General features: G+C 46.3%; 1 protein-coding gene across 1 annotated transcript; it reads left to right on the top strand.

Annotated features, from left to right (window-relative positions):
* Positions 1-38,366: 38,366 nt before the first annotated feature.
* Positions 38,367-100,840, top strand: LOC144791924 (uncharacterized). The gene is made up of 4 exons (XM_078666735.1): positions 38,367-38,523; positions 73,713-75,034; positions 92,173-92,253; positions 95,572-100,840. The coding sequence occupies exons 1-4, from the start codon at positions 38,385-38,387 to the stop codon at positions 95,575-95,577; spliced, it is 1,548 nt and encodes a 515-aa protein (XP_078522861.1). The 5' UTR covers positions 38,367-38,384; the 3' UTR covers positions 95,578-100,840.
* The last annotated feature ends 43,339 nt before the right edge of the window (positions 100,841-144,179 follow it).

Raw genomic sequence — 144,179 nt, 5'->3', positions numbered from 1 at the left:
CGAGTTAACATGCATCTTGTGTCTATAAAAGGTTAGAGACCAATCAGAGCAGCAGATGAGGAGAAATAAGCTCCTGGTCACAGGAACTGCACGGGGATTGCGCTCGTGAGAGTCAAGGATGCAAAAGCCTCCATCAAACATCACAGCTAATTTTCGACGGTAGATATGGGGAGAAAGGCAAAGCAGACCTGCCCAGCCTTGACAAAGCTCACAATTTTTTGGGGCTGATTAATGAGTTACTGATTTTGACCTTCAACTCTGGCACCTGCTTTATTTATATATGTAAGTGCTTCCTGTTGAGGTTTAATTTTTGTGACAGGAGCACTGTGCCAGAAAGAATCCTGCCCTTCATATTTATCCAAGAAGACGCCACCGTTTTGCAATACCATTCCATTCCGCCGCAGATCGCGGATGGTTTGACATTTTCGTGTTCCGCCAAATCTTTGCAAGTTCCGCGAGCGGAACAGAATTTCCCACCCACCCCTAACTGCCTCCTTCATTACAGGATGCACATGCAGCATCCAACTGCCTCCCCTCACCTCTGCCCCCAAAAACATCATAGACGGCATACCACAAGGATCCATCCTCAGCCTCACACTGTTCAACATCTACATAACCCCCCTCGCAGATGTTGTCAGATCCCACAGACTCAACAGAATCTTCTGTGCAGATGATACTAAACTGATCCACGCGTTTGCCGAGGGCCCATACAATGCCAAAACAAACTTCTGCAATGCCATAACAAATGTAGCCAAATGTAAGAGTGACAAATGCTTCCAACTCAACTCCAACAAAACTGAAGTTCTGATCTTCGGGAAGAACACTTCAGCATTGGACCACAGCTGGTGGCCTGCAGAACTTGGACGTTCCTAGAAACACCAACCTTGCTTTCACTAATCAACTTCTCAAGAACATTGCCTAGGCCTTATGTACACGGCCTACACATGCGTTGTGAAAATATGTTAATTTTTAAATCCATATGCCAACACAGCTATCTGTAACATACAAACAATGGCAACCTGATCACAATCTCGGCCCAAGAAAAGTATGCCTTTCCCATAAAAAAACATCTGTTTCTGGGTATAGTCAGAAGAAGGTGAACAAAGGAGGTGGAAGCTTTTCCTCTGGGATGGGTGTCCCACAACAACTATTTAGTGGTGGAGAAGTTGGACTAAGGGCTAAAAAAGGAGGAAGTGGGATGGTGGATCCCGCTTTTGCAGAACTAGGGTCCTCACACACCCAGCAAGCTAGATGCCATGCTTCATCATATGGACCTGCTCCTCGTTGGGCCGGCGCTGCAATGCTCAACAGGCACCCGCGAAGGGGCTCTTTGTCGGAGATCTTCTGTTCCTGTGCCGTATGATGAAGTGGGGGGGTGTGGCTCATGGGTTGTGTAGATATGGTGTGGTGCAGTGAGTGCGTGCTTAAATTAAAAGAAGTTGGATAGTCCAAGTCAATAATCTTAATTCAGGCTGGTAATCCACCTCATTAAAAGTATATCCAATGGAGTGGCACTACCCTGGCAAGGGCTATTCAATTTTTACTGTGCTCTACTCTCTGGGTCAACATGTTTCTTGCCCTGTTGGTTCATAAAGATACCGTGGCAATTCTTCAGGACCGATAAGTGTAAAAAACGGTGAAAAAGTGTTTAATATCTACACTGAATGGTGCTTCTAATGATGTGCTCCCATTCAGGACTGACTACATATCAAGCCTCATGTAGTCGTTGTATGAGGGCCTAGGGAGACAGGGAATATAAAGAAAAGGGGAAGTCAAAAAGTGGGGACTATATGTAGTTCCACAGTACCTCCAACCTTTGCTTATTGGTATCCCAGGGGACCCAACGAGGAGCAGGTCCATATGATGAAGCATGACAACTAGCTTGCTGGGTGTGTGAGGACCCTAATTCCGCAAAAGCGGGATCCCCCATCCCACTTCCTCCTTTTTTAGCCCTTAGTCCAACTCCTCCACCATTAAATAGTTGGTGTGGGACACCCATCCAAGAGGAACAGTTTCCACCTCCTTTGTTCACCTTGACTCAGATGGGCACGGAGTCTGGACCTCTTTAAAAAGCCCACATATCCTCCTCTTGTTGAGTATCGTCAGAAGAAGCACTTCTGCTGACTTCGAGAGGTCTCTACATGAGGATGCTTTCCCCCAGCAAGTGACTGACATCTCCGTGAGGTGTGTCCAGCTCATGACTAAGAAGGAGTCCTGCATTGTTACCCACCAGATAATGGGGTTTGGTCATCCAGTAAGGGGATTCTTTGCAGAACGTACACATACACCTTAGATACATAGGTTAGGGCCTGCATAGTAGGAGTATGCCAGATTGTTATATTAGTTTATATGCTTGCATATATACATTGTTTCAGCACAATGGTAGAATGTATTGTGCTGTTCACTATCCTGATGCTTATTATAACTTTCTTCTGCTTCTGTCTGTTGATCCATTGCAAAACAAACAAAATGATGAACGGAATGTTGCACACTGGCAAAACATTCACCCCCAGTCACAGATCTGGGTTGAATCCATTGTTATTTTGCTCCCCAAGCCACCCCAGTTCAGACATGGCCATATGCAAATCAGTTTTGACCCTGTTCCTCATGGGAACAGACAAGCCTGAACTGCCAAGCCATGTCTTCCCTGGACCAGAATCAAGCATCCTGGGACCGGTTTCTGGCTATCAGCCATCTTCAGCCAAGATAGCTTGACTCCAGTGGCTTAGTGAGCACGGGACCCACGTCTGGGAATACCCTTCCCACATAGGGTGAACAGCAAAACACACAAGACGATGGACAGAATGTTGCACAATGGCAAAACATTCACCCCCAGGCACAGATCTGGGTTTAATCCATCGTTATTTTGCTCACCAAGCCACCCCAGTTCAGACATGGCCATATGCAAATCAGTCTTGACCCTATTCCTCCTGGGAACAGTCCAGCCTGAACTGCCAAGCCATGTCTTCCCTGGACCGGAATCAAGCATCCTAGGACCGGTTTCTGGCTATCAGCCGTCTTCAGCCAGGATAGCTCGACTCCAGTGGCTTAGTGAGCACGGGACCCACGCATGGGCATACCCTCCCACATAGGGTGAACAGCAAAACACACAAGATGATGGACGGAATGTTGCACAATGACAAACCATTCACCCCCAGTCACAGATCTGGGTTTAATCAATCGTTATTTTTCTCACCAAGCCACCCCAGTTCAGACATGGCCATATGCAAATCAGTCTTGACCCTGTTCCTCAGTGTGGTGAGCAAAAAAACGATGGATTTAGGCCCAGATCTGTGTACTGGGGTGAATGTATGACATTGTGCTGCATTCTGTCCATCAACTGTTGTTTTTGCATTTGTTGATCCATTGCAGCACATATATTCTATACAAGAATCCCTTTGGTTCAGTAAATATTAAAAACGTCCCTCTGTGTGTTCTTTGGATATTTCTCTGAACAAACTAAAGCACAAGTGTATGAGCGAAAATCTTAGGTCTGTCACCACGGATCCTGAGGAAACAGGGTTGTCATGCTCAGTGGTTGCCAGAACTATTCGCTTTCTGTCTAGGTTAGTTGGGCTTATGGTGGATCTGTGAGCTAATCGGTCTATTGGACAAGATATCCTCCAGGCGTGCACAGACTCAGTCTGACACCATCCCAAACTTTATGTTGTGCACAAACACGAAGTTTCTACTGATTAGTGGAAACTACACGACACAACTGACAATGAAATGACAAGTCAACGCAGTCGCCTCCTCTTGCTTCCACACACACTTTGCATGCTCCGCAGACTCACTTTTCAGATGGATCCCAATTAACACTAGAAAGACCGTCACTCAGGCCCTCGTCACCAGCCGCCTCGACTACGGCAACCCCCTCTATGCTGGCATCTCAGAAGACTCCAGATCATACAGTACTTCACAGCCAGACTCATCCAGAACCTCCCCAAATGAACACACATTGCCCCCCACCTGAGATACCTCTTCTTTCCCCCCTTCCTGAATGAATGCCAGTTCAAAATCCTCACAAAGCCCTCCACAACCTAGGACCGGCCTACATCAACCATCGACTGAACTTCCACCAACCCTATAGACACCTACGCTCCTATTCACTCACTTTCGCACCCCCCACACATTTGTCACAGCCGCACCAGTGGCCACTCCTTCTCCTACATCGCTGCCAAGACCTGGAACAGCCTTCCCCTCCAGCTCCGTACAGCCCCCTCACTGGCAGACTTCAGAAGGAGACTCAGGACCTGGCTCTTCAACTGAGACATAGCGCCTGAATACACCTAGGGGTCACAGTGTTGCACTTTACAAATGCTGATTGGTTGATTTATATATCATGGGAGAAGATTATAAACAGAGATGAGGATAACCTGGAACCCTACTACAGGATTGTCAAGGAAAATCCATCTACCAAACCTTTGAGCTTTTGTTTGTGTTATGTAGGCTTACTGGCAAACATTAATTAGCAAACTTTGCAACGTATCACCTGAAGAATGATTTGAAGCTACCTTAAAATATTTTGTGACAAACTTTGGGATTGGTTAGACAATAGAGTGATATTAGTGGGTTCTTTTCCCTTCTGATTATTTGACCTTTTACTTATTACGGTGCCACTTTCACAGTTTTTCTCCTTTCTCCTGAATTTACTTTTGTTGAGGGAGTCACTGCTAAACTGTTAGATCTTAAAAGGGGGACTGTAGCAAAATAGGTTCTGCCCAATTAATCCGCCCAGATGCTTTTGGACTTTTTAATGTGAGAGAGCCTCACCAACGGTAATCATACAGTAAACGAACTGCTCATGTTTATCACCAGTATCTATCTTTTAAGAAAGGGCCGCTGCAGTGCAGCAGGGGCCAGGAGCACTAGGCTGGTTACACATGAACAAGTGTGCACGCACATGTGCCCTTGAGTGAGGGCTGCACATGTGTGACTACCGTTATGCACAGCCTGGTGCACATGTAGTCTGGCACAGAGGGGACTGTGTTGGAGACTCTGCAGGGTTGGATATTAACCTGGGATGGTGCCCAGTTCCAATATGAACATTCCAAGCAGATATATGTACAGCATCTGGGTCATCCAGAATTGTCATTTTTCTCTGGCTCAGCTTAGAATCAGAGCGCAGGCCTTTAGTCATCCTGCTGGGCCAAGTTAATTACATTGCTCTGCAGCAGAAGGAGCAAAGGCCTCCCACAAAAAAGGGAGCAATTAACAGTGCTTCACTCAGCTCCTGAGGAGAAAGAGGCGAGGAATAAAATCTTCATCCGTTAATTAGCTGTCATACTGTACTGAGGTTGCGCAGTCCAGGCCCACTGAACAAAGGAGCCAACACAGGAGGGGTCTCATTTTGAGGCTTTGGTGGGAAAATCCCTGGCAGTAATGTCAGCAAGGGGTGGAGCTGAGGCCCCCAGAGGAGATGGGGCAAGTGACTCCTATATGGCGCCCTCTTGAAGTGTCTTAGCATTGTGCATGAAGGCTGGAACTGTGGTGGAGAGGTGATGTGGCTCCCTAGGAGTGCCTAGCTTCAAGAACTTTCCACCGCCAACTAAGAACTCTTGAACAAGGGAGACAGAGGGCTTGTTGTTGGAGCTGGACACATGGACTGGGCAGTGGCAGCTGGAAGGACAAACCCCCAATGCCTAAGCACTCTGCCTACTGTTGACCTCAGGACCAGTAGGTCTCTCTCCAGGACTAGGGAAGCTTATCCACCTACACCCCCTCAGGACAAGTTGGCGTAAGATCTGAACATCTGCACTCAAACTAGGGGAGAGGAGCAACAAAGGACAAGAAAAAGGAGAAAGGCTGGTGCAGGGAGTCAGTGGAACCAGCTCTCTACAATGTGTGCCACATTAGAGGCCAGGAGCTCTATGGTAAAGGTTCCAGGTGGCTAGGGAGGGCCACCAGGAGCACAATGAGACCAAGATTGTGAAAAATGTCTCAACGAGGCCCAAGATATGCAAGGGATAAGGATTCGGCCTTTGCCCCCTCCCCCTCCTCCCCCCCCCCCCGTAGCCAAGAAATGCAGTCTACAAAAACCCTTAGAGTGGGCCAGTGCCCAGGGGTCTTGAGAGATATAGGATTTTATTGTTGGCGTATAACGATATATGTGTTTCCCAACCCCCCAGCATCTCAATGCCCCAAATCATCAGATCTGTTCTAATCCAGTGCGCCAATGGTTCTAGCGTTAAAGCAAACAGCAATGGCGATGGGGCATCCCCGTCTTGTGCTCCTGCGCGCCTGGAATATCCTGGACAGAGCCCCGTTGACTGGTACTCAGGCTAGTGGGCCCTGGTAGAGCAGTTTCCCCCAGCTGCAAAAGGCGGGGCCGAAGACAAGCTTGGTGAGCACCGCTAATTGGAACGGCCATTCTAAACTGTCAAAGGCCGTTGATGCATCCAGCGCCATTAGCGATGTCTGCTGAGAGGTGGGGTCCTTTGTCAAGTGGAGCACTCTATAGAGTCTCCGCAGATTATGACGAGTGCTTCTATTGGGCATAAAGCCAGATTGATCTACATGAATTATGGTTGTTATGACAGGCACCAATCTTTTGGCCAAGACCGTTGCCAGCACCTTTGCCTCTACGTTAAGCAATGAGATTGGCAGGTAGGAACTGCATTTGTCTGGAGGCCTACCCACCTTATGTATGACTACAATGGTGTCAACTCACCGGTCTTTAGGCAGTTGTCCCTCTTCCTGGGCTTCTACTAGCGTATTATGCAATGGTGGTATTACTTTGTAGGCTAGACTTTCGTATGGGTCAACTGGGAGGCCATTAGGGCCCACCGCATTCCCAGATTTCAAGGATCTTAACGCTTCAGACAATTCCTCCCCTGTTATGTCAGCATCTAAGGCCTATTGTGACTCTGAGGAACAAATTGGCAACAAAAAATCTTTCAGTAGTTCCTCGCTATCTCTTTCAGATTGTGTGCACACCGGTGTTTATAAGCCTTTGTTAGACTTGGCATCTTTAGGAGTATTTCCCCTGTCTTTTCTGCTTTCTTACCTCCAGGTTTTGACTCCGTTTTTGCTGGTTTAGTGTCTCTGCGCACTTTCTCACTGCTGTTCAGTGTTAAAGTGCAAGTGCTCGTGATGTAAATTGTTATTATTGATTGGTGTTTCCATGATTGGCTGATTGGATTTACTAGTCAGTCCCTAGAACAGTGCACCGCGTGTGCCCAGGGCCTGTAAATCAAATCCTGTTAGTGGGCTTGCGGCACTGGTTGTTCCACCGACACAAGCAGCCTGTAAATGTAACTGGCCTTCTATTGCAGAGCCTGTGTGCAGTCTGGTACTGCCATGTCGACTTGGCAAATATACTCACTTGCCAGGCCCTAACCTTCCCTTTTCTTACATATCAGTCACCCCTAAAATTGGCTCAAGGTACCCTTGTGGGCAGGGTGCAGTGTATGTGAAAGGTAGGACATGCCCTGGTGTGTGTGGCATGTCCTGATAGTGAATTACTGCCAATTTCGTTTTTCACTATTGCAAGGTGAACTGTTCCCATAGGAACGAATGGGGATTTTGCTTATAACATTTAATAAACATAACTACCCCTGGGAACAAGGTAGGACTATATACATTAGTATGCCTGAACTCGGAATCTAAAGATGCATCTTTTAGAGAAGGTGATTTTTACATTCTGTGTTTGAAAATACCACTTTTAGAAAGTAGGTATTTTCTTGCTCAGCCATCCAGTTTGCCTCTGCTGGATTTGTGAATTGACTGTCTGGCTTTGGGATGACAGTGGCTGGAGAGGAGCAGTGGCTCAAGAGAGTCTAGATGGGTCAGGGATGGGCTGAATAGACCTGGGCTGCATTTAGAGTAATGGATGAGATTTCCTTTCACCTGAATAGGCCTGGTCGGCCTCTGACAATGCTGTCTCCACCTCCTGCCAGGAAGCTGCACCAGAAAGGCGGAACTGGCTCTGGCTGGTCACAAACACTCCCTGCCCCCAGAGAACAAAGGATATTGGGCTATAAAAAGTGGGTCCCAAAGCCCTGAACTTTAGAACTCTTTTGAAACCAAGAAGACTGCCAAGTAGAAAAGCTGGAGAAGCTGTGAGGAGAGACTATCACTTTGCTGTGTTGGTCTGCAGTGGCTGCTTCTATCTTGGGCAGTGAAAGGACTGGACTGAACTCTCTGCAACTTCCTTTTTGTGAGTTTCTCCAAGGGCTTGAGGTAGAGCTTGCCCCCTGTTTAAGAAGTCTCAGGAACAGCAAAGACTTCAAGTTCTTCTGCCATCAGCACTGGGAACTGTGTGTTTTGTGCTGCAACAGAAGAAAAGCAACCTGACGACGTCTACAACACCATTACCGACTCTGTGTCCTGAGGGCACCGCAATCCTTGTCTCATCGACAATACCACCTGATGCCGCCATGAGTTGCTGCTTGCACCGTGACCTGTGGGCACTGCACTCCACACCGCCTCGCTTCACGCCATCACCCCGGTATCCTCGACTATGCAGCTAAATGCTGACATCGACGCCAATGCTTGCACCGTGGTTCGAGGGCACTGCTCGTAAGTTACACGACAAACCGTCCTCATCCTGCACTGCAGCCTTGGCCTACCGACGCCGGCATCATCGACTCCAGTTCATCAGCCGACGACAGCGCTTCAGCAACGACGATGACGCTGCTTACACTGTGACCTGCCAGCACTGCGACGAGCACCGAATCACATCCCACCGCAGCCCTGGTCTTACCAACACCACTGGATGACCGTCACTGAGCCGCTGCCTGCACCATGATCTGAGGGCACTGCACGCCACACAGCTGCACTTCGCACCTCAGCCCCAACGCCTGCCGACGCTCTTGACTTTAACCACGAGGAGGTAGATCTGCAATGCGTGTGACTTCAAGGGCCCGACGACTCCTGCTGCGACTTCCAGAACAGACACCTGCGGAGTCCGTGCTTTCGGAGCTTAATAGGAGGTCACCAACGCCCTACATTCATAAAGGTACTGTTTTGCGGGTCTTCCCGACACCGTAGCTAGCCCGCGATGCCGCTGTCAGCTACAACTGTTTTTATTTGTTGTTCACAACGCCTTGATAGCCTCAGACGGAGCTATCAACTTCAAGGAACTTTATTTCAAGTCTATTTTCATTACTAAAGTACTGTTTTGTGGATTATTTTATCGTTTTGGTCTTGTCTTAAGTACATAAAAATATTGGATATTTTTCTAAACTGGTATGGTGTCCATTTGTAGTGTTTTCACTGTATTACTATTGATTAGGTGCAAATGCTTTACACACTGCCTCTAAGATAAGCCTGACTGCTCGTGCCAAGCTACCAAAGGGGTGAGCAGGGGTAATTTTAGGAGTGTAACTCCCTTATCCTTACTAGAAGGAAGGGTCCCTACTTGGAAAAAAGAACAAACCCTTGCCAACTAGACACCCCCATTTCTAACAGCCTTCATAGTAGGAGGCGAAGGTCTCTGCTGTTTCCACACTGGACGTGTGGAGAGCCCCTGTTTTGTCTCATATATTTACCATCCACGATCGTTTCCTGTCTCGCTTTTCAAGACAGGCTTGTAGCTTGGAGGCCTTGTCGCCCACATCATAAAGCCTCTGCTGTGTAGCAAGGGCATAAGCCTGTGCCATTGCCTTCAGCCAAAGCATGCAACTCTCACTGGTGCAGAGCTAACTTGTGTCGCACGTCTAAATTCCCTTTGGCTATGACATCCCCTTCCTCTTGGAGTATTTTGTGTTCCAGCAACTTCATTTGCAGTGCCTCCTGTTTCTTTTTGCCTCCTATGATCGCCTGTGTCTAGCACCTCAGTACAGCCCTGTAGGCTTCCCACAGAGTCTGATGCGACTCTACTAACCCTGTATTTTCTTTGAAGTAGTGGTCTGTTTCCTTCCGGAGTTTATCTCGGAGTACAGGATCTCTTAGCTGGCAGGGGTTGATCCTAGGGAATGGTGGCCTATTTGTATTCGGGCCTCTATTTGTAATGCCTACTGGGGAGTGGTTGAAGATGCCCCTAGCCATAATTACTGGCAAAGCCTCAGAAAATTCAAACCCAAGGTGACTTGAGGAGATAGTGAATGTTGGCTCTGCTTCTTCCTCTTCTAATATTTCCATTTTTGTGTGGGAGGCATGTATCCAATTCGGCAGACCAGCACAATTGACTGTGGTGCTAGTGACCAGGATCACCTGATAAGGGATTCTCCAGCGATTCTTCTGCAGGACTTGGGAACATGTTTCTTTATGTGAACCCAATCGATGTAGTTCACTTCGTCCTGTGGATTCTCTGACAGCTGGAGTAGCAGCATCAACCTGATGGGAGATATAACGCTCCACATCAGACAATCCCTTGCAGTACTCAAGAACCAGGTCATCTGTGATAGTCACAATAGCAGCTGGAGGAACAGAAGTAATTTGCATGGCTCCTCCCATCAACACCTTGTGTGCAGACAAATCCTGTTCACTTACAAGGGGTACTTTGAATGGTCATCAGCACCAAGGGAAGAGCGTAAGGCCATTTAAGTGACATGGAGGCACAGGCCTTTGCCAACTTAGCCTTTATTGTCCCATGCAATGTCTCTTTCTATAATGCCTGAAACCTCAGGTCTATAGCTATAAAGAAATGTCTGATCAATTCCTAATGCAATATATAGGCACTGCATCACCTTACTTTTGAAGTGACTTCCTTGATCCATTGGTTTGTGAGAATTGTAGTTTATTAACTTGTTTTTTTGACTGTTTTTTTGTTGTCTGGACAGCTTCTTAAGACTGCTGTGCTCTATGCTTAGTGCCAATATCGGGGCCACTCACCAGCCCGCTCGCAGTAACATACATTTCGCAGAAATAAGCAGACAAGACAACTTTTTTGTTGGAGAAAAGTAGCTGCAGGTTTATTAGCATAGGGAGAACGAATCCATATAGTCTCTCTCTCTCCTTCCTTTGTTAAAATTTAGTTATAGGCAGCGCACAGCTGCGGGAGTTCCCCTATTCCCAAGAGGCACATACATGCATCACATCGTACACACTTAGCACACCTCTAATCAGACTAACCATGGATTCAGAACACGGTCTCACATTTGGCGAAGATGATGTGGACGCGATTCTGGCAGCCCTCAACCCTTTTGAAGGATTGAGCAACACAGACCCTGGGCCCAGCACAGCTGACTGGGATGAATTGGTCAACTTAAGAAAATCACAGATAAGGGCAGCATTACATGGCCTCCTGATGACTCAGTATTTAAGAAACAAGATAGCACCACAGGGCCTATTGGTCAAAAATGAACCATTCATCTTTCAAAATGATAAAATTTTCAAAAAGGAGTGGTCATTGATCTCGTGGCACTGCACTCGGGACTGGCTGGTCCTCATAGTGAAAACTGCCACCAGAATAACACAAGAACTAAAAGTGGACATACAAAAAATTGAGGTCCAGTTGAAGGCATACATTAAACCAGCAGAACTCAAAAAAAGGCTGGAAGAACTGAACCAACAAATGGCAGATTTCGAGGCCACACTCAAACAAAGTAAATTCAAGAAACTGGGTAAAGATAAAGATCGCTTCACTCCGGAGACAGCCTACCCATACACTAAAGACGACTACAATAAAAATAACACCAACAGTGACCATGATAGCGATGGCTCAGACAGCAGTTCCTCTAGCTCAAGCACCCGCAACAACCAGCGGCAAAGAGGTTACCAAAGACGTCAAGGCCAATCCTATCCGAGACAGAGAGGCTGGCGGGGTTATCAGGCACAACCGTTCCAGCCCCCTTTCACAGCACCCACGCCTTTCCCGCCATTCAACTATGGTCAAGGCCCTTTCGGTCCAGTGTACCAACCATGGATGCCTGAGTATGACCCAAATTTTTACAGCAATCAGCCTTTTTTAGGCACCCGCCGAGGCACCAGCAGGGGGCGAAACAGAAAAGGCAACACAGTGATGTGGCAAGACCCCAACCAAGAGGACCCGAGAGTGAACACGAGGAGCATGACAGGGGCACTAGCGAACCCCTCAACCAGTTCCAGAGGGACCTAGTAGTAAACATCACTCCTTGGGACCTGACAACGACACAAAGGGCAGTATTGAACAAGGGACTGAGTTTCGTCCCCACCAACAAGTTGGATCTTTTCAAATTACACGCGGAATTGCAAGAATTTCTGCGTAAAATCAAGTTGCAGGTTTTCTTTAAGGACAAAGAGAGTGTCCCAGAGACAGACACAGGTTTAAGACCTGTATCATCCTTTACACCACCAGATGCCCAGCTTCCCATCGAAGTATTAACCTTCGAGAAGGCGGTAATGAGCGACTTGAAGAATTTAAATTCTACAGCACGACCAGTTTTCCATAACACCAGCAAGGAGGAACAATTGGCAATACGTGAACTGACCGAAAACCAGGCCATAACCATAAAACCCGCTGATAAGGGCGGAGCAATTGTTATGCAAACAACTGAGGCATACAACCAGGAATGCCTGAGACTCCTATCGGACAGACGCAACTACACAGTACTTGCTCAAGACCCTACTGAATCCCTCAGGAGAACCATTGGTGGAATGATTGAAGAGGCTTTGACACATGACTGGCTGTCCAAAAAAGAGTCTGAATTCTTAATACAGAGCCATCCACGGACCCCCCAGTTTTACTGCATACCCAAAATCCACAAAGACATAGACAACCCACCCGGGAGACCAATTGTCTCGGGTATCGGTTCAATCCTCGAACCACTCTCAAAATTCTCAGATGCATTCTTACGACCACTAATTCAGGCCACAGATACCTATCTGAAAGATACAAACGCTGTCTTACAATTACTCCAAGACTTACCATTTGATCCAAACCACCAACTACTACTCAGCCTGGATGTGGAGAGTTTGTACACCAGCCTCCCCCATGACGAAACCCTGGCCATAATTGAGGAAGTTCTGTACAGTGCAAGCTGGCGGTACCACACCCCAAGAGGAGTGGTAATGGAGTGTATTGCACTAGCTCTGACTAAAAACTTTTTCGAGTTTAATGGCACCATATACCTCCAAAGTCATGGAACGAGCATGGGGAGCACATTTGCGCCGAGTCTGGCGGGACTGTATGTGCACCATATGGAAACCAACAAAATCCTGGCCCCACGGAACCCTTACAGAAATAATATACTCACCTGGAAGCGATACATTGATGACATTTTCATCATCTGGGAAGGCGACATAGAAACCGTGACTAGTTTCATGGATTGGTTAAACACCCAAGATCGCTTCCTAAAATTCACCCATTCAGTTTCTAAAGAGGAACTGGTTTTCCTTGACCTCAACATTTACCATCGGAATGGAGGTTTGGAAACTACCACACATTTTAAACCCACGGCCAGGAATTGTCTACTACAGTATGACAGTTTTCATCCGCGACACCTCCGGATGAACCTCCCCTATGGACAGTTCCTAAGGCTCAGGAGAAATTGCACACAGATGGACAGCTACAAATCACAGGCTAAGGACCTTAAAATGAAACTGCAAGCCAGGAAGTACCCGGACAGAGTAATCAACACGGCAATGAAGAGAGCCAAAAACAACAACAGAGAGGCTCTCCTTGAAAACAAGGTGGTAACCAATGAGAAACCGACCAGGCCAATATGTATCACCACATTTAACACCCATTCAAATGAGGTGTCTAAAATAGTGAACAAACATTGGCGCATCCTGAATTGCGGTGAGCTGGAGATAGAAAAACCAATGTTCTCCCACAGACGCGGGAAGAACTTAAAGGATATCCTTGTACATACACGCCCCAGATCTTCTCCACAACACCAATCTTCGATACATGGGACACAGGGTCATTTCCCATGTGGCAACTGGGCCAGCTGTCACCTGACAAAAAGGAGCACACAACTTACCTTCTCCAATGGCACAAAATGGGACCAGAGGAGGTTGACCAACTGCAACAGCAAAAACGTTGTCTACATGATTACATGCCCCTGCCGTTTGGAATACATTGGCATGACAACGAGAGCAATAAAAACGAGACTCAATGAACATAAGAGCAATATACGGTGTAAAACAAGCACCACCAAAATGGCCAACCACTTCCTGGAGATGGGACACTGTGTCAATGACATCCACTGGACCATCATTGAACAGTTACCTTCAGAACATGGCCTTTTTGAGAAGGAACAGCGTTGGGTGTTCCGTCTGGGGACCCACATATCAGGCCTCAACGATGATATACCTTGGGGGCAATTAAGAAACTGAATGTACATTGAGACACCTCTAAAAATAATCCATCCAGGGACCGTGCAGTAAACTACCTACACCTTGCTTGCCTGACATGCAAAATGAAGGAACATGAGCGGGATGAAATGAGCATGCAGAGAACAGGATTTAATAACAGGGGCCGGAATGCTGTCCCTCTTGAATATTTGTAATATAAATTGGTGAACCGAAGGTTTTGAAATCAATTCTTCCGGTTTTTTTGCAATGCGCATGCGCTCAACGGAGACGGACTCTCACGGTGTAAACAGCAAGCCTCTTAGAGCATCAGCAACATCGCATCGCGGGTTTTGAGGCATTGCGCATGCGCAGAGACAGAGCCGCACCCTCTCGTGGGACACGGTGAGGCCTCCGTTATGCGCATGCGCGTAAGACAATCGCGCGGCCGCCCGGCAATCAACAGGCTGATCACCGGTAGACCAAATATGGGCTCCACGGCGAGTAATTGACTAAAGACTTACGCACCGGCCACTAATTAAGATAAAACCTGGGCGTGTACCCAGCACATAAAAAGGCTCGTCTAAGACGCATTCTTAGAGACGACGGAGCCGGCGTAAGGGGCAGCGAAGAGGGATTCTCCTCATAGACCCGTGAGTAACTGAATGAAACGGACATTTCCAGACGGCATTGTAAGTACCAATCGGCATAAACAGCAGGATGTATATATCTTTTCCTTTTTTCATGTTCACAGGCAGCAAGGAAGCCCGGGTAACCCCTGCGTTAGACACGGTCTCATGGAGCATTGAACTCCCAGTTTTACAGTATGTTTTAGCTGGCTCACTGTTTACAGCACAGTTACCTTACCATCTTTGCAAAATACGGGTGGCACCAAACATGGCCCATTTCTAGAGTGTGTGCTTTATGTTGTATGTGTGTTCGTTTTGTATGTGTCCTCTTTTTTCGAATATTTTTCGAATATTTTGGAAATAGTATTTTTCACAATAGGCACGCTAAAAATAGTTGTGTAGAATTAACACTTCGTGCCATGTTTGTTTTCAACAACATTTTTATAAAAAACCGCACTTTTTCTGCATGACCAATACCACGGATGTATTTAACCCATGGTCTTTTTTGAAAGCAAGGACTACCAGAAAAATTGTTTTATCCTTTCTCTCTACAGGTCTGCAAAATAGCGGCTAAAGTTTAGGTACAATAATAGACCTTCACTAATAAATATCACTTTTTTGTATATACACAAATTAGAAAAACGTGAGTAAGGTGGGGATTTTGTGTAACCCTGTCCTGAAGAAGATGTTTATACATCGAAACATGTTGACACACACCCAGAGGCAGCGCACATAATACTACGCTCATCCTCTTACAACCTTTTTTTAATAGTACCAACTCGGGGAACCATTAAAGTTTTTGAGTCCACCCACGAGTCAGGTCCTTTTTAAATCTCCACTCACTATCCTGACCCCACCACCACACTCACTCACTATATGATTAAATAACCCTCACTATACACCACACATAGACATAAGAGTGCTCCCGCGTATTCGCTGGTCGCAGCACGCCGTATCCCGTAGAGGGATACGATGACCCCGATGATGAAGCATGACACCAAGGGGCCTGTTGGTGTGTGAGGGGTACCTAAAAACACCAGACGTGCTCCCAACCACAGTAGGGACATCGTCAACCCTTAATTTTATGGATTCCTCTTGTTTTGTTAACGTTACCCAGGGAGAACGAATCCATATAGTCTCTCTCTCTCCTTCCTTTGTTAAAATTTGGTTTATTAGCATATACACAATGCCAACAAGGTGGGTTATCTTACAGGCGATCCAAAAGGCAAGCCGCCCCTCGCGACCTACCACCTGATGGGCCAATTTGCAACGTGGCCTTAGCCAATCGTTGCTTAGCGGTTATGGGAGGAGATAGCCCCTCCCAATTCCGGTGAACCATTGGTCCACCCTCTTGCTCACGCCCCCCCCTACGAGGGGCGGAGCGTTCAAGCGACCCCCGGTTGTACAGGTTTCCAACCGCCCGTAGGATAGCGGGGCGCGGTCGTACCCCCAGGGTCCACCCCACAGACTTCCTGGGGATATTAGGCCTCAGCATCCTTTGTGCTCCTGAAGAGGGTACTCCCGGGTACCTTTCCGCCTCTGAATCGCCCTGTAACTCCTCCTGCAACACAAATGAGAAAAGATTAGAAACATCCCCCCCAACCCTGAAAGCGCCGGGTATGCGGCAGAGAGGGAAACGGCGTCAGGGTGAGGGGACAGCGGACAAAGAGGCCGCTCGGTGGGCGGGGGAGGAATATATACTCTCCCCCGCCCACCACAGGAAGGAAGTGACGCGCGGGACCCCCTTGGGTCCGAAAGAGCTGGGCTGCCCCGTGTGCCTTCCTGTGGCACCACGGTGGCCGCCCTCTTATCTGTGTCCCCTGCGGGGACGTGTCGGTCGGCCTGCATAGTGCCAATATCGGCGCCACTCACCAGCCCGCTCGCAGTAACATACATTTCGCAGAAATAAGCAGACAAGACAACTTTTTTGTTGGAGAAAAGTAGCTGCAGGTTTATTAGCATATACACAATGCCAACAAGGTGGGTTATCTTACAGGCGATCCAAAAGGCAAGCCGCCCCTCGTGACCTACCACCTGATGGGCCAATTTGCAACGTGGCCTTAGCCAATCATTGCTTAGCGGTTATGGGAGGAGATAGCCCCTCCCAATTCCGGTGAACCATTGGTCCACCCTCTTGCTCATGCCCCCCCCCTACGAGGGGCAGAGCGTTCAAGCGACCCCCGGTTGTACAGGTATTCCAACCGCCCGTAGGATAGCGGGGCGCCGTCGTACCCCCAGGGTCCACCGCACAGACTTCCTGGGGATATTAGGCCTCAGCATCCTTTGTGCTCCTGAAGAGGGTACTCCCGGGTACCTTTCCGCCTCTGGATCGCCCTGTAACTCCTCCACAGACCTGGGTGTGGCGACCGTCGCAGCCAGGGCCCCCCACCAAGGCCGGCATTCCTCCTAGCTGTTCCTTACTAGCTCTTACTAGGGTCTCTTCCCTATTCAGAAAACAGGTCTATACCCACGTGGACCGCTGACCCAAAAGTCCAGCAACACCAAGGGAGTTTGGCTTGGGCTTATAGCCCACATGTAAAAGGCCAAATCTCTGCCCAAGATATTTACGCATGGCGCAGCAAACCTCGTGCGAGCCAGCTGCCTTACTGTTCCATACAGGGCATCATGCCACTGGAGCTCGGGATAAGAAATCAGACCACAGAGCTCATCTGTCACTACCGTGTGGGCAATTCCCCTAGTGTTCTTCCTCTAAAGTGCCTGCTAGCCCCAGAGCCCAGACAAATTAACAATACTTCTCCCAGGCTCCACGGCGACACAACCTTGTGTCACAACAAGGTGGAGGGAAAGAGTACTGAAAACCTCCACGAAGGGCCAACTAGTGCAGTCTACCCTGCCTGCTGGCCATATGACCGGACCCAGAAACCCGGTCCCTGCTAACCACCCGTGTGAGCCTAGATGCCTCCACCAGGACGGTGTTGGGCTATCATGATTAGTGTCACCTGCTTCGATGAGATCCCTTTGGGGGATCCGCTGGGACCCATATGTGTCCCTGCAAATACTGCGTCCTGCACTAGGCCCCTAATGCCCATCTCCGTCCCACGAGGACATTTGACAGCCCGATGCCCCCTCGCAGCTTATGTTAATGGCATAGGGCCTTGCACCCCCAGTCAAAGTGTGTGACCTACATTACTTGAAGGTGACCAGAAAAGGAGAGTGGCTGGTCCTGTCCTGTTAAGGCCTGTAACTGGCCGTTCCCACCTAGTAGAGACTGTCGTGCCATGGGAAGAGTGACCTGAGCACGGGTGTCCCAGGTACCAGCCCGGTAGGAGGGGGTACTAACCAGAATGCAACTTGACCCAACTTCTGCAGTGGGAAAGCCATCGAGTAAAATTGACTGACTTGGCAGATCTCGATGCAAAACTCCTTGTCCATACCTGCCCCCATCACAAATACATTAGTTGGGCAGCCCACCGCTGGTCGCAAGCTTCTCCATCAAGCGGATGAGGCCAATTGAGAGATTCGCACCGGCAACATCCCTTATAACACTGTGTAGGGATCCCCTCATGTTAGACACTTGTGTAAGGCGTCCCTGTGCCTGGCCTGCGTTGTACCCTAGGAAGCTAAACAAGCAGCCTATACAACTGTATGTGCATCCTGTGGCACTGAGGGAACTAAACTTCCTCATCTTCCTACCTGGTCAGTGAACACTGCCAAAGGAATCCAGCCTATCTTACCTGAAAACAACTAAATTGAAATTGTCTGGGTGAAAAGCCTATCCAAGCACCTAGTTGAGGTCCCTCCACTGCGAGTCAACCCCGATGAGGGACGAGACTGAGGAAATTTGTGTCCCATGCGGACCCTACCCAAAAGACAGCCAAAGCGATTGCCTACCTGGGCTACCCAACTTACACATGCAAAGTTGCTGAGAAGTGCTTGGTGATAGTCCAATAAGACAAAGCCTCCCTATCCATACTTAGAAAAGGAGCGCTACCATGCCACAAGCCCAACTCATTGTATCGTCTATGCTTCATAGTGCATGAGATAATTAAGCCACAGTAATAGCTATCTTACATCGCCAACGGGGCAGGACTTTAGACTGTCTAGGATGATCTAGAAGTGCCATCTCGTGGTGCATGCCTGCCCTTCCATCAGCCCATCTGTTGACATAGTCAAAGCTGCTTAGTTGCACAAAATAAAGAAGTCACCCTAAATCTTTCTTGCCTAGCCGACCACGAACTAGCCACCCTTTAACAGGGCTACACGTGTTAAACTGCTATGTGTGACATTTCCTTTAGTTCAGTGCACAAACATTGACATACATTGTTCTCCTGCAGTTCGAATAAATACTGATACAGCCTGCCCCTCTGGGCCCTACACGTACTTCAAAATACAAAATCCATCACAATACGAAGTGCCACCTTATGGTGCCTGGTGCCCAAAGCAGTAGTTGGACAACTAACTTCGTGGCCGCAAGCTTCTCCAACATGCGTATAAGGCCGTGTCGAGTTTAGCTTAGGCCACATCCCTTTAACCTGAGTGGAGAATCTCCTCGTGTTTGTCACTGGTACAAATCGTCCCCCTTTGCCTGTCCCTCGTTGGACCCTATGAAGCTTATAACAAGCAGCCTATACAACTGTGACTACATGTAGTGCAGCTAGGGGAACTCTTACTTCCTCACCTATACTTCCTGGCCTGTGAAACTGCAAAAAGGAAACCCTACTTTGGTACATGGAAATACCACCAAGAAATAGTCATGTAACAGCCTCCCCGTGGACTACGCTCAGGGCCCTCCAAGCGTGTCAACACTAGGTGTAGCAAATTGACTGTTAAATATTTTCTGCCACCTCGGGACCCTTCAAGTAGAATCAGCCAATCAGGCGCCTACTTGGCCACAAACACACTAACCTGTGCCGTGCTTACAGAAGTCCAGACAGACTCACACTAAGAGGGGTAAAAGGTTACCAGGTGATGCCAGAGTGTCCCGTAACACTAAGCAGGGAAAAGGTAAAGGCCCTTCACCCTTGTGTGACACAGATGGAAAGTTATCACAGGAAAGAAATACTACAGCATCATAAAGGGGCCAGGAGTAAAACGAAACAGCCCTAAATTGCTGTTCGACATTAGCTGAATAGAGCAAAGCCAAAATGTTGACACCAGTCAGGTCGCTGGATGCAAAACAAAGCCTGCTAGTAACATCTGCTTGGGGGAAAGGCCAACTGTCTACATGTACTGACCTCCAGAACCGGTCACGCAGAAATGCCCCACAATACTGTAGCGCGAGGACCTCTTCCCCTGCCCTCGAGAGATACTTCCCTGAGCAACTGGGCCAGTGCAATGACCTAAACTGCTACCCGGGGGCAAAAACTTGACATTATTGAAACGTAAACAAGAAATTCCAATGCTGGGACAAAAGCAGAGGAAAGAGGTGCAGGCCTCTCCCCTACAGTATGCCAAACCTGTAGCAAACAAGGACTAAAGTGCTGATAAAGGAGACATCCTGAACTTCACAGGGTACCAATGTTGATAAAGTCAGGGCAGTTACTGCCTCCCCCCGTGGGGTGACACATCACTAACTAGGCACCGCAAACAGGCTCCTTGCCCGGAGCCAACCAGGCAGCAAAATGCTCCCTTACACCCTTGTACTTCTCAGAGGAGGACTGTGTACCTAATCCGATTTTCCTGCTCCAAGCCCTGGCGTGCAGGAATGTTGAACGTAGAATGACCATAATCAAAGGATACCCGTGTGTATAGGAAAAACGCAAATCCAAGGAAACAGCCCCTACCCAGCAACCACGGAAAAACTGTTGAAAACTTGTTAGCCAGGATCAGTCCCCTACTTGTGCCCCAAGTTGCTGTGAAAGGACACATTCCAATTGTGCATGGGATTCAAGATGAGCCCAGGCACTTCAATAGTATGAGAAAACTAAAAAGAAGTGCGACACATGGGGTGCCAGGTTCACCCATACCCTGCCACTGTTCACCGAGAGAACACCCCAATAAGGCCTAGTAAAGCAACAGGGTACCCAGACTCAACCTGTGGGCACTCAGTTCCACATAGGGTCCTCCCAGGGAGTCGGGAAAATGTTACATACTAGCAGCACGGTCACCGAATAGCTGCTGGCCCGGCGAAACCAAGGGAACTAACCCCGGACCCGGGCACACCTGGGAAACACATGCAGATAAACAGTCACGCGAGTCACTGGGCCCAAAGATGACCCCACGTACTTCCGGAAGGCAAACTGTCTGCAACGCTCTGGGAACCACGAACCCGCCTGATTGACCGTGTCCTCTCGATGCAGCAAGCGGACCGAGGAAAGCCACACGGCCTGAGAAATACACGCGTCCAACCCAGGTTGCTTGCTAGAAGAAGGAGGGTTCTATGCAGCCCCTGCGGCATGAGGTACCCCTAGCAACGCAAACATCCCTTTCGTCCGGTCGTTCCCATTCGATTGGACTGAAGAGGAAGGAGACGGCCTATCAGAAAACCCTCGAGAGTGTGCGCCCGCTGTGTAACACCCTGATACATGTCACACACAAAGCACGGACCGCACCAAAGTACTCGGAGCGCTACGCCTGGGCACCGATTGCTTAGACATTCAGGCACGGGGGATAAAACCGGGAACCACTACATCCTAGTCTAATGCACTCTGAACTGAGCTATCACGCACTGAGAAAAGAATCCGGAAAAACACTATTATATCTAGCGTGAACTCGGTCCACCGGACAGGCGCGCATTGCATTAGCCCCGATTGCATGAACCTTCGGGGGGGTGTAACTATAATAAAAATACAGAAAATGCCAGATTGAACTGCTCGAACTAGACCAGAGTTCCTTGGAGCGCTTACAAGAGCACCGGTTGCCTGCACATTAAATAATAAAACCCTCTTTCAGAGCGTGTAGGCAATATTCGTCCCAAAAACGGCTTCTGCCCCCAACCCCGGAACGAACCGGGAACTAATGGGTCAACAGTAAAACAGCCTGTAATATCACACCGCAAGTTACGGGCTCGACGTGTTCCCTACTGCCCGGCGGGAACAAGGGGGGGGGGGGGGCGACCCCCCTCGAGAGAATACACCCAGCCCGAAAACTCCTCTCCTGCACCCAGCCAAGGAAGGAAATACACGTAACCGGCATGCTGGGACCAGGTCCCCGGAGGACAAGAACCACAGTGCAGAACGTTCTTTGCCGCAGCACCTCCACCCCGGGCTGCGACCACTGTCGCATGCGTTGCTGCAGGTGATGGGGTCAGGTGAGAGCGCCAAGCGAGAGAGGACAGTGATCGCAAGGGAAATGAGGCGCCATTACCTCCCCTCCGTCCTTGAACACGACAAAGAAAGCCGCAAGCCATTTGCAAATGTCCACAGAAACGTGTGGACCCAGAAGCCTCTACCGCTGAACAAACCTCGAGCCAAAGTCCGGGGTGACACTCTCAGCCCCAACACAATAATGGACGTAAGTGACCCTAATTATTGCTAGAGAGGAGTTTCGACTACAATCAGTACAACGCTGTTGGACAGGAAAAACGTTACCCAAAGCGTGTGCCTACTGTCATCTAGTGGCCATTGTGTTGGAATACAGGCAGCGCTGCACGAAAACTACTACACACCACCCAGTCCATGTGCCTTAAGGGCTGGGAACTGTGATGAGAATCGTAGTTTGCATACGGGAACAAACTGACGAGCGCGCCCTATCCTACAATTGAAACATGTGCACCAGGCCTGGACGGACAACCCTGTGCCCCAGCCCAGCCGGGACCAGCATGCCAACCCGCCGACACTCATGGCGAGTGAAAATGTGAAAAGGTGCAACCCACTGTCTCGAAAGCACGAGCATCACTCCCCGCTCATGGTCCGACTGTGTTGCGCGGCCCGCGAGGCCGTTACGTACACACTGAGATGGCTGAAAATGCCCCTGAGAGTGGCCACACTTAATAGACATGCCTAACCATACAATAAATGAACCAAATAGGCAGGTCCGCACGTCAGCGCCTGAAACACATGCCACAAATCTGCATCATAGACTGTCGACATACATGTCGCCCAAAATAACGAAACATGAGGTCGTACCGAAGGGCACCAAAAAACCACATGCGCACTACCATTCGCAGGTAACTTCCAAGAAAATGGCCGCACCAGGCACCCCTATTTACAAGTGCCGGACAACAACAAGTGGTGCCCTTAAAATGGCCGCCCGCGGTGCCATAAACCACGTGTAACGGACATGCGGAACAACTGCCCCTGCAAATGGCCGCACTATGTGCCGAACCACACACAAAAGGTGCCCCTTAATTACCACGTGTACATAGACGCACACGGACGCCAAAAGGCTGTAAAGGAAAAAACGAACAATCGGACCCCTGTACCCCTACGTGTCCAGCCAGATGCGCCGCCCAAACCCTGGGCAAACCCCCCCCCCAACAACAACAACAGCGCCCCTTCCCCCGCAACACGAGGCCAACCACTGCAAAGAAGCACCCGATCGGGGGGGGGGACTGCGAGAATGTGAGGAGAAATGTGCCATGCATGAAAATATCGTCAAAGAGTCCGAATCCGTGAAACTAACCTTAGGCGACCGGAGCGTGCAACCAAGGGGAAATTCTAAAAATACAGTCTACACATGTACCCAGTCGCCAGCTTGCTAATGTCGCGCCGCCTCAGCCCGCCACAAAAAGAGCTCACCCGGCCCGGAATCGAACCAAGAATAACCCTAAACCGGCCCGTGGCAGAGAGGCTCTGCACAAAATACATGCAATGCGCTGCAGACCCGAGAAGAAATCGACAATGCAAACATTCCAATATGCTGCTCCAGAATTTGGTAAACAAGAACCCTAGCTCCAAAGCCCAGCTAAGGGTAGCAGAAGCCGCAACAGCGTGAAGCAAGGCGAGAGGGGTTCCCAAGAAAGCACAACGCACATGAGGAGGACCCTGAAAACACCCACACTCCTAACGCCAGGCCACCAGCGCTACCCTGTGTTGAAAACGCCTGACTGCACCCGGAGATTGCACATGCACGAGCAAACAGTAAAACATTTGGCCACCCAAAGGTTTTCTTAGTACTGTGGCCGAAGCATCAAAGTCTGCATTCCCGCAACAATGATGCCTTTGCGCTCCAGATAACCATCCCTAAAATATGAATACAACCCCGCCCTACACTTACAATTATCTGCTTACTGATCAACATCTGTCCGGTAGCATAACAAAATTACCAGGCAGGCAAGAGAGAAATCCCGCTGACCTCACTCCCACCAGGGTGCCTGCCCAAGGAACGGAAGTCCAGAGAACCCCCGGCGGTCGACTTCTAGCTCAATTACAGAGTCAGCAGAGTGGACGAGTGAAGAATGCACAAGGTTAACACAATGAAAACAGTTTTTAAAAAGTACAGTGCGTAATGGGTATAATGTGCAAAAACAACCATACGACTACAATGTCAGTCTCTCCCTGCGCAAGCCTCGGGAAGACTTTGCAGCAGGATCCCAGCAGTCCCCGTGTACGTTCGGGCGCAGGCGTGAGACTCACGAGTACTCCGGCCCAAGCACAACTAATGCTGCGGATAACAACCCAGCGGTCCCAATACCTCAGCTCACCCTAGGGACCGCCGGCGCGGGGACCTCAAAGTGGGGGGGCCGGGGCGTTGTGCACACGACCCCAAATGCCTGCTCTCCCCATAAACACCACAAGCGCACGCCATTTGCCCCCAAGCAAAACTAGCGTGAGACAAGGCTCTCCCAAATGGCCGGGAAGACTCACCCCCGCCGAAACTGGCCACGCCGAGCAACAGGCTCGGGACCAAAGCGCGGGTCTATAATTAGCACTCCAAATTCAATCACTGCAAACTAGCACAGTACTAGAAGCGCTTACATAGCACACCATGAAAAGGAAAGAACACAACACCCGCGGGCCCATACACGCGAGCCCAGCACACATGCCCCCAAATACCCACGACCGGGAACTGGAGCACGGCATAGGCCTCTGAACCCCCGCTGTCCCTTCACCCGAAATGGCAAAATTAACAAAAACCTTCAGCAAACCGACTCACCACAATCGAAGCTAAGCCTCGGCCCGGCGGAAAAACGGCACTCAGACGCCAGACTAGGCCTCTGGCTTGCCAAGGTGCCCGCGTGACCAGAGGGCAACAAAACGGCGTCAGGGTGAGGGGACAGCGGACAAAGAGGCCGCTCGGTGGGCGGGGGAGGAATATATACTCTCCCCCGCCCACCACAGGAAGGAAGTGACGCGCGGGACCCCCTTGGGTCCGAAAGAGCTGGGCTGCCCTGTGTGCCTTCCTATGGCACTACGGTGGCCGCCCTCTTATCTGTGTCCCCTGCAGGGACGGGTCGGTCGGCCTGCATTATAAGGAAATATAGAAGTGTTGGAACTTACTATCAACAGACCCGATTCAGGCAGGAGACTCCTGATTTTCAAAGCCACAAATAGATTTATTTTAGTTGTCTCTCACCTGAAATTGCATCTGCTTCAATTACTCTTTCAAAATCTCTTAGTTTCCTCTTCTAAAATGTTGTCATGTATGCAAACCTATTTGTTTCTGGGAAGTGACTACTCTCCCATTACACACACATATCACGGCAGACCCGAAAAGTGCACTCTCAGTTTCAAATTAAGGAAGTGCATGCACTTGCAGTACTTTGATTAGACAAGGTACCCCTAGGTCTTAGACCAAGTAGTATTTTAGAACAGACATTGAAACAGGTCCCTATCGGTGTCGTGTATTTCTATAGGTTCTGATTCGATCCCCCTATTCCTGACCCTATTCTGGTTAAACTTACTAGCTAGTTAACTAACAGTCAGCCCATGAGGCAAGAAAACCCCCATGATGCAGATACCGTTATCTGACGCAGTCACACTACGGCACAGGAACGTGTTATCTGATTAGGTCATAACGCTTGAGATCTAATTAGACAAGCGACATTCCTCCAGCCCCTGATAAGGCATACGACGTTCTCATAACAAATCAAACCTATGACAACCTGGATAATCCGTGCGGCCATTGTTTTGATTTCACAGAGAACTTTAGTAAAGAATGTGCTAACGAGCAAGTCGTATGACATCTTTATTGACGTACCTATGTCCATCCTTACGTCAATCTCGGCACCTTTAAGGTATAAATATTGCCGACCTTGCCCTATGCAAACACACGCGTGGTGACAAGACGGAGCAGCCATACTTGCCGAAGCCGAGAGCAGAAGCAGACCCCGCAGGCAGCAGCCCCGCCTTCCTGACGCGCTGAGAGACGCGCTGCTATCTCAAGCCGAGAGACCCAGCACCGGCGCTTCTGGGCAGCCCTCGCAGGCAGCCTGGAATATCGAGAGCAGAGAAAGAGATACCATTCCTCATTCATCCTAAATTCCAGGTACAGAACTGAATAACCCCTCCTAGAGAATTCTTTAGTTATTCACTTGGCAAAAACAAACTTAACTTAAACTGTAACTTTCTATTCCCGCCCACGCATTAGACTTAGGTCAGGTACACGGGGTAGGCGTATTTAGAAACACCAGTTGAGTACGTTTAGTCAAATGTATATGTGTATGTAAATATATTTTAATCATTTTAAACATCATATGGCTCAGAAACCATATCAATGTTTTTACAGTATTATTTTATACTATTGCTTCTAATGTATGCACTTTACTTAACTATAAGTATTGCAATAATATCGATCCATTTCTCTTGTACGAGAAAAGAGACTGATCAATAAATAACATCTTTTATTGAACACGCCCGTCTCTTCCTTTTCTCTACATTCTGATGAGACTAAGAATGCACGTACTGACTGAGTAAAATAATTGCCTTGTGCTCACACGACTCTCGAGATTGACTCTTGATTAGGGGAGAGCAAAGTTGTCATGTTCTATGGTTGTCAGAAACTAAATCCCTTCTTGTCTAATCAGGGGAGTTAATCCTTCCTTGAACATTCGAGAAAGTTTCTAGCGAACTCTGAGCTTAGCTGGCAAACCCAAAAATTAAGTCTAGTATCGACAGTAGTAGACCTAGTTAACGTCTGGCCTAGGCCTTTACTGCTGTAGGTACTATTCCAATGCGCAGAGCCTATTGGGAAAATAGGAGCTACACTACATGGCGCCCAACGTGTTTGGAAAGGGCGATAAAACTAACGTAAGACATTTAGAGTAACTCAGTCGTGCTTTCTCACTCAGACCCCTTTTCCCAAATACTCCAAAGACGTCTGGAGTGGGTGAAAGGTTATAATATCCTCCAAAACCTCGCAGGAGGGAACTCCTATGTATGGTTCTTGGTCTAGTCAACGTTGAAGGATAAAACAGTTCCAGAATATTGTGCACCTAATCTCTGTTTCCATAAAGAAACCTGATCTGCAAACAAAAATAATACCATCCTGTCAGTAAAATGGGAGACAGCGATGGAGAAAGAGAGGCAATTAGATTAGCTACTGAAATAGCAGATGCTGATGCTACCATGCAAGCAGCAGACGCGGATATAATACTTATTCCGGTCATTAAAAGGAGATCTATAACCTTAAAACTTATAGAAAATGGACTGACACCTAGAGGTGGCACAGTCATATTCGTAATTGAGGCACACGAATATCGGCAGACAGAGGTATACTATACATGGATACATTTTCCAGCAGCAAATGCTGTAACAAAGTACTTCCACTATTACAAAGTAGAGGAACCTCCTGAAACGTACACTCCTTTCGAGGAGGTGGAAGTACCACTCAAATTCCAAGAGCATTTGCTCTTATTTGATGGCGCCCTAATACATAACAATCACATTACAAGGCTCGGTCCTTTAGGAAGACCAGGAGCAACGTGGCCGGTCCTAGCCGGATACACACCACATCCAGACATCGAAAGAATGCCTGCAGCAGAGCTGTTAATACAGCTAAAACAACTACTAAAAATTCACAGACAATTAGTTCAGTATGTAATGCGGACTTCAACAATTCAGCCAGCGATTAAACTTCCACAGCTGACCCCTCACCAGGGGAACACAAATAAAATTACACCACAGAACATCCAATCCTGCCTAGGTAAAGTTCCAGCTAAACGGGAACAAATACCATTCTGGTTGGCACAGAAAATTACCCAAATAGAGGCGGTGTTTCCTGACACCACCCCGCTGGAAAAACACAGGATTCTGACTATATGTCTCCCAATGGGAATCGCACCACACATTGAGGACTGTGACACTTGGGGTACAGTCTTTGCTTCCATCTATACAAAAACGCACGGTGTTCCATCCATTTCGGTAATACCAGATGTGCTAAAACAAATTCAAGATGAATACGGTCCAGAACCTGCTTTAACTCTTGGTATGAAATTACTGAAAGACTTCAAGCAAGTCTCGGCTATATTACTAGCCAACATAAAAGGTGAAGCAGCAAACGTGGCGATCCGCCAGAGGTTAAAAGAGACAGATATAGCAGACCAACCAGCTGAAATTGCCAGAATCATAGAAAAATCCTATGAAGAACTAGGCAGAGATAGTCTAGGTGGAATACCAGTAAAACCGCAACTGACTACAAGTCCAGAAAAAATATTTTTTAATAATAATTCACCAAAAAAGAACTGGGATGGAAATAAACAATCCAATCCTAAAGAAAAGAAATTCCAGTCCAGAGGAAGGTCTCCTAGGCGAAGAGAGAAATCTCCAAACCCGAGACAAAGGTCACCTCAGAGTGAACCCTCTGGGAATAGATATAACCTTAGAAATAGGGATAATATTAAAAAACCTGATAGATATCAAGACATTGATACACGTCCCTCTCAATCTTTTCAGAATTCCTCGCAGAAATCGGAAAGAAGAGGACGATCAGAAGAGCACGCCAAGTCCAAAGACAAGGAACCTGCTCAACTGAAAAAGAAATCACAATTTCCAAAAAAGAAGGTAGCCAGTATCAAGGTAGTTAACAATGCCGAGAATACTGAGGACACAACTGAAAAACGGAGAATGGGCTCAGACAATGCTAGACAGCGCAGCAGAGGTGAGCATAGCTCGAAAAGTCCTTATGAATCATCTGGAGACAGTGGACACGAATGAATATCTTCAAGTGGAAACTGCAGACACCAGAGTTAGCAAGCCCCACAAAATATACGAGATAACATTACGTATAGAGGGAGATAAGACTAGGAAAATAAGGGGACTATTTTGGGATAACCTATCCAAGGGCTATGACATCCTTCTAGCTGAAAAAGACTGGCCACCGGAGTTTGTCAGGGAGTGCCCTCATGGCGAAGAAGTAATTATGCCTGCCTTCTCGAATCAAATACCGATTCATAAAAAATATACACTTGCTAGAAAGTGGGCAGTGGCCTTAGCACCTGCTTTATATAAAAATCATGTAGGATGGGATGAGGATTCTCCTCCTCACAAAGTCCAGTTAAAATCACAACCTACTGCACAAAGGCAGTACCCAATTAAGCAAGAAGCTAAAAAACAAGTAAATGAAATACTAGATCAGCTAGAATACCAAGGGGTGATTGAAACTTGCACCTCACAAATGAACAATCCTTTGTTTCCGGTCTCCAAACCAGACAATTCATATCGTCTAGTTTTGGATTACCGACACCTTAACACATGTTGCAAAACTTTTGCAGTGCAAAACTCACACAGTGCTGCACTAATGAATAACATAGTGCGCAAAAAATACAAAACAACCTTGGACATCTCCAATGGATTCTTTTGTCAAAACATAGCACCAGAGAGCAGATATTTAACTGCATTTTCAGTAAATGGCACTCAAAAACAATTCTGTCGGTTAGCCCAGGGGTACAAGAATAGCCCGGGGGTATTCTCAGCGAGAGTAACAGAATTACTACAACTATATGATGATGAAGCATTATCTTATGTCGATGACATTTACTTAACAGATGATGACTTGGAGACTCACTTGAAAAGAGTGAACACCATAATACTTGGTTTCGCTGCAGAGGGTTACAAATTCAACTTCAAAAAGTCCAGAATTGCCCATCTGACGGTCCTATTCTTAGGATATGAGTTATCAAGTGAAGGCAAAAGCCTGGCAGACAATTTCCTAGAGAAATGTGCCGTAATCCAAGCTCCTAAAACACTAAAAAACCTACAGTCAATTCTAGGCTTCCTAAATTTCGGAAGAACATATATTGCAAATTACGCAGAAAGGGTCAAACCCCTTTACGATCTAATTAAACCAGACTTTAAAAGATCCAGTTGGACTCAAGCACACACAGAAATTTTGAGATCCTTACAAACAGACATGCTAATTAAAACAAAATTAGAAACCCGTGATAATACACGCAACCTTGTGATCCGAGTCATCCCAGGGAGATGCGGATTCACATACCTGACCTCTAATGAGGGAGAAAAGGTACCAATTGCATTCAAATCACACTTGTACACTAAGGCTGAAATGAAATTTAGCCCAACGGAAAAAATTCTTACAGCAACACAGACAGCTATAGCAAAAGAACGAGCCCTGGCACAAGGTAAACGAATAATAATCGTGACACCAATACCAGCCTTAGAGGCGGTAACAAAGGCAAGCATTCCAAATGCTAAAGCACTCCATCCAAGATGGATACAATGGGCTAACTCTCTTGCTGCAACAGACGTGATGTACGAATTTGATCCTTATTTAAAAACACAAGAATTTCTCCAATATGAATTTGAATGTCCTCCGCCAACCGAAATTCTGCCTCTAGATGACTACGGCTGTATAATATATACAGACGGATCAGCACAACCCGCAGTAGGGGGTAAACAAGCTTACAGTGCTGCGTGCGCGATTGTTAAAGGTCGTTGGCACGAAGGGAAATTTAAACCAACCCTCACTAAAACACAATCCCTAGGAGATTGTACAGCTCAGCGAGCTGAATTACTAGCATTCAAGATGGCGCTTGAAAATACCGATCGAGAATTCCCCACGCTCATAGTGTGCGATTCGTATTATTGCGTTCAATCTTATAATGAATACTTGCAGATCTGGCTTCAGAATGGTTTCAAGGATGCGAAAGGTGGCACAATCAAGCATAAAATGCTCTGGGAACAAGTAGCTCTTTTACAAAAAGAACTACCAAAGACTCACGTAATACATACACTGAGTCATCAACGTGATGGCGTTCACGTTGCAGGGAATTCATTGGCTGATGAGGCCGCGAAGGCAGCTGTGCAAACGGCTTCCGTAGCTGCCGTCACCCGGTCAAAAACAAAAATAGACAGCGAAATATTACAAGCTGTCAGCGCTTCAGAAAAGGATTCGATAGAACCACTCCCTAAAGGCTTTCCAGTAAAATACTCATACATAACTGATACAAACAATGTTCCTTTTGCTCGAATCCCTGGAGTGGGGGATAGGGCAATTCCAAACATGGAACATAGGTTAGGACTGATAATAGCGGCACACGAAGGGCTTGCTTCTACCCATGCTGGCGTCTCAGCCACTGTATCATTATTAAAACAGAGATACTGGTGGCCACAAATGAGAAGACAAACAAGGAACTATGTTCTAGCATGTGAAATATGTCAAAAAATGAAAGTATCAACTGTGAGACGTCCAGCACAGACGCCCCTTCTAATCTCGGATAAACCATTAGCCTGTGTTTATCTAGACCACTGCGGTCCCTTACAAAGGGATGGTAACTATAAATATATCTTGGTCGCAGTGGATTCATGCACGAGATTCATATGGATGTGGCCCCAGCGAACGGCTGACGCCAGAACTGTTATAAAAGATTTGCGAGTCTTTATCGGCACATACGCAATTGGCATTCTGCATTCGGACAATGGTCCTGCTTTTAGCTCTCGGGCTTATAAGGAGGCCATGGTCAGCATGGGCGTGCAATTGCGGTACTCTTGTCCATTTCACCCTGAGGGGAACGGAATTGTTGAAAGAAAAAACCGTGACATAAAGCAATCTATAACGGCAAAGGTATTAGGTTCGGGAGCTGGGTGGGTCAAACATCTAATAAGTGTCCAACGTAGTCTAAATAACTTGCCAAGAAATTCTCTGAAGGGATTCAGTCCGTACGAATTATTATTCGGAACTAGGATGTTGATCTCTGACCTTGATAGTCAGACTTCAGTGGTAACAGAAAAAAGCTTTGATGTCAAAGACCGCTTGGCTATTTTGCAGGACTTAAACAAAACAAGAAAAGACCTGAGCAACATACAGTTGAAAGAACAGCCAACGACCACTGAAGAATCACCACCTGTCCCAGCAAGACCTGTCTGGATTCCAAAAGTCGGGGATCTAGTCAGGGAGAAGATCGCGGTAAAGAAGGAATTTGGGCCTTCTTACAGAAAAGCAGTTCCTGTATTGTCTGTCAACGGGACAAGATCAGTTGTACTACCGCCACTTGCTGGAAAAAAGGAGAACCGAGTTGTATCCATCGACCTGGTAAAACCACAACATGTGGCCGATAACCAACAGTAGGCCAAGTGGACTCCCAATAAGTAGCAGAACACCAAGGTTTGCTACCAGTACAGAGGTCCTATCAAAGAGGCTCATCACATTCGAAACGCCTACAGAAGAACAACAAGGACTATGCAACAATGCAATAGAACTTAGACCTCTGAAAACCCAAATAAAGACATTTAGCAGAGACACACCAATCTATACAGAAGTACCAAGTGAAAATGCGAGAAACAAAAATCCTGAACCAATTGGAACAATTGACAGAACTGCATCCGGTTACTTCATCAACTTCGATGATTCCTCTGAAGGCTTCAGCGAACAAAAGACACAGCCATCATCAAAATCCTTTAAAGACAAAGCTAAGGAACTTTTGAAACAACTGAAAGAAACATATCTAGTTTTTCCATGGATTGAATTTTGGGTGGGTTTTGGTGCATTTATCCTCATACTTTGGCTCATCATGGTATTTACCTTGGGACGCTTCATTGAGGGAAAATATGCTAAAATGGACACAGCAAGTCAGAACATCAACTTGGTCCTCAAACCACACACATCTTCACACGTCGAGAAAAGAGAACTTTCTTCAGAACTTTCTTCAGCCAACTTCACAGCAATTCCAATATCTGGTGGGGTAGCCTGGGACAACACTGACTATGAAATTTATGGTCCGGTCGAGATCCTGAAATATCCACACCAAATCAAGATCTCCTTGAGTGACTTTGCTAAACCAAACTCATTTGCTGATGATTGGGACTTTGAAAGTATAAACAATATGATGTCTGACTTAGTAATGTCTGCTAAATTTACAAAACATGATTATTTGCAGGGTTCTACAAATTATGACAGCATGTACTGCTATAACCATTATGGTAACCATTTCTTGCATAAATCTGCACAACCTAGAAATGTTTTAAATTTTAATCAATGGGAACATTGTGCTACACCTCCAAAAGGGAGCTCTAGAACCGTGTATGGCAAATATTCATATTTTTCAGGTTTTAACATAACTAATGCTGAAACATTTTATTACAAATTGTCAAACAAGACAGGGATGAAAACCATGATAACCAACACAAAATTGATATATTCAGATTCTTTCTTTGAAAAAATGAATACTTTTGGATTTGATTATTGGGACAAACATGTTGATTTGAAAAGTGTTTGGGGTACAAAAGAATGGCAAGTACAGGGTATAGAAGCTTTGTTTAGAGCCTGCATGATCCCAGAACAAATGATATTTTTAAATGACACCGTTCAACAAACCACCTGTCTTGGCTTAGCCAAAATCAAAGATTTAAATAACCTGTCTATTCCAAAGCCAATAATGTTTAGCAATAACTCTGAAACAGATGAAGAAATAGACATAAACCATATACTTAACCAAAACAGAACACATCCTGATTGGAAACAATGGTTGATCTGGCCCACAGATACAAATAACTGTCAAGATAGATTCCTGAATAAAACACAGGGTTTCAAAATGACCAGGCCAGACCCTAGATATCCTCAAAGACATCACCCAGGGATAATAACAACCTACAGTGTGGGCAAATTATGCCTTCAATGGCTACAAACTTCCACACTGCCTGAAATTAAGCAACACCTAACTTTACTTACTGATGGTGCTGACTTGCGTGATTTCATAATGGGACCACGCAAACAGCGTCAAAAGCGTTTCATAGCAGCCTCTGTATATGCAGCATACAATGAGGCCTGGAAGGTTACTCAAATTGAGACAGCAGAGAGAATACGGGAAATTGACCGTATTAATTTGGAAAAATCACTTTCTGTAGTGGACAATGGGTTAATGACTCTGTCCTCCAGAATTTTTTCATTGGACAGCATTGTGTCTTCAGCAATCGATATATTATCGCAAGACTTACTGTTATTACAACATGGTCAGTCACAATTGCGTTCTATTGTACAGCTTGGCTGGACGTTACAAAATCTACGTTCAGGCTATGTGCCTTGGCGTTTAATCAACACAACGTCACTATTCCAAATCTTTAACCTTACTGATAGACAAATCGGTATGGCGCAGAAGGGTGCTGATTATACAATCTTGAGCATTGAAAAACTAGAAAGATTACCGTTGACAATGTCAGAACGACCTGTCAGTGAATGGATAATCCACGGAATCATAAATATTCCAATCTCAACCTTCAGGTTTCAATACTGCCAAAAATATATACAGGCTGGCATGTACGAGAAATTGGGAAAGGGGTACCTTAAAACAACATGGAACCTGCCCTATTCACATGCATGTGTCAGTAACAAAGGACAGAAAGTGTTTCTTAGTGGCAACAATTGTGCTATGTCACTAAGCGGCACGCTTCTGTGTAACGGTATTAGTTTGCACGGAGCCTGTGAAGGGAATTCATACAACCTTTCATGTCACCAGCAAGGCGCACCTGCAACTGAAATAGAACCATTCTTTCAAAGACTCTATAATGGGAGTTACATTCTTATTGTAGACCGCAGATGCTGTAGTCTTATGCCCGGGACTCCTTATCTCGTCACTACGACGGCGAAGGTCAAGTGCTGTGGACGTTCTTTGTTTCCCAGCTCCTTTCCAGACAGGGAGGCAAGGGCATGGCCCGGTTTGAAAATTACTTCTATTCGAATAGACACTTTAAGCAGAATGAAAACAGTGCTTCTTCAGACGCCTACAAGGCTCACGTCATCTAAAGAAACGTATGATCTACAAGTCGCAAGGACGACTGCAGAGATACATACATTATTATCAACTAATTCCCCCGTACATTTCGCGGAAATTCTGAGCGAAATCTTAAATATTTCTGATACCACTGGGGTCTCAAAGGTATTTAAGACAGTATTTTCGATGGCATTAACACCATTCAAAGCCATACTGGGTATTTTTCCAGATTTCGTCCATTCGATTTTTGGCGGACTTCCCTTGATCCTGGGACTAATTGCAGGAATCCTATTCCTAGTCCTTATTTTTCGTTATGGCAACCCATGTCACAGATCAAACTCTCGCGACAATGGAAGATACGATCCTAGCCATTGGATACCGGGACCGGATATCAAAAATCCTGGGACTATCCCGGCTTAGAGACCTAAACATGACTTGGTTTCTATCATTTCGACCAATGTGGCAAAGGTGTGTTTTACCTGTACTAAGGTGTCTGCTATGCGGAGAAGAATGCGTGTTAGACACCTGTCTGACGCTACAATCGGATGCGCCGGTGGATGCAGATACACTGTTGGTTCCTACCAAGGTTCACGCACTGTGCTGCCCTCAAAGGCTGCCAATTCTGATGACGGCATTCCTGGAATCTTCACCACTGCGATTGAAGAGTAGTGAAGTTCAAGATGAAAGCAGCATCGAACAGGTACGACCTTCTGTCAGCAATGCAAATCAGAATGTCAATGGAGACAATCATGCGCATGAATGCATGGTTACCCCTATTTCCGACTTAGAGGAACTTTCCCATGAAGCTGTTGACAGTTTTTTTCGAAAGCCTGAATGATATGATGTTCTCTCCGGAACAGAAATAGAGACTTTTGAGTAAACTCGCACACGGCGTTCCCTGAATTCGGCCTTCAACTTTAAAAATAAAGTCACATGAACAATTACAATCCAGTTCACGGACAGCAACTTTTTTCAGCAAGCCCCTAAAATATTTTTCTATATATTTTTTCCCGGGACACTGATTTTCTGCTTAAAGTAAGAGACTATTCCTAGAGAACTAAGATTTCTATTTTAGATACTTTTATAGACTTTATAGACTTTAGCTGCCCGCTGGTATGTTCACAATATATTTTATGTGATGAAATGGTTTCGACTTTTTTTCTGTATAGCCATATTAAGAGCCATTTCATGTGTATTTCTCATATACCAACAAGCAATAATGCATAACAATGCGTGTTTACTTTTGCATTTAATTCATAGCTTAAGTGCATACATTATATATGACTGCAATTTTTCAGTATATTTGAAAATTTCGAAATGCATTTATGTATTTTGGGGTGGTAAGGTATACACTATACTCTATAGTATGTTGTACTATGTTATACTATGCATAGATTAGTAGATATGACCATAGTTAGCGTGGAGTGGGTGTCGTGTATTTCTATAGGTTCTGATTCGATCCCCCTATTCCTGACCCTATTCTGGTTAAACTTACTAGCTAGTTAACTAACAGTCAGCCCATGAGGCAAGAAAACCCCCATGATGCAGATACCGTTATCTGACGCAGTCACACTACGGCACAGGAACGTGTTATCTGATTAGGTCATAACGCTTGAGATCTAATTAGACAAGCGACATTCCTCCAGCCCCTGATAAGGCATACGACGTTCTCATAACAAATCAAACCTATGACAACCTGGATAATCCGTGCGGCCATTGTTTTGATTTCACAGAGAACTTTAGTAAAGAATGTGCTAACGAGCAAGTCGTATGACATCTTTATTGACGTACCTATGTCCATCCTTACGTCAATCTCGGCACCTTTAAGGTATAAATATTGCCGACCTTGCCCTATGCAAACACACGCGTGGTGACAAGACGGAGCAGCCATACTTGCCGAAGCCGAGAGCAGAAGCAGACCCCGCAGGCAGCAGCCCCGCCTTCCTGACGCGCTGAGAGACGCGCTGCTATCTCAAGCCGAGAGACCCAGCACCGGCGCTTCTGGGCAGCCCTCGCAGGCAGCCTGGAATATCGAGAGCAGAGAAAGAGATACCATTCCTCATTCATCCTAAATTCCAGGTACAGAACTGAATAACCCCTCCTAGAGAATTCTTTAGTTATTCACTTGGCAAAAACAAACTTAACTTAAACTGTAACTTTCTATTCCCGCCCACGCATTAGACTTAGGTCAGGTACACGGGGTAGGCGTATTTAGAAACACCAGTTGAGTACGTTTAGTCAAATGTATATGTGTATGTAAATATATTTTAATCATTTTAAACATCATATGGCTCAGAAACCATATCAATGTTTTTACAGTATTATTTTATACTATTGCTTCTAATGTATGCACTTTACTTAACTATAAGTATTGCAATAATATCGATCCATTTCTCTTGTACGAGAAAAGAGACTGATCAATAAATAACATCTTTTATTGAACACGCCCGTCTCTTCCTTTTCTCTACATTCTGATGAGACTAAGAATGCACGTACTGACTGAGTAAAATAATTGCCTTGTGCTCACACGACTCTCGAGATTGACTCTTGATTAGGGGAGAGCAAAGTTGTCATGTTCTATGGTTGTCAGAAACTAAATCCCTTCTTGTCTAATCAGGGGAGTTAATCCTTCCTTGAACATTCGAGAAAGTTTCTAGCGAACTCTGAGCTTAGCTGGCAAACCCAAAAATTAAGTCTAGTATCGACAGTAGTAGACCTAGTTAACGTCTGGCCTAGGCCTTTACTGCTGTAGGTACTATTCCAATGCGCAGAGCCTATTGGGAAAATAGGAGCTACACTACATCGGACCCTATATTCGTGCCCTTAACTTTACTGGGAAAACACTGACGATGTCTGAACAATTACATACATGCCAATAAACCCGATTCAGGCGGGAGACTACCGATTTTTCAAGGCAAAAATGGCTTTATTTCAGCTGCCTCCCGCCTGAAATTGCATTTTCTACAATAGAAGTCCATGGAGAATTTTCATTCTCCCGATTTTTTACTTTAAATCTCCCTGTCCTAAAATATTGGCATGTATGCAATTAGTGTAATAAATGTTCAGGTAATCCATGTCAGTGATTTAGTTTGCGTTTATATTTCACATATTTTACTGAATCTTGTAGCTTGCCATGTTGTGTTTTTGTACTTTTTTTTCTCAGAATATTACTTCTGTATAGTACATACTTTGATATGAGTCGCCTTCTTATTATTGCGAATCTAAGAGAAGGCAAGATCATTGTATATTTGAAAGATTTTGGCCAGAACGGTGCTACTAAGTGCTATGAAAGGAACATAAATGACATTTAAATGAAACGTACTACAGGATTGTACACTGCGATGTAAACAAACGTACAGGATTTAGTTGTTTGATACACCGTAGGAACGAACGATAAGGAAAAAATAATTATATTCTTTTTTAAGTATATTGATTGATGTGTGGTTCGGCCCTGTTCCTAAAAGTAATAAAGTTACGTTCAAATCCTCTTCCATTTGTCACGCGACCCACAGTTCTTGGGCTTTGCCTCTCCCAAGATGGTCACAGCTGTTTGTGTTACTGGTTAGTCCGCCCTTTTTGTCGCTCGTTGCAGGAGCATGCGCAGGAGCCTGGGCGGCATGCGGAAGTGTCTGCATATTAATGTTTGCTGTTTGCAGCTGGTCTCCATGATAACGATGCGTCTCTTGGTGGTAATTGTGTTATTAAGCGGGGTCCTGGCCATTGGGAACTCAGACGGTAAGTAGAAGTGGGCGGGGCTGGATAGGACGGCAAGGGGTGAAATAGAGGTCAGGTTAAGCTGTGTCTTTGAGGGGGGGGGGGGATCTCAATATATATGTATGCTTCTCTGATGGTTTCCCTTGTTATTCATTTGGCGGGTGGTGAATCTCAAGTGTAGAGGGAAGAGTAATCTTGTGAGTGGACAATGAGGTGGTACTAATGACCGGCATTAGGTGGAGGCTGAGATTACGAGGGGGGGGGGGGGGGGGGGGTCGGGGGGGGTTAAAAAGATACATTCTCCTTGATCGTGTTCAACGCAGTGCATGTAGATTACATGATTGATAAACCCTGTCCTTATCACTGATTTGTTCACTGCAAACCTGAGCCGTTTCTTTTACAACAAACAGATAGTGCACTACCACTACCCCTTACTTACACGTCTGATTTGGGTAAACGTTTTAGCCAACTCTTACCTTGCCCTTTCACGCACCTATTTTAGTGTAATTTTTAATGTTTATCTATTTTTTTTAATCTGAGGTCTTTGTGAGGAAATCCCCAAACCATTCCAAACCCTTCTGAGATTTTAAGAAAGCATGATGTAAACAGGCAGATGTTAGTTTAAGCGAACTCAGCGTGGAGCTCTCTTATTTGGCATTCGTTTGATGCCTCTGTTCTTCTAGTATTCAGTTGCAGGTCATCTTGTTTAGACCGGTTTTCAGGTATTTCCTGACGTGCAAGAAGTTAGGATCTGCGCTCAAACCTGTGTTCGGTCCACTGCACAGCCTGGAGCTACCGACCTGCCTCTATGTTTAACGCTCTTATGAGCTTGTTGGTTGATTATGTGCAACTGGATGTTATTTTCTGCGTATTTCCAGGTTTCTTTGCCCCGCTGTGAATGGTGCAGTTATATAGACGTGCAATCACTTGAACTCTCATTAAGTCCAAACAACGGTCAATCTGAAGGAATGGGATGATTTTATAGAGTAACGATAGACACAGGTTGCTGATCTCACCTAATTCAGCCAGGAATTGACCAGTGGGTCTCTTACATAAGCCCCATGAAGATTAACTCCATAATGATATAAACAAATCTGTGTTTAAAAAAAATTATAAATAGGAACAAGAAACGTCATCCAAAATTAATCTTGATTCTAAGTGCAAAGCTTCTGAGCACAAAATAACAGCTTTCCGAGGCGCTGTTTTTAGGAGAATGCAACTGTATGCTCAGTGGCAAGCATATTATATTCCGACTCTTTTTCACAGTAGAAACCCCAATATCTCGGAACAATGCCTTTAGATGATGTTACAAGCCCGCAAACTGGGCACACATGATATGGCTGTAGCCTAAATTAATTCTGGAGTGAATTCCACAGTTCCGAGAAGAGATGTTTGGAAACCTAGATAAATCTAGATCTGCTTAAAAATTTGTTTGGAAGCAATGGTCATTTGGCAGTTAGACCCAAGTCAGTAAGAGTGACGCATGTGCTTTCACTCAACTTTAGTCGCAAGGTCAGTGATAACTACACATTGGTAGCAAAAAACTGCACCGCCTTTTCGGCCAGGTTTTCCCAAGTAACAAAATGTATATGAGCAAGAGAATAAACACAGGTGCAGGCAATTAATTACATAAGAATTGGATGTTTTATCAGAATTTTCACAAAAATAAATTGAATGCTCAGATAACGCTACAATGATTAGGATACATACATTAATTAGGTAGAACCACAGTGTGATTGTTTTTCTTTATAAGCAAGGAAACTGTAAGGTACAGGGAAAATAGAGGTGTATGGGATCTTTTTGTTATATGTCAGCATTATGTAACAAAGAGAGTCAATCAGTCAGAGGTATTTGTTATGTTGATTTTGTACTATGTGATATATCTTCTGATTCTATAAGCTTGTGTATGATGTGATGATGAGTTCAACTCGTTACCAAAACAAACAAAAAAACCGACTCAGCACCATTATGAACTTGGCTGCAAATAGTTAAAGGTAAAAATCATAATGTTGCATATCATCATATACCATATCGAGGTACATAGATGGGAAATTACATACAATAAACTTATATCTCTCAATATTCTGATCTGCTCTCTAACTATTAATTGACCACCATTCACACCCAAATTAACTGGTTTTGCTTAGTCCAAGCTCACCCCTTTTGTTGAGGACCTGTAGTACCTCACCAGAGTTAGGGTAGAAAGCAGGAGAGAGGGAGAAAGTCAGACATGGTGAGCAGAGAGATAAAACAACCCTAAATGTTTTTCTACCAATGATCCTGGAGTAAAGCAGCGTTCTGTGCTCTGCTTCCACAATAATGATCTGGCTCAGATCTATTCTGGAATATACAACTAGTGTCTCACTGCAGCAGATGAATCAACAGCCAAGTGCAGGCGATAAAGACAACACCCCAGGCTATGCTTGGCCTATCTTTTAGCATTCTGGAAAATGTTTTTCTACCAATGATCCTGGAGTAAAGCAGCGTTCTGTGCTCTGCTTCCACAATAATGATCTGGCTCAGAGCTATTCTGGAATATACAACTAGTGTCTCACTGCAGCAGATGAATCAGCAGCCAAGTGCAGGCGATAAAGACAACACCCCAGGCTATGCTTGGCCTATCTTTTAGCATTCTGGAAGGGCTTAGTATCACAATAGCACATTAGTCCTATTAGTTTCAACGTACTATAATTTGCGATTACGTTAATGATAAAGCATCTAACTGACATTATCTGTTCTACAGTCGCTTCCTAATTTTGGGCTTTGCAAATGAACATGCAGGCCATAGAGATGCAGCCAAAAGTTAGGCGCTCTAGAGGCCACCTCTTGTTAGGCCATTCTCAAAGAGAGAGGAAGATACAAGTGAGATGGTGAGTTTAAAATACTTTAAAGTCATATTTTAAGTGTATGAGATACGATAGTCTAGAAAACACGAGGGCACGCGTCGGTGAGTCAAAAGGTGACTTGACTAAACCCTCTCAGCACCTTCCTGGGCTTTGACCTAAGGGGCGAAGTCTCCCCCCCCAAAAAAATATAGTGAGTGGGGACACAGTACACCCACTTTCACCCACCTCTTTTGCAATGGATTTAACCGCTATAGCAGAGGCTCATGCTGTTGGTCAGAGAAAAGAGTAGGGCCAATAGAGGAAATAATTGAAACTAGCAAAGCTGCATTTTCTTAACTAGTTTTTCACCTGCCCAAAAAATGATGCATTAAAATGATTAATGTACCAGCATATTCATCATGGAATATCGTTTTCAGTTCAACAACAAACATTAATTTAATGCCATTATTGAATTCTTAATGTTCTTCCTGAACAAAAGTTGTAAGTCTAATTTTCTGTTGTTTACCACTAACCTCATGATTTGCAGTACATTGCATATTCAGAAAAAAGACTTGTATTTTAGCTGTGCCATACAAAAACAAGCATTGGCATAGCCAATAGGTCTCGCTTTTGGGACCTTATAAGTATTTAGTTATGCAGCACAATATCCTTGGTGCAACAACATCAACTCTGCATGGCTAAACACTTATAAGGTCCCAAAGGTGAGACCCATTGGCTATGCCAATGCTTGTTTTTAAGGGAAGGCAGATAAGATATCCAAAGGAAGGTTACAAACATGTGCAACTTGTGCTAATATTTATTTTAAGAAGAAGGCAGATACGATATCCTTTCCCCAGTGCACTGGACCACTTATTCTTCATCATAAACTCTGCATCTGCCACCAAAGCTAGGGTGAACAGAATTCTAAAGCCAAAAACCGTGACATTTCACGACAATAGAAGGACTACAGTTTTACTTCAAACGAGGGCCTAGAATGACAGCGCTCCTCAGCAGAGAATTACAGAACAACCAGAACATACATAAAATGCGATTTTTTTAACACAGTAGCTTGCCTGTTAATTAAATTGCTTTCTTGAAACAACTGCTTTGTAAAGTAAAAAAAGCTCCTCCCACAGTTCTCAATCGCCCCTCTAATAACCGGGACAGAAGCTATATTTCCTGAAATCTGCCAGGACAGCAGGTGAAAATCCGGGGCCGTCCGGGCAAATCCTGGACACCTAGTCACCCTAAAGCAGATCTCTAGTTCTAGCGCTCTCTGGATCACCCCTGGCTTCAAAGCCTTGCACTGGCAGAGGCAAGATCTCAGACGGGGGGGGGCTAAGCTTTGGGGGTCAAGGCAGCCAGCCACACCTTTCAACAATGCACTTGACGAGTGCCTGGAAATGTATGGAAATCATAGCGCCTTGCGGCCTCGTCACAGGCACTATATACATTCAAAAATATACTCTATAACACTGATATCAATCATCCTGAGAAGAGTAATTTCATATAGCTCCTGGTGAATCAGAGTGCTTTACAGCCTCGTCAGCATATGAAGCACTACATAGATTCAAAGATATACTTAGGATAGATGTCATCATAAGAGCCACTTCTCATAAGCCCTTTAATGCTTTTCCAATTAAAAGGTGTTACTATTACCAGATTTATTTGTACTCTGTTTCAGACTCTCCAATACAGAAGACTGAGTTGGCCTTGCCTCAATTCAAATTTAATGACCTGCAGATCACTTCATATACCAGTATACAGTCTTTAAATAATCTGAGATCTGTGTACATCGTTTCAGGTTGTCAGAGCACGCAGAGGTACAATGTGTTCGTGGACATTGTCTGCAATCTCTGTTATAGTCTTGGCTTCCATTAATGACAGCATTAATTTGTAAGTGATCTAGAAACAATGTATCTGTGACTATACGGAGTGTAGTGGTCACCCTAAACCAGTACTCCTGTATGTCGGTTGTATGTGCAGAAAATATATAGTCACTACATGTGGCCAATCGCTGCAGATGCTTCACAGGAGAACTGATTTAACAACATGCCAAATCATTCGGAACAAACGTAAAGCACACAGTAAAACATTCAGTAGATTAAATATGAATGAAAACTCTTCCCAAGTTCCCTACAGATCACCTTACCTACTGTATTCCGAAGATATCCTCCAACATCCGATTGCTTCTGCAGTGCTCCTGTCACCGACTTACTCTCACCAACGCAGATCTGCGAAGGCAAGGGGAGGTAATGGGAAAGCTGGTGTTTACTCTGACAAGCCAGGGGGCGGTCTAGGAATGTGTTTGAGGTGGTCCTTGTAGTGAATCAAGCTGTTGTTGAAACCCGCCCAAATCAAAATGTCCCGCCCACCCCGACCCCAAATAGACCGCCCTACAGCTCTGGAAGAGTAAGGACCTTCCCACGTCTGCCCCGGAAAGTCTCACACAGGTGTTGATGCAATCTATGGACCAGCCGCTCGAGATCCGGCACTGTTGTAGGCAGGTACGCTGACCGGAGCCAGAAGATGATGCCTCTTGGCCTCTGGTGTTAACTTATTAGATGGGACAGTGTAAGGGAGTGCGCCTCATGGCACGCCGAGAGGGCGGAAAAGTCAGGGTCTGTTAGCGACCTGTAAGCTAAGCTCCAGGAGCATTTACTTGCCATTACTCAGGCGTGTCTCCCGATTTATTAAAGCAAAACAAGTAAAAGTGGCGGGAAGAAGGGGAGGGGATTCACGCGTGGGGCGAAAGTGAAAATAAAGCTGACGATGAAGGAGTGGGGGAGGGGTTAGGGGAGGGGATTCACGCGCGTGCGCTCAAAAGCCAGATGACAGCTGTGTGCACGTAGCGTGCGCTTGTGTGCGTAATAACAAGCTTGTGGCTGGCAAGATAGAACTTTTAAAGCAGCTACTAAATGTTTCGCCAGAGCAGCGCAAGCGCTGGCTCAGGAGAGACCTAAAAATACAGGTTGTCAACTCTTGACTGTAGCATTAACTGGAGGAGCAACAGATTGGTGTTGAATAGAACATGACTGTTTCTTATTATCGAAAATTGCTGGGCCGCCATCAAACAAACCCAACAGCAGACTCTCAAACATGTTTCAATTTATACCAGGTTTATAATACGTAATCCATCTGTGGGCAACTTCTAACCTGGAAGGACTTGTGAGTTTTTATTTTTAAGGCATCTCTATTTTGCTGGCAAGTGCTATTTGGTGTCTACAGGGATTGATCATTTCACCCTACTGGAAACCCCAGGAATCTATTTTCTATATAATTCGAGTTCATATTCATGGAAATTAAAGCTTCAAGAAATATGCTTTCACCAATCTTTTTGTTACGTGAACAGCAGACACATTTTTTGCTCAGGCTATATATCATTTTCCAGAAATGTTTCTTAGAGCATTTGCTAGTGTTCTTTATACAAATTATCTAGAGCAGTAACTTCAAAGCTCTAACTTTAGTTTGAGTAGTTGGCATAAGTATACATCCGTCAGTTGTCCATATTACCATAAGGTCACTGGTCTACTACAACCCAGGCACTGGGGAAATCTGTATCCTTGTCTGTCTAGGAGGAATCATTTGAGCGAGCTCCAAGGCATAGACTTTTCATGATTATTGGTATCTGAGAACTGTTATTATTTAGTGGAAATGAGGCAGCATTGTGGTTCATCAAAATGCACATAGTCCTTAAGGAAGCTCGAAGAGAAACCTATATTTGTCAAACATTAATGCACATAATTGAATTAACACTAACCACTAAGTACTTGTCTCACTAAAAATCAAGTCAAATCCAGCATAGAGTGAATAAGAACACTAGAAACACTGTGGTCAGAGAGGCTTCTGCTAGTTCTAGCAGCAGCTGTGAAACAGCTAGAGGTGAGGCTAACACCAGGAAAGAGGAAACCTGAACCTACACATTAAGTTGTTATACAAACTGAACGAACAAATAGGAGTAGGATAGGGTAAGCATTTAAGCTTCCTGAGATTAAGCATTTATCTTGAGGTGTTATCCATGTTCCCTGGCTGACATTCCAACTAGCAGTGGAATTGGGTGTTGTTGGTGTACATTATTTTTTAGGAGGGGCTGGTACTTTTGTTGAACTAAAGGGTGAACCTACATATTCATTAGCAGCTATAACCCACTTGACACAGTGCACAAGACACTGAACGTCTTTGATTGCATTGACCTGATCTGTGTTTGTTTGCTTCGTTTGAGGAGATAAACATCAACTTTAGAGCAAGCTCACTCTTGCAGCCTTCCCATCGGAACATCTTAGTCCATTGTGTTGGTGTAGGCATAGGGATTGGTAACTATTACTTTTGTAGCTTCTTCTTTATCCATTGAGAAGATATGCTTTTTTCTGTTGTTCAGGTTTTGGCATCTTTTTCAAGTCACAAATTAAATGGTTGCAATATAAACAAGACCATGCATGGACCCACAGCCTAGTTACAGACTTATAGTTTGAAAGTCAATGTCTCCTCCTTTTTAGGTCTCGCCTGTCGATGCGCATGCGCATCGAGCTTGCGAGACTATGGGGGCTTATCCACTCTTTATCCAACTTCCAAGGAATCGTGGCGATTCCTTGCAGTGCCCGTGACTTTTAAGCTCAATGCGCATGTGCATTGAGCTTAAAAGCTCGTGCACATCAGTTCCCTCAGCCGCAATCGCCGTCTGTTCCCTCTGCCGCATTCCTCCGACACCTTTGAAGTGAAGCTTAGCTTCACTTCAAAGGCCCCGGGTTCTTCACACCCACATGCCGCTCTCCCCTCTCCGCCCCCTCCCCTGCCCGCAATGTGCATTTCTCCTACACCCCCTCCCGACAGCAATGCCCTCCGTCTGTTTTACAATTTGAAGAGGTGCCTCCTCACATTTCACTTCACTGCCTTCCAACCTCATGTTTGAAACTTTAGTCACCATCTCCTGTTTGTCGTACCCCAAGCAGCGGTGCACGCACTACAATTCGCTCTTTTTTTTAACTCTCCACGTTTCTGCCTGTTTCACTCTCTCTTTTAACTCTCACCCCCTCTCCATTTACTTACACAAATCTCGCAGATACCCCAAGCAGCGGTGCACGCAGTACCAATCCTTCTGTTACGCCACATCTCGCAGCTTAGATTCATTCCCTCTTTCTTTTAACTCTCCACGTTTCTGCCTGTTTCACTCTCTCTTCCAACTCTCACCCCCCTCTCCATTTACTTACACAAATCTCGCAGATACCCCAAGCAGCGGTGCACGCACTACAAATCCTTCTGTTATGCCACATCTCGCAGCTTAGATTCATTCGCTCTTTCTTTTAACTCTCCACGTTTCTGCCTGTTTCACTCTCTCTTTTAACTCGCACCCCCCTCTCCATTTACGTTTCTGCCTGTTTCACTCAGCCACGCAACGCCACTCAGCCACGCAACGCCACTCAGCCACGCAACGCCACTCAGCCACGCAACGCCACTCAGGCACGCAACGCCACTCAGGCACGCAACGCCACTCAGCCACGCAACGCCACTCACGCAACGCCACTCACACACGCAACGCCACGCACCCACGCAACGCCACGCACCCACGCAACGCCACTCAGCCACGCAACGCCACTCAGCCACGCAACTCAGCCACGCAACGCCACTCAGCCACGCAACGCCACTCAGCCACGCAATGCCACTCAGCCACTCACCCACGCAACGCCACTCACCCACGCAACGCCACTCACCCACGCAACGCCACTCACCCACGCAACGCCACTCACCCACGCAACGCCACTCAGCCACGCAACGCCACTCAGCCACGCAACGCCACTCAGCCACGCAACGCCACTCAGCCACGCAACGCCACTCAGCCACGCAACGCCACTCAGCCACGCAACGCCACTCACCCAAGCAACGCCAATCACCCACGCAACGCAACGCCACTCACCCACGCAACGCCAATCACCCACGCAACGCCACTCACCCACGCAACGCCACTCACCCACGCAACGCCACTCACCCACGCAACGCCACTCACCCACGCAACGCCACTCACCCACGCAACGCCAATCACCCACGCAACGCAACGCCACTCACACACGCAACGCCACTCACCCACGCAACGCCACTCACCCACGCAACGCCACTCACCCACGCAACGCCACTCACCCACGCAATGCCACTCACACGCGCAACGCCACTCACACGCGCAACGCCACTCACACGCGCAACGCCACTCACACGCGCAACGCCACTCACACACGCCACGCCACTCACACACGCCACGCCACACACACACGCCACGCCACACACACACGCAACGCCACTCACCCACGCAACGCCACTCACCCACGCAACGCCACTCACCCACGCAACGCCACTCACCCACGCAACGCCACTCACCCACGCAACGCCACTCACCCACGCAACGCCACTCACCCACGCAACGCCACTCACCCACGCAACGCCACTCACCCACGCAACGCCACTCACCCACGCAACGCCACTCACACGCAACGCCACTCACACGCAACGCCACTCACACGCAACGCCACTCACATGCAACGCCACACACACACGCAACTCCACACACTCACGCAACCCCACTCACACACGCAACCCCACTCACACACGCAACGCCACTCACACACGCAACGCCACTCACACACGCAACGCCACTCACACACGCAACGCCACTCACACACGCAACGCCACTCACCCACGCAACGCCACTCACCCACGCAACGCCACTCACCCACGCAACGCCACTCACCCACGCAACGCCACTCACCCACGCAACGCCACTCACCCACGCAACGCCACTCACCCAAGCAACGCCACTCAGCCACGCAACGCCACTCACACGCAACGCCACTCACACGCAACGCCACTCACACGCAACGCCACTCACACACGCAACGCCACTCACACACGCAACGCCACTCACCCACGCAACGCCACTCACTCACGCAACCCCACTCACACACGCAACGCCACTCACACACGCAACGCCACTCACACACGCAACGCCACTCACACACGCAACGCCACTCACACACGCAACGCCACTCACACACGCAACGCCACTCACACACGCAACGCCACTCACACACGCAACGCCACTCACACACGCAACGCCACTCACACACGCAACGCCACTCACACACGCAACGCCACACACACACGCAACGCCACACACACACGCCACGCCACACACACACGCCACGCCACACACACACGCCACGCCACTCACCCACGCAACGCCACTCACCCACGCAACGCCACTCACCCACGCAACGCCACTCACCCACGCAACGCCACTCACCCACGCAACGCCACTCACCCACGCAACGCCACTCACCCACGCAACGCCACTCACCCAAGGAACGCCACTCAGCCACGCAACGCCACTCACACGCAACGCCACTCACACACGCAACGCCACTCACACGCAACGCCACTCACATGCAACGCCACACACACACGCAACGCCACACACACGCAACGCCACTCACACACGCAACGCCACTCACACACGCAACGCCACTCACACACGCAACGCCACTCACACACGCAACGCCACTCACACACGCAACGCCACTCATACACGCAACGCCACTCACACACGCAACGCCACTCACACACGCAATGCCGTTAGTATGTATAGCATTGCACCTAAAAAACAGTTAATATTACAACCCACAAACGCCAGCACCTCTCCCCTCTGTTCCCGTACACATCCAGGCTCGCAATTCAACTCCCCCTCCCCAGACGCCAGCACCTCCCCTCTCTGTCCCTGCACACAGCCAGGCTCTCAGAACACAAAAAGACTTGAAAGTGAAATCGTCGACAAAATGAAATAATGACAGACGCATTACAAGCTACATGGCCTTGTACATTCCCTAATCAGCAGACCTACTATTCCCACCCCTCCCTCTACAGCCTGCTACGCCAAAAATAGCGCTTGTATCTATAGCATTGGACCTAAAAAAAATGTAATATTTTGACATGTTTATAAACGGAATGAAACACACAGAGTCAGTTCAATTCAACGGGCCTACTATTTCCCTCCTCCGACACAGAGTGACATCACAGAGCCTCTAGCACATCCACGTGACTAAACAGTCCTCGCAACCCGCCATAACCCCCAACAATACGACGGACCTGCAGGGACCATTCTTTAATACCATTTACATGAACACAAAGCCAGGCCACAGACTCCAAGGCTTTCGTTACCAAAACTCCAGGATGCTAGACTACTTTAAGCGCCGTCGTCAAGATTGTAATCACTTGTGAAGTTCCTTTGGGGATGTGCTAATTTAGAACAGCAGGATGCGAGCCGGGTGTTACCTCGAGAACAACAACAAACCCCCCCAAAAACAAACCCACTGGAAGAAAATACTAACACTAGAAACGTGATGCTTTTTCGCTAAACTTAAACAATCCCACAGAACGAAAATACTAACACTAGAAACGTGATGTTTTTTTAACAAAACTTATTTACTTTACATAACCATGCCTAGTTTTTCACAACTTCCCTCTACAGCGTGGTATTTAAAATCGGCCTATTCTACGTCGACGCTTGTACAGACTAAAGATTTCCTATGTTGCCTTCAGTGAAACATTTCCGATGTTACCTTCTTTTGGATAACTACCATATTTCTTATACACACACATTAAGGGGCGCATCCGCAGCAGCCTCACCATCACTCACCCTCACCCTCACTCACCCTCAACCCCTCATGCTATTTTGAAGGGTAACTTGGAGCAGACAGTTCAAGTCGAATTACGGTAAGGCCACTCAGCCACGCAACGCCACTCAACGCCACTCACCCACGCAACGCCACTCACGCACGCAACGCCACTCACCCACTCACCCACGCAACGCCACTCACCCACGCAACGCCACTCACCCACGCAACGCCACTCACCCACGCAACGCCACTCACCCACGTAACGCCACTCAGGCACGCAACGCCACTCACACACGCAACGCCACTCACCCACGCAACGCCACTCACACACGCAACGCCACTCACACACGCAACGCCACTCACACACGCAACGCCACTCACACACGCAATGCCGTTAGTATGTATAGCATTGCACCTAAAAAACAGTTAATATTACAACCCACAAATGCCAGCACCTCTCCCCTCTGTTCCCGTACACATCCAGGCTCGCAATTCAACTCCCCCTCCCCAGACGCCAGCACCTCCCCTCTCTGTCCCTGCACACAGCCAGGCTCTCAGAACACAAAAAGACTTGAAAGTGAAATCGTCGACAAAATGAAATAATGACAGACGCATTACAAGCTACATGGCCTTGTACATTCCCTAATCAGCAGACCTACTATTCCCACCCCTCCCTCTACAGCCTGCTACGCCAAAAATAGCGCTTGTATCTATAGCATTGCACCTAAAAAAAATTTAATATTTTGACATGTTTATAAACGGAATGAAACACACAGAGTCAGTTCAATTCAACGGGCCTACTATTTCCCTCCTCCGACACAGAGTGACATCACAGAGCCTCTAGCACATCCACGTGACTAAACAGTCCTCGCAACCCGCCATAACCCCCAACAATACGACGGACCTGCAGGGACCATTCTTTAATACCATTTACATGAACACAAAGCCAGGCCACAGACTCCAAGGCTTTCGTTACCAAAACTCCAGGATGCTAGACTACTTTAAGCGCCGTCGTCAAGATTGTAATCACTTGTGAAGTTCCTTTGGGGATGTGCTAATTTAGAACAGCAGGATGCGAGCCGGGTGTTACCTCGAGAACAACAACAAACCCCCCCAAAAACAAACCCACTGGAAGAAAATACTAACACTAGAAACGTGATGCTTTTTCGCTAAACTTAAACAATCCCACAGAACGAAAATACTAACACTAGAAACGTGATGTTTTTTTAACAAAACTTATTTACTTTACATAACCATGCCTAGTTTTTCACAACTTCCCTCTACAGCGTGGTATTTAAAATCGGCCTATTCTACGTCGACGCTTGTACAGACTAAAGATTTCCTATGTTGCCTTCAGTGAAACATTTCCGATGTTACCTTCTTTTGGATAACTACCATATTTCTTATACACACACATTAAGGGGCGCATCCGCAGCAGCCTCACCATCACTCACCCTCACCCTCACTCACCCTCAACCCCTCATGCTATTTTGAAGGGTAACTTGGAGCAGACAGTTCAAGTCGAATTACGGTAAGGCCACTCAGCCACGCAACGCCACTCAACGCCACTCACCCACGCAACGCCACTCACGCACGCAACGCCACTCACCCACTCACCCACGCAACGCCACTCACCCACGCAACGCCACTCACCCACGCAACGCCACTCACCCACGCAACGCCACTCACCCACGCAACGCCACTCAGCCACGTAACGCCACTCAGGCACGCAACGCCACTCACACACGCAACGCCACTCACCCACGCAACGCCACTCACCCACGCAACGCCACTCACCCACGCAACGCCACTCACCCACGCAACGCCACTCACCCACGCAACGCCACTCACCCACGCAACGCCACTCACCCACGCAACGCCACTCAGCCACGCAACGCCACTCAGCCACGCAACGCCACTCACACACGCCACTCACACACGCAACGCCACTCAGCCACGCAACGCCACTCAGCCACGCAACGCCACTCAGCCACGCAACGCTACTCAGCCACGCAACGCCACTCAGCCACGCAACGCCACTCACCCACGCAACGCCACTCAGCCACGCAACGCCACTCACCCACGCAACGCCACTCACCCACGCAACGCCAATCACCCACGCAACGCAACGCCACTCACACACGCAACGCCACTCACCCACGCAACGCCACTCACCCACGCAACGCCACTGACCCACGCAACGCCACTGACCCACGCAACGCCACTGACCCACGCAACGCCACTGACCCACGCAACGCCACTCAGCCACGCAACGCCACTCAGCCACGCAACGCCACTCAGCCACGCAACGCCACTCAGCCACGCAACGCCACTCAGCCACGCAACGCCACTCAGCCACGCAACGCCACTCAGCCACGCAACGCCACTCAGCCACGCAATGCCACTCAGCCACGCAACGCCACTCAGCCACGCAACGCCACTCAGCCACGCAACGCCACTCAGCCACGCAACGCCACCCACGCAACGCCACCCACGCAACGCAACGCCACTCACACATGCAACGCCACTCACCCACGCAACGCCACTCACCCACGCAACGCCACTCACCCAACGCCAATCACCCACGCAACGCAACGCCACTCACACACGCAACGCCACTCACCCACGCAACGCCACTCACCCACGCAACGCCACTCACCCGCGCAACGCCACTCACCCGCGCAACGCCACTCACCCGCGCAACGCCACTCACCCGCGCAACGCCACTCAGCCACGCAACGCCACTCAGCCACGCAACGCCACTCAGCCACGCAACGCCACTCAGCCACGCAACGCCACTCAGCCACGCAACGCCACTCAGCCACGCAACGCCACTCAGCCACGCAACGCCACTCAGCCACGCAACGCCACTCAGCCACGCAACGCCACTCAGCCACGCAACGCCACTCAGCCACGCAACGCCACTCAGCCACGCAACGCCACTCAGCCACGCAACGCCACTCAGCCACGCAACGCCACTCAGCCACGCAACGCCACTCAGCCACGCAACGCCACTCAGCCACGCAACGCCACTCAGCCACGCAACGCCACTCAGCCACGCAACGCCACTCACCCACGCAACGCCACTCACACACGCAACGCCACTCACACACGCAACGCCACACACACACGCAACGCCACACACACACACAACGCCACACACACACGCAACTCACCCACGCAACGCCACTCACCCACGCAACGCCACTCAGCCACGCAACGCCACTCACACGCAACCCCACTCACACACGCAACGCCACTCACACGCAACGCCACTCACACGCAACGCCACTCACACACGCAACGCCACTCACACACGCAACGCCACACACACGCAACGCCACTCACACACGCAACGCCACTCACACACGCAACGCCACTCACACACGCAACGCCACTCACACACGCAACGCCGTTAGTATGTATAGCATTGCACCTAAAAAACAGTTAATATTACAACCCACAAACGGCAGCACCTCTCCCCTCTGTTCCCGTACACATCCAGGCTCGCAATTCAACTCCCCCTCCCCAGACGCCAGCACCTCCCCTCTCTGTCCCTGCACACAGCCAGGCTCTCAGAACACAAAAAGACTTGAAAGTGAAATCGTCGACAAAATGAAATAATGACAGACGCATTACAAGCTACATGGCCTTGTACATTCCCTAATCAGCAGACCTACTATTCCCACCCCTCCCTCTACAGCCTGCTACGCCAAAAATAGCGCTTGTATCTATAGCATTGCACCTAAAAAAAATGTAATATTTTGACATGTTTATAAACGGAATGAAACACACAGAGTCAGTTCAATTCAACGGGCCTACTATTTCCCTCCTCCGACACAGAGTGACATCACAGAGCCTCTAGCACATCCACGTGACTAAACAGTCCTCGCAACCCGCCATAACCCCCAACAATACGACGGACCTGCTGGGACCATTCTTTAATACCATTTACATGAACACAAAGCCAGGCCACAGACTCCAATGCTTTCGTTACCAAAACTCCAGGATGCTAGACTACTTTAAGCGCCGTCGTCAAGATTGTAATCACTTGGGAAGTTCCTTTGGGGATGTGCTAATTTAGAACAGCAGGATGCGAGCCGGGTGTTACCTCGAGAACAACAACAAACCCCCCCAAAAACAAACCCACTGGAAGAAAATACTAACACTAGAAACGTGATGCTTTTTCGCTAAACTTAAACAATCCCACTGAACGAAAATACTAACACTAGAAACGTGATGTTTTTTTAACAAAACTTATTTACTTTACATAACCATGCCTAGTATTTCACAACTTCCCTCTACAGCGTGGTATTTAAAATCGGCCTATTCTACGTCGACGCTTGTACAGACTAAAGATTTCCTATGTTGCCTTCAGTGAAACATTTCCGATGTTACCTTCTTTTGGATAACTACCATATTTCTTATACACACACATTAAGGGGCGCATCCGCAGCAGCCTCACCATCACTCACCCTCACCCTCACTCACCCTCAACCCCTCATGCTATTTTGAAGGGTAACTTGGAGCAGACAGTTCAAGTCGAATTACGGTAAGGCCACTCAGCCACTCAACGCCACTCAGCCACTCAACGCCACTCACCCACGCAACGCCACTCACCCACGCAACGCCACTCACCCACGCAACGCCACTCACCCACGCAACGCCACTCACCCACTCACCCACGCAACGCCACTCACCCACGCAACGCCACGCACCCACGCAACGCCACTCACCCACGCAACGCCACTCACCCACGCAACGCCACTCAGCCACGCAACGCCACTCAGGCACGCAACGCCACTCACCCACGCAACGCCACTCACCCACGCAACGCCACTCACCCACGCAACGCCACTCACCCACGCAACGCCACTCACCCACGCAACGCCACTCACCCACGCAACGCCACTCACCCACGCAACGCCACTCACCCACGCAACGCCACTCACCCACGCAACGCCACTCACCCACGCAACGCCACTCTCCCACGCAACGCCACTCAGCCACGCAACGCCACTCAGCCACGCAACGCCACTCACGCAACGCCACGCACACACGCAACGCCACTCAGCCACGCAACGCCACTCAGCCACGCAACGCCACTCAGCCACGCAACGCCACTCAGCCACGCAACGCCACTCAGCCACGCAACGCCACTCAGCCACGCAACGCCACTCAGCCACGCAACGCCACTCACCCACGCAACGCTACGCCACTCACCCACGCAACGCTACGCCACTCACCCACGCTACGCCACTCACCCACGCTACGCCACTCACCCACGCAACGCCACTCACCCACGCAACGCCACTCACCCACGCAACGCCACTCACCCACGCAACGCCACTCACCCACGCAACGCCACTCACACACGCAACGCCACTCAGCCACGCAACGCCACTCAGCCACGCAACGCCACTCAGCCACGCAACGCCACTCAGCCACGCAACGCCACTCAGCCACGCAACGCCACTCAGCCACGCAACGCCACTCAGCCACGCAACGCCACTCAGCCACGCAACGCCACTCACCCACGCAACGCCACTCACACACGCAACGCCACTCACACACGCAACGCCACTCAGCCACGCAACGCCACTCAGCCACGCAACGCCACTCAGCCACGCAACGCCACTCAGCCACGCAACGCCACTCAGCCACGCAACGCCACTCAGCCACGCAACGCCACTCAGCCACGCAACGCCACTCAGCCACGCAACGCCACTCAGCCACGCAACGCCACTCACCCACGCAACGCCACTCACCCACGCAACGCCACTCACCCACGCAACGCCACTCACCCACGCAACGCCACTCACCCACGCAACGCCACTCACCCACGCAACGCCACTCACCCACGCAACGCCACTCACCCACGCAACGCCACTCACCCACGCAACGCCACTCACCCACGCAACGCCACTCACCCACGCAACGCCACTCACCCACGCAACGCCACTCAGCCACGCAACGCCACTCAGCCACGCAACGCCACTCACACACGCCACTCACCCACGCAACGCCACGCACCCACGCAACGCCACGCACCCACGCAACGCCACGCACCCACGCAACGCCACTCACCCACGCAACGCCACTCACCCACGCAACGCCACTCACCCACGCAACGCCACTCACCCACGCAACGCCACTCACCCACGCAACGCCACCCACGCAACGCCACCCACGCAACGCCACTCACCCACGCAACGCCACTCACACACGCAACGCCACTCACACACGCAACGCCACTCACCCACGCAACGCCACTCACCCACGCAACGCCACTCAGCCACGCAACGCCACTCACACACGCAACGCCACTCACACACGCAACGCCACGCAACGCCACTCAGCCACGCAACGCCACTCAGCCGCGCAACGCCACTCAGCCGCGCAACGCCACTCAGCCGCGCAACGCCACTCAGCCGCGCAACGCCACTCAGCCGCGCAACGCCACTCAGCCGCGCAACGCCACTCAGCCGCGCAACGCCACTCAGCCGCGCAACGCCACTCAGCCGCGCAACGCCACTCAGCCGCGCAACGCCACTCAGCCGCGCAACGCCACTCAGCCGCGCAACGCCACTCAGCCGCGCAACGCCACTCAGCCGCGCAACGCCACTCAGCCGCGCAACGCCACTCAGCCGCGCAACGCCACTCAGCCGCGCAACGCCACTCAGCCGCGCAACGCCACTCAGCCGCGCAACGCCACTCAGCCGCGCAACGCCACTCAGCCGCGCAACGCCACTCAGCCGCGCAACGCCACTCAGCCGCGCAACGCCACTCAGCCGCGCAACGCCACTCAGCCGCGCAACGCCACTCAGCCGCGCAACGCCACTCAGCCGCGCAACGCCACTCAGCCGCGCAACGCCACTCAGCCGCGCAACGCCACTCAGCCGCGCAACGCCACTCAGCCGCGCAACGCCACTCTGCCGCGCAACGCCACTCTGCCGCGCAACGCCACTCTGCCGCGCAACGCCACTCTGCCGCGCAACGCCACTCTGCCACGCAACGCCACTCTGCCACGCAACGCCACTCTGCCACGCAACGCCACTCTGCCACGCAACGCCACTCTGCCACGCAACGCCACTCTGCCACGCAACGCCACTCTGCCACGCAACGCCACTCTGCCACGCAACGCCACTCACCCAAGGAACGCCACTCAGCCACCTCACCCTCACTCACCCTCAACGCCTCACTCACCCTCATAGCCTCACCCACCCTCAACGCCTCACACTGACTCACCTTCAATTTCACTCACCCTCAACGCCTCACCCTCACTCACCCTCAACACCTCACCCTCACTCACCCTCAACACCTCACCCTCACTCACCCTCAACACACTATCACACTACAACGACACAAAAAAACAATTACCACCACACCACCACTCATCACCACTGCAGCAATCAAAGGTCATACAATAACAACATGTACGCTTTTAACAGTCACACACACAACAACAGCTATCAATGGCCACTTTCACCAGGCATACACACACAACAGTCATCAGTACTGCAGTATTATGTCTAAATGAGACTGTGGGTGTGCAAAATACGGATGTGGAAGTGCAGAGTGATGCAGTGTTGTTGCTCAATGGTACTGTGGGGCTGCAGAAAGATAAAGTGGTATTGCTGCATGTTGCATTCGTGGACATCAGTGATGCCATTGTTGGGAGAACTGCAACTGTTGTGGTGCTGAGTTATGCTGTGGTGGTAATTATTAAACACCATCACAACACCACTCATCACTAGCACAGAACAACACATCACAACTACAGCATTACTAAGCACCACACACTCACATGCCCACACGCTCACACAACCCCACCCTCACACACATCCACACTCACACACTCTCACACATCCTCGCACACCCACTCACATTCTCAATAAGCCTCATAGCCTCACGCTCGCCAACAATCACTCACTCTCACCCTCACACCGTCACCCTCACACCATCATCCACTCACCCTCAACACCTCACCCTCACTCACCATCAACACACTATCACACTACAACCACACACAAACACTTACCACCACAGCACCACTCATTACCACTACAGCATTACTCAGCAGACAAACGACATACAATCCAAACATGTGCGCTTTTAACAGGCACACACACTAATAGCTAGCAATGGACACTTTCACAAGGCGTACACACACAACAGTCATCAGTGCATCCTTTCACCATGCATACACCCACACAAACAGCCATCAATCCACGCTTTCAACAGTCACACACACCACCAGCCTGAAGTGCACGCTTTAGAACAACTTTTTGTACGTTGCACACACAATTACAGCTATACAAGCATGCTTTGGTGCTGTACAGTACTGCAGTTCTATGTCTAAATGAGACTGGGGGAGTTCTAAATACGGCTCTAGTGGCAATGAGTGATGATCTCATGTTGCTCAATTGTAGTGTGGGGTTGCAGAATGTTAATAATGTGCTATTGCTGCCGAAATGGACATAAGGGATGCCGTGCAAGAGAAAATTACTACACACAAGGAAAGTGCGACCGAAAAACACGTACGGCAAAACGAAACTCAATCCATGCCAAAGAATAAAACTAAATAGCAGCCATTGATAAAATACTAAACACACTCTAATGAGAGGAGCCAGACAGAAAATACGTGCGAGCAAAGCAATACCGAAAACAATAATTACATTAACATCAATAAAAGGAAATGCATAAACAAAAGTATAAGAACTCACAAAGGCACTTTTTCATAATATGCAAATAAAATTGTCATTACCTGTCGATCGTAGCAGCTCATTCCCTGAAATGTAGAAAATATAAAAAAAAACACAAAAAAGAGAACATACACAGTGCATACATAATACTTTTAACTACAACAAGCAACTAACAAAATGAATGAATAGCGGCGAAACAAGTCACATACCGGTACAAATGACACAAGCAAAAGCTAAGTCGGAGGAAAAATAAACATCACAGTGCCACCTCAGGCGAAACAGAACTACTGAAACTACATACCAGGAAGACACTAGCAAAGATTACTCAATGCATCCCGAAGAATCAACTTAAACACGAGCCAACATTCGCATAAAGATCAAGAAAAATTCAAAACACAAGGAAAGTGAGCGAGAAATAACAACGGACGCAATTTCAAAGACATAACACATACAAAAATAGACATTGCTTTATGTAACATTTCGAAAAAAAACAATTTTTCAAACATATATCTTTTAGAACAGTACTAAGGAATATTGTAACTCAAAACTCGATAATACACATGGCGCAATACAAATAAAACACTCATACATCCTAATAAAACATTATTAATAATACGTATATACACACACGTATTAATACATTCAAATTCATGTACTCAATTTTAATAAATGTACATCTTACCAGTCAGACGACGCAGCAACAAACACGGAGGAATAACACACCTTTACCGCACGAACATTCACATCAATTTGGAAAACGCCCCGTTGACGCACGTCAAATGCAACGCTACGTCACACAACGTAGAGCTGCGATTGGCTAAAAATTACGTAACGCTCATAATTACATCACCATCAATTAAAAAATAGAACGCTAACATCCCTTACGTAACAAACGTAAAGGGAATACATTGCGTAATACCCTTTACTAGAACAGAAATAAAACACATTTTAAGTACATACACTAAATAATTTTACAAACGTATACACAAGCCAAGTGCGACCAAAAAACACGTACGGCAAAACGGAACTCAATCCATGGCAACAAATACACCGAAATAGCAGCCATTGATAAAATAAAAAAAAATATCTAATGCAAGAAGCCAGGCAGAAAGTAAATGCGAGCAGAGAGACCTAAAACAATAATAACATTAGCTTTACAATAAGCAAATCAATAAACAAAAGTATAAAAGTCACAAAGACACGCTTTAATATTATGCAAATTAATTTGTCATTACCTGTCGATCGTAGCAGCACATTCCCTGAAATAAAGAAAATATAAAAAAGAAAACACACAAAGAGAACATACACAGTGCATACATAAAACTTTTCACTACAACAATAAACAAACAAAAAACAAAGCTGTGCACGCACTACCAATCCTTCCGTTATGCCAGATCTCACAATCTTCCATCACACACGGAGCTGCTCCAGCACAGGCAACGGCAATGCAAGCTTCACTCAAACACGGAGCAGGTACAGCACAGGCAACAGCAGTGCAAGCTTCCCTTACACATGGAACAGGTACAGCACCGACAGCAGCAGTGCAATCTTCCCTCACACATAGATCAGGTACAGCACAGGCGGTAGCAGTGCAAGCTTCCCTCACACACAGAGCAGGTACAGCACAGGCAGCAGCAGTGCAAGCTTCCCTCACACATAGATCATGTACAGCACAGGCGGCAGCAGTGCAAGCTTCCCTTACACATGCAACAGGTACAGCACCGACAGCAGCAGTGCAAGCTTCCATCACACACGGAGCAGGTATAGCACAGGCAACGGCAATGCAAGCTTCACTCAAACACGGAGCAGGTACAGCACAGGCAACAGCAGTGCAAGCTTCCCTTACACATGGAACAGGTACAGCACCGACAGCAGCAGTGCAAGCTTCCCTCACACATACATCAGGTACAGCACAGGCAGCAGCAGTGCAAGCTTCCATCACACACGGAGCAGGTACAGCACAGGCAACGGCAATGCAAGCTTCACTCAAACACGGAGCAGGTACAGCACAGGCAACAGCAGTGCAAGCTTCCCTTACACATGGAACAGGTACAGCACCGACAGCAGCAGTGCAATCTTCCCTCACACATAGATCAGGTACAGCACAGGCGGCAGCAGTGCAAGCTTCCCTCACACACAGAGCAGGTACAGCACAGGCAGCAGTAGTGCAAGCTTCACTCACACATAGATCAGGTACAGCACAGGCGGCAGCAGTGCAAGCTTCCCTTACACATGCAACAGGTACAGCACCGACAGCAGCAGTGCAAGCTTCCATCACACACGGAGCAGGTATAGCACAGGCAACGGCAATGCAAGCTTCACTCAAACACGGAGCAGGTACAGCACAGGCAACAGCAGTGCAAGCTTCCCTTACACATGGAACAGGTACAACACCGACAGCAGCAGTGCAAGCTTCCCTCACACATACATCAGGTACAGCACAGGCAGCAGCAGTGCAAGCTTCCATCACACACGGAGCAGGTACAGCACAGGCAACGGCAATGCAAGCTTCACTCAAACACGGAGCAGGTACAGCACAGGCAACAGCAGTGCAAGCTTCCCTTACACATGGAACAGGTACAGCACCGACAGCAGCAGTGCAAGCTTCCCTCACACACAGAGCAGATACAGCACAGACAGCAGCAGTGCAAGCTTCCCTCACACACAGAGCAGATATAGCACAGAAAGCAGCAGTGCAAGCTTCCCTCACACACAGAGCAGGTACAGCACAGGCAGCAGCAGTCCAAGCTTCCCTCACACATAGATCAGGTACAGCACAGGCGGCAGCAGTGCAAGCTTCCCTTACACATGCAACAGGTACAGCACCGACAGCAGCAGTGCAAGCTTCCATCACACACGGAGCAGGTATAGCACAGGCAACGGCAATGCAAGCTTCACTCGAAAACACGAAGCAGGTACAGCACAGGCAACAGCAGTGCAAGCTTCCCTTACACATGGAACAGGTACAGCACCGACAGCAGCAGTGCAAGCTGCCCTCACACATACATCAGGTACAGCACAGGCAGCAGCAGTGCAAGCTTCCATCACACACGGAGCAGGTACAGCACAGGCAACGGCAATGCAAGCTTCACTCAAACACGGAGCAGGTACAGCACAGGCAACAGCAGTGCAAGCTTCCCTTACACATGGAACAGGTACAGCACCGACAGCAGCAGTGCAAGCTTCCCTCACACATAGATCAGGTACAGCACAGGCGGCAGCAGTGCAAGCTTCCCTCACACACAGAGCAGGTACAGCACAGGCAGCAGCAGTGCAAGCTTCCCTCACACATAGATCAGGTACAGCACAGGCGGCAGCAGTGCAAGCTTCCCTTACACATGCAACAGGTACAGCACCGACAGCAGCAGTGCAAGCTTCCATCACACACGGAGCAGGTATAGCACAGGCAACGGCAATGCAAGCTTCACTCAAACACGGAGCAGGTACAGCATAGGCAACAGCAGTGCAAGCTTCCCTTACACACGGAACAGGTACAGCACCGACAGCAGCAGTGCAAGCTTCCCTCACACATACATCAGGTACAGCACAGGCGGCAGCAGTGCAAGCTTCCATCACACACAGAGCAGGTACAGCACAGGCAGCAGTAGTGCAAGCTTCACTCACACATAGATCAGGTACAGCACAGGCGGCAGCAGTGCAAGCTTCCCTTACACATGCAACAGGTACAGCACCGACAGCAGCAGTGCAAGCTTCCATCACACACGGAGCAGGTATAGCACAGGCAACGGCAATGCAAGCTTCACTCAAACACGGAGCAGGTACAGCACAGGCAACAGCAGTGCAAGCTTCCCTTACACATGGAACAGGTACAACACCGACAGCAGCAGTGCAAGCTTCCCTCACACATACATCAGGTACAGCACAGGCAGCAGCAGTGGAAGCTTCCATCACACACGGAGCAGGTACAGCACAGGCAACGGCAATGCAAGCTTCACTCAAACACGGAGCAGGTACAGCACAGGCAACAGCAGTGCAAGCTTCCCTTACACATGGAACAGGTACAGCACCGACAGCAGCAGTGCAAGCTTCCCTCACACACAGAGCAGATACAGCACAGACAGCAGCAGTGCAAGCTTCCCTCACACACAGAGCAGATATAGCACAGAAAGCAGCAGTGCAAGCTTCCCTCACACACAGAGCAGGTACAGCACAGGCAGCAGCAGTCCAAGCTTCCCTCACACATAGATCAGGTACAGCACAGGCGGCAGCAGTGCAAGCTTCCCTTACACATGCAACAGGTACAGCACCGACAGCAGCAGTGCAAGCTTCCATCACACACGGAGCAGGTATAGCACAGGCAACGGCAATGCAAGCTTCACTCGAAAACACGAAGCAGGTACAGCACAGGCAACAGCAGTGCAAGCTTCCCTTACACATGGAACAGGTACAGCACCGACAGCAGCAGTGCAAGCTGCCCTCACACATACATCAGGTACAGCACAGGCAGCAGCAGTGCAAGCTTCCATCACACACGGAGCAGGTACAGCACAGGCAACGGCAATGCAAGCTTCACTCAAACACGGAGCAGGTACAGCACAGGCAACAGCAGTGCAAGCTTCCCTTACACATGGAACAGGTACAGCACCGACAGCAGCAGTGCAAGCTTCCCTCACACATAGATCAGGTACAGCACAGGCGGCAGCAGTGCAAGCTTCCCTCACACACAGAGCAGGTACAGCACAGGCAGCAGCAGTGCAAGCTTCCCTCACACATAGATCAGGTACAGCACAGGCGGCAGCAGTGCAAGCTTCCCTTACACATGCAACAGGTACAGCACCGACAGCAGCAGTGCAAGCTTCCATCACACACGGAGCAGGTATAGCACAGGCAACGGCAATGCAAGCTTCACTCAAACACGGAGCAGGTACAGCATAGGCAACAGCAGTGCAAGCTTCCCTTACACATGGAACAGGTACAGCACCGACAGCAGCAGTGCAAGCTTCCCTCACACATACATCAGGTACAGCACAGGCAGCAGCAGTGCAAGCTTCCATCACACACGGAGCAGGTACAGCACAGGCAACGGCAATGCAAGCTTCACTCAAACACGGAGCAGGTACAGCACAGCCAACAGCAGTGCAAGCTTCCCTTACACATGGAACAGGTACAGCACCGACAGCAGCAGTGCAAGCTTCCCTCACACATAGATCAGGTACAGCACAGGCGGCAGCAGTGCAAGCTTCCCTCACACACGGAGCAGGTACAGCACAGCACACCCTCAGACCCTCACCCTCAACACCTCACCCTCACTAACTTCACCCTCAACACCTCACCCACAATTCCACACCCTCACTCACCCTCACCATCACTCACCCTCACTCACACTCAACACATCACCCTCATCTACACTCAACATCACCATCACTCACCCTCAACATCTCATCCTTAACACCTCACTCACCCTCACTCATCCTCAACAACTCACACTCACTCACCCTTAACACCTCACCCTCACCCTCAATAACATTCAACACCTCACCCTCACCTTCACTCAACATCACCCTCACTCACCCTCAACGACTCACCCTCAGTTACACACACTAACCCTCAAAAACGCTACAGCACTCTGCCTCTCCATCATTCACACTCTATCCATCATTCACACACTATCCATCTTTCAGAAACTCTGCATCATTCATCCACTCACCATCATTCACCCAATCTCCATCATTCACCCAATCTCCATCATTCACCCAATCTCCATCATTCACCCAATCTCCATCATTCACCCAATCTCCATCATTCACCCAATCTCCATCATTCACCCAATCTCCATCATTCACCCAATCTCCATCATTCACCCAATCTCCATCATTCACCCAATCTCCAGCATTCACCCAATCTGCAGCATTCACCCACTCTGCAGCATTCACCCACTCTGCAGCATTCACCCACTCTGCAGCATTCACCCACTCTGCAATTTGAGGAATGTTAGGCCATTTTCTTACACATAAAGAAATTTCAGGACGGAAAACAAGGGGGTCGACGGAGTACAGCATCAGATACGTTAGACACAAAAAAAACTTAACATCATTGACCTAAAAGGATGCAAGGATGTTAATCAGTCTTCGGGCCAAAAAGTAAATTTAATTCGTACGATATTACAACAATATTACACAAAGGAAACAAATACAAATATGTGGCAGGAAGCAAGCACGAGGAGATACAAAGACACAAGTGAAACAGGCAACTTTTTCGTCGGGCAATAAACAAGCACTATTCATCCGGAGAATGGGACGGTTTACAGACAGTAGTCAACAGTTACACAAAAAACCGGACGCATACAACAATAGCACTTCTTCTCACGGAATTCCATCTAATATAAAGCAAATATGACGAAAAAAAAAATATTCGGAAACAATCAAATTTTTCAGAGGGAAATAAACAAGAACGATTCATCCGGAAAATGGGACGCATTGAATACAATAGTCGACAGTTACACAAAAAGAGATACGCATAACACAATAGCATTTATCCAGACGGAATTAGTTCAAATACAAAATAACATATTACGAACATAGAAATATTCAGTCACAAAAAGCTAACGAAAAATACATTACTTCACTGTACATGTCGTTCATACATTGCTAAGAATACTACAGTCAGCAAAGACACAACGTTTCATTTCATACTTCAAGTACGTCAATAACAAATTATCCGACTACTTCAGCATCACACAAAAAGAAAATGAAAACACAACTTACATCAATATATTAAAACACATTTAGCACTTCGAAATGAAACAAACACCTTTTGTATGTCAAATTACCAAAAAAAGGAAATTAATACATTACATTACAGTTTAACAAAACATATGCATTACATATCGCCAATAAAAAACACAACTTTATGTTACATTACAAACATTTACAAATATTACGAGCGAAATAAATACATTTAGCAAGTATTTAACTTTAACATAGTATATATACTACATTACATTACATTAAAAGAAACTTAGGATTACATTCTTACCTGTCAAACGACGCAGCAACACCACAGGAACAAGAACACGCCTTCCGCGCACCAACATTCTCGATCTATGGGGAATTCAACGGTTGACGTATGCAAATCGGAACGCTACGTCAAAAACGTCGCGCTCCGATTGGCTAGAAAAATACGTAAACAAAAAACACACACAACTCAAAAATAAACTAGACCGCTAAACATAGCAGACGTCGACGTGACGCTATACGTCGGCCATTTTTAAAAAAAATTAAAAAACAGACTCCACAAACACGTTAAAAAAAATTAACATAGTTAGTACAATACATACACATTTAAAATTACATACTAATATACACATAAGACAGAAGTAATACAAAGGGGACATGTGACACCTTTTGTTACAAACAACACATTACTTAATTAATATTAACATATACACACACTCTTAACATCACCCTCACACAACAAAACTATCACACTCTTTCACACCCGCTCAGTAACGCTAAAACAACATCTCCCTCATACACCATCACACACCTTCAGCCTCACACACACTTACTCACCCTCACACACTCACACACTCTCTGACGCAAATCACTTCACTCATCCTCCCCCCCTCACACCCCCTAACACTCTAAGCGATTGCAGCCTGGAATCCCTGATAACTTTTCTTGTATCCGTGGCTGGCATTCAGTCATCCCAACCTAAACTGGTGCATTTGTCTTTTCATAGCTGAAAATGATTATCTATATTTGTATTGCATGATTGATTGAAATACTTTATCGGACAATCGTTCACATTCTAGATAGACAACTTGTACATCACACCCCTCGATGCATTTCGGGTTCGCGCCTTGTCCTTCCTCAAATGGTAAATACTTTTAGGGATGAAAAGGCGCCGGGTCCTGCTGCGTTGTTTTCATTTATATTTCAGACTCGTGCTGTCAATGTCTCAACTACACTTAAACACACAGGACGAAAAATGACAGTTTATTAAATGTATGATTCTGTTTTTATCAGCTCTGAAGTAGCCTCACTACCGAGCGAGTGCTATTTAATACAAATAAATACAACACATAAGCTCAAAATATTTTTTGTAAAATGTACCTATCGCATTTAAGTCTTTTTCACATATAAAGAGATAATTGGGCTTTTCACGGGCAATCAGTAAGACGCTACCTCACCCTCACTGACACTCACTCACACTCAATCACTCTCACCCTCACTCACCCGCAACGCCTCGCCCTCAACGCCTCACCCTCAAATCCTCACTCACCCTCATTCTCACTCATCCTCAATCACCCTCAACATCACACACTCACTCACCCTCACTCACCCTCAACACCTCACCCTCACTCACTCACCCTCAACTCCTCACTCACCCTCACTCTCACTCATCCTCACTCAACCACCCTCAACTTCACTGACCCTCAACGCCTCACCCAACACCTCACCTTCACTCACCATCAACATCTCACCCTCACTCACCCACAAAACATCAGCCTCAACACCTCACCCTCAATCACTCACCCTCAACAATTCACCCACACTCACCCTCCCTCACCCTCAATTCCTCACCCACACACTCAACACTTCACCCTAAACACCTCACTCATCCTCAACGCCTCCCCCTCCCCCTCACTCACCCTCCCCCTCACTCACCCTCAACACCTCACCATCACTAACACTCAACACCTCACCCTCACTAACTCACACTCAATCACCCTCAACACCTCACCCTCAACACCTCACCCTCAACACCTCACCCTCAACACCTCACCCTCAACACCTCAACCTCAACACCTCACCCTCAACACCTCACCCTCACTCACTCTCACTCACCCTCACCCTCACTCACCCTCACTCACCCTCACTCACCCTCACTCACACTCAGTCACCCTCACTCACACTCACTCACACTCACTCACCCTCACTCACCCTCACTCACCCTCACTCACCCTCACTCACCCTCAACTCCTCACTCACCCTCACTCATCCTCACTCACCCTCAACACCTCACCCTCACCCTCACCCACCCTCAACCCCTCATCCTAACTCGCAATAACCCTCCCTCACCCTCACCCTCACCCTCACTCACTCTCACTCTCACTCACCCTCAACACCTCACTCACCCTCAACACCTCACTCACACTCAACTCCTCACTCAACCCCACCCTCACTCACCCTCAACACCTCACCCTCACACAGTGCAATAGGTCTCATAGGATTTTTAGTTACAGCTTTTACAATTGTTTATTGCTTTTTTGATTTATAATTCTTTTGCATTGGCAAAAAAAAAAAAAAAATGCAAAAGATTTACAACAAAAAACCCATAAACAATTCTAAATGCACTAACTCTAATGCTGCGAGACCTATTGCATTTCAAATGCTTGTTCAGGGATGTGGTCAGTACATATTGTACTGATGTCAGGGGGGTGCGGGGGTGCAGTGGCAGGATCGAACAAATTTAACCATGGAAAGTTCCCCAACAGACTTCACCAAGCACACACAATCTTCCCAGGTCCAATACAAAAACATTTGCAGCTTTCTTCCCAGCTAATACCCAAGCACCACAAAGGTGACGGGTACTGAAAATTAAACACTACAATCCTCCTGCAGATACTTCACCAGCACATCTCACTGGACTAATTCTGCCCATCAGCAGTTTAATCCCAATAGCTAGCACATCACCCCCCAAAAATCATTCTTGCCCTCCTTTCACGCTTCATTTAATGAAAAAACTGCTAACCCTTCAAAGACCTACCACCCTCTCCATATGTCTTGAAATTGCTGTATCCAAAACAGTCCTAAACCTCTTCGCATTCATACATAAAAACTATTTTGAGAAGAAAGAAAACAATTCAGCAAATTGTTGGCCAATCCCTGATGTGTTTTCAGTAAGACTCCTAGAACCCTTGAAGAACAGTTTCTCATTAACATGAAAAACTAGCTAGGCCGATCACATGTAGGTTTAAGGCAATCTAATAGTGTGGAATCTACACTCTTCTTTCTTTGATTACCTCAAACAAGAGACAGACAACTGTGTTCTCCAAACCAAGAGTTCACCTCTCTTTCCATCCTTTCAAGTATTTGTGTTGCTCGGCCTCCATAAGCCAGGCTCTACCACTTTCCCTATACAAGCATCATATCAGATAGTAATTTTGCCCACAGAACCACTGCAGCCAAGAGACTGGAAGCTTCTATGTTTAAAAGCATCCCCAAGCTATACACGACTGAGCCACAAACACCATTAATTGTTCTATTCACATGACCAAACCCGGTCACTAGGTCATCAGCAAAATATCCTCTTCAAACACCTAAGTCACAAAACAGAACATCATTACCAACGTTCCGTTAAGGCAGCCAAGAAAACATTTAAATGTTGTGATTTATTGATACCGACAGTGCAATATAACTTAATACAAATTCATTAATGTTTGGGGTCCTTCTTTATTGGCCCATGCATTGCACTAAAACTTAGAGGCTCCTGTTCTGCTGTCTTGATTGGGTTTTCAGTCTTTTGATAACTTTCTGTGGTCCGGATTGTTTAGATAAGAAGTTTTACAAGCATTCAAAGTGCATTAATTTAAGTGCATAGCAGTTTTGTTGATTTCTGAAAGTGAGTCTTTCTATTTTGCTTCCTTTCTGTAATTTCATCGAGGTTGTAAATACTATATGCAACCTCGTTCACCTAGGGCAGCTTGTTTCCCCTTGCGTAGAGACTCTATTTTGCAGTTATACACTTTTTCTTCACTATCCAGTTTATCCTCTTGATTGTTTTGTGGATGCTCTATAGTCATTCTTGTGTAAGCTAGTCAATAATATGATCCATGGCTGGACTGAATCAAAACAGGGCTTACTTCACTATTTTCTTTTATTGGCTGTTTCTGGGTGTCACTCACGCAATTCGAGTATCACCGTGTTGCACATCTTCCCGGTATGCACAATTTCAAACTGACCACTTACTACAAGGGACCCCTTGGACAAGGTGATCGACACATAGTAGGATGCATTACGGTCCATACCGAACAATAACGTGCCCACTTACATCTACATATATCGAAAAACAACTGAATCTTGAATTTGCGACCTGTCTCTTACCTCTTGAGCTTCCGCATCTGCTCTCACATGTGTCCATTTAACTGTTTTATGATGCCTTCAGATCATCTGCATATATGGCATGCCATCATGTTCAAATGAAGCCTCACTTCAGCAAGCAGTTGTATAGTTGAAATAAATGTGTGCAGGAATTGAACAAATGATAGGTGCATTCTGCATATCAACAGTGTTCCAACAATACTATGCTATTCAAAACTATCACACTGCACCCTCCCCCCGAGGTTTTTCTCATCAAAGTTATTTTATTCTTTTGTGTCCGCTCATTTGGGAGCTTATTGTTTGCGTTTTTCTGGGTCATCATATTCCACTCAGTAGTGTCGAATAAGAAACAGCGTTAGTGGTGTTTTAGCCTTGTGTCCTGTCTTATTGCATTTCATCCTTCAGGGCGTTGACTGTAATAAAAATGTAAACTAACAGTGGAATCACTTTTAGTCTTTGGTTTTACAGATCACCCTATTGTGGTGCAGGGAATTAATTTCCTCAATTGTTGTGATCCGAGTGTTGGATGTTTGAAGTTACTGCACTCCGACTGGTTGGTCCTACAAAGTGTCTGTTGGTGAGATAGGGTAAGGCGAGCGCACTGGTATATTAGCTATTATTGCTGGCACTAATATGCACCAGTGATTTGCTCAGCCCCTGCAGTCATTATTTGCAACTATATAACTCGCTGAAGTGATAACTTCTTTGCAACAAATGGTTGTGTTGTACTGTGGTATAAGTAAACATTCAAATAAACACATGCTTGGGAGGAGTTACAATTAGGGATTAAAACATTGGCCCTGTGATCCTGCCGGTGTTTTTCCTTTCAACATTTAACTCCTCCTGAACCACTACTTATGTAAGTCAGATGAACCAATAAACTGCAAACCCAGATGTGTGTACTCTGTCTAAGGCCATTTAGTCAAGTGATACCTATTTATTTTTCTGTTACCTTCCTACTTTAGGGTCCCCCTCCGAACCCCACCCATGTTCTTTGTTCAGTGAAGTGATGACCCTGGGAATGAAATTACTTTTGTCTTGGCAAGTTGTTGACATTGAACATCTGACGTTGGCAACCATAGTTTCCTTATCTTCTGTCCCCTCCCTTTCCCTAGTGGGTAGTGCCTATGTGTTCCTATTTAACTTATTTTACATGAACTGTAAGGAATTCTGAATGGGTAAACTTTAGAAGATAACAGGTTTATGTAATCGTATACATGCTCACAATACCTCTTCTCGCACTGCTCATCATCACTCTGGTGCGCGTTAGGATGTGACCTCTCCCTAATATTAATCAGGGTTCTAATTCAAGGTTAGGTTGCAGATAATTACGCATCACTTTTAAACCTGTGCTGTCCAACCTCCACACATCCTATTTCTATGACGTGGAGCATACTAATTAAGAATCCGCGTCTTAATAACAAAAGAAAAGATAACCACGCTTACTGTAATTTAAAAGGGTCCTATGGTAGTCTTCTATTGAAGACTGCATTCCTTTGGTCATTTGATTGTGGAGGGAACACACTGAGAAGCTTATCTTTACTTGTACCCAAATGCGTGCGCTTGCCAAAAATGACTTTAACAGGACCTCAGAGGCCCAACGTTTGGAAAAGGTCAGTGTATCCATTGTTTCTACGTAAGATGAATAGCAGATTAAATGTGTCATGTCACTAAATATTTCGACGTACGGTGGTTGCATGCATCCGATCCAAGAGACAAATCGGTGGAAACAAAGTGTGGCAGTTGAAAATTCAGTTGCTCCATTGGTAAAAATATTCCAGATTAGGCACTTTAACAACTTTTTCAGAAATTACTTAACATATATTGTAGTGAGTTCATTTTTATATCCCAAAGAAAGCAACAAATGGATGATAAAAGTTTGTTGGAAAACTTCTAAATCAAAGTTAAGAAGAACCTCCACAGAATGTCATTTTTCACCATTTAGGGATTGAAGCAAAGAAGCTAGATGTGATTTTGTGGGTGGCACACAAGCATGTACACTAAATAGAAAAGTGTTGAGTATTCAACACCAGATTCTCTGCAAATGCCACTGATCTCATTCGGGTTATTCAGAACATGTCAGCTTGGATGGTTCTGTGCCTCAAATGAAAGGACCACATTTTGGGCACATTGTCAATCTTTAGTATTTGCTCGGGCACAAAAGCATAGTCTTTGAATGCCTAAGCACATCAACTTTTTTTGTTTTTGTATCATGGCTTTGTATGGCATCCATCTACCATGCAAAACCTTCATTCCATTCTTCGCTGCTTGTCCATTTCTTCTTTTAAAGTATATGAATGAGTTGTAGATCTTTGCACTAAGAAACCTGGAAACACCTACCCCTGTATGTCACGGCTAATTGCCCGTCTGTCTTATGCTGCCTCTGTCAAACTATTACTTGTACTTTTTAGACTGTTATCCTGCACTAGTGCACTTTTACTACCTTGGATGTTATCTTTGTCTGTGTCCGCTTACAGTATCTTAAACGATCTCTCTATAATCACTCTCATTCCTTGGGTGTCCGTCAACTTCAAAAACTTATAACTGACAACTGCACTAAGGCCCCTGAAATACCCAGCCGCATGGCAGGCCCAGCAGCCCACCTGTCTTATGCTGCTCTGACTAACTATTACTTATGCCTCAGACCGGTATCCTGCACTACCACACTTTCAATATCATGCCTTGGGGTTTACCGTTGTCTCTTTTAGCTTTCTGAATTTTAAATGTTTTTTCTTATATTCAATTTCATCCTTGGGTGACTTGTATGCACTTTCAGTTTTTATGAATATTTTACTGATATTGAGAAATGCATTCTTTAGGAAAATTGGACTTCGATGGCAGCTGTACCCAGGAGGATATACCTAAAAACATTTTGTTTTTTTTTAACTAAACAATAACATTGACATTGAGTTGCAGATCATTTGCATTTCTCAAACCCTCATTTTAGATTCGTGGAATGCACTACAGTGCCCACTGCACCCCCCCATTACAGCCAGTTACCTTGGCGGTTTACTGCTGAATCCAAGTATGCTTTTTTTTTTCTCTTTGGTTGTTTGTTTGTTATTACTTTCCATCCTATGCACTGGGATGCCTTTTTTGAAATTCCTGCACTGTGGTATACGTTTTTCCATTCATTCATAAGTTCACTTATTTAGAGACCTGACCCTTTTGATCCTCTTGATCCAGGCAACCCTAACCCTTTACCCCACAATGTGCTTTACATACTTTTACACATATTCTAGAGTAAACCCTCATTTAGGCATGACTTGAGAAAATATTATTTTATTCTTCCTGCCATTTTTAAAGCGTCCCAGATTCTTTAACAGAGACCTACTATAGGATCCTCATTAATTACACCAACGGTTTTGAATTTTCTGAGATATATAGATGAAGGTGCTCATTTTGTACACTCCCTTTGTGTGTATTTTCAGAACAAACTTCTCTCGGCATTTTCACACCACAGACAGAATGGTGAGCCTATAATGCGAGCAAGGAGCCTACTAAAATAGGTTGAAAACACAGTGATGGAGACAAAGGTACCAGAAGCTGGTACTTTTGGGAAGCCAGAAAGGGAAATGAGGAAACAGGGTAGAAGGGCATCTACACAGTTGGGCAGTATAAGGTCCAGCAAGACCCCAAGTGACTTTGACTTCTCCAGAGAGTCACTTTACCTTGGACACATGCTGTTTCACCCATCACCATCTCACTCCATCTGCACCTCAATACACTTTCACTCCATATCTGACCACTGACATTGACCACAATAACTGAAAAAGCCTGACTGCTTCTTCATTTGTACAATTTTCTTGGTGACCTACCTTTGGTACAGTACTTTAGTGTTTAAGGTGCAATTTTGAGCGCTTATTGCTCTTACAGACTGGAGCATAATATGAGATGAATGATTACTGGACAGTTGTAAATTCAGTTATCCAACTTAAAAGTTATTCTGTTTTTTAGGTCCTGTTGACGAAAGTCTTGTGACTGAACCATCAGCTGTTCAGGGTGTGGTAAAGGATGATTCTGAAGAGAAGAACACGCTTGTTGCTGAAAAAGGAATGTTTGTTAATGTCTCTTTGACCAGCGGGAAGACCTTCTCTGGCACCTCAATAAAAGATTCTAGGATACAGTATGAAGAAGACACTGCAGCACCCAACCAACCAGATGCGGAATTGAAGGTGCCCCTGAGTACAGTGGAGAAGGAGAAAGCCCTAAAAGAGAACAGAAAGTATTTAATAACACAGAATGGAGAAAAGGTTGAGGAGAACCAACTACCACTGACCAAAGTTGAAACAGTGAAACCTATGACTTATGAAAGTAAGAATGAGGTAAGCTCTTCAAGCCAAGATGAGGAGGTGAAACTGCCAAATCAAGTAAATGAAGAGAAAACCATAGTGAAACTACAAACCAAAGAGGCGTGGGTTATAGATCCATCAATTCAGGATTGGGAGGAGGTTGAACAGCCAACATTGGATGAGGAGAAAGTGAGTAAGTCAGACAATGAGTCGTCTCTCAACGAGGATTCAGAGGAGGTGCCATTGGATGAGGAGGAATCTCTGATGAAAGATGGGGAGGGTGTGAATTACCCCTGGTCGCAGGATGAGGAAGCGGCAAAGGCCCTGTTCGAAGCATTGTGGGAAGATGTCAATGTGGAAGCCAATGCCTCAAACTTTGCAGTAGAACCAGAGGTTGATCAACAAAATGTGACTAATGGTCCAATGAACGAGGATGACATGGAGATAGCTTCAGTCCCACACATGGGAGACAATGAAAAATTACAGGATGACAGCTATACAATGTTTGTCTTTGAAGAGGATGATGATGAAGATGCAAAGTCCCAATCCCAGGAGGAATATGACAATGCTAACACCTGGCTGATCTTCGAGGAGGATGAGGATGCTGAAGATGCAACGTCTGAATCCTGGGTAGAACATGGCGAAATGACTTGGTTGGCCATTGATGATGAGGGTGACTCCAATGAAAGCATTATGGGGAACAGCACTGTTTTAATTTCACAAAGGCAAGATGACGCTGACATAGATGGCGTTCTAGTCAACCTGGAAGAAGATGACAATGATGATGCAGCGCCAAAGTCACCAGTGGGTTTTGATGAAATTTTGTATCCGGACCGCAACAATGGTATCAAGACTGGATATGATTTTTCAGACCAGAAGAATCGGAACAGCCCAAAAGAGTTTTTAAGCAGACATTTCTTTGCCTACCTGGTGGCCACTGCGATACTCATAATTATTTTTTATGCCGTTTACCACTATAATGGAAAGGTATGGTTCATCTGTACACATTTGTGCTTGCATTCTTCTCCTGTCATGTTAAATCTGTTGTTTTTCTTATGTTTGTGCTTGTCATTATGACGATAATGAGGCGAGGAACACTAAAGCTTCTTATGCACAGGTGATGACACAAGATGCCAATTTACTATCCTAATGCCTTTAATCTAGCAAGGTGAGGCCACTTCCATTTCGCTGGGTTTTGAAGGAAAGGGGCCAGCCTGGGTCCCTCACAGCTTGTGGGTGAGGCTATGGTTCTTTGGAACACTGTAATTTGGCCACAATTTAATTCATAGCTGTGGCTTTTTCCTCCTTTTGAGAGAGGAATGAAGACACACCTCTTTAAGCGTGGTAGTTGTAGAGGGGTGGGAGAGGGCAAGAGTTGTCTGGATTCCATAATACATACACTTCATGGTTTCCTTCATCACCTCATTACAAGGTACAACAGCCTGTTTCTCTACTGGTCTACTCTCCTTGTACAACTCAATTGAAATCCAAGGGGGGTAGATATGGTATGGAACCTTTTGATAGATTTATCTCTGTGGCCACCATTCTACACTTAAATGGAATGTCTCATTTACATGCTTAACAGCTGCTGGTTATGTTGCTTAACAGTTGTGATGCCTGTGATGGCCATAGTGGAGCCTAGTCTAGGAAAAGCTCTATGTGATTCAGAGATTGACAGACGGATTTGCAGGTTTTAGTACTTCTGCCTTAGTTGGAAAATCGCAGGGCCCTTCATTGTACTACAACCGCTTGTGTTGCATGACGTTTTCTTACAACCCTGCTCTCTTTTAGAGGGCAAGGTATGTGTGGATAGGAAGGTTGTTGGTTGTGGGGAATTATATGCACAGTTTGGTGATGAGGACCTGAGAAGTGCTCCATTCTTTTCCCAGTGACCTTGTCTCTACATAACACACTGAGAATTCTGAGAAAGAAGTATTGTGAAGAGCACTTGAGCCAGACGTTTAGGACAAATGCTGCTGGATAGAGCACGAGCATTCTTGTGAGAAGATGTAAGCATGCAAGGGTCAAGTATATGGGCCGAAGTGCCAGAGATGGCCTCCATTCACGGTACTACAAGCAAGCTGCATAGCTTAGATGTACGTTTTGACGCACTTACACCATAATACCTATCAGAACTAAGAATGGTAGGCTGTTTCATGGTGAGAGTGACTTGGAGACAATGACAGCTCAGAAGCAAAGCAATACTGAATTCAGGTAGCACCCAAACACAAGTAACGTTATATAACCCTTATATGCGAAGTAAGAATACAAATAGAAATTTGTACATGTACCATCTAGATTCAGTTAACACTAAATAAGACGGTCTACATATAATACCTATATGAACGTGACCATATATGAAGATAGCAAAGTGAGAATGTATAGATATATCACCTATATGAATGTGACTTTGTAATGTCATTAGCTATATAGCAAAGTAAGGTTGTCTGTAGGTAGCACCCTGATGTAAGTGACAACTCAGAAATTACTACTCCGATCTAAAGTATACAGGTGGCCAGTTAAACGAGATTTAATTTATTAACCCAAGATTTAATTACAAAAATTAACCCTATGATCATTATGCAACAGAAGCTTATCAAAGAAGTCATTATAACTCTGTTATTTAAATATACAATCCTGCTACAATTTCTGTTTTTTTTTTAATTTAAAAACGTCTGCCAGTGGGAGTACATCTTCCAGAATACTGAACAATATTGTGCTCTAATAGGCATGGGCATCTGTAGATTTGCTTTTGTGTTGATGTTGATATGGACAATTTAAGAATGATTTCTGCAAGCCAAAATTAAGCATAAGCATCTGCTATCTCGTAGGTTGATTGACGTTCTGGCAATATGTCCTAAATACAAGTAGCCCTGTTAAATGTATACCAGATAACAAATCAATCTAACAAAATGGCTCTATCAGGATAATATAGTTGAGGTTTGGGGGAGTGTATGTCGCCTTGAAATAGCGTTGCAGTCCCTGCTGAAATTGTCACAGTTTACCCCTACCCCCTGCCCTTTATACTTCAAAAGAAAATTCTTGGCACGAAAATACGTTTCTTTTCATAACCTAAAGAGGCTTAAAAAAAATTGAATATTGACATGATTTGTAATTGTAACAAACTTCAAAGAGAGGAGCATTAATATTGCAAAATCTATTTTATGGCTGCATGTCTGTATGTCTTTTTGTGATAGTACGCCACAGTTTAAGTGGTCTAGCTACCATCTAAGCAGAAGTTTATATGCAATGCATGGCATAGTCCAAATTCAGTTTAGCCATGGAACGTAAAAAAATATGCAGTGTTCAATGTTCCTGTACAGGGTTCTGAGGCTATTCCGCAACATAAATAAGGCTTTTACAGTTTACATTTCCATCTACACTATTCATACCTTTAGGGGGAAAAAAAGATATCCGTGTTGCAAATGTTTCCCCAGGGTGGTTTTGTGACCAAGCACCCTCTTTAATGTAAATGCAATCCTTAAGTGTGACACTTGTAGGCGCAGACAACACAGTCCTCAAAAGCCCTTAAGATCTCTTGAAAATGTCCATTAGAGTCTCTAGAGGACCCTGTAATAAGCATAGTCCAAACCGCTAGTGGGAGGAAAGCCAAAACCTTAGAACAACATGCAGTCCTCCTTGCACCCTCATGGTGCCAAACCCAGAGACCAGCTCATTGATGCATCTACAGCAAATTACAGTTTTCAGACGACCGTCTCTTGCAGATCCAAGAGAACATCTTAGTTGGAACTCCCCACACCACATGCGCCGCACGCATATAACTTAATCAGTATTGCTGGCCAGCAGCACCCCACTATTCACACAACCATACCTCACAGAGCCAACACTTGCATTCAGCCAAAAACGCATCAAAGCTATGTAATTGGCCAATAAATCAATCCGCAGACTCTTCAGGCTGTCAGAGGACAAATGTTCATCCATGTGATGCAAAATAAATGAGAAAGTACTTTTTCACACACACTGTACACAAATTACAGTATATAGGGTCCCAGCAGACCTGTCCTATTACTCCCACTCATAAATGCGAACTAACACTAGTTAATACTTTCAACAGACCCAGCACAAAAGTACTAGACCACAATGACTCCAGTCCATTAAAAAAATCCTGACCCTCTAAGATCTACGAGACAACAAACAGAGTTTGCATAGAAACCGCGCCATACAAACGGGGTTAACATAACATCTTGAGAATATTAAAGCTTAATCATTCTCTGATCTGTTAGACCTTTCCTGAGTGACACAAGATGATGTTTTGCAGAAGTTGCACAACTGAAACGGTCTCATTCCAAACATTTAATTCTCGTTTGGAAGCAGATGACATTTCAAGCTGCGCCTTCGTTATCCACTCACAGTGACCTGGCCTAGAGCCTGCTGTTAGTACATTCTGTGCTCTAGGCGCTAGGTTAACAATTACCTGATCTTCTTCTTCTTCTGTCCACTTACCCTTGCTCCCTCCTCTCTTCCGTGTTTCTTGTGATTTCATTACTTTATGTGCAATAACTAATCGCAAAATAATACCTTTCCCTGTTGGATTACTCATCCATACCTTTCTCATAATAAATGCTGACCGGCTATAGTGGACACCGTAGGCTGTCACAAATATATTGTGGGTTCCAGTTATCCCATCTTGAAAGCAATCATCTGACTGACTCTAATAGACAAAAGTCTGAGACTTCCCTGTCTTCTTTCGTACTTGTAGTTTGTAGGTTATGCACTTGTCTCTGCAAAGTTTTGGTCTGCCTAATGAGCTGTCCTACCGACAGCAACCACTCGCATGTCACATTTTGAAAACTGCCCCAGAAGCTTGGTTATTCAGCCCAGACTTTGCGGTCTGTATCAAAGGTTGTGACTAATGGTGCATTGACCCTACAGTAGAGTGAACAACTGAATAGTATTCATATAGCTTGCTCTGCAAACTAAAGGCCTGATTTAGAGTTTTGCTGAAGTTTCAAAATTTCTGTGTGGCAGATTAAGGACTTCTAAGGCACTGGTGGTGGAAAATATGCTGCATTTTTAGTAGGCTCCTATAGCAACAGTGGTTTCTCAAAGTGCCTTTCTTTTGTGGCCTCTTGTGGGAACGGTGGTGGGCAGTAGAGTGGTAATAGTTGGATTCTGACATGATTAGTGTTGGATAATAGAATTTCTACCTCCTTAGTGGAATGTATCCCAAGATTCACTGTCATTTCCCACATATCTTCTCTTCGTAGTTAAAACCAACCTTTGCAAATTTCCCAGAGCCAAGGTTATTCAGGTGGTATGTGCAACAAGGGAACTGAAATGATTGTGACCAAAATCAGAAAAGAAAGTTTTCTGATCTACTTTTAAACTGAGGCTGAGAGACAGATCCTTCCTATCCTTAATTCTTGCTACCTGCTCTAGTCTGTTCCACAGAAGCCCGCATTTCATCTTGGGTGCTTCCAACCTCCCTTCTTCAGCTGTTCGGTTTCTAGAGAGAAGCCTTCTTCTCTAGTGGACTGATCTAACGCCTACATGGACTTGTAAATTAGAGGCAACACTCAAAATTGGTCCCTTTTGGCTACAGGGAGCCAATGAAGTACCCCGAAAGTAGGAATAACTTGCTAAAAACGGCCTAAGCACTACTACCAGACTTTTATGTGGGATGGTTACAAAGAAGGAAGGACTGTAGTCCTGTCCAGAACCTGGAATTGCCTAGGTAAGAGCGTCTCCACTCCATTCCGGTAGCCATGACTGGAGACGTGAAGCAGGTCGCTATATGGACAGCTCCATTTATTAAACAGGTTGGGCCTGTCCCTATGGCCTCATAGTGTTATCAAATACCACACAGAGGGTTTTAACCTTAGTAGAGAGTTTAATAGTGGACCCACCTAGGTTCCTTTAATTGATTGTGAAAAACATGAAGTTAGGCAACCAAAGCAAGAAAACCCAGCTTATGTTAGTACGATCTACTCTTCATGAAAGATGATCCAACAAGCCCGGCTAAAGATCTGGCTCTCCTCCACCAGTTGTTAGAGCTAAGGAATTGATGGGGAAATCCCCACTGAATGGAAATACATTCTGTTATGTGCATAGATGTGAAATACTACCCCGATCCTCAAGTCATAAACATTTTCAGGTTGATAAGCAGGGACGATTTAGGCAGACTGTGGAATGGCTCCCATCTGTCAAAATGAGCTAGTACATCGTTATTGGAAACCAGACTGTGCCAGACAGAAATTATCTTAACCACTGCTAAGAATAGGGTACTCCAGCACCTACTGGATGTGGCTGAGCAGGAGGTTGTGGCCCCAGATAGTAAAGCTTGCCAATAAGACCTTTTGTTTCTGGAAGGATAAAATGCACAAGAGATAAGGACATTATATGGACCGAGTTCTAATGTTTTGTGCAACTAGATTTTAAGGGATCAAACCCCAGTCCAGGGTTAGTACTACTACCTTCCCAAAGCAAGACACTGCTGCCATGTCACGCTGATCAGCCCAAATGTTCAAATATCTCATGATGAAAATTGGATGATAATAGCCTATGACAGAGTTGATGAAATCACTAACCACATCCTTTAAGTTAGCAAAACCCCAGAGAGAACAATGCATGCAGGTGACAGTCCCAAGATGTATCCGGGGCAAGGACAAGCTTGCAGGCAGTTACCTCAAAAATGAAGTATTTTTTCAAAGAAATTTGGCGAGATTGCAGGTTGCCGTGCATTTTTTAAGGCACACCACCACAAAAGTTCCCCTTTTGAGTTTCTAGTAGGACTGAACAATTATAGGTGCTGGTAGACATGATGTCTATCAGAGATGTTTCTGATAGTCCTAATCGGGAGATCTGGCCCCTCTTCATGATGGGCCATTGCTGACCATTAATTTTGGCCATCCTGTTCTGATTGACTGGCTCAGTCTGTTTACAGTGGAGAGAAACAATCAGGGTCTTAAACGCCCTTCAATTTAATTCTTTAACTTTATTTGGTTCCCCAACACTGCATGGCTTTGCTACTCAATCGTTATTCCACAGGGGGAAGGTAGGGGCCCTGAGCAACTGCAGTGGTCCTATTAACTCCTTCGATGCTGATGACGGAACTGCTCCGTCATCAGCCGCGGTGGCGCTGTGCTGAGCGCTACTCAACCGAGGCTGGTGACGGAGCAGTTCCGCCACCAGCATGGGCACACCGCGCGGCCGCCCCGCCCCCTTAGTGCTGCGGCGGAATAGCCGCCGCAGCGAAGGTGTTAAAGGGCAATATTGATGTCTGAAATGTTGAACAACAAGGAATCCTAGTACCTTTCGGTTCATGTAATAAAAGGCAGAGGTCAGTCCTGCCCCAAAACGATGAGTCTAGCAGTATTTAAACCAGCAATGGTATGCAGTTTATAAAGCTGTGGATCAGAAATTGTGGCTGACCTCAGGCTGTCGGGGCCACACAGAGGAAGCAGAGTAGCCACCTCCTACATTTGTTTGATATCTTAGATCAGACTGGATCAAAACTTTAACAGGGAATGCAGAAGTTATCCCATAGTTAAAAATACCAATATCTGTCAATGAGGAGCATAGGGTGATTTTGGGCCCACAAAGAATCCGAACACGGTGAAACAAAAGAGTACATAGGACCTTCTGTAGAGTCTGTCATGAAAAGATGACACAGTCAACCATCAGCTATCCAGAGACTTAATTTTCTCCTGCCACATTGAGATGAAAATAAAATTCAGGAGCAGTGAAGTGTTCAGGAACTATCACTCTTGGCTCGCCTCTGACAAGGTCTGCCCTTTACTGTGCCAAAACTTCCTACACTTAAAAACTGGTCTGTTTGTGCAAAATGAACAAAGAGGTTATGGTGTTAGTGTTTTTTATTTGCCACAAAGCAAAGGCAAAGTAAAATAACAAACATACAGGCGCCCGAGGCGCATAAAACAGCAGCGCTCCCGGAGCGCTGTGGGAGCCCAAACGCAACATTTTAAACTTGCCACACATTTCTTGCCACTGTGTCCGTGCTGCCAGGACCGGGGAACGAGACTAAAACGAGACCAGCAGCAGGAGCCGAGTCCCCCCCGCCGCCGCCTTTCTCCACCAGAGCGGCCGCCGAGCGGGGGGACTTCAACCCCCAGGAGCCTTTGCGGGGGCGCTCCCAGTGACGCCGCAACAGGCGCCCGGAGGCGCATAAAACAGCAGCGCTCCCGGAGCGCTGTGGGAGCCCAAACGCAACATTTTAAACTTGCCACACATTTCTTGCCACTGTGTCCGTGCTGCCAGGACCGGGGAACGAGACTAAAACGAGACCAGCAGCAGGAGCCGAGTCCCCCCCCGCCGCCGCCTTTCTCCACCAGAGCGGCCGCCGAGCGGGGGGACTTCAACCCCCAGGAGCCTTTGCGGGGGCGCTCCCAGTGACGCCGCAACAGGCGCCCGGAGGCGCATAAAACAGCAGCGCTCCCGGAGCGCTGTGGGAGCCCAAACGCAACATTTTAAACTTGCCACACATTTCTTGCCACTGTGTCCGTGCTGCCAGGACCGGGGAACGAGACTAAAACGAGACCAGCAGCAGGAGCCGAGTCCCCCCCGCCGCCGCCTTTCTCCACCAGAGCGGCCGCCGAGCGGGGGGACTTCAACCCCCAGGAGCCTTTGCGGGGGCGCTCCCAGTGACGCCGCAACAGGCGCCCGGAGGCGCATAAAACAGCAGCGCTCCCAGAGCGCTGTGGGAACCCAAACGCAACATTTTAAACTTGCCACACATTTCTTGCCACTGTGTCCGTGCTGCCAGGACCGGGGAACGAGACTAAAACGAGACCAGCAGCAGGAGCCGAGTCCCCCCCCCGCCGCCGCCTTTCTCCACCAGAGCGGCTGCCGAGCGGGGGGACTTCAACCCCCAGGAGCCTTTGCGGGGGCGCTCCCAGTGACGCCGCAACAGGCGCCCGGAGGCGCATAAAACACAATCACCCCCTCCTCGTAGCGGGACGCGAGCGGGACACAGCACGGGGCTAAGCCCGGGCAAAGGGCGGGCCCTCTGTGGCCCTCAGAGGCCGGAGGAGCCTGGCCTGGGCCATACACCCTGCTTGATCTCCTATAACCCACTGACTATTGGACTATTGGACATCTGAACCGTAAGCTGTTTGCCCCCTATATACATTTATCCTAACTAACTGGGGTGTATTCTGATTTTCCCTGTCACTGTTGCTTATTTTTTATTGACTAAGGGCTGGCTAACATAACATAGTGTTGACCCATTTAACTGCTATATCAGTGTGTAGCACTAAGATCTGTTATGAATTGTCGAGAGACCAGAAGTATGGCCGCAGGGGGAGCAAAAAAGCTGACTGGCACCCTGGACGATTTTATTGTTCGCACTAATGCCCTAATCGATGAAGGGATTGTTTTAATGGACAGAAGGGTGTCCCAAGATTTAGCTACAGCTAAGAGATCCTCCTTAGGTCTTATTGCCCAGGCACGTACGCCTAACACCGTGTCTCGCCCAAATACCCTTGCCAGAGTAGATTACGCTGGGGATTATGATGTTTCAAGTTCCCAACAGGGTCTGGAGGTCACCCCTAACCCCATTTTGTTAACAGAGGGTGGTATAGTTAGTGATGTGATGGATAACCCACCTATGGCCACTGACATAAATCAAAGAGGGTTGAAAGAGGGGGCAATTCCTAAACAAAAGACCATAAATCGACCACCCATAAAGGCAGGAAAGTAAAAACCACCTACAACCAGGATACAACCATCTTAGATCCTGTGGCTGTGAGCAGGGACCTGGCAGTATGTGTCTATGACAAAGAGGGGGCATATCCGGTAAATGCTGGCCTACCATTAAGCCTCCCGGAAGATACAATTGTAGACAGTAGTTTGGAGGAAATTTTGGAACTAAGTGGTGCAGAAATCAATCTGGCCAAAATTAACCAGGATGGTAGGGGGATAAGCTTGACGAATAATAACATTTTTGAAATGTTAAAGGCCCTCCTTGAACCTATAGAGGTTAGACTACGCTGTCTAGAAACAGTGTTGAAAATATCCATAAGGATATAAGTGCCCCTAGTTTCAGCCTGAAAAATAAGGTCTCCCATGTGGCCACCACAGTAAATAAGTTACCCTTGGCTGATAAAAGTGTCGCCCCGGCCAAAAATATCGTGCCAAAGAACCCTAGTAATATCTCGAACCCAGGAGGTGCAAAAGCCAAGACTCCTGACCCTAAACAAACACAGAACCCAGCTAAGCCCAAGATAACCCCCCAAGTCAAATTTAAAGACCCTATACCTTTGATTCCAAATCTGGATTCGGCTCCAAGAGACAAGGTAGAGGCCCGAAGAAATATCCATCTCCCTCCTGATGCCTGCCCCTATGTAGTGATCTTGACTGGGGTTACGGAAATTTCACCTACTGATGCAGAATCTTACCAGACATTAAAAAACAAAGTGTGCCACTGGTTATCAAATAATCACCCTCTACCGCCAAATATCCCAAGCAACATCTTAATGGTGGAGAGAACACCATGGGTGGGAGGGAATAGAAAAAATTTACAAGGTGACTGCATTGTGGTAACCTTTGAGAATCCACAGGTGGTAGAACATATCTGCAGAGGAACCTCTCGCTATCAAGCGAGTACTGTTACTGCTAGGCCTCTCTCTTATTTCTACCTGCCTGTGAACCAAGTGGACAAAAGATGGAGCTGGTTAAGGGGCTCACATGAACAAAAAACTAGACGGAGGTTTAATTCCCCATGGGAGATGCAACCTTATGGGTGGGATGAGGGCGGAGAGGACGGCTGGAACTTGGCCAAGAGAAGAAGAGGTACACCCATTCAAGGTGGGTTTGCCACAGGGTTACAAAATGGCTATCCACACTATTACCCCCAGACTGCGAATGGGTATGAAAACCACTTTAACATCCCAATGGTTAACCGATATGAGTGTCTGTCAAATTTGGACTGGGTTGATTGACAAAAACAGGGCACACCGCTCCGTCTGATGCGAAATACTCCCCCTATCCCCTCACAAAATGAAAATAGTATCCAGGTTGTGCAGGAGTTAAATACTGATCACATTTTATCTAATGATCAGGGTGCTGGAGGAGGAGCCTCACCGCACGAAAAAATGGATAAAGTATTGGGAATGGGGGAGATAATTGTGACAACATGGAACATTGCTGGTCTCAAGAGTAAAGTGGATGACCCCTTCTGGAGGGATTTTATAGGCACTATGGATATAATAGCCATACAGGAAACCTGGGACACACAAAACACACTTACTGTTGATGGTTTTACCACTTTTTTTCTACCAGCCGTTAGTTCTACGCGGGGCCGAGCAAGAGGGGGCCTGGTCACTTTGATATCCGCTAAAATCCCGGGTACATATACGGAAATAGTTACTGCCTGTCCCTATTGCCTCGCGGTCCAAATTACCCACAGGGGTTTTCATAATGTGCTGGTAGTGAATTTTTATAATTCCTTTGATAGGGATCATTCAGTTAGTAACCTGATGATGTTAAATTCTTTTTTGTTTAACTTTAAAGAGTCATCAGAGTCTGAGTGTACCATCATATTAATGGGGGATTTTAACGTCCATGGCTGTCAGGACAAATGCCCTTCTAATGTTTTATTTGGTCCTCCGGACGAGGAAAATACTCATTTTGAGCACTCAGATCAGGGTATTTTCTTGAAAACCATGTTGGCCGAAAATGGGCTGATACTACCCAATGGGTGTGATGAGGACATTCCTACCTTTACAGGACATGGCAGCGGGTCTGTGATTGATTATATTTTTGTAAGTAGTAGTTGTGGAAGCCATATTACTAGTTATTCAGTTGTGTGGTCCCATTTTAGCGACCATAACCCAGTTGTATTAAGGGTTAAAAATGTAATTGCTGCCATGGAAAGCAGATTAAATTTGGTGGACAAACGCGACATGCGGCTGACTGACCAAGCCCGTAGAATCAAGTGGTGCAAGATAATTCCAGAGGAGTTCTTTTGTAATCTTTGTAATAGTAGCCGGGAGGAACTAAAGCTTTGTATGGACGACCAGGCGGGGGACAGTGAAGTAGTGGAGGCGTACAGAAAGGTTTGCCTCGACATTGTCTCCAACCTGACTCGTCAGGGTAAAGGCAAAGCACAAGGGAAGGAAGGCTGGTTTGATAAGAATTGTTCTGTGGCCAATCATAAACTTAAAGTGGCCCTTAAATCCAAACCAGTAGATAGATCGCTTATGGCTACCCTTAGGAAAGAATACAAGACAGTCGTTGAAAGAAGGCGGCGTGAGATTAGAGAGGACGCTTGGGCTGAGTTGACATCAATTGATGTGTTGAAAAGTAGTGCCAAGTTTTGGGCCGTGGTCAACCAACCCTATTTCGCCGACTCTAGTAATAATGAACTGGATTGTGGAATTCAAGAAGACAAATGGCACTTGCACTTTAAGTCTGTCTATGAACAGGAGTTTTTGGGGGCAGAGGGCTTGACCACCTTCTCCAGATTGCCTTACATTTTAACTGTAGAAGAGGGTGAGGTGGCCGTGGCCATTGGTAAAATTACTAGTAATAAGGCCCCCGGGCCAGATGGAGTTCCCTCTGACCTTTTTAAAGTCGATATTTCTTTTTGGTCCAAAGTTTTAGCAAATGTTTTTAATAGAATTTCAAAAACAGGAATTCCAGAGACATGGTCCCAGTCGGTGATCGTCCCCATCTATAAGAAAGGGGACAGGGGCGACCCTGGCAATTACCGCCCCATATCTCTTATCGATTCCGCAGTAAAGGTCTTAGGGAGAGTGGTCCTATGCAAACTTACTGATTGGTTAGAGGAGACCAATACCCTCTCTCCTCTACAGTACGGTTTTAGAAAGGGGCGTAGTACCATAGACCAAAGTCTGAATTTACAATTGCTTATTGGGAAGTACACAATAGCGAAGCAAGGATCCCTGTATATTGCCTTCATGGATCTGTCCTCTGCATTTGATCGAGTAAACAGATCCAAGTTGTGGGGCCAGCTTCTTAGTATTGGAATAGACCCTAACATTGTGTATTTTTTAGCAGACCTACATAGGGACCTTACAGCCACGGTACGATATGACAGAGAAAAGGTAACTGCACTGGTAAAATCAGTATCACCAATGGTGTAAGGCAGGGATGCATTCTTGCTCCCCTGCTTTTTACACTATATATAAACGATCTGGGTGGAGTTTTGGGTGCAGCGTGCAAGGACATCCCGAGGGCAGGGAAGTACCTATTGCCCGCATTATTATATGCGGACGACGCTGCTCTCCTAGCTAGAACTGCAGTGGGTCTCCAAAGCCTGTTGAACTAATTTTTTGATTTTATGATAAATCTTGACTTAAGTGTTAACGATGGTAAATCCCATGTTATGGTGGTGGCCCGGGAAAGGGAAGGCCAAGAAAAATGTAATGACACTGCATTGTAATGGACACAAATTGACAAGAGTTTCCAGATTTCCCTACTTTTTTTTTTTAAAGACTTTTATTCAGCACTAAATAGAATGCACAGCAGGTTACAACAAACCAGAACAATATATGCGTATCATTGGGCGATGCCATACATGTCAAATGAAGAAGGGTAATGCAGGAGCGGGAAAGTTCAGGCCTGTTCGATCAGGAATACAAAGTGCCATTTTCCAATATAGGAGCATTAGAAAGACAAAAAAATGAACAAAATGCAATAAAAACAACAAATACATAATACAGCAAAGGAAAGGAAATCAACAAGCATGCGAGAATCAAGAGGCAGGTCGGGCAGCACAGTTACAGGTAAGTAGTGAGAACGCCGTGGTGGCCCAGGACATAGCCCACGCATCTCGCCACAGGTCCGCTATCGCAGGTCTCTCCCCAGTAAGGAGCGAAACTCCACAGGTGACAAGCATCATATATTGGAACACATCAGTTCTCATGCCCACACCCCACCCTCCCATCCAAGGCAAACCACAGTGCCGAGCCAAAAGTGGTGAGTGTGACATCCGATGGCATCGGGCGAGCGGAGGGGCCGCTCACAGCCTAACCCACCCCCTCCGGGACAATGGAATGAAGGGATTGGGACTGCGCCTTCTGGGTCAATTTTTCGACATAGTTTCGGTATGGCCCCCATATGTCCGTCGGACGGGAAGCTGAGCCAGATTTCCCTACTTGGGGGTTGTTTTCGATGATTGCTCTACGTGGCACCCCCAAATGCTGGAGAAAAAAAAGGTCCTGGCGCGCTCTATTTCTGCGGTGATGGGCTTTTCACGTAAATTAGGGGTGAAACCTCTGGAGGCAGTTTTAAAGGTATATGCTGCTAAATGTATTGCCATCGCTATGTATGGCGCTGACCTGTGGGGTTTTAGGCCAGTTAAAACGTTTCAGGTAACAGAAGATAACTTCCTTAAAATGATTCTTTCCCTGCCAAGATCCACGGCCAGCTTCATAGTCCATCAGGAATGCGGTGTGGATTATCTGGAGGATCGAATCGCCTGGCCCCCCTATTAAAATGGATATCAGTCTGGCTTAACTTGGAACTTGAAGTGAATCACGAAATCTTTAAAGATTGCCTAATGCTAGATCATTGGGACAAGATCCCCTGGTTGAAATATGTACAGCAAATGTGTGTAAAGTTGGGTCGGCCCGAATTGTTCAATAAACCATCTAACTTAGTGAAAGGAGATTTGAAGTGGGTTAAAAACACTTTTTTGTTGAACCGAGGGATGGACAGAGAAGGCTTGGAGCTGTTAAAGCCTTCTGTTAGGACTCACCAACTGATCGTTTCCTCTGGTCATGAGTTGGAACTCTACCTAAAGGTTGTCAACAACTCAAACCATAGGTATCTTTTAACCAAGTTCCGATTGGATAAAATCCACCTGTTAATTTCAGGCCGCCCTGGTTGGACCAAACCACTTGATTTAGACTTGTGCAAATGTGACGGCTGTTCGATTATGGATACTGTTCACTTTCTGTTTTTTTGTGACTATTTTAAGGACATCAGGAAAAAGTTTATTATACCCTTGCTAAAGGGGAAAGGGTTTAGGCAAGTCAAGCCAGCTTTATTGCATCTCCAACTATTAGTAGATATATGGGAAATTTACAATGTAGCTAAATTTTTAACCATAGCGGTGAGACTCAGTAAAAAGATTAACTGGTCCTAGATGATCTACTGTAAGTATTGACCATTGTAACTTGAATCAAGTTTTAATTTAAATTCTCTCATGTTTCTCTTTTTAACTATAGAATGATGTATATATTGTTGTTTTTAAATTTTGGCATCATGCGTTGCATATTTTAATGGGTACTCCCTTCCTCTTCATACTGTATTTTTATGTCTTTATGTCGCCTGGTGACCCATGGACCGTTTTTGTGTGTTCCTGTACTTTTATGGTTTTTGTAATAGAACCAAATAAAGTATTTCTTGAACTTGAAAAAAAAAAACCATATACTTAAAAGCACAAATCAGCTGGGCAACAAAGTCCAGGGGAAAACATTTTGTCTCAAACGTTCTGGTGCATGTTAGAGGCAACTTACTCCTTTACCAAGGTATGCCTTGTTTTAATTATGATTTGTATGGTTTTGGCTCAGCAACTGGATGGCGCAGTTTACTGCCACCATATTCTAGCTGATTATATTCCATGATTCAGAAAAGGGGGTGGTGATGAACAGTGTGTCTGAATTAAGCAGACCACTCTTACCCAGTCCAAAGATCAGGGCTTGATCCATCACCGTTATTTAGCTCACTGCCCCATCCCAGCTCAGAACCTGGCTATATGCAAATTAGTCTGTCCCTGGCCCAGTGCATCATGGGAACAGGGCAGACCAAACTACCAAGCCAATTCTTCACCAGAAAGGAGACAAGCTTCCGGGGACCGGTTTCTGCCATTTCAGGCGTCGTCGACCCGGCTTGCTTGAATCCTGATGGAGCAGTGAGCAAGGGACTCATGTCTGAGTATACCCTTCCACGCTTGTGGTGGACAAAATGATTCAGAAAAGGGGGTGGTGATAAACAGAGTGTCTGAATTAAGCAGACCACTCTTACCCAGTCCAAAGACCAGGGCTTGATCCATCACCGTTATTTAGCTCACTGCCCCATCCCAGCTCAGAACCTGGCTATATGCAAATTAGTCTGTCCCTGGCCCAGTGCATCATGGGAACAGGGCAGACCAAACTACCAAGCCAATTCTTCACCAGAAAGGAGACAAGCTTCCGGGGACCGGTTTCTGCCATTCCAGGCGTCGTCGGCCCGGCTTGCTTGAATCCTGATGGAGCAGTGAGCAAGGGACTCATGTCTGAGTATACCCTTCCACGCTTGTGGTAGACAAAATGATTCAGAAAAGGGGGTGGTGATGAACAGAGTGTCTGAATTAAGCAGACCACTCTTACCCAGTCCAAAGATCAGGGCTTGATCCATCACCGTTATTTAGCTCACTGCCCCATCCCAGCTCAGAACCTGGCTATATGCAAATTAGTCTGTCCCTGGCCCAGTGCATCATGGGAACAGGGCAGACCAAACTACCAAGCCAATTCTTCACCAGAAAGGAGACAAGCTTCCGGGGACCGGTTTCTGCCATTTCAGGCGTCGTCGGCCCGGCTTGCTTGAATCCTGATGGAGCAGTGAGCAAGGGACTCATGTCTGAGTATACCCTTCCACGCTTATGGTGAACAAAATGATTCAGAAAAGGGGGTGGTGATGAACAGAGTGTCTGAATTAAGCAGACCACTCTTACCCAGTCCAAAGATCAGGGCTTGATCCATCACCGTTATTAAGCTCACTGCCCCATCCCAGCTCAGAACCTGGCTATATGCAAATTAGTCTGTCCCTGGCCCAGTGCATCATGGGAACAGGGCAGACCAAACTACCAAGCCAATTCTTCACCAGAAAGGAGACAAGCTTCCGGGGACCGGTTTCTGCCATTTCAGGCGTCGTCGGCCCGGCTTGCTTGAATCCTGATGGAGCAGTGAGCAAGGGACCCCTTGTTAAATATTTTGTCCACCCTAAGCGTGGAAGGGTATACTCAGATGTGAGTCCCTTGCTCATTGCACCATCAGGATTCAAGCAAGCCGGGCCGACGACGCCTGAAATGGCAGAAACCGGTCCCCGGAAGCTTGTTTCCTTCCCAGTGTAAGAATTGGCTTGGTAGTTTGGTTTGCCCTGTTCCCATCATGCACTGGGACAGGGACAGACTAATTTGCATATAGCCAGGTTCTGAACTGGGATGGTGCAGTGAGCTAAAAAACGGTGTTGGATCTAGCCCTGATCTCTTGATTGGGTGAGAGTATTCTGCTTAATTCAGAAACTCTGTCCATCACCACCCCTTGTTGTTAAATATTATATTCCATGGGCGTCATTTCTGATAGGCTGCACCTCTAAATTGCGTGGCACGGATTCATAATTTATCATCCTTTGGCAAAATTCTCTGTTCTTGTACTTCTCTAAATGTTTGTTTAAGACTTTTTGGTGCATTTATGGTCTGAATTTGGTGCTGGCAAAAGCTGCTAAATTGAGAGCATTAGAGCCTGAGTTTTTCCACAGCAGCACAAGCTGCTCACACTGCCTGCCAGTGCTATCTTTTCACACTCCCTACTAGTGACAGTCTCGCACTGGTCCAGAAGCACATGCTTAGGAGTGCGTGTAGGTAGGAGATATACTTTGGGCTAACTAAACTCTTGTTGTGTGCAGATAATGATGAAGACATGTTGCTGTTGTACCATTTGTAATGCTGGTTCTGTGCGGTAAAGCATGGGAAAAGGTGTATGTTATATGAGAGTAGCAGAAAACAGAGAAACTTCTCCAGGAGATTGAAGGCAGAAACTTCAAGTTGCAGGTTTAAAGGCAGACTTATCCATGATTAGTGTCTACAGTAGGTGGGAAACAATAGGTCAGCAAAAGGTTGGAGGAGATGTACAAAGTGAGACGGAAGTATCAGTTTAAAATGCGACTCCTGTTGATTGGCTACAATATAGAAGACTCGTCACCTCTAGGAGTTCTTTGAGTGTCTGTGTGTTCTTGATTATCTGCTGCTGATGGCACCCCAATAACCTAATACCATGTTGGTTTGTGCATCCCACTGCAGAGACATAGTGATCCTGCCTGTTAGTAGACTTGGATTAGAAGAATATTAGTAGCATTTGGCAAAGATGCTTCAAGGCAGCAAAGCTTAACCTTTTTCTCTTTTTTTTTTTTCTTCAAAGATCATTGCTTACGTCATGGAGAAAAGATCTAAAGGTGGTTGGCGTGCCAGCGATACAAATTACCAGTCCCTCGATAACAAGGTAAAATTCTGCCGTTATTGAAGGCCTCTTCTCTGTAGGTATTCCATGGAAAGTGCTGCAGGATTCCTGAAAGGTTTGCATTCCTCAGATGTTACTTTTGATGTGGAAGCCCTAGTTTCTTCAAACGTCCAGGGAAAGATTTTCTGAACTCCAACCAAAGTGTCCAAGCTATTGAACTTTTTTCCAAACCTTCTGCTATAAATCCAGTCCCAGTTCTATAAATTGGAGAAAAAGCTAAGACATTGAGGCAAAATGAGGATAACCAATGGGTTATTTAAACCAGCATTTACAATGCAACGGTCTCGCCTTCGGAAAAGTTAGAGCTATTGGCAATGTAAATGACAAACTTTTTTTATTTGTGTCGGTTTTGAAAACTGATAAATAAATGGCTTTGTCATTTACAATCCCAATAACTTAATCTCTCGCAAATACGAGACCTATTGCATTGTGTACACACACACACACACACACACACGCACACACACACACACACCCCCCATATGCCAGTCTCGACCTAAAAACTCCAACTCCAACAATGCATTGCTTTTAAAATAAAAGAAGCCTGGTTCGCAAATGTCTATTGATAAGGAGTCGTTTGGCAGCAAGCACTATGCGATTTATTAACTAGTTTGTAGATTCTCTTCCGCAAGAAACGCCTCACTATACTGACTAGATAGTGACTGCTGTCCTCATCCCAAGTCTGGAGTCACACGATCTCTTGGTTTACTCTCTGACTCATTTCCTCTTGCAAACCCGTCACTTCCGGTGCTGCAGAGATCGATGTTTGCAAAGACTGCACGTTGCCTGGTGTGGCGGTCCACAGTAGCTGGACGTTCAGTTCCGGCTCCTAAGCGGAGGTGATTTCTTCTGGTGAGTCGAGTTGTCTTTTCCCGGGGTGGGTTATTACAACTAATCGTACACCTTATAGACTATACAGTCATTAAGACTTCATGTGAACGCTCCTTTTCCTGCTAATCATTGGGAACTGGCTTTCTGATTGGTTCCCGTGCCTCCACTTCTCAATGTCGGGAAGTGAGTCCTTCATACATTGAAGTTGGCCGGCGTAGAAAGCGGAATAGCAGAGATTGTATTTTTAAGTAACCGAATCGCGAGGTAAGGTTGTGTTCAGGAACTGCCCACACCTCTTCCATAGTGTCTTTAGTGATGAGATTTTTTTCTTGGGGGAGCTCGGTTGAGTTATGTATGGGTTGTGGTTGATCTTGTGTAAAATCACCACCGAGCACAGATCAGTTTCCAAAGGTTTATTCAGGACTCGTAGGACGGACTCCCCTCTACCCTTCCCAGGAGATCCGCCCCAACGTTCCTCCCACGACCCAGGCACATTCTACCCCACGTTTTTTCTCGATCTCAAAGCCATGCACGAGCTCTATCCTCGAGCTCGTCCTAACAGGGAACACGCATCTTGTAATCCCACGGAAGACACCTTTTTTTAAAACCGGCACTGAAATGTCTTTTAGCCAGCTTCATGATGCGTTCTGTGGACCGTAGTTACCCGCAGTGCTTTCAGTGGGGAATAAATAAGTGCAGGTACTCAATAAAATGAGCTAGGTCCCAGTGACGTTTTAAGCCCTGTCCTTTTCAGACTGGGGGGTGTGTTTTTGACTGAGGATGTCACTGAGAGACAGAAAGTCAAAAAACACGCCCCTCAATCTGAAAAAGACGGGGCTTAGAGTTAAAGAAGAACGTCACTGGGACCTCTTCTCCAATGGCTGGCCGCCGTTTAGGAGGCCAGCCAATGGAGAAGAGGGGCGGGGTTTACCCTCGCTACTGAGAGACATTAAGTCTCGCTGTCGAGACTGCGCATGTGCGCAGCCTACGCCAGTCTCGACCTAAAAAGCGATAGCTATTGTTGGTTGTCCTCTGTCAAAGGTATAGACCAACACGTGTTGACTGTTGATTGGTAGTCTATTTCACAGGTGCACTAGTTAAGTGTCGGGAGCATCAAATGGCACTGAATTAGTTAGTGTACCCTTTGCCTGTTCATCAGAATGCAGTATATTTTGTTAGTGCATAAAGCTGCAATAATTGTACAATGCATTAGAATGATTCTATTATGTTGCATTTGAATGAGAATCGTCATTTCATCATCCCTGCACCCACTTAGGTGTGATGTAAATAAAATATGAATATTGTTTTGTGTTTTATTACCAAAACCACCCCCAGCTTATCTGTGGCCAAGAAGCAACTTCTAACACTTGTCACAGAAACGTAGATCTGGCTACTCGACTTGGACTATGTGGCACATTAGTTGCCCATTGATCTTCATTCTCTTAACATACATGTCCTGCCTGCTTTACACTTGTCCTGTCAGTACTATTGTTCCCCTTACTCTGTCCCAGACTTTTATTAGTTTGTTTTTAGTTGTCCCCACCAGTTCTGGTGGATGAAGTTCCCTGCATTCACTACCCTATTATGACCAATATTTCCTGCCAGAACTCCTAAGCATCTCTTTTTTTTAAGTCATTCCCTCTAGTTTTAGTGGTACCCTTTCACCATAAATGTTCCTCTTGTACTCTTAATTACTTTCTCTATTAGTTTGACTTGCTGTTATATTTCCGGCAAAAACATGTTTACGGTCTTGAGGGCTTCTTAATAGACCGGAGTTTAAACCATGCCCACCTGTGCCCTGTCTCGAGTCCACTTCAAACCTCCTGGATATACAGTCTTTAAAAGTGATGAGAGCAGTAATTCAGATGATATGTCCAGCATCCCCTTGGTGAGGTAGTTGATGTGACATGTATAGTTGTAATACTAACTTCATTAATATGTTGTCCATTAACCATATCTGCGTTGCACAGTTGTTTTGTTTGCCACATATTTACGTTTGATTGTTTAGTACACTGGTGGCCAACGTTGATTCATGAGAGTTGGAGCCATGCCAGATCTAAAGAGTTTTCAGAATAGACACATGAGCTAAATGTATACACTTGTAATTTTGATAGAGTGCTTTTGCATTGTCAGTAGTTACCCTGAATATCTGTTGTATCTGAGGCCCTCGTAGGCATGTTGGACAGTTAGTTCAGCAACTTTTGAGGTCAATCAGTATATCGGGCATATTTACCTACTTCGATTCAAACTGAGGCCACACTCCTGAATTATGTTCTTCTAGTTAATTAATTTTTTTCAAATGATCCAAATAAGTGTCTATACATCACTCATCACGATAGTCGCTTGTACTACTGAGATAATCCCCCAAGCTGCTGTGGGTACAGGTTACGGAAATTATGCTATTCACTTATGCCTATGTTCAGGAATACATCCTGTGTTTTCTAATTATTTTTTTCCTCTCAATATTAGGTCTAATGGATTCCTCTAACTGTGGTGGAAGATGAAGTGTCGATAGTTGGTGGCGGGCTGAAGATCTAGATTTTGCAATGCTGGAACACTGAACAGATAAATACATGTATCAGCAAATGAGGCTGAGGTTGATTGTTTCGATTTTGCACTAGGGGTTTCGTAGCACAAATATCTAAGAACATCTTTCTGATTTTTTTCGTTTTGTTTGCAAACTCTTTTACTTTTTGGGCATTTTAGACACTGGATTTATTTGCTATAAAGATTATTGCCGGGTTGCTGTGGTGGCACTTGTACAGGGGCCGGACTTGTTTCTTGGTAACCTAATGGGCTGTTTTTCCACTGGCTTTAAATTGTGTGATTGTGATCAAAGCACATGCTTGTGTGATTTATTGGAACAACAGAATGTTGCCTGAAACCTACATTTATGGGAATTTTGTGGCGCATTTGTTAGAAACATGTTGTCAATATAGGTTTAATACATGACCTTTCTCTGAGGAAATTTCCTTAGGTTGCATTTCTGCCTGTCTAAAGAGCATTTAGTCTGTGACATTATATGGAGTTTTGAGGAGGGGTGTTGCAGGTAACGAAACCATTCTGCACTAAACTTCCAATTTCGATTGCGAATATAAAAACAAAAAATCCCAAAATCACACTCACACCTAACATGTAAATTGATGTACATATTTATGTATGTATATTTAGGATGCGGCAGCAGGTCTTGTGCAATGTTGCTGTTTTTCTGGTTGCATGCCTTTGTTCATGGTTTTATTTTTAGATGTTGTCCCCTTCGGCAGGGGCCTGGCCTCCCCCAGCATTTCCTGTGATAACCCCTGTACTCCCTTTGAAGTGTTGTTGTCAGGTGGGGAAGTAAACATCATGGAGTCACTTGCAGTACAGGTGTATCAGGGAACTATAAGGCGATATTCCCTTTAATAGGGTATCACATGTTCTAGCCACAAACTATTTTTTCAAAACTGTAATATGTGGCTCTACGTTTACATGCCGAAGGTTCCATTAGAGCTAAGTAAATAATCACAGTGTACAATAAATGCATACAAGATTCAGCTACACACATCACCACCATCTGACCACATGCACAGAAACATAAGTGGGAATGTTCCCAGAGTTGTCTTTCGAAGAAAGAAATTAATATATCTTCAAAAACAGTGAGTTTTGTAATCTTTGCATATCTGTCCTTGAAAATAGCAGATTCTCTGTGAAAGCAAAAGTTCCAATGTCTAAATTTGAAATGTAAACAAATGTTTAAAACTCTGTAGATTTGACGTTTTTGTTTTCATATGCGCCATGCCTGCTGCTATGTTTTTTTTTATTTTTTAGGTAGATTTAAAGAAATGGCTTTCGTCACAGGTCACAGCAACCTCTAGCTCTTTTTGAAAAACAAATCTTATTGTACTGTGGTGGAGGACAATGCACATTGATATATCGTATCTCCACTGAATGTCTTACAGTTATCAAATGAACTACTATATCGTTATTGTGAGCCTTTGTAATGCCCCTTTTCTAGGTGCCAGAGCTGCTGTTTAATGCTGAAAGTTTATATTTTTGAATCTTTTATAGGATCGAGTTGAAAAAAAGAAATATATATTGCTTTTTCTGCATCTTTGAATGCTGAATGTAGACAACCAAGTTAATCTGGGACAGCAACACCCTTTTCAGGTATTGTTTACTAGCTGACTTCACAGTGCACCTTTAGAAATCTGTCAGATTTTTTTTGTACAAGTCTCTTTATTGTGCACTCTTTGGAAGAAAGGAGTGCCCTGAAAATCAACGCCCTGCGCCTTTCAGTGGGTCTCAGTGGAAAAATAAAATGCTTCCGATGGTAAGGCCAACCTAGAACTGTTAAAACCGGTTCAGAGTAGATGTAAGCCTTTAAAGCGTCTGTATGCTGAATAACCTGTTCTCCATGTCTCGCCTGGTACTGCTTGACAATCGTTTTTGTTTTTCCCAAGAATGTGTCTCTTGTTTTTATTTCCACTTCCATTGTGAGGGTTTTATACCCAAAAGATTTTTTTGCCGCAGATTGTTTTGAGTTTCTTCTTTAATGGTATCTAATCTACTCACAGATTAATGTCTGCCACACACCGAAATAAAAAAAAAAGAAATAGCAACACAACTGTCAAAACTGTGATGTTTGTGACAGATTACCACTAGAAATGTCATTTAGTACCTCTAGCAAAAAACAGTGGTTGCAGAATTAACCTGCCTTGAGAGTGCCGTTACGCTGTATGCTCTCTTCCATTAACGCAACAGGTTAGCCCAAACATCGTACGCAAATTATATACTTTCTATTCTCAATACGTAGCCTTCACGAGGTGTTTGTGAACATTTAAAACTAGCTTTGGGAAAGCTGTTTGGAGAAAAGCTGGTCTAGCAGTGAGATGGCTGGTTTGTTACTAAATTAATCAACAAAATTATCTTAATCTCTTTTCCACCTTTCGTCTGATTTTTACCACTACCTAAAGGGAAAAACCTAGGATTTTGCTTTTGAGGTTAACTATTTGCTGGTTTCTGAAATGTGCTGTGCAGTGGTCAGTTGAACACCGCAATTCCACATATGCTTTATAAATATGCTGCTGTAGTTTAGAACAATTAAAATTGAGCCGTTGATCATTTGTGCCTTCAAAAAGGGGATATTCATAATTAATCATTCACGTATTGGCCATAGCTAGATCATGTATTGTCTTTAGAGTTGCTTTGAATTTTTCACTAATATTTCTGTCCTCATGCACTTTGATCCTTGACCCATCAAATCGAGCAAAATATACTACTAAGTCTCCTTCATCATAAAATATTGGTCTCCTCGTCCAAAGGGATGCTTTTCGACGAGGTTATAGGTGCCTCACCGTCTTAGGTCTTTATATAAGGAATTGTCTGCTGGCGCATATCCATCTTGCTGACGCCCATTCAGTCTTTTGCATGCTCCATTGTAAACTTTTGTTTCCCTTTCCTCCTTCTCAGATATGCCTTCCCCCATTACAGAAGTTCTATACGCAGTTCATGTGGACTATTGTGTATAGTTTTTCACTTGAATAATTGTGTCCATCATAAATTGTGCTGCAGCCTTTGAAACCTTAACATCTATTAGATATCCTGCTGGCTATTTTATGAAATTGAATGACTTGATGGGAATTCAACTTTGAGAACCGAACATAAAATGAATATACAAAAGCACATTTTAATCCTTATGTGCTTAGTATGCATGTATATAATCACTTCATTATATATAAGATCAGTAGTTGCTTTTTACAACACTGCTCCAAATGTTTTTTGATTCTCTTTTTCTGTAAGAAATATTTATTCAAATTACCTTTTTATGGTCCCTTTTATTGGTGTTGCCTGTCTGTTAAATCGATTCTAAGTAATTGATAACAGCCTTGTCAATTGTTTTTCCTGGAAAGATTGTGTACAGCAATGTCTCCGCTAACGGAGCGGAAATATATACAATATAAACAGTAAATGACACTGGAAGTCTGAGAGTTGTCTTTATTTTTAAAACTCTCCTCTATCAGCTTTCCTTATTTAAGTTTATAAACTGGTGTTCATAGGTTCCATTAACTAATAAAGTTTCACCAAATTCCAACTCCAAAACATGGTGGGTCACAATATTTACTTCCTGTAGTGAGTTTGTTATCTCCGGCAATTAGATCCTGAGCTTTTCGTATGAATGCCATTTTTTTTAAAGAATGGATAATATTGTTCTGTTTCATTGATGTGCAAGTTTATTATCCGTTGAAGAAAAAAAATCATGCTGTGAAAAGGCCTTATATCCCCTTATATCCCATGACTTCCATGCTTAATATACCGTTTCTAAGTCCTTGGTAGTTATTCACAAATGTGTGTGCATTTGTGTTGCACTTAATAATTTATCACCTGAAGCCGCACTGCTTGTCACTGCAGTATGCACTGTTTATTTAATACACCCTTGCAAGAAAACTTCTTGCCACTGACCCTCAGGCGAGATCTCCAATCCCAGGCTGCATAGTGGTGCTCCTTTGACTTTTCTTCTGACCATTTCCCAACATATTATAGACTTGGTATCAGGCAGTCTTTATCCTATTATATTCCTCCTGCTATAGAGCATCTATGACTTCGCATATCCTGTGGGGATTTCTCTCGACGGAAGATAACGTTTCCTCTTTTATTCACGTTGAAAAGGTAATGAATACCAAGCACTGAGTAATATAAAATACTGTTGCACAATCCGATGGATTTTACTGAACAGTCTACTAGCTTGTTGAGGCATAAAGGATTTCTTTGCAACCCTTGTGTTCTAGTCTCTGGCATTGCACTGCCTTAAATGTCTATTGACTATCTACATGGCAGTGTCCAATTTAAAAGCTGCTGTTTTTTTGTTGTGATTAAAATTCCTGTCTTGCCATTTACCTATTTAACAAGAAACAGTGGCCAGACTATGCCACCTAAAGATGAAGGGGCCAACATGTATTTAGGTTCATGCCATTTGGGAAACCATGGCACTTCACCTCACTGAAGGATACATTTTCATCTATGGCTAAGTCGCATTATGGCTAAATTTTACGTAGGTGTACAGGGTATGGGCATACTGCAGACCAGAGTGTTGCCCACTTAGCTACTGGATGAATGTTTTCTGTATTCTAGATTTAGTTTAAAGTGGATTTCTTGGCCTACCTGAAAATACTACTTTCATACGTTCCTCAAAACTAGTTCGTACGTAACCGCTTCTTCGCAGTTTCTTTGTGCTCACTTTTTACTTCTGTAGCTACTAAAAGAGCATCAACCTTAGGTTTTTGGGTGATTGCAGATGAACAATGGGAGGATTTTTACCAATCAGTTAAGAGTTTGGATTAAGGTTTGCCGTTCTGGAGGGGTGTTTTTTCTGTTATTGTTTTCTTTAACATTTGAACGTGCATTTCATAGTCCTATGGCACATACTCACAATTGTGGTGGTGTTCTTTGTAAAAGCACAGTCTCCAAAGCCGATTTTTGGATATGTCATTGCTTCTCTTTTATGGCCTATGTGTGTTTTATGTCAGATCCTCTGTTAATTGTATGTGCTGAGCTTTCTCGAACAAATTGCTTTTTCACATATAATGTAATTCGTTTCTTACACCTGGAAAGGGGTTGGTGTCACTTAAATCCACATCATGCACTGTAATTGCTTTTTGTACTGTACAAATGAAGTACTGATTAATTTGAAGGACATTTTTGTATCTATTGGTTGGTGATTTTATTCCTTTTCCATGTAAACAAATAAAGAGAATGAATGCGTCTTGACTTGTGTCTTTTTTTTAATTACAGGTTTGTGTACTTTGCTCCCTAAATGGCCTTTATTTCATTGCTGTTAGACTTCCTACCTCTAGAGGTTGAAGCTCCTATCTTTGTGATTCTGTCATAATTATTTGTTGTAATGGGGTTCAAGCATCTGAAGTTTGTGGGCATCAAGCCTGCATTCCTGATACTTTCAGCTTTTCTGTAGATGTTGGGCATAGAAACCATGTAGTGACGGGCCATTTGTCAGGGTGACTTGGAATTGATTGTGGCAAACCAGCATTTGTACTTATGTCTGATTGAATACTGCGTTGGCCTTCTTCAGATGCTGCACCAATAGTCAATTAAGATCATGGGAAGGCGTGGGTCTGATTTGACTCTCTGCCCATTTACGTCCCGCATAATGAAACTGCTGAAATCTGCCTAGGTGTCAATTCAATTTCAAATGATCTTTATTCGGATTTAGGACATCCATAAAAGTACATACAGAATGAAACACATTAGAAGCACATAAAAACATGTATAAGAGTTAAAAACAAGGTTTTCCAATTGAGTTTGAGCAGCATATATGGCATAAGGTGCATAGTACATGATAGAAGAAACATGTACATATAATCATAGGTTTCAGTTTATCCACTCCCTAAAATAATCATACATATCCAGACATACATATAATTAAACTGTGTACAAATTATATCTGAATAGTAAAGTGCAATGTGCATTCCATAGCGCAATACTGTAGTCCATTATGCATGTTCCATACTTGCCCTTGATCTCACACAGACTTTTATAAAACAGCTTACAGTATATATAACTTCATCTGTTGACAACATTTGCAAAAATCTTAGTGCCAGATTAAAATCCCTTAGGTTATATTTGCGGAGAATTGGCATTAAATATTGGCGGGTATACAATTTATAATAGCCACAGAACAGAAAGAAATGCAACAAACTTTGTTTCCCACCTTCAGAACAGGGACAGTCCAACTCTTCTGAATTTTTGTTATAACCAAGGGGGAAGCTTAGTAAGTTAACAATGCTTCCGTCCCGGAACCGGAATAAAAGACTTCGGTTCCATCTTCCTATTGGGGTTGACAGGTATCTACAGAGCTTATTTAGATTATCATTACCTGAATCAGTCAAGGGCAAATATTTAATGACAACAGATTTGACAAATTCAGATCTCATCCGTTCATCCTTGTATAAGTCAAGCAATGCCCGTTTTACACTGTTCTTGTGAGCAGAGACAATGGTATTAGGAGAGCTAAACAGAGAGCCATGTCCCACGCTCAACAGGCTGTTCTCGACAGCTTTTAACCAAGGTATATGATGGGATCTTTCGGATAGTAAGCAGTCCGATATTATGCTGCGTGTTAGGGACGCAGCTGGATTTGACCATATCTTTATCCAAAAGAGCGCGGGCCTTGACCTAATAAAATCAACAATATATGGCAACCTAAGCTCATTGTGGCAAATAAATGTGGGGGCGCAGGGAACTCCCCCCAGCACTCTCCTACAGAATCTATTTTCCTCCAACTGAAGAGGCGCGCTGTTACAGTAGCCCCACACTTCTGCTCCATATGTCCCCGTTGGTTGGCATTGAGTTCGATAAATATTGAGCAGGGGGGGTGATAACATCTGCCACTTTGGGTTGTCGGAGAGACAAGATTGAATTTATTGACTTACCAATCTTATTTCTCGCGTAGGCAGCATGTTGCTGCCAATAACCTGTGTTAGAGAATAATAACCCTAAATAGGGGAAGGTACTGGTACATTTTAAAATATTGTCACCGGATTTAATTGAGGTGATGTTGTACTTTTTAGGTCCACAGTTCATAATAAATGATTTTTTAAAATTGGTGTTTAAACCCAAATCGGACATAAAAGCAACAAACCCAGTAATTAAAGTTCTTAAAGCATTAGGTGTACGCCCCATTAATACAGCGTCGTCCGCATAAAGTAAGGCAGTAATAGGGGAACCATTTATAATCGGTATATCCTTCGCAATCTTGCCCAAAGTGCTGCTCAACCCATTAATATATAGAATAAAAAGCAGTGGGGCGAGTACGCAGCCCTGTCTAACTCCTCTGCTAATAAAAATATCATCAGATAATTCGCCCTCGTTGTTAATACGTACTCTGGCCTTTAAGTCCCTATGTAGGTAAGAAAGGAAATGTACCAGTGAATCATCTAAACCATAATTAAGCAAAAGTGACCACAACCTAGAACGATTAACAAAATCAAACGCGGAACTCAGATCCATAAAACCTAAATAAAGCGGGGACTTTTTAACAATAATATATTTGGCCATAATCAAATTCAAATTAAGGCACTGTTCAACAGTGCCCACATGGCTTCTGAATCCCAATTGACTGCAATGTAAAACATTATTATCCTCAGCCCAATTCCTTATTCTTTTAAAAATTACCCTTCCAAGCACTTTTAACGTGTTATCGATCAGAGAAATCGGACGGTAGCATGCAGGGTCCGTCCTGTCACCTTTTTTTAATATCGGTACGATGACACTGTTCGACCAGGATTCGGGGATTGAGCTGTCAGTCAAATTATTAAATAAGTTACATAGTTAAGGGGCCCAAAAATTAATTTCAGATTTAATCTGGTCAATGGAAAGACCATCCGGGCCGGGAGCTTTATTACTAGCGCTCTCATTTATAGCATCCTCGACCTCGGGTAATAAAATGTTTAGTGGTCCAGCAGTATTAAGTAGGGGGACAGTATCTAGAGAAGTGGCTGATATAGCATAAATTTGGGAGAAATGTTCTACCCACGCCTCGCCAGTTATATTACAATTAATTGGTTTGGTGTCTGAACCAAAAGATCTGAGGGACTTAACTTCTCTCCAAAAACCTGCCGTGTCTTTTAATGAGGCAGTACGTGTGAGAGAATCCCAATGGGTAATCCTGTTAGTGTATTTCATAGCCATAAAACAATTGCCCTGTATTGGCATCAATTTAGTTTGTACCCCGGGTTTTATTTTAGTCCAGATAGATAAACCCCCACTGGGGCGACCCATAGGTGAGGGAGAGGCCATTAAGTTATAACAGCAAAATCCCTCCATTATAGATATAGTTGTACTCCAGGTCTCTTGTAGCATCAATATGTCGCAGTTATTATTAACCCAATCTGACCATTCTTTAATTTTCAGTTTAGAGTTTACACCCGCTATGTTCCAACTTACAAGAGATAATTCGGAACCTTGGCACAACACTGTATGGTTCTTGAATTTTTGACTCACTATAATCCCTGGCAAGAGTTGTGAAACTTCCTGGGATTCAGAGGTTAGTGCCGGTAATGGTTCGACTGGGTTAGTCAATAAAGGTCAGTCAAGCATATCCAAATCTGACAAAGGTGCAAATCTATTAAACATGTTAAGTGGAAATGAAGCCGGCTGGAATTGCATAGGGGGTGGCTGAAAATGCATTGGGGTAGTTGGAATTGCATTAGGGGTGACCGAGATTGCATTGGAGGTTGTCTGTAAAAATAACTCAAGGGTAACATGGTTACAACAGTGGAAATAGCTGAGCAGTTACTATTTCTGTTGAGTAGATATCTTACAGTACCAGGGTTTTTAAAATTGAGAACTATACAGTCACCTTCCTTATCTTTAGATAAAGGTCCTACCCAAGACACCCTGCGCACTGATAGGATCTCTCTTGAGATATCATATCTAACACCTTTGTGCTTTGTTAGCCAGTCTATACATTTGTTCCGCAATTGCACCCATGATTCCCCCTGTTCCTCCCTCAGCGATGGTACTCCTGCAAGGACCAGGACAAAAGGACAAGCATCCGGAGGCAAATGTAACGCAGGCCCTTGATGTATAACAGGCCTGCTTGACCCTGCTTGCCCAGTAACTTTATTGTTAATAGCGATTGAACTTGCTGCTGTTGTGGGTTGGGTAGAGCCGTTATTGTTGTTAATGACATTTTCGTTAATAATTACGGGGGTGCAGATTTCCTAGGTGCAGGCGTTGGTATAGATTTGGAAGGTAAGTTGGATTTCGCCAAGTTCTTTCCTCCAGTATCGGATCGAGGTTGAATTATAGATGGTACAGTGGGTGGTAATAAAGTTCCAGGGTTACTCAAACCCCCACCCGGTAAGGTGGAAGCTTCCTGTTTCTGTAGTGACAGAGTGTTGCTTACAGATTCAAGTCCTTTTATGAGGCGGTCAGCTCTAATTTGATCCAGGATTACAGAACCCTTTCTTTTTACTTCTTCATTTTTAACCAGGTTATCTAATCTATCAAGTCTTTTAAAAACATTATTAAACTGGCTGATCATTTGCTTTTCTAATCGATTAAAAATAGTATCAACTATGGTTTCTATAAGATTCCCATTTTGTTTCGAAAGATTATAGTTGTCCCCCATTAATGTTGTTTGAGTCCATATCGTATTAGAGCTCCCACTTGAGTCAGTAATGGTTGCGGTGGGAACGTCATCCGCATCCACTAAATCCTCGTCCACAGCGTGAGCAGTTTGGGCCCTAGTAAATTTTTGTTTATTCCACAAGCTCTGGGGCGTAGGCTGATTCTTGTTAGTTAAAGGTTGTTTCCTTTTATTCGCACTTGGCTTGGTGATGACTCTTTTACGTTTTTCCCCACCTTGTTTGTTATTAGTTTCCACGATTCCCGAGATAGTAACATCGTCCTGGGAGGCGATTGTAATAGTGGAGACAGTTTCAGTCGACCGGGATACTGGGGGTGTAGATACCAGTGCCGGTTTTGTGATAACAACAGCTGGTGATAGTGGGATACCAGGGCTATTGGACAGAGATATCGGCTGTGTAATAAAACTGTCAGAACAGCTCATGGACATTCTTCTTTCAGTATCAGCTATCTCGTTGGATACCAGGTTAAGTGCATTTTCAAACAATGACTCAAATGTAGGAGGGGGAAATGGGAAATCATCCTGTATGGCAACTGCATCAGCAGACTCCATAGTGGGAGAAGGAAGTACACTCACCACGGACACGTTGGTAAAGTTAGAGGGGTGGCCCGCCCGACCACTGCCGACCACAGACGGTCCGCCCTCTGCCCGGGCTCCGCCCGGCGCCGTCCGCGACGCGGAGGAAGCTCCGAGATTTTATGCACCTCCTTGTGCGCGGGGCAGGAAGTGGTGGTCTGCAGCTGCAAGGGACGCTGGGAACCGTAGTTCCTCCCCTCGGCAACCGAGATGGTGAATGGCGCCGTCAGCGGGAGTCACCAGCGGCGTCAGCAGCCCAGCGCCCAGCAGCAGTCTCCAGATAATGGGTAGGTCCCTGCCTTGCCCTCGACAGGTTTTTGGAGCAGTTCCCGCTCCACCGAGGGAGCTCCGAGATTTTATGCACCTCCTTGTGCGCGGGGCAGGAAGTGGTGGTCTGCAGCTGCAAGGGACGCTGGGAACCGTAGTTCCTCCCCTCGGCAACCGAGATGGTGAATGGCGCCGTCAGCGGGAGTCACCAGCGGCGTCAGCAGCCCAGCGCCCAGCAGCAGTCTCCAGATAATGGGTAGGTCCCTGCCTTGCCCTCGACAGGTTTTTGGAGCAGTTCCCGCTCCTCCGAGGGAGCTCCGAGATTTTATGCACCTCCTTGTGCGCGGGGCAGGAAGTGGTGGTCTGCAGCTGCAAGGGACGCTGGGAACCGTAGTTCCTCCCCTCGGCAACCGAGATGGTGAATGGCGCCGTCAGCGGGAGTCACCAGCGGCGTCAGCAGCCCAGCGCCCAGCAGCAGTCTCCAGATAATGGGTAGGTCCCTGCCTTGCCCCCGACAGGTTTTTGGAGCAGTTCCCCTAGGTGTCCTTAAACATCTTTACAACCAACTTCTTGCCGAATCATTTGATTGGGAATGGGAGGGCGCCAATAATCCCTCCTGTTTTGAGAATAGTGGAAGAGATTTAAAAAGTAAAGGTATCCCTTATTTTAAAAATGTGTATTTAAGCTTTTCCTTTTCTTTTGTGTTGGGAACATAGAGCATTTCACCTTTTTGTTCTTTGTTTAGGTGTTAGCAAAGACTGCGCATTCGTGTTCTCTCATTAAACCTTATGTTACATTACAGTAGACTTAGAGGCTGCCTTTCCTTACTGTTGATTTTCTTCATTGTCACTCCTATTTGCTAGCTTCTTATTTGCCAACTTCTGTAAGCTTTGTTCCTCCCATGCAGCATGAACACATTACTGTCCTTTCTCTGCTTGCTTTTCTAGGCGCTACTTTTTTCTTTCTGTATAAGCATTCTACAAGTGTGTTTTTCAGCTTTCTTCCTCTTCCCCTCTTGTGTTCCTACACCAATCCACTGCCGCCCACTGACCATTATCTGGATGCTAGCCCAATTTCTCCCGCCCACTCAACGTTGTTAGCATGCTTTCGGTAGCCCCTCATACCCACACTATGTTGTCTTTGTGCTTTCCCGATCCTCACCATTGTCTGTGTGCCTGCCCCAGCTGTTCCTGCCAGGCCTCCATTGTCTGTGTGCTTACCTCAGTGCTTCTCACCCACCCTCTGTAGTCTGTGTGCCCCGTCATCTCTTGCTAGTCCTGTCCCCCACCCATGTTCCTCTCTCCTGACCATGTTTTGACTTGTCCCCCCCCCTCCCACTTCCCTGTTTGTTTTTTTCCCCAACAAACAGGGGCGTGAGTTACGAGACAAGGCAACACGGAGGGAAGTAAATGAAGGGCACTAGTAGTGTGGAGAAGACAGGTGAGAGAGAATAGGAGAGCACATGGCTAAAAATATTAACCTTTTCCGTGCTCCTGACGAGTTCAGCTCATCATTGGCCCTTTGGTCGCAGACTGTGCCAACTTCTCCATCATGGGTGATTTAAATCTCCATTTCGACACCCTCTCAGGTCTGACAGTGCGATCCGTTATCTCTGACCTAGAGGCCTTTCAACTTTCCCAGATGGTCTCCCAGCCGACCCATACGGGGGGGCATATTTTAGATCCCTTTTTCACTAATTTACCGGAGATTAAAATTATCTCTATCTTACCGGTAGAATGGACAGACCACTTCTTGGTGTCCATTCTTTGTCCTGTCTCAGCCACCTCTTCCATCGCTTCGGCTAGGCGGGTACCGAGGAGAGCTTGGAATAAACTTAGGTTAGAAGACTTTCATCTTCTTCTACTAGAGGAGCCGCTGGGTCCTTTGACGGATGTAGAAAAGGGGTATGACCTCTTTCGTTCCTGGATTACCAGGGCTCTTGACTCTCTGATACCTATTGTATCGTCTAAAGTCAACTCTAGAGAGTCAAGTCCCTGGTACGATGGCGCCCTTCGTGCCCTGAAGGGAGCCTGTAGACGGGCGGAGAGGGCTTGGAGGAAGACCTATGGGGCTGATTTAAAAGCTGCATATGCCAGGTCCGTAAAGCTCTACCATCGGGCTATTTGTCGAGCTCGAGCGGCTTTTTTATGCCGCAGAATTCAGGAACAGTGCCAATCCGTCTAAGGCCATTTTTAAGGCCGTGAAAGATCTTATGGCAAAGCGGACGACCTCCTTGACTGTAACCTCCCTTTCCCACTGTGAATCCCTTGCTTCACATTTCTTGGGGAAAGTCCAAGCCATATATCGGACATTCCCTAGCATAGGGTCCGGTTGGGAAAGTACCAGTGGGCCACCACATCAGACTACTCTGCTTGCCTTCCCCCCTCTTACCATGGATGGGTTTGACAAACTTGCGCTGCAGATCAAATCTGGATCTCCCTCTGATCCAGTAAGGCCCGCTCTCTTTCGAGATCGGGCTTTTATGGGACGCTCAGCTGTGCGGTCCCTTGTCAACCTCTCCTTGGAATCGGGAGTAGTTCCAGCTAGGTGGAAGCAAGCTGTGGTGTCCCCAATCATCAAAAAGCCCTCACTGGACCCGTCTAAGCCTGAAAGTTACCGTCCCATCTCGTTGCTACCCTGGCCGGCAAAGATCACAGAGGCCCATGTCAACTTGGCCCTGTCTGAACATCTTGTCCGGACCAATGCCCTCGATCCCACACAAAACGGCTTCCGTGCTGGTCACAGCACGGAGACCGCGTTACTTGTGATGGTGGAACATCTCCGTGCAAGGTTGGATGCTGGTCAAACGGCGGCGCTTATATTGTTAGACCTTAGCGCCGCCTTTGACACGGTATCTCACAGCATCCTCCTGCATCGGCTTGAGGAGTATGGCATTGGCGGCCAGGTGTTGCAATGGTTCCGCTCCTTTCTCGATGACCGCTCCTTTTGTGTTGCCATTCCTCCCTTCAAGTCCAAAATCCAACCGCTGGCCATGGGGGTTCCGCAGGGGTCCTCGCTGAGTCCCACGTTGTTCAATCTTTACGTGAGACCGCTGGCTGATGTCGCTAGGCAGTGGGGCCTAACTCTGGTCTCATATGCCGACGACACACAGCTGGCGGTTACTCTCAGCGGGGACGCGGAGACCGAGGCCCCTAGGTTTCTGTCTGGACTGAAGGCGGTGGCTAGCTGGTTGACAGGTAACTGTCTCCAGCTAAATGCCACTAAAACAGAGGTAATGGTTGTCGGTAAGGGAGTGGAGCTGTGGGGCGACCAATGGTGGCCTTCAGAGCTGGGACCCACTCCGACCCCGGTGTCGGAGGTGAAAAATCTGGGGGTCTGGCTGGATGCGGGCCTCACCTTTGTAGGGCACACCAAAAAAACTGCTGCCTGCTGCTTTGGTCTGTTAAGAGGCTTGAGACCTGTTCTCAAGTTCTTCGATGCCCCGACCAGGCAGCTGATGATCCAGGCAACTATCATCTCTCGCCTGGATTATGCTAGCTCTCTTCTGGCCGGGGCCAACCAGGCCGAGTTAACTCGCCTGCAGCGGGTTCAGAATGCTGCGGCTAGGGCGATTGTCGGCCTGCCCAGATTCTGTTCGGTGACAAATGTTCTGCGCTCCCTACATTGGCTTCCTGTAAGGAAGCGTATCCTCTTTAAGGTTTTGTGTCTTGCGTTCAAGATCTTGAGAGGTATAGGCCCGGAAATTCTATCCAGCTGTCTTTCCTTTTATGTTCCCACCCGTACCCTCCGTTCCCAGGGTCTGGCCCTTGCTGTGGTCCCCAGATTCAGACTTAGTCGTATGGGTGGCCGCTCTTTTAGTGTAAAAGCTGCAGCAGCTTGGAACTTCCTCCCTGTGGAAATTCGCCTGTTGGAGGACCTTTTGACCTTCCGGAGGGCTATAAAAACATTCCTGTTTTAATTGTTCTTTCCGTATTATCATTTTCTTGTTGTGTTATGTACTACCGTGTCTCTGCGCCGGGACGCTCCTTGGCTGGAGTATCTGCGCGCATAATAAATTAATATAACATAACATAACATAACATCATGAGGGACGGTGCTCCGGTGCTCATGACTAGCTGAGCTTGTCACGAGCCGTGGAACGCTCACACGTGGGGATAATTCCCCTGCTGTGCTGAGCATTCCCCGGGAACGGGTGTGGTCATGATGAGCTCAGCTTGTCATGAGCACACGAGCACTGTGCCTCATGACGAGCTGAGCTAGTCATGAGCACCGGGGCGCTTGCGGGCCCCCCAGCACAGCGGGGGAATATGCCCCGCACGGAAGGGGTTAATATTTAAAAAGCGCGATGATGCAGCCAGTGCTAAAGCGTTTTTAGCGCTGGCCGGGTATTAGCTTTTACATTTTTTTATTCATTTGAGTCATGTTGCACTGCAGCTGCACTCCTGGTCAACATGGCTACAAATAATTGCCAAGCCCAATAGCTGTCATAGTGGAGACCTATTGGCTTTGCCAGTGCTGGTTTGTGTATGTCAAAAGCCTGTAAACATGCAAAACCCCTTCTTGTGTAATGGCTGAGAGGCTGGTGTTTTAACCTACATCCAACCTTCATTATGCCTAAAGGCATAGGGGTTGTTGGAGATGAGTAGTTAAAAAGAAAAACCTTGGGGGCGTGGCTTGGCGGGCACGCATGGCGGTCGCAGCCTTAACGAGCTCCGTCCTGCCCGCTCATAATCCGGCGAGATATCCTGTCCCCCCGACCCTTGCCGCCGCCTAAGACGACGGGGATGGACGTTCCTGGACCCGGCGATCCTCCGGTGGTGATTCCCGGGCACTGAAACCTCCCGGTGACGTGTGGCGGCGGAGGGCGCGCTGCGGCCTAGTTGGACACGGCCGAGCCGGGACCTCGATTTTGGCGGCCCCCGAGCCGGAGGCACCGCAGGCGGCCGCGGACGTCGCGACCGGGCCCGGGAGTACCGGAGTGGCCCAGCAGCCCTGGCAACCAGTGAGGTGGCAGCCACGACCAGGTACCGAGCCTTTGCCAGTGGGGCGTGTGGACCCTGTGCATGGGAGTGAAGCTGCGGAGGCTGTGGAGCAGCTGGGCCTAGCGGCGCAGGCGAGGCCTGGAGCTCGATTTTGGTGGCACCAAGGGGGAGCCTAGAAGACGGCGCCCCTGTCCGGGTAGAGTGGGGGCAGAGATACTGGATGGTGCTTGGTGGTGGACGACTGGTGCCTGGCCCTGTGGGTGACGTGAATGAGCATCGATCCGCAGATAGGCTGCGACTGCGGTAAAGGGCCCCCCGGGAGCGACATTGTGGAGAGGGAGCTTGGAGGACACTACATGTGGATAGTGCCTTATACACCGTGCTCATCCCACTGATGCCGACCGGCACTGAACTTTGCTGCGGAAGGGCCGTGAGGTCTGAAGCCCGATAAGAGTGGAGGAAAGGGCAACCTACGACAGCGCCTCCGCTACTCTGCCAAGTGCACTGCGAGGCCGGGGGTCGGTTCGGACCCCGAAGGAGGTGGCGGGAGCGCACACGTCCGGTGCAGTGGACTCAGTAGACTCTAGGGTCGGAAGAAATCCGGAGGCACACACAGACACCCATCCGGAAGATGGCGCGGAGCTCCCCGATAGGGGCCACCGGGGACCCCCAGAGGCGGGAGTGGCGAAGGGCCTGGACGCCGAGCCAACACCTGCTAGATCCTTGGACCATAGCACAGCACTCTGAACACCTGGTGTGGGTGCCCCGGAACTCAGACGACTCCCCCGTGCCTAGCGCCCCAGCCACCGCTCACGATCCCATAGACAAATTCACCGTGCAAAGCGGGAGTGCTGGGGCCGCCGGGGGCCAACAGAGCTCGGGACCGGACTATGCAGCCCTGATTGCGGCGATCACTCAATCCCGGGATATGCTAGACGCTAAGATAGGCGCTGTGGGAGCAGATGTCACACTACTACGCCAGGACCTGCGGAATGCGGTAGCCCGCATCACGGAGGCGGAAGCACAGATCTCGTGTGTGGAGGACGACCCTAAAGCGGAAAGTAACAGCCATGGAAGGGATCCAGAAAGGCCTGTTACTCCGGGCGAAGGATGCCGAAGGGAGGGCCCGGAGGAACAACCTGCGATTTGTGGGCTTTCCGGAAGGTTGCGAGAAGGGCAGTATGGAAAAGTTCCTGACCCAATGGCTGGAGGGCTGGCTCCCGCCGGACTCCCTCTCCAAATGCTTTGTGGTTGAACGTGCGCATAGAGCCCTCACACAGAGGCCGCCGGAGGGAGCACGCCCAAGACCGGTGATTGCAAAATTGCTGAACTACCACGATCGGGACACCATCCTACGACAAGCCCGAGCGAAAGAACCCCTTATGTTCGAAAATCGGCAAATCCTGATCTTTCTGGACTATACGCGGCTTGTACAGCAGCAGAGACAATCCTTTACAGCGGCTAAGGCTCGACTGCGTGATCTCAAGCTTCCCTATGCTTTGTTATTCCCCGCCCGCCTATGGGTGGTGTATAAGTCCCGTACGCACTTCTTCGACACCCCGGAGGAGGTGTTCCATTGGACAGATGAGACGGTGAGAGTGAGAGCACATACCCCACCGGGTAGCGACTCAGATTCCTCCTCAAGCGGGACACGGCGGCAGGCCCCCAGACGCTCACGGAGTGCAAGTAATTGGAGGTCCAGATCTAGGAAGGGCTCCGTCTCGGGAGAGGCTGCAGATGCGATGAAGAACAATCCAACTCCACCACAGACTGATCCTTTAACATTTGGACAATGCCTAAGTAGTGTGGTGGCAGATGTGAACGTCGGAGATGCCTGGTAGGATGAGACGGTATTGGTGCGAAATGCTGGCACTGTCTGAAGAAATAGACAATGACTGTTACATGAATGAGATGGTGCCTGATAAAGGTGGCGATTAAGGGTGGGGGGGGTAAGTCCTAAGGGCGGATAGGTTTCCCCCATTGATTACAGTTCGTTTTTGGGGGGGTTGGTGGGAGTTGGGGTGGACTGTTCATGGGGATCCATTGGGGCAGGGGGTCCTCGGCCTCCCGTTGGGGGCTAGGCGCCTGCTGTCCCGCGACAGGTACTTCAATGTTGTTGCTGAGGTATGGGGGTGGGGGGGGGGGGGGGTTGAAGAGTTGAGGACGGGGATGCTTCAATTGATTTGCTGGGGAGGGGGGATGGGGGAGGAGGGGGACGGGAGGTTGAGGGGTTCGGGGGAAGGGAGTTGTACTGCACATGGTTGTCTCGAGCAGTTCTGCTGATGTGTCCCAGCCCGCTATGCCCGTTGCTGTGCCTGATGTTGTGTTTGCGCCTCGATGGTGGCTGAGGTTCCTATGCTGAGGCCCACGGGTGCCTCCATGAAGGTGTTGAGTTGGAATGTGCGAGGCATGCTTGATAAGATCAAGAGGAGTGCGGTGCTTAGGCTGGGGAAGAGGGAGAAAGCAGATGTACTGCTATTGCAAGAAACGCACCTACTGGGCAACAAAACGCTCAGCCTGCAGAGATATGGGTATGATCAGGTCTACCATGCAGGGTTCACGGGGGGTGGCAATACTAGTGCACCGTAGACTGTCCTTTGTCCACACAAAACAATGGCTTGACCCACAGGGTAGATATGTGTTCATACAGGGGATGCTGGGCACAGAGCAATTGATAATTGGAAGCGTATATGCCCCGCCCCCGCTACAATGGGCCTTAATTGAGAAACTATTTACGATTTGGGCCGAGATCCCGGAGGGGCTGGCGGTAATTGGGGGGGATTGGAACGACGTTATGCATAGCCGAGTACACCGGTTTAGGCCCGGGGGCGAACCTACTACAGACACTCCCACCAAACTGAGAAACATGGTACAGGGCATGGGATGGGTAGACACATGGTGCTACCTCCACACACATGAACGTGAATACACGTATGTCTCGGCGGTGCACAATTCGTTTTCAAGACTAGAGTACATTTTTGTCCCTACCACTGCGATACGCAGGGTTACCTCGGCGTCCATCCTACCGCGTGGGCTATCAGATCACTCCCCGGTCGCGGTAGAGCTCACTCTTGGCAAAGAGAGACAGCCGTTTAGATGGCGCCTCTCGCCTTGGACCCTGCAGCAGGACGACTACCAACAGAAGATGGGGGAGGCTATTGCACGCTACTGGGACGAGAACCTAGGTTCAGTGTCCGATGCGAGGACGGTTTGGGAGGCCCTAAAGCCAACGCTCTGAGGGGTGGACATAGCCTGGTGTGCGGTAGCGCGCCGAGAACGGAAAGAGAAACTAGTACAGACCGCAGCGACCGTTGAATTGTTGGAGACCCGGTGTGGAGTGGCGGGCCGCCAGGAGGAAGTAGGTCAGCTCCTTCTGGTGCAGCAATCATATGCGTCTCTGCTGATGAACGAGGCTCGGCAGGTGTGGCTAGCGACGAGGAGCAGAATATACCAATGGGGCGATAAGTCCAGCACAATGCTATATAGACTCTGTCAGGCCACCTTCCAAACCCAGGCGCTGCCAGGCCTCAAAGATAGTACTGGTGCCACAATCTCAGCCCCGAGGGAGTTGGCGGAGAGCTTCGCGCGTTACTTCGCGACCCAATATGCCCCGAAGGGACGTCTCCCAGCGCCAGACGTTGACCAATTCATAGTGGACCTTCCACCTAGAGCGCTACCGGACGATGTACGGGAGCGCCTCGAGAGCCCTTTGTTGGCGGAGGAGCTGGGTACTACACTGGGGGTACTTAACACCGGTAAAGCCCCAGGACCTAATGGGTTCCCGTGCGAATTCTTCAAACGATATCATCTCCAGCTTGGTTCGCGTTATAAGGCGGCCCTGGAGGCGGCGAGGGAGGATGGCCTACTGCCGGCAGACTGGAGGCACGCGGAGATAGTAGTGTTCTGCAAGCCTGGGCGACCCCCTGAACGCCATGAGTCTTACCGACCGATCTCCCTTTTAAATACCGAGGCCAAAATATTGGCCAAAGCGCTTGCGAACCGCCTCCTTCCATATATCACGGATCTGATCCACCCGGATCAGGCGGGATTCATGCCTCACAGGGCAACGATACACAATATCAGATGGGCCCATGTGGCAATAGAGGCGATGAGTAGGACCGGGGATCAGGCGGTGCTGCTGCTAGCCGATATTGATAAAGCTTTCGACTCCTTGAGCTGGACATACTTGTTCGCTCTCCTGACACGGCTTAACCTGGGACCACGCTTTATATCATACATACGATTGCTATACACCGATCTGACAGCCTCTGTGAGGGTGGCTGGGGTGACCTCAGAGGCCTTCCCAATAGGACGAGGCACCCGACAGGGATGCCCGCTCTCGCCATACCTATTTGCTCTCGCTATGGAGCCATTGGCGGCGTGGGTCCGGGTAGACGCGCAGCTGAAGGGCTTCGAATGGGAGGAGGGGCCGTCTGACAGAATTGCGCTATATGCAGACGACGTCCTGTTCTTCCTTACCAACGTGAACAGATCCGGGCCTAGGGTTCTGGAGGTAATGAAAATATTTGGAGAGGTATCGGGATTATACCTCAACCCCCGGAAGTCCACCCTTTGGCTATTAGATAACCACATGGAAATTGGGCCGTGGGCATCGCCACTACAGATCGCTATAGGAGGTCTTCAGTACCTGGGGGTATTCCTCACGGTCTCACCAACAATTGCTTGGGAACGTAATGTCGCCCCTGTGTGGGATAGGGTACAGCAGGACATGAAGAGCTGGTCTCGTATGCCCCTTAACATCTACGGCAGGTCGGCCATCTTTAAGATGGTTGCCCTCCCGCGTCTTCTATATCAATTACAGAACCATCCATATTCCATTCCGCAGCAATGGTTCCGACAGGTTAATTCGGCACTGGGCCGATTCCTATGGGCCGGAGGAGCGGCACGGGTGGCCTTGCGTACCTGTTTCTTGTCCACATATTGTGGGGGCTTGGCGACAGCAGATATGCTGTCATGCTATCAGGCTTCCCACCTTGTCGTTTTAAATGAATGGTGGTACAACGATAGAGGAGACCCCGCATACGCCCTAGAGAGGTATCTGATGGACCCAGATACACTACACACTGTTCTGTACTCGGCAAGGCTGAGAAGGAGGCTGCCGAGGGTGACCCAAGTGGTCTTTCAGATATGGCGGCAGGCACTGCGTCGTATGGGATGGTGGGGGAAGCTGACGGAAGAGACCCCACTATGGCACAATGGGTGACTACCGTAACTAGCACAACTGCGGGGCTTTCAGGGATGGGACCTGATAGGGATATCCACACTGGGGCATGTCTTGAGGGGCACAACACTGAAATCATTTCAGGAACTTAGCGAGGAGTATTGTATGCCCCGAACACAGTTCTTCAGATACTTACAGTTTAGGCATGCCATCACACCCGCACTGGAGGGATTAGACACCCTGCCCGAATTCAGCCCAATAGAGGCGAAGCTGTTCATGGGGGACCTGGGAGAGAAGAAAATCTCCAGAATCTATCAGACATTAGTTATACACTGCTCTTCTGATTTACAGGCACTGCGTGATCGTTGGGTGAGAGATGTGGGGGAATTAGAGGAGGAAGACTGGAGAGAAGCCCTTGAATCCCCCAGGGGTGCTGCTATTGCCATGTGCCAGCGCTTTATACAATTTAAATATCTCCATCGCGCTTATTATACTAGGGAGAGGCTGTGGAGGGCAGGTCTGATTGACTCCCCGACGTGTCTGAGGTGTAATCACGAATTAGGAGATTTCTTACACACAGTGTGGGATTGTGCTGGTCTGGCAAGGTTTTGGACGGGTGTGTGGAACTGTTTGTCGGAAGTGCTGGGCTGGGACCTCCCCCGTACCCCTAAGCTGGGCCTACTCCATGTCCTTGAGGGGGTTGGGGGTAACACCTATAAGAGACACCTACTGCTGCTGGGACTCACGGTGGCGAAAAGGGATGTGGCCCAGGCGTGGAAGGATCCCAGTACTCCCAAAGTGGTTGTGTGGAAAAAGGGCTTGGACTTCTGTATGGGTCTTGAGCGGCCGATATTCGAGGCCAGAGGTTGCCCCACAAAACATTATAAAATCTGGAAAAGATGGGCGGACTAACAGAACCTCCGTCACCGGCTAGAGATGTTGTAGGGGCGGAGGTGATGGGCACGTGAGGGGGATGTTTTAAATCCTACTGACATGTATGTACACTAGCTGCAGAACGAGAGAGACGCCGTGCAGGGGATGGGTAGGGGAGGGGGTGGGTCAGGATAGGGAGGGCTGGGGGTTGGGGGTTTCCTTTCCTTGTTTAAATGCTACTGTAAACTGAATCGCTGATCATGATCTACTGTATTTGCCACAGTTCCTCCGGGGTGCGGTGAGCTGTATCTTCTATGCGATTTGTCAATAAAAAGAGTTGTTAAAAAAAAAAAAAAAACCTTATACTGTGCTAGCTCACAGCTGTCGCTGTAGCCTGTTAGTAGTGGAGAACAGGGCACCTAGCTGTTGTTTAGGGTTGAAGGCCACCTGGGACAAATGGCAGCTGTTCATAAGGAGCTACAGAGGGATTGATAAAATATATAGATTTTCTTTTGCGGGGCATAACTGTCGACAATGCTCGCAAATTCGCTGAAAATAAAGAAATGGAAATATTCAGTATTCGAAAGATTATGAGGGCCCTCGGGGGCTGAGATTTAAAAAAATGTTATGCCAGAAACCTTCGCGGGAGTGTACTCAACAACTTCCCAAAGTTTCATGGCGATCGGATGAATGGTGTAGTAATGCATAAAGGACAAACAGACAGACAGACATACATTCGTTTTTATATATATATAGATTTTGCCTGCAAAACAATCGCTGCAAAAGCTACAAGGCTTTTCACCATTTAGATTTCTTAATATCATGTAGGCATAACTCATTGAATCTAGAACATCGTATCTACATGGGTATTCATTGCGATTGTAGTCACTGCCCCTCAGTTTGCATATGGACTGGGTAGCGGGAAAAACACCCAAATGCGAAATACCAAGTAAACCACCGTTTTTAACTGTCCCAAAAGCATAGATCTCGCACATCACCGCTTCATGAAGCGGCTACGAGGTGGAAAGTCAGCGAGAAACCTCTTTCAGGCTGAGCATCCAATCATACACTCGCCGCCCTTTACTGTGCCCTCAATCACACCACTCAGCTAACCGCTTAACAAAAACCAGTTCATCATTCTCAAAACTCCAAGGATCAAACATCCTTTCAAAACACTTGCCGCAGTTGCTGGCAAACAGCTTTTGTAACCACCAAGTCTGCACTGTCACGACAAGATAGTTTAAGGCCATTCCAGTGTATCATGTTGTCGTGTCTATCAAATAGACTGCAAACAGCAAAGAAAAATGGACGCCGTATTGGGTGGAGTTCTCCGTTAGCACTGAACTGCACATCTGACTCCTTTTGTTGTGTATATATTTTGTTGTTGGGAAGACTGCATAATGATTTACAAAAAAAGGGGGTGACCCGGTGTCCCTCAGAACCTGGGTATTCAATAGTTAAGTAAGAAATTGGTTCTGTTGAGTGAGACAAATTATTTGAACTCTGCTCCTAGATGCAAATGAAAATCAGCTCTCTGATACAGGAAATCAATGCTCAAAACACAAACAAACAAATTCTTAGGGTCAAAGGATTGTATTATACATATTAATACATGGTTGCTTATATACACATCCGAATTACTTCATTCATGGATTGATTTTTAGTACAAAACAAGACCGTCATATAAATTTGTGACTTTGTGTGAAGAAGTGCTCCGTGAACGTGATAGTATATACAGTGTGAAAACAAGAATCTATACAAGTGTATATACAGATACAGTTCAAATTTGGTCAGAAGATGGTTTGATCTCAACCGAAGATTCCTATGGTTTCTGTAGGAATCCTGGTGATTCTGAACCTATGGAGTCGTCGACGTTTCGACCCTATTGTGCCCCTGTGGGTGGTCACGGCGGGTCTTTCTCAAGACAAGGGGGGAGGGGCAGTCTGCGGGAAGAGAAGAGAGCAAGTATCCGAGAGGTTGGTGGTTCCATGCTTAGTGGCATACCACGGTGAACTAGGAGTAAATCAAGGTACTCACTTTAAGGTCAACGTGGGGATTCCTCTAGTTGATCCTGTGTGGCTCAATGGCTTGTCGCATCTGTTGGGAAGGAGAGTAAAGGTCACGATGTGACGGGGCTGTCACAAACGTTCCAGGGTGCTCAGGTGGGTAAGTGCGGTTCGTGAAATTAAAACCTGCTTTTGAATCGGTAAATTATGAGGCCTGCAGGGATGGCCGCGGAGTTCTAGAGTGCTTGGGTGGGTAAGTGCGGTACGTGAAGTTAAAACCTGCTTATGATCGGTAAATTATGAAGCCTGCAGGGATGACCGCAGAGTGGCTGTGTTCCGTGGGGCGCACTCATATTGCTTCGACAGTGCTCAAAGTGGTAAATACAGTTCGTGAAGTTAAAACCTGCTCGCAAAAAGGTAAAATCTGAAGCATGCAGGGACAGTGAGGGGGTATTTCAAGCAGTGATCCGGAAGGCGCCCAAATCCGGACGGATCAGGGAAGGAGTGTGATCCCTGATAACGGCATGGTGGTCCAGGGAAGGAGTGTGATCCCTGATAACGGCATGGTGGTATAAGTGGCCGAGTCACTAAATCAAAAGGAACACGGGGCCAGGTGCTTTAGATTCGGAACTACGGGGGGTGAGTAACGAAGTCCTAAAAGCATGCATGGGGAGTGCTTAAAATGAGGTCCAGCCGGATCGGGAAGGGGTTGAATTCCCTGATCACGGCACCTGGAGAAAGGCGTCCATAGCTTACCTATCGTATAGAGACAGCGGCGGAGGCTCTGAATCACTCTCGGCGGCTGTGTCAAACTATCCAGTGAAGCTCGGAAGCGGCGGGGCGGGTATGACAATCTGGCGTGAGCACAGAGCGCGTACGTTGCTAGGTAATGACGTGACGCGGCGCACATGAAGCAACTGGGGCGGGATTGGTTGGGAGAAAGAATCCTGTTTCAACGTGGGGACTCCCCGTGACGGAGAACGCTACAGGGTATTGGCTTACGAGTGTAAAGTGCCAAATGGTGCAAGACCATACAATCACCACGATATACAATGAAGTATCCACAATTTGTGATTAGCGCCTCATGTTGTCACAATATACAAAGTGAATGCGAATCGCCAAGTGGTGCAAGACAATACAATCACCACGATATACATTGAAGTATCCACAATTTGTAATTAGCGCCTCATGTTGTCACAATATACAAAGTGAATGCGAATACCCAATCATGCAGATTAAAAACCTTATCCACAATTTAAAGAAGAATTATTACTGTATCCACAATTTGCAATTGAATTGACCAACAACACCGGTGTGGGTTAAATCCATCCTGGTTAGCAGATGTCATGGAGGGAAGTACAACTGTTATCTGGGGGATCAACTCGAAATAGTCTATATTCTTCAAGTATAATGTCCAAAAGTAATAGGATTAAGGATTACAAATGAGAAGACCAAACAAGCAAATTGTACAAGCAGCTTCATGCAGTGGAACCCTTTGTGGGTCATGTATGTGGATCAGTGAGAAAAGGGCCATTCTGTTTAAGCCAATACAATATCTGCAAGAAGGCCTCTAATATGTTAAAGTAACCCCATCTGCTTTGCTATCTCTTCATGCTCGTTCAAGCCAGCGGCTACCGAGTTCAGGATATGTATCCATTTACATTCTTTTCTGTTTAGGGCAAGTGTCATAGAACCTCCTCTTGGGTTCGTGTTGATCTTTTCAATCACTTTCCAGCGAATGTCCTCGGGTTTGTGATTGTGATTGCTGAAGTGGTCCACTAGAGGTGCTCCTTGGACTCTGCACCTAAGCTTGCTCATATGCTGTAGAATTCTCATTTTGACTGTGTCGTTTGACCTACATATACTGCGTTGCAAGGACAAGAGATGATGTAAATTACATTAGTTGTGTTACAATTAGTCAAGGAGGGTAAACGATATGCTTTGTTTTCATGGGAAAAAGAAACACCCTCCATGCTAAGAGGGCAAGCCTTGCATGTTCCACACTTAAAGTGGCCCAATACTGATGGTAACCCTAAATGATCCCTCAGACTGGGTGGCTTTGGGGGATCCAAGAAGGCTTTAACGATACTGTCTTTTATGCTGCGACCCCTCTTAAATGCAAACAGTGGTTGTTCATCCATTTTGAGTTCTGGTGCAACCAAATTCCAGTATTTCAATACTGTTTTTTTCACCATGTTGCTCTTTGAGTGGAAAGTCGTAACGCAAACTAGCTTGTCAGTTGTAGGTTTCTTTTCTTTGGGGTTCAGTAGATGTTCTCTCGGGCAGTACCAAGCCCTCTTTTTGGCACGTTTGAGCAAGCCCAGTGGATCGCCGCGTTCTCTGAGGCGTTTGGTTAGTACTTCACTTTCCCTGAAGAAGTCAGGCCGTCTTGAACAGTTCCTCCTCATTCGTAAGTACTGTCCGTATGGTAAGTTGTCGCGGAGGTTGCGAGGATGATGAGAATCATATTTCAACAGGGTGTTCCTCTCAGTGGCTTTCCTGTATAGATCACAGTATATCATTCCATTTTCCACTTGGAATGAGAGGTCTAGGAAAGCTATCTTTTCTCGATCATATGTCGCGGTGAACTGGATATCTTTATTCCTCCCATTCAACCACTCAAAGAATTTCTGTAGGTCATTTTCAGTGCCTGACCAGATCAAAATGACATCGTCAATATATCGTTTCCAAATGAATATTGAATCTATATAAGGGTTTTCATGGGAATATAGATGTATCTCCTCATAGTGATCCATGAATATGTTCGCCAAGCTAGGTGCATATGTCGCGCCCATGGCTACTCCCTTGCATTGGTAGTAGAACTGTTGTTTAAACAGCAGAATTTTTTAGACCAAGGTTACCGCCAATCCAACCGGGGTGGAGCCACCGACCGAGGTTGGACCCCACGAGAGAAGATGGAACAGGGGGGGAGGAACCCCGAGGGGCAATACTCGGGTAAGATTCTACCAACCTACAGAACATGGAGAAATCTCCACACGAAAACAAACATATCGTTGGTAATGGAAGTAATCCAGCCTCCCCCAACCCCATTGAATCAAAGAACAACAATGGACGAGACACAACCACTTATCACGGAAATGACACCCTCCGGAGCGGAACAGTTGGAAGAAAACATACCCGACGACACGGAGCTCGCCCTAACTATAACATCGTTAACTAGAAGTACGATATCAGATGTACAAGTAACATTGGAGAGGACAAAGAGTGACGTAGAGCAAGCCGCACCAGATCCTACACCCTCTAACTCAACTGGAGCAGAGATGTCTATCAATATTAATATCCCGGTGTCAATACCCAGAACACCCACTTCAACTGGAGCTGAGATGCTCATGAATACCGGTACCCCTGTGGAGATACCAACTCAACCTGCAGGCGAGAGCGGGAGAATGGAGGAAATTCAAACTCCGCTTTCTACAATGGACACATCAGATCCCATCATAAACTTGTCAGATCATGTTGTCTCCTCGGCTGAAAGAGAGGTCCTGAGTAAGGGGCTTTCCTTTGTCCCTACCAGTAGACCGGATTCCTTCACTACCAAGTTAGAGCTACAAAAATTATTTTGCAAAGTGAGGCTGAAATACCATTTTGGGAGGAACGAATATACCCCGAAAACTACAGCTACACCTTTCAAGCCCATCTCCACATTCACACCTGGATCATATTGTATGAGTCAACGGATCTTAGCTTTTGAACAAGTGGTAATGCAGGAAGTGATGGAATCCCTTGATGAGAGACAATACATAAAATACAATGTCACCAAAGAAGAAAAAGTGGCCCTGAAAAGACTTGGTGAGAATCGCTCAATTGTAGTAAAAGCTGCAGACAAAGGTGGTGCGGTGGTACTACAAAACACCCAGGATTATGTCGCAGAGATCGAACAGCAATTGAGTATCCGAGAAAGCTACTAACCAATCCCCAGAGATCCTACAGCTAATATCAAATTACTCATCAATATTCTCGCAGAGGATGGCATGAACAAAGGATTTCTAAGCACCGATGAGAAAGATTTCTTGACTAAAAAGGAACCAAGGATCCCCACTATATATACATTGCCCAAACTGCATAAGAGCTTGATGAAACCCCCGGGAAGACCTATTGTATCTGGATGTGGATCGATACTAGAACCTGTCAACCAATTCATAGACGACTTTTTGCAACCACTGGTCCCTCACACAAAGTCTTATGTACGGGACTCAATGCACATTATCACATTACTAGAGAATCAACCTTATGACAACACCATACAGTACATGGTAACGCTTGATGTCTCTTCGCTTTATACCTCGATCCCACAGAATGAGGCTATTGAAATCATCAAAGGAGCATTGGATAAACGGCCTGCACCCCACTAGATTCCCACGAGCTTTCTGGTTGACCTACTAGAGATCGCAATGAAGAAAAACGACTTCTTGTTTAAACAACAGTTCTACTACCAATGCAAGGGAGTAGCCATGGGCGCGACATATGCACCCAGCTTGGCGAACATATTCATGGATCACTATGAGGAGATGCATCTATATTCCCATGAAAACCCTTATATAGATTCAATATCCATTTGGAAACGATATATTGACGATGTCATTATGATCTGGTCAGGCACTGAAGATGACCTACAGAAATTCTTTGAGTGGTTGAATGGGAGGAATAAAGATATCCAGTTCACCGCGACATATGATCGAGAAAAGATAGCTTTCCTAGACCTCTCATTCCAAGTGGAAAATGGAATGATATACTGTGATCTGTACAGGAAAGCCACTGAGAGGAACACCCTGTTGAAATATGATTCTCATCATCCTCGCAGCCTCCGCGACAACTTACCATACGGACAATACTTACGAATGAGGAGGAACTGTTCAAGACGGCCTGACTTCTTCAGGGAAAGTGAAGTACTAACCAAATGCCTCCGAGAACGAGGCTATCCACTGGGCTTGCTCAAACGTGCCAAAAAGAGGGCTTGGTACTGCCCGAGAGAACATCTACTGAACCCCAAAGAAAAGAAACCTACAACTGACAAGCTAGTTTGCGTTACGACTTTCCACTCAAAGAGCAACATGGTGAAAAAAACAGTATTGAAATACTGGAATTTGGTTGCACCAGAACTCAAAATGGATGAACAACCACTGTTTGCATTTAAGAGGGGTCGCAGCATAAAAGACAGTATCGTTAAAGCCTTCTTGGATCCCCCAAAGCCACCCAGTCGGAGGGATCATTTAGGGTTACCACCAATATTGGGCCACTTTAAGTGTGAAACATGCAAGGCTTGCCCTCTTAGCATGGAGGGTGTTTCTTTTTCCCATGAAAACAAAACATATCGTTTACCCTCCTTGACTAATTGTAACACAACTAATGTCATTTACATCATCTCTTGTCCTTGCGACGCAGTATATGTAGGTCAAACGACACAAAAAGTCAAAATGAGAATTCTACAGCATATGAGCAAGATTAGGTGCAGAGTCCAAGGAGCACCTCTAATGGACCACTTCAGCAATCACAATCACAAACCCGAGAACATTCGCTGGAGAGTGTTTGAAAAGATCAACACGAACCCAAGTGGAGGTTCTGTGACACTTGCCCTAAACAGAAAAAAATGTAAATGGATACATATCCTGAACTCGGTAGCCGCTGGCTTGAACGAGCATGAAGAGATAGCAAAGCAGATGGGGTTACTTTAACATATTAGAGGCATTCTTGCAGATATTGTATTGGCTTAAACAGAATGGCCCTTTTATCACTGATCCACATACATGACCCACAAAGGGTTCCACTGCATGAAGCTGCTTGTACAATTTGCTTGTTTGGTCTTCTCATTTGTAATCCTTAATCCTTTTACTTTTGGACATTATACTTGAAGAATATAGACTATTTCGAGTTGATCCCCCAGATAAGTTGTACTTCCCTCCATGACATCTGCTAACCAGGATGGATTTAACCCACACCGGTGTTGTTGGTCAATTCAATTGCAAATTATGGATACAGTAATAATTCTTCTTTAAATTGTGGATAAGGTTTTTTATCTGCATGATTGGGTATTCGCATTCACTTTGTATATTGTGACAACATGAGGCGCTAATTACAAATTGTGGATACTTCAATGTATATCATGGTGATTGTATTGTCTTGCACCACTTGGCGATTCGCATTCACTTTGTATATTGAGACAACATGAGGCGCTAATCACAAATTGTGGATACTTCATTGTATATCGTGGTGATTGTATTGTCTTGCACCATTTGGCACTTTACACTTGTAAGCCAATACCCTGTAGTGTTCTCCGTCACGGGGAGTCCCCACGTTGAAACAGGATTCTTTCTCCCAACCAATCCCGCCCTAGTTGCTTCTAGCGCGCCGCGTCACGTCGTTACCTAGCAACGTATGTGCTCTGCGCTCACGCCAGATTGTCATACCCGCCCCGCCGCTTCCGAGCTTCACTCGACAGTTTGACACAGCCGCCGAGAGTGATTCAGAGCCTCCGCCGCTGTCTCTATACGATAGGTAAGTGTAACGGAGTAGGGACGGGTACGAAGGAATGGTGGAACCCTTGCCCTGCTGAATGTATGTCTCCACCTTATCCACAGACAGGCGAGTTGGAAGACGAACAAAACGACGAGGGAGAAGAAAGTGGCGCCTTTAAGTGGGCGTATGCAGCCGAGAACGAAGACACCGTCCAGAGTGACGTCAGCGGCAGCGGATTGAGTAAAAGGCAGGAAGTCATGTACACGGGGGGTGTATTCACCCCGGAGGAGAAGGCGGAAGCGAGCGGAAGAGTGAGGAGCGAACGAAAAGGCAAAGGAGAAGAGGCGAACGTGTATCCGGAGGAACAACGCAGAAGGGACGGAGGGTCCGAGACCAGAGGAGAGCCAGGAGGCCAACGACCCCGTGAACCGCCGTGCCACACTCCCGAGGGAGGAGTGTGGCTGTCCCAGGTACGGAGGCGTTTTGCAACCTGGGTGGGGAGACGGAGTGCTCGAGAGTAGTCTTGTACATACCCCTGTGTGTCACTCCCCTTTGTCGTTCCCCTTCCATTCTGTTTACCCTCCCCTCGGTATCTCTTACCATACCTGTTCATTCACGGAGCACTGTACATATGTAGTACATGTATCACTGGGTTCTCCATCACCTCCCCGGTCCCCCCTGGTGCACCGCTTATAGAGGTCTGTGTACTAACGGCATCCCTCTTGTGTTGGTTCTCTTACATGGCACGGAGACGAGGAAACCTGTAACGGAAACCCCAGCAGCGCAGAAAGGGAGAAAGGAACGTCGCCACGGACCAAAGCACGTTTGCCAGAGAGAGACTCACCTTTCGAAATAGAAGAACTCTTATGTCCTACCCCAAGAGAACTCTAAAAATAAAACCTTCTTTGAACCCTGTAACTGGTGTCACGGTCGTCCCTAACCCCCCGCCCACAGTAAGCTATGGACGCCTTTCTCCAGGTGCCGTGATCAGGGAATTCAACCCCTTCCCGATCCAACTGGACCTCATTTTAAGCACTCCCCATGCATTCTTTTAGGACTTTGTTACTCACCCCCCGTAGTTCCGAATCTAAAGCACCTGGCCCCGTGTTCCTTTTGATTTAGTGACTCGACCACTAATACCACCATGCCGTTATCAGGGATCACACTCCTTCCCTGGACCACCATGTCGTTATCAGGGATCACACTCCTTCCCTGATCTGTCCGGATTTGGGCGCCTTCCGGATCACTGCTTGAAATACCCCCTCACTGTCCCTGCATGCTTCAGATTTTACCTTTTTGCGAGCAGGTTTTAACTTCACAAACTGTATTTACCACTTTGAGCACTGTCGAAGCAATATGAGTGCGCCCCACGTGTTGGGAACACAGCCACTCTGCGGCAATCCCTGCAGGCTTCATAATTTACCGATCAGAAGCAGGTTTTAACTTCACGTACCGCACTTACCCACCCAAGCACTCTAGAACTCCGCGGCCATCCCTGCAGGCCTCATAATTTACCAATTCAAAAGCAGGTTTTAATTTCACGAACCGCACTTACCCACCTGAGCACCCTGGAACGTTTGTGACAGCCCCGTCACATCATGACCTTTACTCTCCTTCCCAACAGATGCGACAAGCCATTGAGCCACACAGGATCAACTAGAGGAATCCCCACGTTGACCTTAAAGTGAGTACATTGATTTACTCCTAGTTCACCGTGGTATGCCACTAAGCATGGAACCACCAGCCTCTCTGATACTTGCTCTCTTCTCTTCCCGCAGACTGCCCCTCCCCCCTTGTCTTGAGAAAGACCCGCCGTGACCACCCACAGGGGCACAATAGGGTCGAAACGTCGACGAATCCATAGGTTCCGAATCACCAGGATTCCTACAGAAACCATAGGAATCTTCGGTTGAGATCAAACCATCTTCTGACCAAATTTGAACTGTATCTGTATATACACTTGTATAGATTCTTGTCTTCACACTGTATATACTATCACGTTCACTGAGCACTTCTTCACACAAAGTCACAAATTTATATGACGGTCTTGTTTTGTACTAACAATCAATCCATGAATGAAGTAATTGGGATGTGTATATAAGCAACCATGTATTAATATGTATAATACAATCCTTTGACCCTAAGAATTTGTTTGTTTGTGTTTTGAGCATTGAGTTCCTGTATCAGTGAGCTGATTTTCATTAGCATCTAGGAGCAGAGTTCACATAATTTGTCTCACCCAACAGAACCAATTTCTTACTTAACTAGGGAAGACTGCATAGCCATTTCTTCCTAAAAGAGGACCTGTAGGAGTTTGATATGTGTTATATTACTTTAGAGAAGACAAGTATACACAAGGAGCACTGTTAGCTTTAGTCTTGGTTCCTCCTATTATTATGGGAAAGTTGCCAATGAAGATAAAGCGAGCAAGTTGGTGAGTAACAGCCAACTGTCTCATGATCGTCGCTTATGTGAGGCACTTCCTATATTTTCATATCATTTTTATGACTGGTTGTTATATATATATATGTCCTTTGTCAAAGGGCCTGATCAAAGTATCACACCTGGGCATAGGGTCTGTCTCTGAATGTGTATTGGAGCATGACCTCCACTAATAAAGACTCTGGCATTAGGTGTAACCCTTTGAGAAACATATATTATGTGAGACAAATATCAAGTGCTATGTTGTAGCTACAGATGATAACTGGCCTGCTGTGTTTTGTTGGGCGAGTGGATTTAAGTTGATGTCAGCTGTCCCAGTTGTGCACAGGAATACATTTCCGCTGCCTCCAGCCTCGTCCTCCATCTTAGCAAGTATTGTCAAAGTAAATCAGCCTGGCTTAAATATACCTACACATTTAAATACCTGCATTATCAGATGTCGTTTGCATGCATTATATGAACAAATGTTTATTACCTTAAACCCTAAAGTACTGCCTTTGAAAAGGCCGGGAGAAAGTAGCAGGAATATTGCTTTCTGCGTAGAATACATAGAGGAGAAAAATAACTTTCTCCGACAAACAGCATAGTTTTTAATTTTTTTAATTTTTATTGAAGTGTTTTATGTAGCAGTTGTACAATCAAATATAGGATACAAACACAGTGTAAACCATTAAATATGCTCCCCTGTTATACATGGAAATTTTCCACCCATCCAACCCTCTTTTTCCTTGGCTCTCCGTTGAATTGCATTAACAATCAAACTTGAAACATTTGTTGTTCCACTTAGTGCTAAGTGGAGTAGTGTGGCTCACTGGTTAGAGGCGGCAGACCCGGGAGCAGAAGTCGGCCCGGGACCAGGGTTCAATTCCCGACGCGGCAGGGTCGTGGACTTGGGTCAGCGGACTCGATAATTCTCGCTTCGGTGCTTACTCTAATCAGGGGTTCCACTCGGCAACTCTGGGCATTAGCTTGCCTAATCCCCACAACGGCCCCATCAACTCCGGGGATGCCTGGCTCCACCTTGGGGACTCCCAGCAGGGACCATCCCACAGGGATAGCCAGGACGGGTTCCCCAGAGTTATACAGCGCCAGGAAACCTACGGAAGGGTAGCAGTGCACTTTACAAGCTCAAATACATTTACATTTAAGTCCCTGTGGACCACTGTGTGAGGCAGGTCCAAGAATCTATTTCCCACCTACTTTTCCAGCCTATGGGGATAAAGTCCCAAGAAGCGTACCTCCATAGTCAGTAAGTCTCTTGTCAAGTGTATGTTACTATCTTGGCCCAGAACCACCTTATGGTAGGACTGCTCCACACAATTTGTACAAAATCAACATCAGACCGAGAACAGCGGGGACATCGCGTAGTGTCCACTTGCATCATGATGCTGATTCGGCGTGGGGTGAGATATGTAGTGTGGAAGTAATTCATTTGTGTCGACTTGAATCTACAGTTCCTTGCCATCCTACATACTTGTGCTAGGGTCTGCTTCCATTCCGTATTCCTAAACTGCCCGCCCAACGAGCCTTCCCATCTAGTTTGTAGGGGCACATTGTCAGTAAGAATCATGGGCAAAAACATTTTGTAAACCAACGTTATTAGTTTATGTTCGCCACCCAGAGTCAGGAGTGTTCTTTTCCATCCAGGCCTCCATAGTATGGAGTGTTACCCTCAACAATCTTCTACAACTTCAAACCCCTCTCTGCTCCATTTCTATTGTCTCATTTCTGTAAAACCGCCCCTCTGTCAGTGGGCAGACCCATTTGGGGGAGGGCAGATGTGTGAAGTATGTGTTGTCTTGTTGTGTTAACCGTTGCCTTACAGCAGCAAAGTGCCACTGTTAGCAGAGCGGGTTGCCTCATTAGTTTCACCTTGATTTCTAGCAATAAGGGACTATGGCCCCTCTGCTCCACTACACCCACCACCTAAGTCCCACCAGTCAGCACACCAACTACTTAAGCTGCGCCAATCCGAAATATATTCTAAAATCCGTAGCACCCAATCCCTCCTCCACTATAGGACATTTTAGTCTGTATAAAGTGAACCGATACTTACCGCCATTCCAAATCAGTTTCCGTAGCAGCACGTTTAAATCCCTGAACCAAGTCTGTTAGGTTAATGAAATAATATACGACCCGCAGCAGCATTACTTTTCTCGACAATTCAATTCTTGCCATTATTGGCAATTTTGTGGACCACCAACAACTTATGTTGCCCCTCAAGGCAACATAAATCCTGCCCAAATTTCCTTTCTCTCAAATCGGTTTCAGAGTGATATACTTTAACTCCCAGGTACCTTAAGGCTCTAGGTTCCACCTAATGCCAGCCTGCAAAGCTGCCTGAATGTTGCTGGCCACTGAGAAGGCACAAGCCTTGCCCCAGTTCATGCAGAGGCCGGAAATCTGACCCACGTCCCTCAGGAACTCAGCGCTACAGGGAATCCCTGTCTTTGCGTCCCTAAGGTACAAGTGCGTGTCAAATGCATGTAACAATTATTATTATTATTATGGAGATTTCTAAAGCGCCTGGTTACGCGCACCGGCGTGTCCCCGTGCTGTGGTGAGAGACAGTGAACAAGACAGTAAGCTATTAATCGTGTGTAGAACAGAATAAATGGGTTTTTAAAGCTCTCCGGAACTTAGCCTCCGAAGGTTCAAGACGCAGTTCCATAGGGAGCCTGTTCCAGCTCTTAGCTGCAAGATGTCTAAAAGATCTGCCTCCCATTCGCGCTTTCTTGATTTTGGGAACAGCTACTAAGCCAACACCAGTGGATCTAAGTACCCGACTAGGTCTGTACGGTGTGATGAGGCTCAGCAGAGGAGTGGGTGCCTTGCCCCCAATAATGCGGTGACATATGCATAACGCCTTAAAAGCAATCCTCTCCCTGACAGGAAGCCAGTGGAGAGCCTTCAAGGCGGCTTTGGAGGCTGCTCTTTTAGGGAGCCTCAGTACCAGCCGTGCTGCGGCATTCTGTAACACCTGCAAGCGATTCAGACCTTTAGCCGTGGTCCCCAGATAAAGAAGGTTGGCATAGTCTAGCCGTGAAGTCACCAGTGCGTGCACCAGCGTTCGTCTCGCACCGACCGGAAGCAAATCCAAAGTCTTCCGCAGGTTTTTGAGAACGCCAACACACGTCCCAACTACACGACCAATCTGGGGAGTGAATGCAAGGTCTGAGTCAAACATTACCCCAAGATTTTTCGCCTGCTGACAAGGTACAGGAGTGTTGTCTAGGCATGCCGGCCACCAAGCCGATGACCACACAGACGGGTCCCCCCCCGCCACGAGCACCTCAGTTTTGGCACCATTCAACTTCAGGCAGTTGTTAGACATCCAGGACGCAAGCTCTTGCATGCAAGCACTGAAGTTGGATGCCGCAACCTTGGGCGCTCGCGACAGCGAGACGACCAGTTGAGTGTCATCGGCATATGACACAATTTGCAGGCCATGACTCTCCACGATGTTTGCTACGGGGGCCACATAAAGGTTAAACAGGCTTGGACTCAAGGCAGAGCCCTGCGGCACTCCTTGATCCAAATTGATCATACAGGAGTATTACTCCTCCTGTTTAACCTGAAAGCCCCTATTGGACAGAAAAGATTGAATCCACTTCAGCGCAACAAGATGATATGCTTCCCGTCTTCCAATGGGGAGTCTCCCTACTGCTCTCTTCGTCTTGACTACACTGGCAAATGACTCCACCGCTATAGTATTGAGCACAGTGGACATCCTTGCTGTGTGCTCCGGTACACTGCAAAGGCCTCAGCGATGCACTGTCTGGTGTGTACCCTAGCCGTGTCTCATAAGTACAACAGAGTGACCCATTTATCCCACCCCTGCCCAGGTTCATACGTTTTATCACGCCTCTGAGGTACACCAAAAAAATGGTGTCAAATGCCTTTTGTATATCTATGGATAAGGCTCAGTTGGTACTGCAGTATCGCATGAGCGTTTCATCCATCACCCTGAGCAGCTGGTTGATATTCTGCGAGGTGTTGCGCTGGGGTATGAAACCGCATTGATCGCGATGGATCCGTGTCAGTAAGTGTACTTTTAAACGGTAGCCAGTATTTTGCTTCCGTTCTTCTAGTCCAAATTGAGCATGGATAGGGGTCTATGTGCTGTTACATCCAGAGCATCGCTACAGAACTTTGGGGTCAGTATAATTCGGTCTGCCTGGTAGTGTACAACAGCTACTGCTATTTTTGTTTGTTCCATTTTTCTCTCATGTAACGTAACTGGTTCTATTGTACAGTGCTCTGTCACCTTCGGGTAAAGTCTGCGCTTTATAAAAATGCATTAAATAAATAAATACCTTTTCTCAAGGCCCCCCCCCCTCCCCCCTCCAAAGTACATTTCAGCTAGGCACGGTGCCAGGATTTCCTTATAAGTGTGGTAAAACTCTTCTCACAGACCGTCTGGCCCCAGTTTCTTACCATGCGCTAGCTCTGGGATGACCCGCCATAACTTCCAATTCCGTGATTAGCTCCACTCTTTCTTGAGTATCCAGCCCGGTCAGCTGTGCCTTGCCCATGAACACTTCTATCTCATTCCCAGGAATCAGGCTGTTTCACATATAAGTCCCGATAATGTTGGACAAATACATCTTGTATATAGTTCTACAACAGCATTACCTCACCCTCCGCGGTTTTAATGCAGATTGTGGGGCGACTTTCCTCTGACTTTATCAGCCACACAACTCCTCATTGCATCAATCCCCAGGCAGGCGCAGGCCATGCCCAGCAGGCCTCAAAGCAGTGGGCTTGCAGCGTAGTATTCAGGCACAGCTTTCTCCTGTTGTTTAGCTTTTCCGGCGCTCTCCACTCGTCTTCATACTCCACCCAAAGTCCAGCATTTTTTCAGCGCAGTCTTCAACAGCACGGTTCAGGATTCCACAGGATTAATTACAAGGAGGTCAGCGCTCTAGAGTTTCACTTCCTTCCAGCCATCTTGGGTGACCACTCCTCCCCACAAACAGCATAGTTGGGTTTAATAGTCATATATTAAGAATAATCACTTGAAGCACTCCCTGGAAGGCCGAATAATACCTCACCAGCTGTTTGCTTGAGATGAAAGAATAATATTCCTCTTGGTGGATCCATGGTAAAGCTCACTCTGCAAATTCTAAACAATTGCTCAAAATATCATCCTGGGAATTGTAGTCAAGCCTGGCCTAAGTAATTGAAGTGTACCTTCTACAGAGAGAATAATTGAAATAGTCATGCACAATTATTTGGGGTTTTATTTTCACATATATACACATTTTGCGGTAATTTTGTAAATGTGGGCAGCCGTACAAATTTGTGTTAAGCGGTTTTCAGTACATTTGAAGCTATTTTTGAAGTAAGTGAAAATTACTGCATTCTGTGCCTGTTAGCGCTAACAAAAAGCTGGTGCTGATTTTACCCCAATAATGCTTATAAATAAATAAATTTGCGGTAATATCATGAAAACTGGTCGTGATAATGGTATTACTGAATTGCAAAATGTACGATATTCGGTAAATTACTCCATTAGTGGGGTGTGGTCCTTTCTCCCAAATGGCAAAGCAGCATAGTTCCACTGTAAATAAACAGCAGAATGTAGACCTGAAAGTGCTACCTTTGGTGCCCTAAAATGTTCATCTTACTTTTCAAAGAGGTAAGGTTTTCCATGTTGTTTGATACCACAAAAGAGACTTATAAAAACAACCCTGATGTCATTCGGTAAATTCTCCCTACAGTCCCCCATAACATAGACATTGAGAACTGTGGGGAGGGAGCTGGCAATGGAAATAACGGAGATCGCAAGTGGAACCCGGAGGGTTGTCTGAGAAATGAGGAATTGGGCTCATCAGTAATTTTATTCCCACTTCTTCCTAGTATTTCACCTCTCTGCTCCCCTATTAGTAGCATGCAGAATCCCTCAGTGAGCTTTGAGCGGTATAAGGAGTTTGTAGAGTTCAGGAAAGGGTAGCCTTAAGAGGTTTTATGGTTCAGGGAAGGATACTGTTAAGAAGTGGTAAGGAGTTTTTGGTGTTCAGGGAAGGGTAGCAGCACGGCGGTTGTAAAGGTTTTTATGGTTTAGAATTCAGTCTAGGGGTAGTAAGACATTTTTAGGAATTCAGGAAGGGTAGGATTCAGGGGATTTTAGGGTTCAGGGAAGACTAGCATTAGGAAATAGTAGTGGTTTTTAGGTTTCAGGGCTTTGTATGATTAAGGGTATCAGGGCCATATGTATGAAACCCATTTCCCGTTCGCAAACAATCGGCCCTTTTGCGAACGGGAAAAAGCCTTTTGGGATGTATCATCCCAAAAGGCCATAGCAAAATAGGGAATTGCAAAATTTGCAATTCCCTATTTTGAGAATGAATTTAAGGATTCGCAAATTGCGATTCCTTAAATGCTATGTAGAAAGCACCCAGATTGTGCGATTTCTCCTTAAATGTAAATGTAAATGTAGTACACTTGTAAAGCGCACAGCTGCCCCAGCAACGGGGCGTCCCGGCGCTGTATAACTCTGGGGAACCCGTCCTGGCTTTCCCTGTGGGATGGTCCCCAAGGTGGAGCCAGGCATCCCCGGAATTGGTGGGGCCGTTGTGGAGACTAGGCAAGCTAATGCCCAGAGTTGCCGAGTGGAACCCCTGATTAGAGTAAGCACCGAAGCGAGAATTATCGAGTCCGCTGACCAAGGTCCACAACCCTGCCGCGTCGGGAATTGAACCCTGGTCCCGGGCTGACTTCTGCTCTCAGGCCTGCTGCCTCTAACCAGTGAGCCACACTACTCCACTCCTTAAGAAATCGCAAATTACCACCACCTTCATGTTGGTGGTAATTTGCGAATTCTTGGAAAAATTCACTTTTTGGCATTTTTCAAAGTGCCATGTGGCCCGCATACATGCGCTTAGGGTATGTATGTGCGCTACATGTGCACACATTTTCATTTATGGGGTGCAACAGGGTGTCCTTATGACACCCTTGCACCCTTGAAATTGCATTCTCAATTTGCGATTCTCTAATTGGTAATCGCAAATTGAGAATGTCTTCCCATTCATTCCCATGGGCCTCCTAGCCCATAGGAATGAATGGGAAGGTATTCCTTATTTGCAAATTTCAATTTGCGATTCGCAAATAAGGAATATGTAGGATTCGCAAACATTTTTTGCAAATCCTACATACATTGCGTTTTGCGATTCTCGAATTGCGATTCTCTAAAAATCGCAATTTGAGAATCGCAAAAGCCTTTTTTGATACATATGCCCCAAAGAGATTTTCAGTGCTGGGTAGCCTTAAATAGTAGTATGGGGATGGGTAACTGTGAGGGTTTCTGGTTCAGGAATTGGTAGTGTTAGGAGGTAGTAAGGGTTTCTAGGGTTCAGGGAAGTGCAGCAAGGAGTTTGAGGGATTCAGCAAAGGGTAGCATAAGGGGTAGTAAGAGTTTTGATAGGTTCAGGGATGGGTAGCGTTAAGGTGATGTAAGGGTTTCTAGGGTCCCGGGATGTTTACCATTAAGCGGTTGCAAGTGTTTTTAGGGTTCAGGGATGTGTAAATTTAAGGGGTAAAAGGGGTTCTTAGGATTTAAGGTGCGGTTGGTTGTGTTAATGGGTATTTAGATATTTTATGGATTCAGGGATGGGTAGCGTTAAGGGGTTTATAGGGTACAGGAAAGGGTGGTATCAAGGGTTTTAGGGCTCTGAGATGGGTAGCGTTAAGGGTTAGTAAAGAGTTTTTAGGTTCTTGGGAATGTAGTGTTAAGGGATAGTAAGGGGTTTTCCGAGGTCATCGAAAGATAACGCTAAGGTGTAGTAAGGAATTTTTAGGGTTCAGGGATGGTAGTGTTAAGGGGTAGAAAAGAGTTTTATGGATTAAGAATGGGTAGTTGTAAGGTTTTCTTTTTAGGGTTTAAGGCTGACCGTGTTTAGGAGTAGGAAGGGTTTGGGGTTTAGGGAATGATAGCGCTAAGGGGCAGTACTGTGTTTGTAGGGTTCAAGGAAGGGTAGCGATAAGGGATAGTTAGGGTTTTCAGGGTCAAAAACAACCAGATGACTTTACACTACATAGGTCTTTCACCACAGTCTCACTACTACAGTCCATATTGAAAATTAGATTGTGTCCTACAAAGCCCTTTATGCTTCAGATCATATGCCACTGCCTAACTCAATATCCATTGATCTCAGTTGGACTTTCAATCTAGAAATATCAGAGTGGTCCTAGTAATTTCGTTTCCACTGCTTCATATTCTGCTCCATATCCACATGGTCCTAAAAGCCTATCGTCTATTGCTTAGATGCCACTTCACTCATTTATCTTAGGAAGCATTCTTATGCTCTTGCTTATTTACCATCTGCTGTGCCAGATTCTTGCACCACAATCTGACTTGAGAAGAATCTAAGTGGCATTTGTAGCCTACCTCTGGTAAACTAAATCCTCCTTCAGCATTATTCTTTAAATCCCAAAACAACTCTCTACCTCCTGGAAAAAAATATTCAAGAGTTTCTGGTTACTGAATACCCACTAATCGAGTCCTACTCAGACTTGCCTTTTATAAGGCACCAACAACCGCCCTCCCTCCTGCCTATTCTTCCCTCATAGACATTCATTCTCTAACTCCTCTCCTAACTCATCACCTACTCTACTCACTTTCTATCTGCCTCTACCCACCTCTTTTGTTTTATACACTCCCCATCCCACGCACTTCTCTAATTCCTTCTAATTCCTTTTTGATGCTGAAACCTCACTTGCTGTATCTCTCATTCGTTCATGTATCCTCTCTCTGTCCTAGTCCCATTCCCCTGTGCCTTGAGCTCTTACTAGAAGAAAGGGAAGGAGAGCACACCTGTTTCACACTGATAAACTGTACAGTTGAAACTATAAACTTGTATATAACAATGGTGCGACAGTGTAACACTTGCTGTCTATCAAGTGTAGGCTAAACAAGAAAAGGAGATGCTGCCGAGCGAGGCAGCAAACACTGTGCACTAATGTCCCAAAGGGATTAAACAATGTAATCGATAAGTAATCAATTGTAAATCACAATGAATAACAAAATACTTGTGATATAGCAAAAACGATTGTATTCATCGGAAATGCATAAATCATCATGGTAAACAGGTTATATGTACAATAATTGTAAATGACTTGTTAACTCTGGAGTAAATGCACATATACAGTCATTACATCATGACTATTACAATGCCAAATATATTAATATAATGCATGTTGCCAATGCTTGTGAACAGCCCGATGCATTTCGGGACATAAGTGTCCCTTCCTCAGGGGAAATCTATAAGAGAAACAAAATGCAACTAACTGATGATGCAGTACATTGAAGAAAATCATACACGTGACATCCATGGGAGTAAAAATTAAAATATCAGAAAAAGAGGTACATGCAGGTAGCTCAATTGGAAATGCCAAGGTAGGTCCTAGCAGTGAAAGTTGATGAGTAGTAGAAAGACAAGTACACCCAGAAGTGTAGTGGTAAAACCAAAAAGATGAAGAGGTTAGTTTTGCTGAGCCCTTTGTGATCATTTGATGGCTAAAGGTTACCTCTTTGGACTAACACTCTTAATCCAATGGATTCCCAAAACAGTATGGCAGCAGTGTTCAAGGGCAAGATGAAGCACTAGGTTGGTCAGGTAGGTCAAAGAGGGGTGAATAGGGTTTTTTCATTGTTAGGATACTTAGTGTCATTAAGCTATTTGGCTAGGTCCATACTAGACAAATGCAACATATATACCAAAATCTTTTTTTTGGGGGGGTGGGTTTACATAGCACAAACTTGACCTGAAGATATTCGATAACAGAGCACCATACATGAGCACAAATTACGTTACAGACAGACACATTCATTTTGTTAGGCACGGGGAGATGAAATGATGTGCCCAGAATCACAAGATGTTGAGCGTTCCTGCCGAGATTCGAACCTGGTTCCCCGGCTTCAAGGTCAACCGCTCTAGCCATTAGACCACACCCTCTCCCCACATTCATTCACAAAGACCTACATTTATTCTTTTATACATATCTAAAAGTCTGAGAAGATAGAGAACATAGTAGGGGTGTTCTTTAGGTAGGTAAAAATAGGATATGGGCTTTAGGGCCTTTGAAGATGTTTGGAAATTTGACAAAGGTGGAAGAGGGATGATTGATAAGGTAGAGTGTTGTGTAGTAGATGAAGGTTCATCAGCAGGTTGACAATTATTTAAAGATGGGAGAGATGCATGAAGCATATGGGAGGAAAATGAGAGTATTGTGCTTTAGACAGGTTAAAGGAGATGGCAGTAAGAGCTCAAGAAAAGGAGATGCTGCCGAGCGAGGCAGCAAACACTGTGCACTGTGCACTAATGTCCCAAAGGGATTAAACAATGTAATCGATAAGTAATCAATTGTAAATCACAATGAATAACAAAATACTTGTGATATAGCAAAAACGATTGTATTCATCGGAAATGCATAAATCATCATGGTAAACAGGTTATATGTACAATAATTGTAAATGACTTGTTAACTCTGGAGTAAATGCACATATACAGTCATTGCATCATGACTATTACAATGCCAAATATATTAATATAATGCATGTTGCCAATGCTTGTGAACAGCCCGATGCATTTCGGGACATAAGTGTCCCTTCCTCAGGGGCAATCTATAAGAGAAACAAAATGCAACTAACTGATGATGCGGTACATTGAAGAAAATCATACACGTGACATCCATGGGAGTAAAAAATCAGAAAAAGAGGTACATGCAGGTAGCTCAATTGGAAATGCCAAGGTAGGTCCTAGCAGTGAAAGTTTATGAGTAGTAGAAAGACAAGTACACCCAGAAGTGTAGTGGTAAAACCAAAAATAAATCGCTAAACAAGGATAAAACGAGGGTTAAAGGACCTGATGCATACAGGGGGCCCCATAGCGGTGGAAAACTGTGAGAAACTGCAAACCCGGTGTGTGAGAAGGCTGGTGCACAAACTGTGCATCCTAAAGGTAAAACGCCATGCGTGTAAAGGTGCTAAAAAACAGTGCACAGGAAATACCTGGCTGAATAATGATGTAGCAAAACAGTGAACTGCGGAGTCGCATTTGGTGAGTGAGCTGGTCGGCAGATGATTCGTTTGCTGTAACAAAACGTGGCAAATCGGTTCACGGTCAAAAAACGGTGTGGGCAACGCTGGGCAAACAGGTGGAAGACATGCAATGGGGCTCACCTTAACGGTTCTGATAGTGACACTGATGCAGGAGTGACCTCCAATCTAACCATGTAGCACAACACCCTGCTCGGATTCCTCAACACGAAACCTGTGGCAAAAACAATGCCGGTCACTTAATTTCCACTGAGATAGGGAACTCGATGTACACAGACTAAAGTGGCTCAAACGCCACCGAAATTTATCTGATGCTCGCGTGTCACGAAGCTCATGTTGCCAAGTAGACCGAAGTTGTGCCGGTGCAAGCCGGGGGAGATCTACATATCGCGTGGTGTGGAGCGGTGGTGCAATAGACAGAAGACTATGTGGGACAGGACCGTAGGCGCCATATTGGAGTATAGTGGATAACACTGAATGAATAGCATAGAGATAAGGGATATTGCGGATGCCATATCTGTTGCGGGCAGTACCGCGACTAGTGGGAAAGTGAAACCACGTAGAAAATTGTAGAAAAATAAAATGAAAAACGAAATGAAACACCAACTGCTTCAAAAACCTGTTGTTATACTGGAATGATCCGAGGTGGGGATTCGGAATGGGCAAAAAAGGGATGCCCGAAAATGACAGAATATAAAGGAGGGTTTAAAGATAGATAGTTGAAACTAACAAAGAGTGTGATAATGACCCAAAGATGAAAGGGACCACAAAGTGTGACATCAGCAAATCAATTAACATATTATCAAAAGAATACCACATGTAAGCAAAAATGTAAACATCATGGCTTATGGTTAAACATACTTAATAAAACCACTCTATGACAGGTAAAAAATAGAACAGAAAGCAAATAACAGGATCACAGTGGAAAATAACAGTAAAAAATAACTCATAAAAACGCTGAAACCTACTGCATGCTAATGTCAATCAGAAAACAAGATGTGTAATCATCATAGAAAACAGGACATGTCAAAACGATCATTAAGACCCATTGGTTGCATGGACCCTAGGATCTGGATCCAAAACAATTCTCGTTGAAGTAATAATCTGTTGGTGTCTGTGCCTGGTTTAACAACGATTTGTTGGATAATTTGAAACCTAAGCTGAGAAATGGCATGTTTTGCTTCCTCCCAATGAGTAGCTAAACTCGAGGTTGTACTCTTAGTGCAGATCCGGCTTATGTTCTGTAATCCGAATTTTTAATTTACGTGATGTTTTGCCTACATAAGCTTTACCACATGGACATTTAATACAATAAATGACATGGGAAGAATTACAGACAGTGTTATGGTTGAGCTTGATGGTTTGACCTGAGATTGGATGTGTTAAGATGTTCCCAATAGTGACATTGTGACAATGAGTGCAATTGTTACAACGACGCGTAGCATACCAATTCTTCTTTGATTCTGCAGGTTGCGGTGTAGACAACAGGGAACGCAAGTTCTTTCCTCTTGTGTACGCAAACAGGGGACGCTCATTGAAAATACCATGAAATTCTTCTTCGTGTTGTAAAAGGTCCCAACGTTTGTGAATGATATTTTTAATGGATTGGGACACTGTCGAAAACTTAGAGACATAAACTATACGCTTACTGGGATGGATCGGTTGTTTCAACAGTAATTCATCGCGTGGTTTCTGTCTAGCTTTGGATAAACATGTTTGTACTGTAGCCTGTGGGTAACCTCGCTCACTTAATCTCTCTGAATATTCAAGTAGTTTGGTGTTGCTAATTTCTGGATCTGAACAGATTCTGTGAATTCGTATGAACTGAGAATATGGGAGATTCTTGAGAAGACTTGCTGGATGGAAGCTTGAATGTAACAGGGTAATGTTACGGTCAGTAGGTTTAGAATAAACCGTGGTCTGGAATTGGTTAAGCTTAGTCTTGTGTACCTGCACATCCAAAAAATGAATAATTTCTGGTTGGATATTGTATGTTAAATGTATGTGTGGATTGAGTTCATTCAGGGTGCCAATCATCTCTATCAATGACTGCTCAGTGTCTGCCCATAAAAGAAAAATGTCATCAATGAATCGACAGTACAGGAGAATGTTCTTCCACCAGTGTGGATTAGAAATGATGTTATCAAACTCATATTGTGCCATATATATGTTGGCATATGCCGGTGCCCCCGAAAAACCCATGGAGGTTCCCGTCAACTGAATGTAGAACTGCTGTTTCCACTGAAAGTAACTGTTGTGTAAACAGAACTCAGGTAGCTTTAGAATGAAGAGCTTCTCCATTTGAATGTTGTCTGAGCGGAGCAATGCCCATTCAACTGCTTCTAGGCCTGCTTCATGGGGAATCGAAGTATAGAGAGCTGTCACATCGATAGTACAAAGAAGAATGGAAGTGTTTAAATCAATGTCTATCGTATACAATTTCTGAAGAAAATGTGTGGTGTCTTTGAGGTAGGAACACCAGTTTTGCACAAAGAGTTGTAGATAAAAATCTAGAAATTTACCAACAGGATCAAACAGAGATCCACAACCCGACACGATGGGCCGGAAAGGTGGATTGGTTGCATTTTTATGCATCTTAGGGATCATGTAGATGCTTGGATGTCGAGGGTTTTGTGCGTTTAGGAATGCAAAAGTGTGGTCATCTATCTAATCATTGGTGCGAGCTTCTTGTAGTATGTCTTTTAATAGATCCTGGAGTTGTCCATGGGATCATACGTCAGTAACATGTAAGTAGTAGGATCATTAACGTGAACCTCAACTTTGTCTTCATAGAATTGGGTGTCCATCACCACAAGGGCACCCCCCTTATCTGCTGGCTGCACAGTTATAGAGGGATCATTGGCTATTGAGGAGATAATGCGTCTCTCGGGTTTAGACAAGTTGTCATGTTTTTTATTCTTGAAAGGCAACTTTTGTATGTCTTGGTTAACCAATGCCTCAAATGTGTCTAGCATTTTGTGTGAAACTGGGGGGATGAATGTGCTTCTGGGTTTAAAAGGATGTTCTGTTTGTAATGTACGTTGTGGATCATCTGACACCACATTGTTGAAGAAATGTCGCAATCTAAGCAGCCTCATAAATTTGAACAAATCAGCTTGTGCCTGTAATGGTGTGGTAGTATTGGTGGGTACAAAAGATAAACCACAATTCAAAACAGCGAGCTGGAGAGGCTCAAGCTGCTTTGAAGAAATGTTCATGACTAACTGACGTTCTTGCCGCTGCGCAAGGAACGCCCTGCTTTTTCTTTGTCCTCTCCTGGTTTTAGGACTGATGATGATGTTCTCTCGGGCTCTACTGTGCTGGGTGGTCGGTCTAGATCGGAAACCTGTTCTAAAAAAGAAACCGAAGAGGATGTCTGGATTTGTTCAATCGGTTTAGTAGAGGGACCAGCTGTTTGGGATTGTACCAATTGACTGGCTGGTGTGCGGCTTATCATGGTGTCCTTATCGGATACCAAGCTCTCATTAGAGGAACCGGTAGTAGGTGTTGCTTTACGTTGATCAAACCTCCGTTTGGAGTAGATCTCAGCCCATGTGTAGACTTCATTGAGCTTGTAATCTATGGTATCTCTCTTATATTTGCGCAACTTTCCCTCTTGCAATTCTTTCTCATGTGTTTCCAATTTTTGATTGATAACTTCCAATTGTAGTTTCCATGCGTTAGACTCTAAGCGTATTTCCAACTCGCTTTTAAGTGTGTAGATTTCTTCATCAAGGTCTCTGATTGCCTTTGACAGTTCCTCAATGATTAATAAAATTAAATCTAAAGAACATTTATTTAAAATCGAATACCATTTCTCCATAAAGGCAGAATTTAAATGAAAACGAAACAAAAGTGGTTTTATCACTAAACGTAAGCCCCTAGGGATACGTTTGGCCCTGTGATACTCTGTCTATTGCACCACCGCTCCACACCACGCAATATGCAGATCTCCCCCGGCTTGCACCGGCACAACTTCGGTTTACTTGGCAACATGAGCTTCGTGACACGCGAGCATCAGGTAAATTTCGGTGGCGTTTGAGCCACTTTAGTCTGTGTACATCGAGTTCCCTATCTCAGTGGAAATTAAGTGACCGGCATTGTTTTTGCCACAGGTTTCGCGTTGAGGAATCCGAGCAGGGTGTTGTGATACATGGTTAGATTGGAGGTCACTCCTGCATCAGTGTCAGTATCCGAACCGTTAAGGTGAGCCCCATTGCATGTCTTCCACCTGTTTGCCCAGCGTTGCCCACACCGTTTTTTTGACCGTGAACCGATTTGCCACGTTTTGTTACAGCAAACGAACCATCTGCCGACCAGCTCACTCACCAAGTGCGCCTCCGCAGTTCACTGTTTTGCTACATCATTATTCAGCCAGGTATTTCCTGTGCACTGTTTTTTAGCACCTTTACACGCATGGCGTTTTACCTTTTAGGATGCACAGTTTGTGCACCAGACTTCTCACACACCGGGTTTGCAGTTTCTCACAGTTTTCCACCGCTATGGGGCCCCCTGTATGCATCAGGTCCTTTAACCCTTGTTTTATCCTTGTTTAGCGATTTCTTTTTGGTTTTACCACTACACCTCTGGGTGTACTTGTCTTTCTACTACTCATAAACTTTCACTGCTAGGACCTACCTTGGCATTTCCAATTGAGCTACCTGCATGTACCTCTTTTTCTGATTTTTTACTCCCATGGATGTCACGTGTATGATTTTCTTCAATGTACCGCATCATCAGTTAGTTGCATTTTGTTTCTCTTATAGATTGCCCCTGAGGAAGGGACACTTATGTCCCGAAATGCATCGGGCTGTTCACAAGCATTGGCAACATGCATTATATTAATATATTTGGCATTGTAATAGTCATGATGCAATGACTGTATATGTGCATTTACTCCAGAGTTAACAAGTCATTTACAATTATTGTACATATAACCTGTTTACCATGATGATTTATGCATTTCCGATGAATACAATCGTTTTTGCTATATCACAAGTATTTTGTTATTCATTGTGATTTACAATTGATTACTTATCAATTACATTGTTTAATCCCTTTGGGACATTAGTGCACAGTGCACAGTGTTTGCTGCCTCGCTCGGCAGCATCTC

Source organism: Lissotriton helveticus, chromosome 11, assembly GCF_964261635.1.
Source record: "Lissotriton helveticus chromosome 11, aLisHel1.1, whole genome shotgun sequence".
Classification (NCBI taxonomy): domain Eukaryota; kingdom Metazoa; phylum Chordata; class Amphibia; order Caudata; family Salamandridae; genus Lissotriton; species Lissotriton helveticus.
This window is presented reverse-complemented; position numbering and strand designations above follow the sequence as displayed.

Bases quoted from the DNA above. Each gene is read 5' to 3' on its own strand.
- LOC144791924 (XM_078666735.1), top strand. From the start codon at position 38,385: ATGCGCAGGAGCCTGGGCGGCATGCGGAAGTGTCTGCATATTAATGTT. The intron at 38,524-73,712 runs GTAAGTAGAAGT...TCTGTTTTTTAG, and splicing joins GGCCATTGGGAACTCAGACG to GTCCTGTTGACGAAAGTCTT. The intron at 75,035-92,172 runs GTATGGTTCATC...TTTTCTTCAAAG, and splicing joins TTTACCACTATAATGGAAAG to ATCATTGCTTACGTCATGGA.